We start from the raw sequence: 138255 nt of genomic DNA on the forward strand, positions 1-138255 counted from the left end.
GCTACCGTTTATTAACTAGATTTTGTTCTTCACCAGAGTTTGTATCCAAGGATGCTTTACTCTGAGGTGTTGCAGTGGTGTCAGATGTGGGATGGGAGAAATGACCGCACGTATGATGACATCCTTCCGAGGAGGGTAAAATGAGGACCCAGGTTGTTGGGGGCAATTTGCTGACTCTGTAAACTGCTTAAAGAGGGTTGTATAGCACTGTGAAGCTATACATATATATTATATTATATGTATAGTCTAAGTATACATTATATTAGTCTAAGGTATATTTGTCTAAGTGCTATTGCTATTACACCTGTGTCATCATCTGGTTGTTACTATGTTTTTTTATGATACTCTCAGTACTGTAGATGCTTTTGTTCAAACAAGAATGTATTTAGAGAGAAGTACTGAAGCTAGGACTATAGTTTCTAGGAGGAAATATTATTGAGATTGGTGTTTGCATGAAAGAAAATTAAACTTTGGTTAAGATGCAAAAGTAATAAGAAAACCCGAATTACTTAACTGTATTTGCAGCTAAGAGTCTGTAGTGTTTGAACAGAATTAGGTCAGAGACAGAAAAAAGAGAGAATTAAACTGAGAGGGGAAGAATATGCTGACAACCATAAGAACATCATCAAACTAATAAGAGGCATGTTATAGAGACACATGGAAAATAAATGTTTTAGTCAAGGAAAGGAGATAAAAATGTGAATCATGTTCTTGCAGAGGGTGAAGAAGAAGCAGGACACTGCTTCCTGTCGGTCCGTTTTTCTTGCTACATGCTCTTGTTAAGTTTCTGTCACTTTGAATTGTAGAGAGGGGGAAATGTGCAACCTACCAGATCAGCCTTCTGGTTGTAAGTCATTAACAACAGTCATAGCAGTTGTTAATAAAACCGCATGTTTGTAAGTCTGAATGCAATGGGTGGTGGTTGTTGTCTTTTTGCTGGGAAACAGCACAAAAGTCGCAAAATGTGACCACATAAACGTGAGCCAGTTTCCAAGTGCCTGAAATGTGATCCTGTGACCATGGGAATGATTTAGTTTCAAGGATGGTTTGAAAGTAACTTTTTTTTTTGAGTCCATTGTGACTTTGGTCATTAAGCATTAAGTCAGCAGCATCACTTTCCTACTTTGCTGTCTGGGGAGCCATTGCATACAAGTTTCTCTATCGATCAAAATAGAGCTGGAAGGGACCTCTTCTCGTCTAATCCTCTGCTCGGGCAGGAGACCCTATACCATTTCAGACAAGTGGCTGTCCAGTCTCTTCTTAAAAGCCTCCAGTGATGGAGCACCCCAACTTCTGAAGGCAAAGCTGTTCCACTGGATAATTGTCCTCACAGTTCGGAAGTTTCTCCTTAATTCCAGGTTGCTTCTCTCCTTGATAAGATTCCATCCTTTGTTTTTTTTGTCTTGCCTTCTGGTGCTCTGGAAAATAAGTTGACCCCCTCTTCTTTGTGGCAGCCCCTCAACTACTGGAATACTGCTAATGTCCACCCTAGTCCTTCTTTTCTCTAGAATGGCCATACCCAATTCCTGCAACTTTTCGTCATATGTTTTTGTCTCCAGACCCTTATTAGCTGCTCTTCTTTGCACTTTTTCCAAAGGCTCAACATCTTTTTTATAATGTGGTGACCAAAACTGGATGCAGTATTCCAGGTGTGGTCTTACTAAGCATTTAAAAATTGGTATTAATACTTCACATGATTTTGAATCTTGGTTGTTTATACAACCAAGGATTGCATTCACTTTTTTGGCTGCCGCTTCATGTTTATTGCTGGCTCATGTTTAATAATTGTCCACTAAGATTCCAAGATCCCTCTCACAGTCACTGTTTTTGAGCCAGGTTTCACCTAACCTGTACTTGTACCTTTGGTTTTTCCTGCCTAGGTGTAAAACCTTGGTTTTCTTCACATTAAATTTCATGTTGTTGCATAGCACAGGGCCCATTGCTCTTTTCTTTTACTGTACTATCATGGAAAAAATGTTCCTCTAAGCAGAATCAGATGATGAGTAAGAGAGATTGAAGTCTATTTCTTCCATGCTCAGCTGAGATGCTGCAGAATAGGCTGGCAAGCATGTTGAGATGGTAATTCTTTCTCTTCAGAGCGCTATCCATTTGGCCATAATGCCTAGGAAGGATGAGCAAGAAATAGAAGTTGGAAGATAACTTCTTTTTCATTTGCATCATTGTCTTCAAAAAGAGAAAAGGAGACAAAGTCATTGGCTCCAATCTTCTTTGCAGGCAAATAATGCTTGTCATTTCCTCTGCTCATCTGCTCCTTCATTTCCAGCATAGCGTCCATATGTTCACTGACACTTATCTCAGAACTTGTAAGACTTCAGCTTATTTCATTTTTAAATAGTGTTTTGAATGAGAAAACGAAAGGAAAGGAACAAAAACGGGAGACTAGCCTGTATCATAATCTGTATTCCAAGGATACTTCTGGGTCCCAAATACACCACAATTTCCACAGAATTCTTGGAAAATGAAATGGCACAAGACTCCAGTGCTTTCTTTGGAAGAGATCTCACTTGTCTACAAAAAATGACAAAAGGAAGTAGAACTGGTAAACAGCAATCTGGGAAACTAAGATGATAAGAATCCCTTTGCCTTCTTCTAAAATGGTAAAGGTTCCCCTCACACACATGGGCTAGTCATTTCTGGCTCTTGGGGGGGGTGATTATCTCTGTTACAAAGCCAAAGAGCCAGAAGACGTCTCTGTGGTCATGTGGCCAGCATGACTAAATGCCAAAGGCACACGGAACACTGTTACCTTCCCACCAAAATGATCCCTATTTTTCTACTTGCATTTTTACTTGCTTTTGAATTGCTTGGTTGGCAGAAGCTGGGACAAGTAACGGGAGCTCACTCTGTTACATGGCACTAGGGATTCGAACCACCGAACTGCCGACATTTTTGATTGACAAGCTCAGCATCTTAGCCATTGAGCCATCGCATCCCCGAGTTGTACAAAATTGTGATGCAGTCCAGCAAAGAGACAACACTGTACTTATCTTTAAGAATAATTGACAGGCACAGCCAGTTTGGGCTAGAGATTGGGCTGGAATCTGGGATACCATAATTTTCCAATCCTGCCTGAAGCCACCTTGGCACAAAGCCACATTGGGGCAATCACTCTCTCTCAGCCATAGGAAGGAGGCAATAGCAATCCACTTCTAAAATCTTGCCAAGAAGGACTTCCGGTTTGAGCTTCTTCAGTGACACACTGAAACCTCGTCTCTGTGAGGCTTCAATCCGTGCTCGCCTCTGGAGCGCCCCGAACCGGCTGGTTTCGGGGCTACGCCACCCCGTAGAGGTGGTGAAGAGGGGGGAGACTGACAGCAGGGTTGAGGAGAGCCGCATCTCTCCTCCCCAGCTGGCCATTACTCCCTTTCCCGAAGGCGGTTGAAGCAGTGGTCAGAAATGGCCACCACAAAGAAGAACTCGGCCGGAAAAGAATGTGCAGGAGGAAGATAAGAGGAGAAAGTTTTGGTTGACCGAGTCAAACAGCAAAAGCAACAAATAAGGTACCCTGGAATTGAAACTATTAAAAAAAACAATAACATTTTTCCCTAAGAAGATTTTTAAGCTGTGAAGGAGAGAGAAAAGGGAAAAGATTTGGTTTTTTTTTTCTGCTTTTCCTATACTGACAGCTAAGAGACTTAAGCAAGAAATTGGAAAAAAATCCACTTTGACATCGATAGGCATTTAATGCTGAAAATAAAAAGTCAAAGGGATAATAAAGATTTCTGGATAATTAAAAGCTTTTGAAAACAGGAAAGGAGAGAAAAAGAATAAAAGGGTAGGATCTGGAAGGGAGGAGACTACCTGGAATTAAAAAAGAACTTACAGCAAAATCTCAACAAGACTTCCAAAAGATACATTCTAACTGAAATATCGCAACAAAAACCCCGGGAAGAGAAAGTTGAAAAAGAAATAAGAAGATATAACTTGGGACTATCTGGATTACTTGATGATTTCTGGATTCTTGGTTATTGTTTTGAATGACTAAAATCAATCGGGTGGTTGTTTAAAACTTTTAAAATGGCTCCACTTTTAGAAGAACTGAAAATGGAACTTAAAAAGTACAAAGAAGATGCACAAGAAGGGAGAGGTTCTTTTGGCTTCGTATTTCAGTTTTTAGAAATGGAGATTTGGAATTATGAGAAACAACAAGAAATGCCTGCAGAACAAGATTGCGACAAAGAAGAAGCCATCTTTAATGAACAAGTAATCTTAGATGGGGGAAAAAAGGAAAGGGGAGGGGGAAAGAGAATGGAAAGTTTAAGATTGGGAAAAACAACTCCAAAAAAAAAAAATAGAGTGAAAAATAAGTATAAAATCAGAAAGCAACAGAAGAGGGAAATGCAGAAGAGAGAATTAGAACTAGAGAGACAAGGGGGTAAAAAGGGGAGGGAGAAGATGAGAGGGAAGAAAGAAAGGAAAAGAAGTTATAAAGGACAGAAGCAAAATATAGAGAAACAGGGCCTATTTAGAGATAATGGGTGAAAACTTAATGGAAAAAGGGATTCTGCAAAGGTACATAAGATAGTATGGTTATATTAGAAGCAGAAATAATTTTAGAAAATGTGCAACAATGTATGATTAAAATGTCTGATAAAATAGCTATCGTAATTCAGTGGAATGCTTGTCAATAAATAAATGTAACAAAAGGTATATTTAATGATTTATAAAACATATGTGAAGAGAAATAAGGGAAAAATTAATTATGGAGATTATATGTGTTTTTAAGGAAGTATGATATTTAATTGAAAAGAAGTGTTAAAGATGTTATGGTTTTAATGATTATTAATGATATAATTGAACTGGAATGGAATGAGGGTTTATAATTACATATATTTACAATCTTTCTTTTTTTAAAAAAGAATATAGTGTGTATTATAAGAATGTGCCAAGCAGAATTCGATTGGAAGTTATGTATTATATTGAAGGTCATAAACTTAAGGTATATATTGAAGTTTAAATAAGAGTTGAATGGATGTAATTAAAAGATATAAAGGTGTCATACTCCAATTAGTAACTACAGGAGAAAATTTGTTTAATGAGAAAAGATAATATGAAATTGAAACAGAACAGACAAAAGTATAAATATAATGATTTGAATTGAGAAGAGATAATCAAAATAAAATTGAGAAAATTAAAAGAGGGGAAAAATTATATAGAAAATGTAAAATAGTATAAGATATGGAATAGAATACAAAAAGGAGCATGAAATTGAGCTTTGTGTCTGTATAAAGAAGTTCAACCCGGGACCATACTATTTTCAAAAAAGATGTTTTACTTGTATTTTGTGTGTGAAAACCCAAATAAAACTTTATTTAAAAAAATAAAAAAATAAAATCTTGCCAAGAAAACTTCAAGACCAAATCCAGGCAGTTGCCAAAACTCAAGACTGACTTGAAGGTGCCAAAAACAAATAAACCAAACAACAACAACAAAAACAGTTGGCATGCTCATACAAGATCTAAAGCAGCTTTTCTGCTATGGATCTGAATACTACAGGGTTTTTATCACTCAGCATGGATAAAGATGGCAGACCCTCTTATGTCCTACTTTCAAGATGCCAAATCTTCCTATCAGCCCACAAAGGTGGAAGATCTCTGCTTTAATTCTTTGCATGTTCTGTTTCTTGGGTGATGTAATGAAAAGAATGAAGCTGAGCTATCTAGATGTATTAGCAAAACAGAGCCATCCCTTTTGCTTGTTTGCTCACCTTTGGTCAACGATTGGTATGGTGGAAAGAATATTTGGGATCAATTGCAGCATTATATAAGTCGGTTATGGAAATTGTATTGATTTGCAAACTACAAAACTCACATATTTTAACCATTGACTCACTAAACATAATACAACTGCCTTTGTTGATAGGCCAATAGTATGGTATATCTCAAAACAAAACCTCACTTCCTGTTCTTTTAGTCTTTTGTGCAACCCACTTGTCTTCTCTAGTCCTTTTTCCTATCAGCAATAATAGCAGTTGTGACCATAGTACAGATTTGTGTTGTGGGTATATTTATATGGGAAAGATTACAATACACAAAAACAATAATAAAACCAAGTAAAATAATTAATGTATTTGTCAGAAAAGGTACTGTAAACCATGTCTTTATTTATTTTTCCACCTTTATTATTTTGACAACTCAAGGCAGCTAACATACTTAATACCCCTTTCTCTTCCTGTTTTCCCCACAATAACCCTGTGAGGTGAGTTGGACTGAAAGAGAGTGACTGGCTCAAAGTCACTCAGCCAGCTTTCATGCCTAAGGTGGGACTAGAACTCACAGTCTCCTGGGTTTCTAGCCTGATGCTTTAACCACTACACCAAACTGGCATAGTAATAATAAATAGTACAACAATAATAGTAATAAACTAGTAAACTTCATAGTAATGAAGAAGAAATATTAGACACCCCTTAAAACATAAGAGTGTGAAGTCCGAGAAGTAAAAGAAGACCATTTCAAATAATGAATATCACAACAGAGAAAACCCTCAACACTCCCCAATGTGTGTGTGTGTGTGTGTGTGCGTGAGGCACTGTGAAGATGCATCTCTGCAGATCTAAATGTTCTGTGGATATGCTCTTTGACAAACTAAATATTAATGCTGTTTAAATATTGTTACTAGACCTTTCAAATTCACCTGCTAAGCTCCAGGTAGCCCATACAGTTGTAGAGGAACAGTGACAAGTGCTCTTTAAAGGGTGCTCTGCATAAGATTTGCAGCCATGATGTTGGGCATTACCAGCAATATCCTCGTTGTCTTCAAAGCATATCTCCATAGGACCCATGGCAGTTGTCAAAACTGGAGCCTCGAGGACCAAAGCTAAGTTATCTCTGGGAAAGAAAGAACATGGCCACTGCTTAAAGCTAACCATAACAACACAATGTATATGGTGATGCCACAATGCAACTTCATACCTTTTGTACTTGTTGCAGGCAAGTGCCTAAGAGGCAGTTTGCATTACAACGTTACAATGGACTTTCTCCCAGGCAAGGTCTGACAAGATGGCAACCCAAACGGTGTGGCTGAATCTTGAGGGCTGTGTTCCGTAAACCCAATCCCCATAAACCACTTCAACGATAGGGCAGGCTTGAGTCGGAGTGGGGTAAAGAAAGAATGAGAGTAGGATGGCAACGCTCCTTTTTTTGCGCCTATGCATAACGATCCTCCCAGCCAAGGCGCTAAAACGATGGCGCAAAAATCAAGGAGGTTGTTGCTTCCTCCAGATCGCGCACGTTTTCATTCCTCGAGAAAAATACCTCCGTCTTGTATGTTTTCCCCCCTCCCCATGTGACTCCACAAGGGGAGAAGAACCTGCTGTTGATTCTCGGGTTGGCCTGACCCTCCCCAGGAGGCGATCCAGGGTTAGGGTTCGTCTGGAGGCCCCCTTTGCGCCCTAGGCGTGCGTTCAGCCCTCGGCGGAGTTTTAGGTAGACGGAAGATGCGCTCTGTAATGCAAAGGGAGGCGGCGGGGCGGCAGCTGCGCTCCCCAGACTGGCGCTTTTCTAGCCGAGCCCCTTCAGCGGCCACCGAGAGGATTTGGCATAATAAGTCGACTCCGCACGTGCCTGCGCCATCCACCCGTGGGCGTGGCGCAGCGTGGCGCGTAAAAACTCTCTCTAGCAAAGCGAGGGCTGGAGACGAGCAAAGCGGCTGGGCTTCCAGGAGCCGGCAGGAGGAGGAGGGGCTGCCGCGGCTGCTGCTAACCGGCTGAGCCAGGCGAGCGAGCGAGCGAACGAGCGGTTTCCTTGGCAGGCACCGAGCATGGCTTCGTCGCAAGGCAAGGTTGAGTTGAAATTCGCCGACTGGATGGCAAGTTTGCCCGAAAGCATCCACAGCGTGCCGCTGGCAAACCTGGCCATCCCAGGTAGGAACCGGGGGTCGTTGGGGAGGACGGGGAAGGGGGCATTGGTTTTGTTGTTGTTGTTGGATGTTTTGCTTGGTTTCATTGGTGGGAAGCTGCGAGACGGTTGAGTCTTGATCGCGCCAGGAACAGCTCCTTTGCCTTCTCGGGAAAGGTGACATTGGACGCTGTTTCCATGCAGCGCCTGCTATCTGATGGGGATTGATAAACGAATGTGATGGCGGACTGGGGATCATGACATATCTCCCCGTTTTATAATGAGAATCTGTCTGTACCATACATACATTCCGATCTTCGGCTTCTGCTTAGATGGCCACGAGATTTAAATAGGAGTCATATCGCTATCCATGGTGCTGAAATATTTCCCCTATCTGCGAGATCCAGTTTGTATTCTGAGAATAGGGGAAGAAAGTTGCGGCTCATGGAACCATATATTTACAGCCGTCTTTTCCGGACTTTAGGACTGCATAGATCGATATATCCATAACAGCCTGGAAGGGTCCCACAAAGTGATGTGTGTGATGAAATCACTTTGGTTTCTTTTTGATTCATTACACTTGTCTACTATTCTGTGAGGATAGCAACTCTAATTCAGATTAGATATCCAAAACCTCACCGTTGGTTTTTTGTTTTTGCCCTGAACCGGACACATTCACATATTCACATACCCTATCCTGCCCCATCTCTCTGTTTACCCCACTGGGGAAGTTGTGTATTTGAACCAGCAGACAGTTAATGCTGTGCCTCTGATACGCAAAGTTATAAAATGAAAATCTAACCATTCTACTATGAAGTTGGCGGGTTCACACATTTGCTTGATGCTGCAGTAATGCATTGAGTAATGGATGTGCATGTTAAAAAGGGGGACAAGCGGTTCAATTCAGTGCTAAAATACAACTGGTTGGCAAAAGCTTTTGAGAGTGCTACTCCTGACATACTATAAAACATGGAAAAACGCTAGTATTCAAAATAGATGGTCAGGCATCACTGCCATTTCAAAATTACCTACCTCTACAAAGCTTGTTAGAGATAACCATGGTGGGGTAGGGAGCTTTGAACAGCAAAATCCTATTTTTCCTTTGAAGGTCATGAGAGAAGTTTTGTCTATTTTTTATCTTACCTGGTAGGATTGTTGTGGAGATAGATTATTATAAATTTTACATGTTCTTGGAGAATGGGGTAGAATGCCATTATTGCCATGATCGTGTTGTGAGCATTTTTCTTCACAAAAAAGTCAGCTTCCAAAAATAGTAAATTTTCTTAACACACACAGACATGCAGAAAAGGATCTCTTGGGGTTGTTCATCTGAATAATTGAGACTTTGTTGTTGATGATTTTATTTCATTGCTCTTTCTTGCTCATCAATGCCTTCTAAAATTTCCTGGTTTATATCACCTTGAGTTTTTTTTCTGTGAGTATCTAGATGCTGTATACAGCTCTGGATCCCAACCACTTCAGCTTTATATCTGCATAAATAATAAATAATTGTGGTATACCTTTCAAGCTGCCTTTATGAAAACCTCTACATGTTAGGTGTATATTAGATCTAAATGCCCAGTGTACAACATTTGTAATAATACTGGAGAATGAAAAAGGTATTTAAAGAATGCATGTGCATGAGAGGGGCTTGAGTAAGTTTCAGCCTTGTGTTCTATAAATTCAGAGGTCTCCAACCTTGGCAACTTTAAGACTTGTGGACTTCAACTCCCAGAATTCCTCAGCCAGCAAAGCTGAGGAATTCTGGGAGTTGAAGTCCACAAGTCTTAAAGTTGCCAAGGTTGGAGACCTCTGTATGATCTGGAAAAAGGATGTCTTTTTAAAATTTAGAAGACTTTAGGATAAAAACAATGCTTACTTATTTAGTGTAATCAATCAAACAATACAGAACAGCTAGGAGGAAATTGTACCTAATTATGAAAACAGATGATACTTCAAATGTGTCCATGAATTTTTGCTACTTGTATTTCGTAAAGGCAAAAAGAAGACAAAACAGAGGTAAAATTAGATGGCTTCTTGGGGAAGGACATATTCTAATATGTTCTCTTACTAATTATCTGTTTTGAAAGGAATTTGTTTGCAGAAAGCATTTTGACAGAAAGGGGGAGGGTGACAGAGAAACCTTTTGTATTCTGTAGTACAAAGGAATTCTCTGTTAATTGCTAATTGAAATCTAATATATGCTAATTGAAATCTAGTGCATGCAAATAGGTTAATTGCTTTGACATAGAAAGTGGATAGCTTGCTGATTGGAGATATATTTATTTGGCTAGTTAAATTTAAAAACAAAACACAATTATTTCTCTCTCTTTTATGCCTCCCTCCCATCACAATAAGTTTTTTTTTATTTAAAAAAAAACACATCTTAAGCACTACAGTTAGATAACCTTTCTTGACTACTGAGTAATTCAGGTGCCAGGACTACAGCAAGGAGTAAGTTTATGGTACAGCATGAACGCCATTTAACAATAGAAGATGAGGCCATCTGTGGGTGGTTGGCATTTAATCTTGCTGTTGAACACACTCCAGACATGTCATAGCTTGGTTGTAATGTACCTGCTTTGCATGCTAAATATCCCAGTTTTATTCCTTGATGTCTCTAGGTATGGCTGGGAAAAGCAGTAGCTGAAAACCCAAGGAAGAAATTGACAGCTTATTCCATGCCGAGGAACTAGATTTGATCCACTTTCAGAAAACAAGAGATTTCCTATCAAATTGGGAGCCCATTGGGAGCCCTTTCAAAGTAGATTGCTTTGGACAAGAAACAGGTGGAAATAATATGTGAGATTACTCTTAATTTTTAATGATAACTGCAAAATATAGCTTGAACTGAGAAAGACTCATATTGTTTCCTTGGATGGTTCTACTAGTTTACAGATTAACAGAGTTGGAAGGGACCTTGTAGGTCATCTAGTCCAACCCCATGCCCAAGCAGGAGACCCTACAATAGAGACCCTATTTCTGACAGATGGCAGTCCAATCTCTTCTTGAAAGCTTCCAGGGATGATGGTCCCATAGCTATTCCATTGGTTGATCGTTCTCACTGTCAGAAAATTTCTCCTTATTTCTAGGTACAATCCCTCCTTGACCAGTTTCTATCCATTATTCCTTGTCTAATCTTCAGGTGCTTTGGAAAACAGGTTGTCCCCCTCCCTTCTGTGACAGCCTCTCAAATATTGGAACACTGCTACCATGTCACCCCTGGTCCTTCTTTTTACTAGACTAGCCATGCCATACTTGGCTTTCAGCTCCTAAGTATAAGGTGTATGTGTGCTCAGGGGAGGTATCATAACTGGAAGAGATTGGATATACTATTGTAGTTAATATTTTTATAACTCTGCAGCCTTTGGGGGAGGAGGTTCTCTGTGCAAGAAAATGTTAGTTTAAAAATCTTCCCCCTCCAAAAATAATAATAACAAAAGGGATAGGATTCAATGGTGTTACTATGGTGTTACACCGGTTCGGTGACTATGTTTTACATGCTGTGCGCGCGTGTAAAAAACGCATCAGCTGTGCCACCCAGACAGCTGAAAAGCACTGCACAGCATTTGAAAAGCCTCTTTTTTCCTGCTTTTTCAACCTCAGCTGTGCCGTGCAAAGCAGCTGAGGTTGACAAAGCAGGAAATAAAGGACAGGTAAGAGCCCGGGTGGGCAGGTGGGCCAAACAGCAGCAAACTTAGAAACGTTTCGGTGTCTGCTGCTCTTCAGAGCTACCGGTTCTATAGAGCAGGGCAGAACTGGTAGCATCCCACCCCTGATAATAATGCTGATTGTGCTATTGTCTGGAACTGGTTGCATGTATTTCCTTTTTTCCTTCAGCTTTTTCTGACTTCATTCTCCAAATATGTTGGACCACAGTACACTTCTTATCAGAGAGGCTCTTGGACCATGGAAGTGATTTGAAAGTGTAACTGAGAAAAGCAACTTCGTTCCGAAGCCCCCCCTTGGGATTTCATTCCTAAACACTTATTTGAGTTGACCTTGGCAATATCGATAACACCTTTTAGTTCTCTTTCATTGAGAGCAGCAAAAGATAACTCCCTTTTTCTTATGGGGCTTGCAAGCATTCTGAGGTCCCCAGAGGGGGTCAAACTGAGGTTATTAAAAGCAGAAGGAGACCTGAGAATGCACTCTACCTGTACTTACCTGGGAGTAAGTCCTTATGAATGTGAGTGGATTACTCCTACTAAACTTTTATGGAACTGTACTGAAAGAGTCCTCTTCTACCAGACCAAGACAAACATACAGTTTGGGGTTGATTTAAATCTTAAACTTTCTGAATTTAAACATGATAACTAGACTTGACCCAATGATTGAATAGTTAATTATTTAAAACTTTATTCTATCTATGAATTTGGGAAATTATAGTCCCAACATGTTTGAAGAGCACCCAGAGGGCATCTTTCTGAAAGCTGCGTTATTGATGTTTATGTTTGACTATCGAAGTAGATCCCAGGGTTTTTTCAGCCGCTTTGCAAAAACTCTTACCTACTTTTGTCAGCAACAGCAACCCTGTGAAAGAGGTTCAGCTGAAAGGGTGATGGCACAAAGTCACCAAGAGAACTTCCAAGCATTGAGGGTCAAGTACAGTCTGGATCTCAACCATTCTAACTCCAGTATGTAACCGATACACAGTCCTCATCTTGTGACCAGTTGCTTAGTGATTGACCAAACTTATGATTGAACCTCCCCAAAAGTACTTACGATCCAATTCTGACCCAGTGCTGATGGCTGCCTCCCGCAGTCACATGACTGCAATTTTTGACATTTTTGCTGAAAATCAACATTTACTTCTGGTTTCTGACAAAAAATGGTTCATGAGCTTTTTTAATGACTACTGCATTCACTTAACAGCCACTGCAACGGTTGTAAAATCAGGTCACTTCCCATGGATTCCATTTCCATTATGACTTTTGATTATAATTGCCAGGCTCGATTACAGTTGTAAGTTTAGGACAACCTGTACTTAAATTGTGATCTTCATGTGTGTGTGTGTGTGTATAGATTGTTTTCATTAAATATCTCTTTAACTTTCCCTTGCATATATTTTAATTGATCAATTAATATAGTGATCGCTTTAAATTTAGAGAGATAGAAAGTATATAAAAATGATGCTGAAGTTGGCTACATTCCCAGTTTTGCTTTCATGAACAATGAATCAATGCATGGATATATACACAAAAGTTCATATAATGCTGAATCTGATATTAAGCATAGCTTTAGCCCCTACTGTATCTTATGATTGAGTTATTCTGTCCTTTAAATGGTAAGTCTTCTAATGAAAACAGTAATTTTTTGTGCAAGAAAATATTCGGTAGTGTGAAAATAAGCCTTTCTGTCTGTTTTTTCCCCCTGCATGTGTTGCCCTCTAACTTCTGAAATTCCCAGTTTTTAGACATGCAGGAAATTCTTGGAGTTAATGTCTCATAACATCTAGAAAGTGTTGAGTTAGGGAAGGTAGATATGTTCTATAAGACTGGAAAATTGCTTAGTGGTTTACTTCTTGTTGCAGACCAAGAGTACACATCTACCTATACAGATATAAAGTCTGACATATTTTGATTATTATTTGTGTGTATGTGTGTGTGTGTGTGTGTGTGTGTACGTTTGAGTTGGTATTGATTTCTGAACACTTGGACAAATTCCTGCATGTCTGTGGAGAGTCTCAGTCATCCAGGTCATAACTGTTTTAAAGGTGCTTTTTCAAAAGGAAATTGGATTGCTTTTCCCTGAGGAAGAAGATGACATTTTGCTTTTCATTTTGGAGGAGAAGCAAAACGTCTTCTTGGATGATCCAGCTTCTTGGATGAGAAGCAAAACAATATGAGCCGTGGCGGTGCAGTGGTTAGAGTGCAATACTGCAGGCTACTTCTGCTGCCTGCCGGCTGCTTGCAATTTGGCCGTTCAAATCTCACAAGTCTCAAGGCTGACTCAGCCTTCCATCCTTCCAAGATGGGTAAAATGAGGACCCAGCTTGTTGGGGGAACTATGCTGACTCTGTAAACCGCTTAGTGAGGGCTGTAAAAGCATTGTACAGCAGTATATAAGTCTAAGTGCTATTGCTATCTCCTTTTTCCTCAGGGAAAAATAAACAGCCCAGTTGCTTTTTTGAAAAAGCACCTTTGAGACAAGCCCCCAGCAGTTTTTCTGACAAGATTATTAGAGTTTGTTTTTTTTTGTCCTTGCCTGCTTTCTAGAGCTGAGAGAGAGGGACTGGCCCAAGATCATCTTGTGTCTAAAGCAGGACTAGAAATCAGAGACTCCTGGTTTCTAGCCCAGAGTCTTAACACCAACCTTCCCCAAACCCCAAAAACTTTAACCTTAGACTGTCTACTATTGACCTCACCCCTTTCCTAAGAGGTCTGTAGGGGGCGTGCATAAGCGCACCAACGTGCCTACCGTCCCTGTCCTATTGTTTCTCTTATTCTTTTATTTTTCTTATATGTACCCATTTCATATATTCACAATTATGTATACACTTGTACTTATTATCTTGTAAACAATTGACAAATCAAATAAATAAATAAAATAAAAAATAAATAAACCTGACACTCTCCCTCAGTTTGATGGATCCTTGTAAATCAGCGGCAACCTGAGAAAAGTATCCAATTCCTCATCTTAGTTTCTTTCTGCACAACATACTTCATGGAGTTGTTGTGAGAGCTATGCTTCGATTTTGTTTTGCTCATTTTTAAATTTTACATTCTGTATTTTTATTTAAGTAGATGATAACTGCAGTTATGTGTATTTGTGCAAGTTACACAGATATGGAAAGATCTCTGCCAGTTTAGGAACTTCCACGTGTATTGCTTTAGATTTCTTATCATACCTGCTTTGCATGGCCAATATACCAGTCTCACTGCTCATTGTTACCTGAGTTTAAGGGTCCACCTTGACTGGGGATGATAGGAATTGTAGTCTGCTCACATTGTGTGGAAATTGGGTACTCTTGTGAACCATTGTGCTATCTAATCTTGCTAATGCTTTCTTGTTAGACTTTTTCCTCCTTTTAACACATTTAATATAGTGATCATTCATTGAGTGTAGAGAGCAAAGAGGATGGCCTTGAGGGAGAGAGGGGAGATCTGTTGCCATAGCAATGAGGAAGAAAACATCACTTAAGCTCAAACAATAAAGTATGTGTCAACAGCTCAGACAGACACTTTCCCCACTCCCTAATTCACCTGAGTATAAGAGAGGGATGAGGTGAAACATAATCAGGATCGAAAGATTCTATTGCTACAGTCAATCTCAATAAAAGTAGCTTTAATCTTAAAATGTGATGGATTTTTTTTTTTGTCTAATCTACATCTTAGTGATGAAATCAGACCAAGACCGATCAGACTATATTTACCAAGGGCACCGTTGTAATCCAGTCATAGTGGAAACCCAACAAAATTAAGTATTTTTAGATAGTCTTCTCTGCCTTGGCATATGGCTACACATACACATTTTTTTATTTTACTTAGTACTGGTGGCGCAGTGGGTAGAATGCAGTACTGCAGGCTACTGCTGCTGACTGCCGTCTGCCTGCAATTTGGTAGTTCAATTCTCACCAGGCTCAAGATTCACTTAGCCTGCCATCCTTCTGAGGTGGGTAAAATGAGGACTCAGATTGTTGGGTGCTATAGGCTGACTCGGATAACAACAGATAACAGATAATCAGAGTTGGAAGGGACCTTGTAGGTCATCTAGTCCAACCCTCTGCCCAAGCAGGAGACCCTACACCATTTCTGACAAATGGCAGTCCAATCTCTTCTTGTAAGTCTCAAGGGATGGTGCTCCCACAACTTCCAAGGGCAAGCTGTTCCATTGGTTGATTGTTCTCACTGTCAGAAAGTTTTTCCTTATTTCTGTAAACCACTTAGAGAGGGCTGTAAAGCACTGTGAAGTAGTATATAAATCTAAGTGCTATTGCTATTAGCAATTTAGCAGCATTTTATGCTACTCTAGGATAATAACTCTGATGATAAACCTAGCATTGATATATTAATATGGCAATCCAGATATGCCAGACCAATTCATACCAATCATGGATAAATTCTTTTATAGCTTGTTTTTTATTCTTCTACACCGAAGTCAATATATTCCTGTGGCAGATGATGTTAAATTTGTTGTTTTATCAGCAACCACGTTGATCTCAAGATTTACAGAGCAAGAAGTGAATTCTAACTTTGAATATTATCTGCATCTGTTGTTACACGAAGAATAATGTACATAGGACAAGTTATCTCCACAGCACTAATGGATTTCTCTTGACTGATTCAATATTTAAGATGTTTCAAGGTAATAAAATACAATTGGTTCCTGATAATTCACTGCAGTCATGAATACTGCTTGTTCTCTGGCCTTGGAATTAAAAAGAGGGCATGGCTTTTAGCAGCTGTGATTAGCAGTGCACCAAAGCCTATATTTATCCAATCCACACTCTAAAGGTAGATTGTACCTATCAAGGAGAAATCTGGATTTCTCAAAATGGTAATATACTTATCATTAAAAAATAAGATGTATTATGAGGGAGGTTTTTTTTTTCTTTATTTTGCATCACCACCCCTTCCCTGAAAAACCATGATATTTTACTGCACCTATTTTATAAAATGCAAATGCTTTGCTGACTACATAAAGGGATATTTTGAGATGATGTCCTGATTGAATAATGGGTTGACAAAATTATAGAGGGAACTGAAATACTGAGAACATGGACAATGTTTATTATCTACTGATAACGTACATATGCAAACAGTTGTTGTCTATGATGTTAGTATTCCTGCACTTATTGGAAGTTGATGAACACAAATATTACATGAAAAATCCAGTTTCTGATCAAGTCCCAAGAGAAAGAGCAGAAATTTTTGACAGCTTGATCCAAGAGTAGCCACTTTAAGATCCTGGAAGGCTGAAATTTGGCTTTTGAATACAGGTTTTTGTCCTTGACTTACAACCATTCGTTTATTAAAAGCAACTGCGTCCTCTTCACTGATAATGTAAAACTATTTAACACCACTGACAATACTGCTAACCTACAAAGCGACCTTGACTATGTGTCAGAATGGTTGAACAATTGGCAACTTCAAATCTCAACCAACAAATGCTCTGTCTTACACATCGGCAACAAAATCAGAACACTAAATACAAACTGGGTGCATACGACCTCCTAGACGACCCACACTCTGTCAAGGACCCAGGAGAACTCATTTTCAAAAGATCTAAGCCCCAGAGCTCACTGTAACAGAATTTCCAAAAAGGCATTAAGAGTTGTTAACCTAATTTTGCGAAGCTTCTTCTCCGGTAACATTGAACTGCAAACCAGGGCATATAAAACCTTCGCCAGACCAATTCTCAAATACAGGCCATCTGCCTGGAATCCACACTGTATAACGGACATTAATACAATTGAACGAGTCCAGAGGTATTTCACGAGAAGAGTACTCCATTCCTCAGCTCGCAATAGAATAATTTATGCCACCAGGCTTGAAATTTTGGACCTAGACAACTTAAAACTATGCTGCCTACAGTCTGACCTAAGCTTAGTACACAAAAATTGTCTGCTACAACGTCCTACCTGTCAATGTCAATGTCCTACCTTCAACCACAATAACACATGGGCAAACAATAGATACAAACTCAAAGTAAACCGCTCCAAACTCGATTGCAGAAAATACAACTTCAGCAACAGAGTGGTCAATGCCTGGAACTCACTACCTGTTGTTACATCCTCATACTCCCAAAACTTTAACTTTAAACTATCTACCATGGACCTCACTCCATTACTAAGAGGTCTGTAAGGGGGTGTGCATAAGCACACTAGCATGCCTACCCAGGGGTGGGATTCAAATTTTTTAACAACCGGTTCTGTGGGCGTGGCTTATTTGGTGGGCGTGGCTTGGTGGTCATGTGACTGGGTGGACGTGGCTTGGTGGTCATGTTATTGGCTGGGCATGGCCAACTCAATATCACTCACATCAAGGCACGCATCTCCTCGCCTGGCCTCTCATGACTGTGGGGATGCTGCAACAGTTGTAAGTGTGAAAAATGGTCATAAGTCACTTTTTTCAGTGCCATTGTAATTTTGAATGGTCACTCCACACAAGCAAAGTACCAACAAAGGAGGGGAAAAAAAACTCCAGAGAAGTTCCTGAGACAGGAAGTCTAGTCTTGCCAAGAATGTAATAAGAGTTAAGGGAGAGGCAGTTTCTGTAAGCAACACCAGAATGTTTCCTTCCTGCCTTCCTTACAGGATTAGGCCAGTAATTTCTTCTAACAACCGGTTCTCTGAACTGCTTAGAATGTTAACAACTGGTTCTAGCGAATAGGTGAGAATTGGTAGAATCCCACCCTTGTGCCTACCATCCTACTGTTCCCATTTTTTGTACTCATTTATTATGTATATAATTATACCATTTTATACTTACATGTTTATATGTTATGTTCATACTTATACTTGTTTTCTCATACATGCTTGACAAACTAACTAAATAAATAAGTAAAATAAACTTCATGTCAATAAAGAAACCAAACAAGACAAAAAACAACCTTGTCCCAGTAACTTAACTCCTCTTCTAAAAGCTCAGAAATTGCTCCCTCCAATTATTTCCACACTGCTGATCAAAATAGACAAGTGAATAACCAAACAGAATGATGTAGGGCCCTGCAAAGTTAGTATTCTTTACAAGTTTGTACATTCAAAGAATATGAGGTAAGAGTAGAGGATTGCTTGCAGGATGTCAGTTGACCATTCAGGGCAGCATAGGGGATTTAAGTATCAGGCTACAATAGTGAGACCAAGATTCAAGTCTTGACCGAATCACAGAGCTTATAGAATTCTATCAGTTCCTCTCTCTCTCAGTCCTATTTACCTCAAAGGGTTGTTTCTGTGGAGATGAAACGGAAGGAGACCCAGTCTGTGAACCCCAGAGGAAAAGCAGGCTATAAATGAAATAAATTAATTAACAAGATCTGCTGCCATCTGTTTCTCTTCTTAAACTGGATGGAAGTGACTAGGAAAGAAATACCATGCCGAACATGACATACTCATCAGTCCTGCAGTTTAATGTGGGTTGGTTAAAGTTTAACATGCTTCAGAAACTTGGAATACAGCAAGCTTTTCTGACTGGTATCCACAGATGGGCTTATGAATCATACTCATGCAAAGTTTGAATAAGATTAGTTCAGAATACGAGCTGCGTTTTTTTTTTCCTAATGCTCAGCAATCAATTGATCCAACAACAGTCCTTCATTAAAGGTAAAGTTCTCCTTGCACATACGTGCTACTTGTTTCCGGCTCTAGGGGATGGTGCTCATCTCCGTTACAAAGCTGAAGATCCAGCGCTGTCCGAAGAGGTCTCCGTGGTCATGTGACTGGCATGACTCAAAGCCGAAGGCGCATGGAATGCTGTTACCTTCCCACCAAAGTGGTCCCTATTTTTCTACTTGCATTTTTACATGCTTTTGAACTGCTAAGTTGGCAGAAGCTGGAACAAGTAATGGGAGCTCACTCCATTACGCGGTGCTAGGGATTTGAACCGCCGAACTGCTGACCTTTCCGATCAACAAGCTCAGAACTTCTTAGTCACACTTAGCCACCGCGTCCCTCCTTTATAACAAAGGGAGATAAATAGGCTCAGGGATACCTATTTCTAGATCAGTGTGATTGGGGCTGTTACCATTCAAGAAAAAGCTGACTCTCTGCTGCTGTCCTTAGCATCTAGTTGCAAAGTCTTTTAAAAGCCTTGAGAAATATGATCCATTTTCATAATATGGAAACACTGAGTCCAGCTTGCTTCCTTAGAACATTGCCACCCCATTACTGCCTCGTATAGTTCGATATGTAAGTCAGAATTTAGATCCACACAAACAAGCTTTGAGCTTTTTGATTGAAACATTGTGCTCACTTATTTAGGAATCAATCCACTTAACCTAATTTACAGCTGAAGGAAACATGTGCATATTTCTTTGGAATGAAATGCTACACATTTTTCCCCAAGTCATGTTGTATAGGCTTTGCTCCACATCACGCATGAGTTTGAATTCAGGGAGATGAAATACTAAGAAGATGAAGAATGATTGCCAAGGAATTACACATACAATATTCCATAAGACTTCAGAGTAAGATTTGGTAGCAAATTGTGCAAAACCCATGTATGAGCTTGTTTTTATTCCTGCTTTCCTTTGGGAAGCAAAAATTAGTGAAATGGTTGCTTCCCTCTAGCCCTAATCAGTCATCACAATTATTCTGTGAAATAGAATGGGGAAGAGAATATGACTGGAGTGAGCAATATGGTTGAGGGGAAAAAGTACCCCTTTAATCTAACCTGCTGTTTTCTAGGAATTGTGGCTTGAAATTATATGGATGTAACTTAACACACCCAGAGCTCTCCAACTTGGGTAAGCTTAGCTGGCACTAAATTATTAAAATACCACACTGGTTTTGAGTTCAACCTTAACACACCCAGAACTCTGCGACTTGGGTGAACTGCAGAGGAGGTATTCAGCAGGTTTTGACCAGTTCTGGAGAACCGGTAGTGGAAATTTTGAGTAGTTAGGAGAACCAGCAAACCTCTGACTGGACATTTTATAGTATCCTTCTCTTGCCATGCACATCAAGCCATGCCCACAGAACTGGTAGGAAATTTTTTTGAATCCCACCACTGGTAAACTGGCACAATTATTATAAAATTATAAATACCATACTGATTTTGACTTAAACCTTTACAAAAAGACATTCATAGGGGCTACCTTGATGTGCCCTATAAAAAAAAAAGTGCATCCATTTCTCATATGTGACCCCAACACATATTTTCCTTCTGCTTCCATTGTTTGCTAATTGATACATTTCAATGATGTCCAGTCCCTTAATTATCTGCTTCACTGATGCATATTTCAAGGACTTAGCAAGAACAAGGTGGCTTTGTTGCTAATAGGGACTTTTTGTGGGAACAATTATCTGGTTGGCCCTTGTTAATCATTTGCTAGAAATTCTGGTATTAAAATTAATAAAACCAATATCAGCCTGGCCCCAGAGTGTTGAGTAATAACCTTCTTTCATCTGGAACTAATAAGATCAGTGATTATAACATCCCCACTGAAAGTTAATACAAGGACCAGTTGTCCCCAAGGTCAGAACTCAGCTTTCCATTCTACAGTCTGCAAGAAGCTGGATAAAAAAATGGCAAAGAGAGAGACAGGTGGCAGGTTGTGAAAAAGTCAACATAGTAGAGAGGAGAGAGGCAGATAAATGAAGCAGTTGCTAGCTGTTGCCCAGAAAGAAAGAAAAACCATCGTAGAAGGTTGAGCAACCATGAAAGCAATTTACAGTAATTTCAATAGGTTAATTTCTAATTAGACTAATTTTACATAGGCCATGGCTTCTCGCCTTATACTTAGGTGTAACTCAGTTTGTTTGTTTTGAGCTTAGCACAATGCACCAAACCATGTATATGTAGGCAGTTATGGTTTTCAGAATTGTACCACCTGGGGTCCCATGGTCTCTCTCACAGGTTACCTAGAGATAACAAAAGAAGAGGTGTTCACAAGTCAAAATGGTGGCCATGAGTATACATAAATACAAAAGAAGTTGGGTTTGAATGGTAGAGTTGAGGCTGCCATTTTAACTTTTGTGAACAGTCAATGTTTCATTATGAAATTGGAATTTTTAATACGACAGGAGGAAAACATTTTTAAATACACAGCTGCAGAGTAATTCCCTCTCCTTAATTTTAATAAAATGTACATGAAATTATTTTTTATCCTGACCTTCCCCACTATTTTTTTTTTCAATAGTGGCCCTCAACATTTCACTGGAAACACTAATGTATCCAGGAAAATGTGCCCACTTTTCCAGATGTGGCTTATTTGATAAGTGGTTAAACAATATGGTACAACAAAATGTATGAATCCAATGGAGAGTGGAGAAAAAGAAAATAATGTGGGAAAGGGATAAAATGGGAGAATACCAGAAAGACAGAATGGGTGGTCCTTGCCTGCTTTTTAATTATAGCTCCAGTGTTATATGTCAAAGCCTCCCCCACCACTAACATAGAGATCTTTTGATATTTATAAACAGTTGCCTTCTGATTTATGTTGATTACTGTCATCTGTAAGAGAGTAACATGGATGCAAGAATTAAAATAGAGCATAAATCTTTGATTAATATAATGCCTTCTTTTCAATAGGAACTGTTAGGAATATAAGTCACCTAACAGAAATATATAAACCAGGATAAACATTTTAGTACTATGTCTTTAAGAGATTGCAAAAACTGCAATTGGGTGTGGTTTTTCAAACAGCCATAAGATGGAGACAGAAACTTGGATTGTCTTAGTCTTAGTCTCAGAAGAGAGCATGTCTGAGTGAGTATCTCTGTTTCCTTCTGTTGGAAAGTATTGCTGTTCCTCCATTTTTCCTAATTGACTGATATTACTGGATTTGATGTAAGTCTGATACTGAACTGTTTTTGACACTGGAATTTGATATTTGGATTATCCCTGGATTGAAAAACTGACTGATTTACCTGTGAATGACTTTTGGACTGCTTATTTTGGACTTTGCTTAAACCTTTCTGGAAGTAAAAACCTACATTTACTGTACAGTGTATCTGTTTGCTCTGTGTGTAGTATTCCAACACTACTCTCTATACGTCTCCCTGTATGCACTCATTCTCCTATCGGGGAATTACCTCAACAGGAACAACTACATATTTTTAAGCTAATATGTTCTGACCCAGTTCCCCAAACATGACAAACCCTCTGTAGTTAAATCAATGATTCCTTTATCAGAAGTGCTAGCAGCCCTGCAAAACGTTTCTCTCTCACCGCAGGCTAACAAGTCTGTCCAGCAGGGAGACTTGTTTGCCACGTCGATTCATCTCCGCCCCCTGCCTTTTATCCCCAGAGCTAAAGTGGGGCTTTGCTGGCAGCAGTGGCTCTTCCGTTCCAAGGACCGGCCCATAGATTTCCACTGCTCTCCTCTCCTCTGCCTTCTGCACATCCACATGTCAGGCACTGGACCCAGCTGTTCCTCCTCTTCTTCATCAGCCATCTCCAGACCTGGAGGCTGTTGACTCTCCATCTGAGGGCTGACAGATGGCCCAGTCTCTGCCTCTCTCTCTCTCTCTGACAACTCCATTCCCTCTTTCCCCTTGGAGCTCTCAGGTTGCCTTAATGCTGGCCCTGACTCCCACACCTCCTCCTCATTTGGTTCAGCTGCTGGAGGGGCTGGCAGTCAACAGGCCACAACATTGTACATGCATACTCAAAAATGGGTTAATCAGGAAAAATAAATTTTAAATTAAAGTTCATGAACTGATTGCTCATTATGGAACATACCACATTTTCAACAATCCTGTTCATACTTTAGGTATTTATTGGTCAAAGGAAAATGAGCATGGAGTTACATTTTGGAGTGTTATTGCAAAAGATAGAATAGTGTAAAATGCATTACACATCAGGGGAAACAGATTATTTAAATACATCTCACCATGTCAATAAATAAGTGAAAATATTCCATGAATCCACTTTTCATCTCCAAAACAGTAGTCCAGATTTTATGTGAAAAAAATTTCAGGAACATGATTCATGTTTGGCATTTAGTACAAATTGCTAGTATTATTTATGCAATATTAATACCTTCTTGGAACATCTTCCTTATGTTAATTTCTGTTGTAATTCCCAAATCAAGTTTCAGATGGATTTGAATATTCAGACCAACTTCCCATGTACAGTATGTCTGGGACATGGATGGGAATGATGTTTGAAACTTATATTGCTAGGAATGTTAAACAAAGAGGAATTATTTATTCTGAAACAATTCCAAGCTTTTTTTTTCTGCCTGAAGCTTGCTCCTATTACAACCACTGTGGCACTATCTTTTTCTTTCTTCTCAAATCAACATCTACATCTCCACAAAGCCTTAGGTACACAACAGAGGTGGCATTCAGCAGGTTCTGACCAGTTCTGGAGAACCGGTAGTGGAGAATTTGAGTAGTTCGGAGAACCGGCAAATACCACTTCTGACTGACCCCGCCCCCACTTATTCTCTGCCTCCCGAGTCCCAGCTGATCGTCTGGGTCTTCTTTTGTTGCCCTGCACAGGAGAACGGAGCTGGAAAGCAGGTTAGTGGGATGGGGAGGGAATGGGGATTTTACAGTATCCTTCCCCTGCCACGTTCCCACCAAGCTATGCCCACCAAGTCATGCCACACCCACAAGTCTTGCCCACAGAACCAGCAGTAAACATTTTTGAATTCCACCACTGGTACACAACCATAGTTCCAGACTGCAACCATAATTTAAGCCATTGAGTCTAATGCCTACTATTTAGTCAGTTTGAAACATTCTGAAGAAAGGGTTCTCCAGTCCATATTTGAATATAGGTAGCTCTCAATTTAAAACCATTCAGTGATCATTTAAAGTTACAATGGAATGAAAAAAAGTGATTTACAGCCTGCCCTTCCGCTTACAATCTTTGCAGCATGACCACGTGACCAAAATCCAGCCCTCTCTAATTGGTTTACAGAGTCAACCTATTGCCCCAAACAATCTGAGTCCTCATTTTACTGACCTCGGAAGGATGGAGTTGACCTTGAGCCAGTGAGGATCAAACCCCTGGCAGTCAGCAGAATTAGCCTACAATACAGGTAGTCCTCCAGTTACGACCATAATTGAGCCCAAAATTTATGTTGCTTAAGTGAGAAATTTGTTAAATGAGTTTTACCGCATTTTACAACTTTTCTTGCCATATTTGTTAAGTGAATCACTGCAGTTCTTAAATGAGTAACACCATTGTTAAATGAACCTGGTTTCCCATTTACTTCGCATGCCAGAAGGTCACAAAAGATGATCACATGACCCCGGGATATTGCAACCATCATAAATGTGAATCAATTCTCAAGCATTCAAATGTAAATCACATGACCAGAGGGATGCTGCAGCAGCCATAAGTGTGAAAAATTGTTATGTCACTTTTTTTCAGTGCCACTGTAACTTTGAACTGTTGTAAGCTGAGGACAACCTGTTCTGCATTCTAACCACTGTGCCACCATGGTTCCTATGTATTTAAAATGGTTGCAGCATCCTGGGTTCACATGATCACCATTTGTGACCTGGCTTCCAACAAGCAAAGTCAGTGGAGGAATCTGGGATTTGCTTGACAACACATGTATGATTCACTTAACAACTATTGCGATTCACTAACCACTGTGGCCAAAATCTCATAAAGTTGGACGTGATTCACTTAACATCCATCTTGCTTAGCAACAGAAATTCTGCTTTCAATTGTAGTCATAAATCGAGGGCTACCTGTCCTTGGAATGTCTACCTGGATGCTGAACTGTTCTTACTGTTAGGTTTTTTTTAAAAAAAATCCATTGATATCTGCCGTCATATAATTTAATTCCATTATTTTATATTCTACTCTCTGGAATAATGGAGAACAGGTTGCATTCTTCTGTGCGACACTTTTTCAGATACAATACTTGGAAAAAAATTCCTCAGTTGGGTGTTATCTTAAAGCCAGATACACCCAATTCTCAAAACTTCTTCATAAGATTTGGTTGTGCAGAGTCCTCAATGGTCTTCTTTACATTCATTCCACTTTGCTTGAATCCATCCATAACGAGACCATCTGCTTATCCACAAGTAAATCCCGCATTCAGTCTTGTAAATACTGTACATGTATTGTACATGTTCTATATTTTGTTCTACATGTACAAATACTGTACATGTTCTATATTTTGACTTCTTTTATTTATTGTTTCATCCTCCTATGGCAGGGGTGGCAAACTCAAGGCCCAGGGGCTGGATTCGGCCTAGGGGTGGTTAGATCTGGCCCGCAGGGCCGCCTTGGAAATGGTGCCCGCGGTACCTCTGCCAGCAAAAACTGAACTTGCAAGGGCCGCATGTGGCCCTCATGACAGAGGTGGTATTCAGCAGGTTCTGACCAGTTCTGGAGAACCGGTAGTGGAAATTTTGAGTAGTTTGGAGAACTAGCAAATACCACCTCTGACTGGAGGTTTTACAGTATCTTTCCCCTGCCACGCCCATCAAGCCACACCCACAGAACCGGTAGTAAAAAAAATGGAATCCCACCACTGCCTCATGAGCTCTGTTTTTGCCAACAGAGGGTTGCAGGAGGTAGTTGCAGCCAAAAATGGAGCTCACAAGGGCTGTATGGAGCCCTCCTGAGCTCCATTTTCAATGGCAGAGAGTTTCAGGAGGCCATTGGAGCCAGAAACGGAACCTGTTTTCACTGGCAGACTTCTCGAGCCACCACTGGTGCCCAGGACACAAGTGACATCGAGCTGGCCACGCCCACCCCAGGCCTCTGAGATCAAAGACAACCCTGATATCAGCTTTCAATGAAATTGAGTTTGACACCCCTGTGCTATGGAATTAATTTACAATGGGTTCTTTTTTTCTTCCTTTAGATCACACTGGGAATGTTCTCGCTTGTTCTCTATGTTCCTTTTTAATTACACTTTAATTCTAACTCTCCTTTTGACATATTCACATTTCTGTTGTATATTACTTCTTCTGTTGTATATTACTTCTTAGGCTGATTATTTTATAAGCTTATATTTGGCCAAGATTTTTTTTTTCTGGGGAAGTTTCAAGAACATCTGCTTGGCTATTCAAGGGCCAGTGAAGCATGTAGAAATTATATTATTTCACTGCTTAAATATTGCTTTCTGTTTTAGTATGGGCACAGAAGGAAAAAATGTTCATTTTCAGTAACTGAAAATTTCAAAACTGATTTGCACATAGATTTTCCTCTAGGATTCTGTTTTTGTTTAGCTGATCCTACACATAGATTCTTCCATTGTCTTTTTTGTAGTTGCTATAGTTAAAATGAATCCATTTTTGGATTAAGAAGATCTGGGCTGAAATTCCTAAGCAGATATGATGTTTGTTGCTGTGTGATGTTGGCCAAGTCAGTATTGCTTGCTTTGGAAGTGATAAATGTCTTACTGTTACTTTAATGACGTTAAGGTTTGTGTATTATCTCAGAGTTCTTTAGTGAAGTCATCCAACAAACCACAGTTTAGTATTTAACCATTGATTTTATTTGTTTGCTTGTTTGCCACACATCTCACCAAGAGGCAACTCTAGGCATCTTGCAACAAATTATTCTTAATGATGGTTAGGAATATTTGAAAATAACTTTATTCTGATTATTCTTAACAGTGGCTTTTTGAAACAAAGTCAGTTCCACAAAGATAGTTTGCCTGGTTAACTATAGCTAATGGTGTCAACACAGTTTGTCTAAACTGAGGCTAGCTGAAAACTAAAAAACATCTTCCAAACTTTCAGCCTCCTTAGCACAGCAAAAAGGAAATGGGATCCATGGATTTCTGTTATTTTTGTGCATAATGTGAATGCACAATTTATTATTATGGTCAAAACAAACTTCTACCTATCTCTCTCTTCTACCTATCTCTCTCAAGCTAGGACATGGGTGTCAAACTCACGGCATCATGTTGCTGTCACATGACATATCATGCCATTTTTTTCCCCTTCGTGGAGCTGGAGTGGGTTTGGCTTGTGCGTGATGCATCTGGCCCGTGGGCTGCCAGTTTGACACCCCTGAGCTAGGATAACTTATCAGAAAATAAAATGGTCCTCATGGTATGAATCTAATAAAACATAGAAGTATACAATATGGGTCAATTTTCCCATTTTTCCAGATTGTGTTCCATGGAATATTATTGGTAATGGAGAATTCCTCTTATAACAGCATACATACTGTATGGCTCAGTTGCTTCTAATCTGATTGGACAGTACTGTTTTTCTGACTCTGATAAACAACCTACTTAAATTTGTTTTTCAATTTCCAGAAAGTCTGGAAAGAGATCTCAGTTTTTACTCTTCTTTCTTAGTGTGCTTTAGCATTTCTTTCAGTGGTACTTCTAAATTTTTGTTGTACAACTGCTGTTTTTTAGCTATCAGTCTGCAGTTCTCCTGGCTGTCCTGAGGGAATAATATTTTTATGATGTTTTATCATGGAATCATAATTCAACCGAGGTGAGAGAAACCCTGAAGGCTACAGATCACTGGCGAGACAATGACATAATGAAAGGCAAGGCACCCTCTGACTCGCACAACTATGAGAAAGCCAAAGGACATTTCATGCAAAGTATTTTCCCTTTTGGAAAAATAAAATAAAAAACTATGTTTTCTGATAAGTTAAATAAGAATACTTTTAAAACATTGGACATGGCATTAGTCATGGTCACTTTATCTTAATCCTGAAAATGACAAAAGGACTATGTAATGGTACAGACTGCATTGAATACATGTACAATAATTCTTGTAAGAATTATTATTGTTGTTGTTGATGATGATGATCTTAACTTTGTTTATAGACATCAGCATTTTTTCTGATACCTTCCACCCTGCATCTATCATATTTGGCAGGTCCCATATCTTAGTCTACCAAGCTTCATAAGAACTTTGCTTTTGTTGCATTTCAGGATCAATCCTCAGAGACCAATGGGCTTTATACCACATAGCCTAAATGTGGTATAATGACTCTTTTCTGTCACAGCACTGGCCTATACAATAACAAGCCCCAGAAATTTGAATGAATTGCTTGTTTATCTTTAATCAACCTTTAAAAACTTGTACTTTATGGCTTTCTGAAAGTTGGATTCAGTGGCTGGATAGAGCTCCTTTGAGTTGAGAGTGATATATTTGGAAGTTCTGCTTTCCCTCAGAAAATGAGTATTATTTTAAATGCCCAGAATTGTTTTAGAGTTGGGCAGCTGAGAAATTCAACAAATAAATAAATAAAGTGGTCTTCCTTTCCTAGAAAATTTGTCTCTAGGAAATACCATGCATCTTACAATATATTTATGATATCTGATTTCCTCAGAGAAATATACTTCCCAGGTTAAAAAAAAAAGTTGTGAACTTTTTATGTAAGGTCATACTCTTTTTTTCTCAGCTAATACTAGAAATCTTTTTTAAAATGTGCTCAGGAAATAACTGAAGTTAATATAAAGATTGAGGCAAACATTTTCTTTTTTGCTCATAATAGTAGAGCCCACAGTCATGCTGTAAGAGATCTGGGATGAATACAATATGTGCATCTTCATAGACTAGAAATTGCACAGATTTGCATTTGATAATACAGTGCTGTCAGTTCCAAAAGGAAGAATGGCATGTGGCAATTCCTCCAAGCTGAATTCTTTATTGTTTCACACCTATAGACAGAATCTTTATTGTTTCACACCTATAGACTGAAGACTCTACTATACATGTCTGCAACATACTCGATGAACTATTAGAGGGGAGTTGTTGTCATCCTCTTTTTCTCACACATGATATCTGAGATACATTGCTTCTTACTTCTCTGGAATGTATCTCCTCCATTTCATTTTATCACAAAAACAATGGCAAATTTCCAGTGACAGAGTAAGGCTCAATGGTGCCCTAAACACTGACAAATCTTGGTGCCCCCCTCCGTGGGACATACTGTACAAACAAAGCCATATTATCAACTTTGTGTTGCCCCCTTTGGGCCTGGCGCCCTAAGCATGTGTTTAGTATGCTTAATAGTTAATACAGCACTGCAAATTTCCATTTGCCATGCTAGCAATGGCCATGAATTTGCACAGCTTTAAAAAGTTTTGTGCAAATCTATAGAAGAAAAATGTATTTCTTGATCTCTGCTTCCTTGTTCTTTGTATATTATCTCCACTATCTTACTCTAAATGTCAGTTGCTGGGATCCACATATTTCATTAGTTTAATCGGGCAGTGTACAAAAAAAACATAAAACAGCAAACACATATACAATCACTATTAAAAAGGCATTAATAGAAGAGACTATTTGTAGAACAAGGTTGAAAGATAGAATCCTTGGTGCTCTCTGAGCTTGGTTGTCTTCTTGCAAACGTTTCATTATCCCACTTGGTTGAATAAGTCCTGAAGCTGGTTAATGAAACGTTTGCAGAAGAGCAATCAAGCTCAGAGAGCATTAAGAACTCCATTAAAAAGTCATTATTAAAAATAAAAATAATATGCAGAATTTGAAATATATGAAATATATAAACCTTTTTTTATCGTGCCTTTTCTAAAACATTTGGTCTCCCTCTGATGAACAAAATGTCAAATTAAATAGACCTTGGTCTGAACCGATCTGTCTCTTCTTATATTCAGCTATAAAAGAGGAACAGTGAGGTGAAAATCTAGGTGAAAAAACACCCTTAGGTAGAACTTCTGTATACATTTTTCTGCTTTTCCCAAAATAAGCCCTGAGATTCCAGAAAAGGGAGCTGTTGTGGTCCTTTGTGGCTTGAACGTGTAGCAACAATTCACTAGAATTACCTTAATCAAGGCAAGTGCAGGAAGTGAAAAAACTGGGCACAGTATATGAGAGTTGGCTAGACTGAGGCTAGGATTGTCCAGAGCTTTGGAAACATACTGGTGACATTTTTCTTGGCTAGCAATTGCTTCAGTTGGATCCAGAAGCTTTCTGAGAATTTCCGGTGAATGGAAGGAAGCCTTTGAAATCAATTTGGAACTTTAAAGACCACAGCTTTGTTCATTGGCCCTTATTCTGACCAGGTAATATGAGATTGTTGTTTACTACTACTACTACTACTACTACTACTACTACTACTACTACTACTACTACTACTATACTATTATTATTATACACAAAAATGACAGTATACACAGCAAATGAGATAACTATGCTGGGTTTTGTATCACAAATCACTAGTCGAACACTTCCCAAGTGTTTAGGACTGCGTGATGTATCGGCGGATTATGTGAGCAGATCCCAGTAAAGTGGCCTTCTGTAGCTGACCAATGGTGATCGTGTAAGCACCAATTGTTTTTCAGTGCTTGCCTAGGTCTTTAGGCACAGCACCCAGTGTGCTGAGTACCACTGGAACCACCTGCCCTGGTTTATGCCAGAGTCTCTGCAATTCAATTCTCAAGTCCTGATATCTGGTGACTTTTTCAACTTGTTTCTCATCGATTCTGCTGTCACCAGGTATGGCAATGTCGATGATACACACTTTTTTCTTCTCCACAATCGTGATATCAGGGGTGTTGTGTTCCAAAACTTTGTCAGTCTGTATTCAGAAGTCCCACAGCAGTTTTGTATGCTCATTTTCAACCACTTTTTCAGGCTTATGATCCCACCAGTTCTTTGCTATAGGCAGATGGTAGTTGTGACACAAGTTCCAGTGGACCATCTGAGTGACTGTGTTGTGACGTTGTTTGTAGTCAGTCTGAACGATTGTCTTGCAACAGCTCAGTATGTGATCGATGGTTTTGTCCGCTTCTTTGCAGAGTCTGCATTTGGGGTCATCAGCATATTATTATTATTATTATTATTATTATTATTATTATTATTATTATTATTATTATTATTATTATTATTATTATTATTATTATTATTATTATTATTATTATTATTATTATTATTATTATTATTATTATTATTATTATTATTATTATTATTATTATTAGTTAAACATGAAACGCAGTCAACTGAATATTTAAAAATATATCACAAATACCAGTGACTGGTGCTAATGGTTGATATGGGTTGCTGCCAGCATCCTAGGTATCAACCAAGTATCTTCTTAAAATATACAGTACAATGTTCCAAGTAGCACAGTTTCTTGCAGCTCCCCTGCAAATGAAAATTAAACTAAACAAAATACAACTTTGGCACTATTCTTCAAGGCAGCGCTCAGCATGCCATTCAAAGGTCAACTGAATTTTTAGCCTCAAGATGCTCCTGCTTAGATTTTGGGTTATGTTGTCCCTGACACACTAGTGTCAAAGAAAGTGTCACACTCTCTTAAAAGCTGTTGTCTTGTTCACAATATCTTTCTGTTTCCAAGCAAGCATATCTCAACTGCAAAGGCAGCTTGACTTTAGTAATTTTAACCTTGGCAACTTAACCTTGGAGTGATAATGATTCTTCTCACATTAACAATGCAGCCTGCCAACACCTCTGCTAGTCAGCTGTATAAACTTTATTTATAGTCTTTCCTCCCAGTTGATAGCTGGCAACTTTATTGGAATTCATTGATGGTACTGTAAATCCATATTATTTTCTATGAACAAGATGTTAGTAGTATGGCCATCCTGTTCAGCTCTGCCATTAAAAAGAATCATTAGATAAGTTCATTTTATATGTGTGCATGTCTAAATTTTCCATAGAGATGCTTGAGGAATTCAAGGCTAGATAATTATCCACCTGATCTCATACTCCTTCAAATGTTGCAACACTGTCCCCAATTCAGAGAAGCTTAAAACATAGGGATACAAGAAATACATTTACTGGAGTGCTAGAAGAATTAGAAATTAGGATTTTATTTGAGGGAGGGGTTGATCTGGGAGGGAAAACAAAACAAAAACAGTTCCAAAAAAACATGTTTTTTCCTTCCTTGTTTTTTTTCTCGCCAGGGTAAAATAATAAAATGCCACCATTACTGAAAGGTTTGCTGTAAAGTAAAATATTTTTTCCATCTGAAATGGTCATTTTTGTCTATTTTATTTCCCCCCCAATTTAATATATATTTCTGATAGGCAAACTAATTTTTGCAAATTTTTCTAAATACACAGATCCTGTAACCTGGGAATGAACGATCAGAAGATGGCATTCTTCAGTGCCAGAAAGGATCTAAGATTTAAAGATTAACTGATCTTTCAATTCTTATATGCCACATACTGTAATTCTTTTAGAATCCTAACTTTCTCATAGAAGCAAATATGGATTTCTTAAGGCTTTCATAACATGCTGGAGATCAAGTTTTTAAAAGTACGTCCAGTGTCTTTCCTTTACGCTTCAGAGAAACCCAGAATTGTCCCAAATTTTAACATAAGTTGTTAAGTGATAAAATGAACACACTGATTGTTTTCAGGCAGTCCACTGAAGTCAAAGATTGGCACATGATTTTGTAGATAATCACTGTTTTCCATCCATGCAAGACCTGGCATCACATTGACTTAACTTCAGGAAACTCACCCTTTAAAAATTTTCAAGATTGCTACCTTGTGATATATTTTTACAAATTGTCCATTAGGTTTTATAAGACTATTTTATATCTAACCTAACCCTTTTTTTCCCTCTAACATTGGGCACTTAGGAAAGAATAAAATACTTCCCATTCTGTCTATTTCAGCTTAAGATGTCTGAATATTTGGCAGTTTTGAACCAGCTCCTCTGTAGATTAGCTGAGATGTATGACACAGACTGCTGTTGCTAAGGAGGCAGAGGCTTTGAAGAGGTTGATTGGATTACAAAATCTGCTTTTAAAAATGAGACAGAGAGGAAGTGGAGCTATTCTGCCATTGGAATAATTCATGTAATATGATTTTCTGAAACAACGTACAGCTAGAATAAGAAACGGGACATCATGATTGAGAATTACTGGGTTGCCATTAACTGTCTTGGCATCTTGATGAAAATCAAGGGCTGATTTTTTTTTTTTTTGCCTTGGGCAGTATATAAATCCAGGGCTCACTTCTTAAAAAATGAACAAGAGATTTGAAGCATTTAATGATACTACACTTTAAAATGCGAATGGAGCAACGTCCTTTAAGGGCAAGTGCAGCAAAGCAAATTAATGAGTGGTACCCGCTAGAAGATGGATCAATGGAAGACATAAGCTAGCGTGCAAAGAGTTTCTTTATTGCCTGAAGGACAGTTAGTTTTCGACTTACAGTGATAATTGAGCCCAAATTTTCTGTTGCTAAGCAAGACAGTTTTTAAGTGAGTTTTGCCCCAGAGCTTTGGTGGTGTAGTGGTTAGAGTACTGTTACTGCAGGCTACTTCTGCTGACTATCGGCTGTTCAAATCCCACCAGGCTCAAGGTTGAGTCAGCCTTCCATCCTTCCAAGGTGGGTAAAATGAGGACCCAAATTGTTGGGGGCAATTGGCTGACTCTATAAACTGCTTAGAGAGGGCTGTAAAGCACTATGAAGTGGTATATAAGTCTAAGTGCTATTGCTATTTTACAACCTTTCTTGCCACAGTTGTTAAGTGAACCGGGCTTTTCCAATGAATTTGCTTATCAGAAGGTCACAAACCATGATCTCATGACCCTGGGACACTGCAACCGTCATAAATTTGAGCCAGTTGCCAAGCGTCTGAATGTTGATCACTTGACCCTGGGGATGCTGCATTGGTCATAAGTGTGAAAAATGGTCATGTCACTTTTTTCATTGCTGTTGTGACTTCAAAGGGTAAGTCGATGACTACCTGTAATATTTTCCTGCCAAAAGTTAAGACAATTAATAATTTGCCCACCAATTTCATGCATAAATAAAATGACATTAAAATTATACTTGGTGATGTTATGCTTTTGACATTTCTCAATCAATATTATTGCTGAAACAGACAGGAAGAAAAGTCAGTTATGGTAAGAAAATAAGGGATTATTTGCAACATGCTGAAGGATGGACATGCATTTAAATGAATCTTTCTTCAAATGTGTTCGTTTTTAATAAAGCACTGTCATGTCTAGTAGTCAAAATAGGTAAACAAGCTTTGATGCGATCCACATATTATCCGATAATACATCAAATAGTTAAAAGCGAAACACATATATGAGAATGAGCCTAGTGTCTTCTAAACCCAACCATTATAATCACAAATTATGAGAGTCGAGCTTAATTATTATAATTATTTACTATCATCATAATAATAGAGATTCTGCTTCAATATGCTTTAGTATAGACCACTACAATAATAGAATTGGAAAATTAGTGTGCATTCTATTAGTCCATTATTAAGCAGAAAATATTATTCTCTGGTGCGTGGCTATCCATTGTGGAGTTGTTCAATTGTATCAAAGGCTTTGATGCTCTCTCAGATATATCAAAAATGCAGAGGGAATTTATTTTGAAGATTTGAACACAAGCCAAATCTCAGAGCTTTTTTGGGTTTTGTTCTTATTCCATCTTGTGACGGATCTGCTAATGAATAAAAAGGGCACATTATAGCAAATTGCATAAATTAGAAAAAAAGTATAACAGATTGCTTACCTAAAAGAAAAGTGTTTGGGAGGAAAATTAGCACAAAAATATATCCTCTGTGGGAAAAAAAGTTATTGTATTTTCATTGCATGTTTAAGACAATCAATTAAATATTCCTTCATAAAGCTAAATAAAAAGAATAAAATTCAACTATGGGAGATTTTGTCCACCTGTGAAAATTCTAGAAAGCATGCAGACAAGAGCAACAAAGATGATTAGGGGACTGGAAGCTAAAACATATGAAGAAAGGTTGAAGGATTGTCTAGTTTAGCAAAAACAACTATGGGTGGACATAATAACAGTCTTCCAATATTTAAATGCTGCCACAAAGAAGTAGAGGTCAACCTATTCTCCAAAGCATCTGAGGGCAGGACAAGAAGCAAAGGATGAAACTAATCAAGAAGAGAACTAACCTAAAACTAAGGAGAAATTTCCTGACAGTGAGAACAGTTAATCAATGGAACAACTTGCCTCCAGAAGTTGTGTGTGCTCCAACAATGGAGGTTTTAAAGAAGAGATTGGGCAACCATTTGTTTGTAGTTGTATAGGGTTTCTGCTTGAGCAGGGGGTTGAAATAGAAGACCTTCCAAGATCCCTTCCAATCTGTTATTCTATTATTCTTTCCTTCTGCTGGACAACTGCAATATGAAATGGCTGACAAAAAAAAATCAAAATCAATAAATAATGAAACTAAAACTGTTTTACAAACTGGCAGGGATGAAGGATGTCCATTTCTTAAGAACTGCAGCAGAATTCAATCTCTTGAATTAGTTACATATTCTATTAGTTGTTGCTGGAAGAAAACTAAAAAGAATGATTACGATTGGGTCTCTATATTTATATGGAACATTGTTTATCCTCCATAAACCAAAGCTAGCATTTCAAGCAGCTGCAACTATCAAACAACTAATAAACAAAAGCGTAAGAACAGATTTGCCCATTTTGTTAAAAAGCACCCATAACTTTGACTTGAAGTAATAATAATAATTAAAAATGCTAAAAACCAGTCTGGCTGACTGTGCAACAAACCATAATAACCGTTCAGACTACAAAATGGATGAAGTTAGAAAGAAATAATATGGGAGATATGTATGCACTATGTTTTTAACTACAAGATGACATCTGGAATTCTTAAAGCCCCTTAATGAAAAGTTGGAAAATGTATTCAGTTCATTTAGATACTGATTTTTTTTTTCCTCTGTGGGAGAAGCATTGTAAAGAATAGGCATGCATGAAGTTATTTTGTCCTTCTTGTTTTGAACAACACTGTGGCAGAAATATGTTGGTGAACTGTATAAGAAAGCAGACAGTCCATCCCTGTGTTCATGTGGGATAATCTGGAGCAAAATTGATACACTTTTTGCCTGAACTACTAAAAAGCTCACATTTTCTATCTTTGCTATTAAATCAAAGCTTTACAAGTCCAGCAGTCAGGACAGAAAAAAACCCAAATACTACTACAGTACAGAAAAAGAGGGAGAAGGAGAGATTGGAGAGGCTGAGAGAACCGTAACTATTCCTTCCCCCATTCCACCTCCCTAGTCATATCTAGTCAAGTCCTTGAGTCCCCTGTGACAGACAATTTCAAGAGAGGACATCAGACTGAATTCAGCCTCTTCTGCATGCACAGCATGTACTGATTACCAAGCTTCAGTTCTTTCCATTGTCTGATCTGAGGCAAGGCAGTTCTGGAAATCCAGGCCCTGTGTTGCAGCTGACAATTTTGTTAGTGCCGAATGAAATTCTGGGGGAAGGAGGTAGTGGGGGCAGGGAGACAATCTTTAAAGAAACTGTTCTTCAAGGACTGGTTTCCCCTCCCTCCAAAAAAAAATCCTTCCTAAGCAAGAGTTCTTCATGCGTTATTTTCTTTTTAGTTAGAGACCATTGTTTAACTGAGAGTGACAACACAAATGCATCGTGCTTTAATGTAGAAAACAGAGGTTGGATGGAGTGGTGCTCTCACTTAAATAGCAATTAATGAGATAATTTCTTCATCACTGAAGGTTTTCTTTTCATTTTTAAACCTGGTTTTAAAGATTCTTCTGTTAAATTACTATCGTGTAGTAGGGAGTCATTATTTTATCGGATTATTTTACCTCATCCTTCTGTTTTTGGCAGTTCCATATGGTAATTTCAGCTTTTGTGGGGAATGAAAAAGGCCCATCTCAACCAATAATGCTATATCTGGTTTCTTTCACTAGGTTGTCTACCTTGATGTATCATTCCTACTATTCTCCTCAATTCTTTGCTAATTTAAAACACATTATGCATTTCAGTGGAACTTGACATTTTATGTGGGAAAGGATTTCTCGTGTCTGTTACCTGGCACTCTGAATAATAGCAATAGCAATAGCAATAGTACTTAGACTTATATACTACTTCGCAGTGCTTTACAGCCTTCTCTAAGTAGTTTACAGAGTTAGCATATTGCCCCCAACAACTTGGGTCCTCATTTTACCCACCTCAGAAGGGTGGAAGGCTGAGTCAACCTTGAGCCAGTGGGACTTGAATTGCCAAACTGCTGACAGTCAGCAGAAGTAGCCTACAGTACTGCACTCTAACCTCTGTGCCACCACAGCTCTTTAATCTTCACAGTTTCATAAGATATCCATATAGTAAATGGTAACAAACACACAAAGATTGTACTAGCATACGTCTTGATTTATTGATGGAGTCATGTATTGAAGCAAATTAATCGAGCTGGCCATTTTGTGATCTGCTTTTCTAAAATGCATGTGAATTATTTTAATTTACCTACACCATCCTAGTTCCAGTGTGTTTTCAGGAAACTGAAACACTGTGATGTGCTGAGAACATATTTTGATAAAACTTGACAGAGTTGTGTAGAACTCCATAAGGTAATAGAGAATTGGGGTTGTCTTTGGTTGGTACAAAGACTATGCAAAGACTTACTACAAGGACTTTAGCTCAGAATGATATAGAAGAGCCAAATGGAGACTAAGAAAGTGACAGACCAAATAAGGAATCCACATACAGAGTAGCTTTAAATTAAGCCCTATTTATTAGTTGGTTTTATAAGCCACCCTACTCCATTAGGATCCTTGGCAGTGCACATTATAACTTCATGACAGTATAACACAAACAATATAAAACTGTTTCAAAATGAAATAAAAAGCATCAAGAAAACTTAACATTCTTTCCAGTAAACCAGTCATTCCCATAGGGGTTCTGCTTTTGGCAGCCTGGAGAAGAGCCAAGTTCTAAGGGCTTGCTTAAATAAGGGTAGGTTGGAGGCTATACAAACCTTTGGCAGGTACTACAACAGACATGCCCTGCTTCTTGGGTTAGTCAGGTGACCCTACTTAATTGATGTGATTTGGAGTGCATCAACTCTGCTGGATGATATAGGATGGGCAAGATAGGCTCTGTGCCATGAAGATCTTTACTGATGGTTGCTAGGCCCTTGAATTATACCTGGATGCCTATTGGGAACCAGACAGACTACACAAATGGTGTGGATCAATATGACAAAGGTTTTACATAGACGTGACATGGCAGGTTCACAACCCCTCATGCTACAGCATTGTAGATCAGCTGAAGCTTCTGAGTGGCTTTCAAAGATAGATTTATACAGAGGTCCATGCAGTTTTCCAGACACAAAAGCACAATGTCTCCTGGTCTAGATATTGCCACATTTGGAATCCCCAATGAATTTGGGTGAAAGTCTTGCTGGCCACAGCTGCTGCTTACTTCTCAAACAGGAGTTGTGAGTCCAAGAAGAGTCACAAACTGCACCAGTTCTGAAGAGGGGAGTGGATCCTTATTCAGGACTAGAAATAGAACCTCTCCAGATCTAATTGGTCCAAAAACACGTAACATCTTGGTTATGCCAGGGATGAACTTAAGCCAATTGTTCTCCCTCTTGATTCCAAAAGTCTCCAGATACTGGGACAAGACCTTGATCTTGTTGGTCTTGGACCAAGGTGTATAATAGATGATATCTGACCATAAACAATGGATTACCTCATCCAGTGACTGCATGTAAGTGTTAAACATGAGGGACTAGAATGTCCAGTCCTTAGACAACCTCATGTCAGGGATCTCTGCCTCAGTTTTGCTCTCACCACATCAAAACTGATTAAATCCAACCACAGGGAAGAAAGGATAACTACTGAAACTCTGGGCTTCCCATTCCTAATCCCTAGTCCTGGAGGACACCAGGACATATCAATGACATTGGCAGCCACTGGGTGATCATATATTTTACATATGGAAACTTTACAGAAGTGAATTAGCCACAGAATGAGACCGTGACAATTTGGCATGTATGTTTTCTCTTTGTGTAATCTTGGACAAGGAGGAAAACCAGTTCAGGAGTATCTTTTATTTACAGAAACCCATTTCACACTCTCCCTTTCTTTGTATATATGAATGGAACTAATGGAGAAATTTTTTTAAAAAAATCCACCTTTTGGTGCTAAGCAAACTGAAACTAATGTGCAGGCATATATTTTTAATCCCATTTTCTATTCATACTAATGCAAGAGATGCTCAGAAAGGGAACAAGCATCCCTGAATTGTCCTACAGACATCCATTAAGTTGCCTGGCAGTTTCCAAGCAATGAACTTCATTAGGATTTGGTTGGCCATGTTTCTTGGTCTGAGTTTCTTCTTTTTCCCTTAGAAAGAGATGCACACCCAGTGACTTCAGATGATATGAATGAAGTTGGCAAGCTTATTCAGGTTACTCATAGCAAAAGGAAGGATTTCTAGAGATCACTTGTTTCTTCTGAATACTTTTGATCTCTTATCTGCCAGGGTTTGTTTATTTGTTTATTTATTTATTTGATTTGTCAATTGCTTACAAGATAATAGATATAAGAATAAACATAGTTATGAATACATGAAATGGATACATATAAGAAAAATAAAAAGAAACAAAAGGACAGGGATGGTAGGCACATTGGTGCGCTTATGCACGCCCCCTACAGACCTCTTAGGAAAGGGGTGAGGTCAATAGTAGACAGTCTAAGGTTGAAGTTTTTGGGGTTTGGGGAAGAAACCACAGAGTCAGGTAGAGTATTCCAGACATTGACCACTCTGTTGCTGAAGTCGTATTTCCTGCAATCAAGTTTGGTACGGTTAACCTTGAGTTTGTATCTATTGTGTGCTCTTGTATTGTTATGGTTGAAGCTGAAGTATTCATTGACAGGTAGGACATTGCAATGTATGATATTATGTACTATACTTAGATCAGACCGAAGGCTGCGTAGTTCTAGTTTTTCTAGGTCTAGAGTTTCAAGTCTGGTGGCATAAGGTATTCTGCAATGAGTAGAGGAGTGGAGAACTCTTCTTGTGAAATATTTCTGGACTTTCTCAACTGTGTTAATATCAGATACATAATGTGGGTTCCAGACTGATGAGCTGTATTCAAGTATTGGTCTAGCAAATGTTTTGTATGCTCTAGTTAGTAGTGTGATATTACCAGAGAAAAAGCTACGTAGGATTAGGTTAACAACTCTTAATGCCTTTTTGGCACTAGCACTTAGATCATTAGAGATGAGTACTCCAAGGTCTTTGACAGAGTTTAGATCATCAACAAGGTCTTGACTATTCAGCTTGTATTTTGTTTTCAGATTTTTTTTTGCCAATATGTTAGACAGAGCATTTATTTGTTGAGATTTGAAGTTGCAATTTGTTTGACCATTCTGATACACGGTCGAGGTCTTTTCAAGGGTAGCAGTATTTTCTGTGGTGTTGAATAGCTTTACATCATCAGCAAAGAGAACGCAGTTGCTCTTAATATGATCACAGAGGTCATTTATGTAGAGTATGAAGAGAGTTGGTCCTAGAACACTGCCCTGGGAGACAACACTGTTGACAGGTACAGAATTTGATAGGACACTCCCAATTTTGACCATTTGTTGTCTGTTTGACAGGAATGCTTCTATCCGGTTACGCAGGTGTCCAGAGATACCATAAGATTTTAGTTTTAGTAGTATGGGTTCCCATCCTGAGGCCCAGGGATTAAATGTGGATTCTAAAAATTGTCTACTGGGTCCTCTTCTTAGCAGCTACTGATTTTTCAAAGAAGTCCACATGTTTATAGGCATGAAAAAAGGGGGCTTTTGAATACTTTGTCCGATGGTGTGCATGATAGCCGCGAAACATAGTCACGCAAAAAAAAAAGGTTAATATTAGATGGGCCAGATAATGTAGCTCATGGGTGTCAAACTTGTCCTGTCATGTTGCCATCATGTTTCATGGTGTTTTCCCATTTGTGGAGCTGGGGTGGGTGTGGCCTGTGTGTGATGCATCTGGCCTGTGGGCTGCCAGTTTGACACTCCTGATGTAGCAGAACCTCAATCTACACCCCTGATGTAACAGATCAACTCTTTTTTAAGGATAGAATGGCACTTTCTGGTCCTGGGGGTATTTGTTTTGCCAAATGTCAGGGCAGTGATCTGTTGCCCAGGCAATTGGAACTTTTGGATCCAGAGACAATGAATTTTCAATTAAAGAAGGGGATCTTAAGCTTTATTATTAGATCAAGCAAAGAGATTAAAGCAAGATGATACCCCGATCTCTTATAAGCTTTCAAGAGCTCCAGAGGTGGTATTCAGCAGGTTCTGACCAGTTCTGGGGAACCGGTAGTGGAAATTTTGAGTGGTTCAGAGAACCAGTAAATACCACCTCTGGCTTGCCCCGCCCCCATCTCTTCTCCGCCTCCCAAGTCCCAGCTGATCAGCTGGTCTTCTTTTGTTGACCTGCACAGGAGAACAGAGCTGGAAAGCAGGTTAGTGGAGTGGAGAAGGAAAGGGGACATTGATCCTTCCCCCAGGTGTGGAGAGGGAGTGGTGATTTTACAGTATCCTTCCCTGCCACACCCACCACACCATGCCCACCAAGCCATGCCCATAGAACTGTTAGTAAACAAAAATTGAATCCCAACACCGAACAGCTCCTTAATAATAACAGCAGAGATGCTTCAAGGGTAGCCAGTTTCTACAGTGTTCAGTGCCCTACAGAAGCTTCCAACAAATGACAACAACCATAAGGTTTCTTTTTTTAATCAAAACCTGGCATTATGACTTCATGATCCTGATATAATAGGAGGCTGGAAAACCTGACTTTGATTGGCGAGCAGACTTGAGTCTCTAAGAGATGGAAATTGAAAGTCTGATAATTTCACAGTGAGAAAAGTTTTGAAGTTTTGTGAAGATGCTCTCCTCCTCTTCTTCCTACAGGAATAAAAAGATCCAAACTGGTTAACTCTGAATGAGCCATAAATATATGGGCTTTTCTTAATATGAAGGAAAAATCAAAACATGTCATAAACACTTTGAAATAACAAGAGTTTTCTGCATTGCTACTAAAACACTTGTCTTCCCCATTTTTATAACAATTTTATTGTCTGCTCCCTTTCTTCCTTCTTCCTATTGAGCTGTCTACAAGGCCTGCTCTCACCCTCCCTTATGTTCCAAGCACTTCTCCAAATTGAATCCAAAGTACTGCACTTTTGTACATATGCATACAACTACAATGTGCATCGCCTGGGATTCTACACTCAATTTTTTTTTCAAGTGATGCAAGGTTTTTTCCCCCAGAATACAAGCAAGCAGAGACTTCCTTGCAATTCAATTTAGCATTTTGTTATAACCCTGCTTAATTTTTACATTGCAGCATTCAGCATTCCACCTCCAAGGTCTTTGTGGGGCAAGCAAGGAGCCGTGCTCTTAAAATCTATGGGTGGAATAACAATAAGTTTAATTTAATTTATATTTAATTGAAATTAAATTTGGCCAATAACATTGATCTCCAGTGGTTTATTTAATAACCCCCATCTTCTTTTCAGATTAAAATTTACAGTTTGGTTATAGGACTGGGAGACTTCTATATGCCTTTGTTGTTTATCCTTGCTGTACACCTGGAGCTTAATATTTCTTATGCTTGCACACCTTGATTCGATGTTCAAGTTAAATTAATCTATTTAATTCAACATGTGGTGAACATGTCCTATGACTGGGCTGGTGGTGTGGGACTTTATGAAGTGAAGCCCTCACATCTTACCTTTGTTGGTACCAGTTTTCAAGTGAATGTAGGCAGGTCACTTGAGTCTGTGCATTAACTCAAACAGGAAAGTTTGCTGAGAATATTCACCATTAGGGACATCCTCCTTTCTTTCACCATAATGGGTGATATCCAGAACTTATAGTAGATTGTCTCTTGCTTGCAAAGAAAGAAAGGGAGGGAGAAAGGGATAAATACTGCAGTGGAACCTTTAAAATCCAAAGGATGAGAAACAGTTGATAATCCAGAGAAGTCCATTTCACATGACATCCAAAAACCCGTAGAGAGCAGCTAAGAGTCCCATTGGGAGTAAGATAACTTGTTTAAAATGATCTAGCAATAGAAATCACTATACTTATTTTTAGCATCTGTCTGAAGCTGTTTGTTGCTTTAACATTATTCATTTTCTTTCTTTTCAGAAACTGGAGGAGATAAACATATATACATTATTCTTGATAAAGTAGTTTATGGGAATGTACAATAATACTTTATAGGGTTGAAGTTCTTGTTCCAGGAATATCTTTAGCCTCCCTTGTAGTTCTTGGTTCTTAGTAATCCTGCAAGTTTCTCCCAGCTAATGCATCTTCATATACCCATTAGTGGGGTTTTTTGGCAATTAAAGACTAGATTGTCCTGTGCTATTTTCAATTTCAATTTCAATCTGGCTGGCTGTGCATATGTTAACTTAAAGGTTTGTCCCATGGGCATTGGGAGCAGGTGGAAACACACTGGAAGAAATAAAAAGAAATGCTGCATGACCAATGTACTGGGGCATTTCCAAACCACGATATTTTAAATGCTCCTAAGTGTTACATTTCCAATGCCAAAGGAAGCTCTCCCTCGTCTCTGAACAGAGAGAACTTTTAACATCTTCGTGGAGCAGCTATTTTTACATTATGTTTCCTGTGTAATTACTGAAGTTTATTCCACTGGAAAAAACCCACTATATTTTATTGCATTTGTTCCTTTTCTATAATCTCAACAAAAAATCTGCTCTTGAACAAATTAAAAAGTAATACAACTAGTCATGTATCAGCTATAAAAAGCCCCCTTTTATCATGGAAGATAAGCTCCCTTCTTTTTGTGAAGGTCTGTGAAGTCCCAGAATTCTGTGTTTTTTTCTGCCAGTTTTCTTTTTCTTCTTTATCAACTTTGGGGTCCTGAGAGAGGCAGTAGGTAAAGAATACCTGGAAATCAATTCTTCCCATGCAGGAAACTCACAGGAAATGAAAGTGTTGTTTCATGAAAACTACTTTGTTCATGGATCTCGAGATCTAGTCCTATTTTGACGGTGATGCACCAGTGAAGACAAGAAGGTGCTAATTGTTCCATTTTCATCACATCACCTAGAGGCATTGCACTGAAGAATAAATTGCACCATCAAACCTAAAATGGATTTAATAGGAATTTAATTGGGAAATCTGGCTTACTGCAGATATCATCTTTCATATTTATGCATATAATGCACAGACGGATTTACATCAAAGAAAACTATATGAGACGTTCTTATTATAAGAACATTTGAGTGAATTCTTCAATAAGACATCGTTATTAAGTAACTATGAAGTTTTGGTCCACAGGGTAAAAAGCTTAAAAATCTTCTTGCATATAATGGTCAAAACAAGCCACTCTTGTTCCTATGCAGGTTTTTGCAAACAGAAGACATTTATTCCAAAGTAAAAGTAGTTTACTTCTGTTTTGATTGCACATCCAGCAGCAGTTTTGCCTTTTAATTTATTCATAGCACAGCAGGTGGGGAAAAGTGAGGTTCCCTCCCATTTTAATTAGTTAAGTGTCTCTTTCCTGACCCGCCCCATCCACCACCAAATTTTTAGTTCTCTGTCCTTTTTCATTATATCAACTTTAGGGAAGACAGAAATGGAACACATGGCAGGTGACTGCTAAAAATCTGTATTTGCTTATAACTGGTAAGCTAATTTGTTTTTTTTTAAAATGAGAAGACAATAAGTGGAGCAATTAGAGTCATTTTAATTCCGCTATGCGTTTCTGCAAACTTGATTATTTTTGTTTTTCCATAAAGAGGTGCCACATCCTAAGCCTTGTCTTATGTGACACTTTAGCGAGATGGTTCTCTTCACACATCACATCCTTTCCCTGTATTTTGTGCTAATTCAGTTAAGTTCTTGGCAAGGAAAATTCTTCATTCTGTGCCATGATTCAGAGATAAAAGATGCTCAGTAATTCATAAACCACAAACTAATTGGTTTATTTCACAGTCTGCTCGTAAGTCAAACTTCATTGACTTTGCATTAGAATGCTGATGCTCTCAGGTAATCTTGGAATATGGAATAGATGTCATCAAATGGCATGCCTGAGAATTAATGAATCAGTAGATTTGGAGAGCAAACAGACTTAAATATTCCAAAAGTAATTCTAAAGTTCTTAGTACAAAAGGAGAAGAAAAGCCTATGACAACACACAAGCTGCCCACGCCATTTTTTTTGTAGCCCTTGCAATAGGGAATGAATTGTGTGGCTTGGGGTAATGGGAAAGATTTTAAAGGACCAATCTTAGAGATGGCTTAAGCCCATACTCTACCTCTTAAAATAGGAATTTCCTCAAGCCCAGGGAAGTTGTTACCCTTGTCTTAGCAGAACTACAATGGATTAAGTGTGTGTGTGTGGGAAATAACAGGGTGTATTTAAAGGAGAACCAATTTATTCATTCATTAAAGATGATTTTGTGGACCATAAACTTTGATAGGCAATCATTTATTTTACTGATTACTTGAGGTAGCATGATAATAGTGATGTGTTCAGGTGGGTGTGAACTAGAGAAAAGATTAATGGCAAATAATCATGCACTTCTCATGCCTGTTTTTTAAAAAAATGCCTGCCAAAATTTAAGTTAGGTTCATTGTATTCAAATTGGGATTATAAACAACAAATGGTATATGTATTGCAGGATCCAAACTGGGTCGGTCACCAGCAGTAGAAATTTATCTGCAATTGCAATGAACAAGGACATATATTCAATTTCACAGCTACTAAGATTGTTGGCTGAGCAGGTATAAAGATAGTCAGGGAAATGATTGAAGCTTGGGAAATCGCCTCCTTGTCAGTCAACATGAATGCTGATTTACCACCAGCTTATCAGGTAATTAGGAACTCAGGACTTGGCAGCACAAGGAAAAAAACAGTCAATGAGTTAATAGCCAGTCAGCAACATCCCAATCAACAAATAAAAAGCCAACTCAACCAACTATGCATAAAAGAGTCCAAAGCACACATTCTGGTAGAGAGAAGTTCCCTGAGCAAGGTCTCCAGCATGAGTCCAAAAGTTTGGAAGACTAAATATCTAGTCCTGGTGACTGACCCATATTGGATCCTGCAACATTATCCTGGTATATGTATTTCTTGAAGAATCACCCAATACAGGTAGCCCTCAACATACAATAAGAATTGAGCCCCACATTCCTGTTGCAAAGTAAGACAATTGTAAAATGAGTTTCCCCCCATTTTCCAACCTTTTTTTTACTGCAGTTGTTAAGTGAATCACTAAAGTTGTTAAGTTAGTAATACAGTTGTGAATTTGGCTTCCCTATCGAATTTGCTCATCACAATCTCACAAAAGGGGATCATATGACCCTGGGACAATACAACTGTCATAAATATGATCCAGTTGCCAATTGTATGGATTTTGATCACATGATCATGGCTGCAACGGTTGTAAGTGTGAAAAATGGACCTAAATTACTTTTTTCAGTGCCTTGGTAACTTCAAATGGTCACTAAATAAACTGTTGTGAGTCGAGGACTACCCACACAACCAGTGGTGGGATTCAATTTTTTTTACTACTGGTTCTGTGGATGTGGCTTGGTGGGGGTGGCAGAGGAAAGATACTGTAAAATCTCCATTCCCTCCCCATCCTGCTAACCTGCTTTCCAGGTCCGTTCTCTTGTGCAGGTCAACAAAAGAAGACCCAGCCGATCAGCTGGGACTGGGGAGGCAGAGAATAGATGGGGGTGGGGCCAGTCGGTGGTGGGATTTGCCAGTTCTCCAAACTACTCAAAATTTCCGCTACCAGTTTTCCAGAACTGGTCAGAACCTGCTGAATACCACCTCTGTTCCTTACCTTCTCTCCTTCCCTGCCACAAAGACCGTTTCTCTTCCCTGGCTGACTTGCCCTTTTTCCTTGGCTGGCTATGAAAGCTTAAGATGGCAAGATAGAATGGGACATGCTGAAGGTTGCCTCCAGTTTTGTTTCTCCTGCAGTACTAATGCCTGCCTGGAGGGAAGCTTGGGTCAGTTCAAGGAGGCATGCTTCACACTCTGGCATCACAGAGCAATGCAAATTTGATTAGGGTAAGTTTAGTTTAGTTTACTTTATTGTCATTGCACCTCTACAACGAAATCAAACACCATCTTCAGTGCACATCATGACCATGATCATGAAAATAAACACAAACACACATCCTTCACCCTTCACACATTGAACCGGAAACCGCCGACACCACACCAACACTGCACTATACAGCAGAATTCAAAAGAGTTACTGCCCTGGGATAGAAGCTGTTTTTCAGCCTATTTGTCCTTGTTTTTATTATCCTGTACCGTCTGCCAGATGGTAATAGTTCAAAAAAAGGGTTCCCAGGATGAGATGGATCTTTGAGAATGTTTTGAACTTTCTTAAGGCAGCAGGAGCTATAAAGCTCTTCCAAAGAGGGGAGAGGGCAACCAATGATCTTCTGGGCAATGACATTAACCCTCTGGACTGCTTTCCTATCTGCCACTGTGCAATTGGCACATCATACAGAGGTGCAGTATGTTAAAATGCTCTCTACGAACCTACAATTTTTCCTGGAAAAGAGATGGGCAACCATTCTGGAACTCATTCTGTGCAAGGTAGTTGATTTTGTGCCCACAGTCTTTTAAAACGAGCTGCTTATTCTAATTTGGGGCTCAAGGCCAAGAAGCATAAATTTTAGTACAATTGCTAAGCCACTTTAGCGAGGCAAACTTTGGGAAGGGATATAAATACATTGATGTGTTTGAAAATAGATTCTGTCACACACACAAAAAATATATGTGCTGTGTTATGCAACACCCTTCCCCCCCAGCCTGCCAAAGATGTGAGTTTTAATGGGCTTTCTTTGAACTTTGCGATAGGAAGTCATTTTTAGCAGCAGAAGCAGAGAGGTGAGCTGTATTCAGAAGGGATGCACAAAACCATGCTGCATCCCTGTGTGTGTCTTTGCAGAAGTCTACCCATTGGAATTCTGAAGGATTTACTCTCGTGGAAGGGTAAATAGGATTTCAGGTGCACCTCTCTTGTGGATATAAATTAATAGTTATTCTAAGGAAGCTATGAGAATTAAAGGTCTGGGAGAGAAGTGGGTAGAAGTAGCTGCCACAGAGTTCTTATTAAATTGCATATTTCAGAATTTGTGTATTGTACAGAAGGGAGGAGGGAAGAGAACCACGTCGGCGAAATATTGGGAATCATTTTGAATGCAATTGAAAATAAACTTATGCAATGCAACTGTATTATTCACAAATTTGCTTCGTTCTCTTCTTATTTTAAGCCTGCATGGAGAGTCATGATTTTATCGTTATAAATTGTATCATCCCCTGGGATTTCAGAATGTTACTCAGTCCTCTTCCCCCCTAAATCTATGTTCCAGTTACAAAAATAGTTACAAGGATAATTTTTACAAGGTAAAAACAGGTGATTTAAGACCTTAGTCTCAAGCTGTGACAGCCGGCCACCCCTGGCCTTTTGCAAAATCTTCATGGCCAGCCCCATCATGAAATAGGGTTAGGCAATCCTTCAGATGTCAGATGCTGCAATAGGACTACAAAACCCAGCCTTCCTGGCTTTTCCTTGTGAATTCTTTTGCTGTGGAGAGGGCCAGAACAGCCTATGTGATAAGATTTTCCCCTCAATATGCCAGATCAACTAGCTTCCATACCTAGAATATATAGGTATCTTTTCTTTTCCTTAAGACAGGAGTGTCAAACTCGATTTCATTGAGGGCCACATCAGGATTGTGTTTGACCTCAGGGGGCCAGGTGGGCATGGCCAGCTTGACATCACTTGTGTTGGGGGTGCTTGTGGCTCGAGAGCTCTGCCAGAGAAAGCATGCTCCCGAGCTCCGTTTTCAGCTGAGACAACCTCCTGCAACCCTCTGCCAGCAAAAACAGAGCTAGGGAGGGCCACGTTTTCGCTGATAGAGGCACCGTGGGCTGCTCCTTCACTATTTCCAGGGCGGCCTTGAGTTTGACACTCCTGCCTTAAGATATGCAGGTTTAACTGGGCCTAAACTTTGAGAGGGTATTATCAATGCTTTCAGTTACTATTTTATTGTAGATCTTCAGAGTTTGTAGGGTTGGTTGGTCAGTGAAATTAAGGCCGATTCTTCTGGTCTTTTTCTTTAGCTGTTGAGTCAGCAGACCATGGTTTAATGCTAAGTGTGAACTCTGTTGAAATGTGGAAAGAATTCAGAACAAAGTGCTAAATGTACTGAGACTGGAAAAGCAAAAGAACCTCCTAAGGATTTGTCCTGCAATCATGAAAAACAACAGGAGGGAAATGGCAACTGCCACTAGGCAATCACTAGGATCATAAAGGCCAAATTTATGCTCAGGGCTGATGTCCTGGCACTTGTGAGACCCACAGGAGGAATAGACTGCAAATCATGGCAAGCTGAAAGCTCTTGCTGGGCAAAGGTCATCAAGGAAAGATGATTAAAAAATGCCAGCCCTGGGATGCTGCTTTATGTGTTTTCAAACAGTTAGTGGGGAAACTGACTGTTCCTTTGCCTGGGCTTAGCATCTCAGCATTTTACATGGCTAGGTGAGTGACTTGATTAGAGCATTGTTTTCCTTGATTCTGCCTGGCCAAGCTCAGCTATCAAGTAATTTACAAGTGGTTCTTGCTTCCATTCTTCATCTGCAAGGCAAATATGATTATTTTCCCCCCCATTCCTCCTAACTCATCCAGGCTGCATAGGCACAGTTCAAAGATTCAGATCCCTAAGAGGAAGGGAGTCTGGGTGAATCTAGTTTAGAGGGGAAGGGAAGAGTAACACAATATCCATTTCCCATACATTTCATCATGTTCTGGTGGAATGGTTTCTGCCTATTTTGGCTGTGAGCTTCTGTGTTGACTTTCAGTTGGAATCTCATTTTGGAAGAAATGTGAAATTTCCATACATGTATTGGACTGGTATGAAAAGTTAAATTGTGCTTCATCTTAGAATGAGGGGAGAATGGTAGAGTTCCCTAGAAATCCAGATTCCATAGATCAGGGGTGTCCAACTTGATTTCATTGAAAGCTGCATCAGGGTCATGTTTGGGGGTTGGTGGGGCCAGGGTGGGTTGATGTGACTCACATTCCCAATCTCTGTTCTTGGTTGTGACAGCCTTCTGCAACCCTCTGCCAGCAAAAATCAGAAAATAAAATACAAGCTGAATAGCCAAGATCTTGTTGATGACCCAAGCTCTGTAAAGGACCTTGGAATACTCACCTCTAATGATCTAAGTGCTAGAGCCCACTGCAACTACATAGCCAAAAAGGCATTAAGAGTTGTTAACCTAGTCCTACGTAGCTTTTTCTCTGGTAATATCACACTACTAACCAGAGCATACAAAACATTTGCTAGACCAATACTCGAATACAGTTCATCAGTCTGGAACCCTCATTACGTATCTGATATTAACACAATTGAGAAAGTCCAGAAATATTTCACAAGAAGAGTTCTCCACTCTTCTACTCGTTGTAGAATACCTTATGCCACCAGACTTGAAATTCTAGAACTAGAAAACCTTGAATTACGCCGTCTTCGGTCTGACTTAAGCATGGTATATAAAATCATACATTGCAATGTCCTACCTGTCAATGAATACTTCAGCTTCAACCATAACAACACAAGAGCACACAATAGATACAAACTCAAAGTAAACCGCACCAAACTTGATTGCAGGAAATACAACTTCAGCAATAGAGTGGTCAATGTCTGGAATACTCTACCCAACTCTGTAGTCTCTTCCCCAAACCCCAAAAACTTTAACCTTAGACTGTCTACTATTGACCTCACCCCTTTCCTAATAGGTCTGTAGGGGGCATGCATAAGCGCACCAACATGCCTACCGTCCCTGTCCTATTGTTTCTCTTATTCTTTTATTTTTCTTATATGTACCCATTTCATGTATTCACAACTATGTATACACTTATACTTATTATCTTGTAAACAATTGGCAAATCAAATAAATAAATAAAAAAAAAAACAGCTCCATTTTTGCTGACAGAGGCACCGCGGGTCGGTCCTTTACTTTTTACAAGGTGGCCCCTTGGGCCAGATCTGAGCATCCCGGGGACCGGATTCCTGACACCCCTGGGAGACATGAATGGGCTAGAGTTACAGAGTAGGAGCTTCAAGTTCTGAAATAAATAATGGTATGGTTGGCATTACTAGGGTACTTATCCTAATTCTAATAATGGGTATCTCTATCAGCACTTAAGGTTGGCAGTTATAAGGAAGAGATATCCTTAAAATGCTCTTGAAATTAGTCAAAGGATGGCTAACACACTGTACATGTTTATGCCAAATCAAAAATCCTTGAGAATGGGACTAACTAGTGTGCAGTAAAGCCTGCCATGAATAGCAATTGTAGTGTACATTTTTCAGCCAGTTGTACATTTCGACCACTTTGTGCATGAAATATCCAGGCTTGGGCACATCATGGAAACAGCACTTTTTCCTGGCTTCTTGATTCTGTAACAACTACTCTCTTTGCTTCCAAAACAGTGAATTTGAACACATGACTAATGTTCTATTTTATATTAACAGGCCACATTCTGCAAGAACCCTTGTATCTTTTGCTCCACTTTTAAATAGAAGGAGAGACACCATGCTATCCAGCCAAATCTGCTAGTACTTTGATTCGGTAGACAGAGATTGCTAAGTCAACAACATCTTCTAGCTGACACATCAATTCATGTGTCATGTTCTTGGTGCAGCATTCAGTCTAGCTGCATGTCCATCCAATATTCTGATGGTCATTTTTATGGTGAACAGCAAAGCAATTTAAATATTGCATTGAGTATGGCCACAGTTCTAAGATGGATAGACGTTAAAGCTGCACTATATAATACAGGAGGAAGAGTCAACATTTTGTTCTTATAATGCAGAACCTTGGCCTTTTCTTTCTTTTTTTTCCAAGAAAAAGAGCATAGACACATGGCAGAGGAGATGCATGCTCATCTTAAGACATGTAGAACTTGCAAATGTTACATATGGACTGAAGCTATTTCACAATCCATTTCTCTTTCCCTCCATTCTCTCTCAATGGTATATCAGCATTCCTTGGCTTCTGAACTTGTATTCTATTCAACCTGAGATATTATTACGTCTCTGTTTTTTCTTTCATGTTTTGCTTTTGCAAACTGTAGAGTTCTTCCAAACTGCTTTTTGTCTCCTGAGTCAGGAAGCCATCTTTTAAACAAGGTAGGGTTTTGAGCCAAGGATTTCCAGTATTTCAGGGGAGCTCCTCCCGTTATTTTCCAAAGCACCAAAAGATAAGATGAGAAACAATGGATGGAAACTGACCAAGGAGAGAGAAGCAATCTAAAACTTAAGGTATAGGTTTTCCTGCTTGATCAGAAGGCTGGACTAGAAGACCTCCAAGGTTCCTTCCAGCTCATTCATTCTATTCTAAGGATAAATTCCTTAATGGTGAGAGCAATCAACCAATGGAATAGCCTGACTTTAGAATAACAGAAGGCTACAGTGGTCAAGCAAATAGAAGAATCTTTAATTTTTAGAAAACTTTAGCATTTCTAGCCTTTTGGTTCCTTTACTTATTGTTTGTTTCCTTCTTTTGTTTGATAATTTGTAAGCCCATTTTAATGGTATGTTCATGATTAACATTGTCTTCAAATACCAAAAAAATGCCTGGGAGAGCATCCTGGACATAGGACTCATTACTGGGAACCTGGAGATAACGGATTTATGGCGTATAAATATATTTCACATAGCGCAAAACCAGACTGCATTATGCAAATATTCATCCATATTTCCTAATAAATGCAAACTGAGTTAGACAGAACACTACAGTTAGATAATTATAGCACAGTAATCTTACTGACTATGGAAGTCAATCACAGCAAAACAAAATTATGATTATTTATCAGCAAAACAAATTCTGCATGCCAAGTGAATGACGCTACTCCAGACAATGAATATACTTTCAGAGAAAATAATAATTATGATTGTCATACTTACCTCTGAATTCCTTTTACATGGAAGCATGATGATCTATTTGACTTCTGCAAGTCTTTGCTGATGATTACATTTAATACAGTAGAATAAAACTTCTTCTTGGTCTTTGCCTTGATAGAATCAGTGCAATCCAATGTTTCCAAACTTCCTGAATTTGGTCTGTTTAGAGAATGGGGGCTATTGTTCACTCCCCCTTCTCATCTTCTGAATAGAAAGTAAATTTCTAGGGATGTAGAAAGTCAAGATATTAGGATAAGGGATTCACCCAAGTATTTTGCTTGATTTTCTTCTATGTTCGGGAAAACAGTCTGTGTGCAAGTATGTACATTCACACACAGAAAGAACATTTAAAACACAGAGTTGCCATAATATCTACAGCCTAGAATCTGGGAAAAGCTTCACTGCTTGCTTTTTTTTTTCATTTTTAAAAATACTTATAGAGAATTTTGGGTATTTGGGAGCATCTCAAACAATTGCTTATGTGAGTTTTTGTGCATAGAAATTCTTCAGAGGGCTCATTGTGGCAACTTGAGAGCCTCAGATCTAAACACAGTTGTTCTAGGAAATTAGTTTACCCCAACAGATACAATGGGTGTGCAGGATGCTATTCATCTTATGACAAAGCATGTGCATTTAGTTGGAAATATTGAAAAAATAAATATTCAACTTTCCTTCTTTGAAGCTTCAAAAGCTTTCATTCCAAATGAACATAAAGGGAAATAAACAACAACAACAAAAATCCAAAGCAGTTCTTGTTTTTCTCATTATCTTTCAACTGTAAAATGAGATTTGACGAGGGAAGGTGGGGTGGGAAGAATCCCAGTGCAGTGATAAGAAATTAAAATCTGTACAAAGTCTTTTTCTTCTTCCTTCTCTCTTGGCAAGGAGCCATATTGTACGTTGTGTTACTGCCATGCTTTAATTACCCCTAATTCACACTACTTTAGAATAACTGTTGAGCAAAATTCTGATGAACTTGTTGTGACAGGAATTTGTGCTTTTCATCATCATATGTACATATGGAAGAGTGGAGAAGCTGCTAATGTACCAGAGGGGATAGTTTGAACATACAAAGGTAAACAACCAGAACCATCAATTTAGCTTTTAGTATGTAATTCCTGAACAGATAGCAACAGCACTTAGACATATATACCTCTTTACAGTGCTTTACAGTCCACTCTGAGTGGTTTACATAGTCAGCCTCTTGCCCCCAACAATCTGGGTCCTCATTTTAACCCCCTTGGAAGGATGGAAGGCTGAGTCAACCTTGAGCCTGGTGGGATTTGAACTGCCAGATTGTAGGCAGCTGGCTGCAGAAGTAGCTTGCAGTAGTGCACTCTAACCACCGTGCCACAGAGGTTCCAAGATACTGTCTTGCCAGGGACCATGAAGAGGTAAACAGATGAAGAAAGGAGCTAGTTTTTCCTAGTGGTACAGCAACAGGGGTGGGATTCTACCAGTTCGCACCTATTCGCTAGAATCGGTTGTTAACATTCAGAGTTCAGAGAACCGGTTCAGAGTCAGAGAACCGGTTCAGTTCAGAGAACCGGTTGTTAGAAGAAATTACTGGCCTAATCCTATAAGGAAGGCAGGAAGGAAACATTCTGGTGTTGCTTACAGAAATTGCCTCTCCATTAACCCTTATTACATTCTTGGCAGGACCAGACTTCCTGTCTCAGGAACATCTCTGGATTTCCCCCCCCTCCTTTGCTAGTACTTTGCTTGTGTGGAGTGACCATTCAAAGTTACAATGGCACTGAAAAAAGTGACTTATTCACACTTTTTCACACTTACGACTGTTGCAGCATCCCCACAGTCATGAGAGGCCAGGCGAGGAGATGCGTGCCTTGATGTGAGTGATGTTGAGTTGGCCACACCCAGCCAATAACATGACCACCAAGCCATGTCCACCAAGTAAGCCACATGACCACCAAGCCACACCCACCAAATAAGCCACGCCCACAGAACTGGTTGTTAAAAAAATTGAATCCCACCCCTGTGCAGCAAGACTTCACTGGTAGTATGATGGTATTTTATCTGATCTTGAACAAGTTTAAGTATCATCTATGACAGTGATGGTGAGCCTTTTGACCCTGAGTGTCCAAAGCATACACGCATGCATATCCAAAATGCAAGCCCCCGTGCATGTATGCATGACTCCCCTACACATGTGTGTGCCCCGTGCATGCACGTGGTGCACCCCGTATGTGCCCTATCTCCGCATGCGCCCCACCATGGACATGTGCCCCATGCTTGCACTGCAGAGACCTGAAGACCTGTTGGCTGGCGGGAGGCACATACACATGCGCAAGCTGGAGCTGAGCTGGAGCGATGGTGTGCATGCCCACAGAGAAGGCTCTGCATGCCACCTGTGTTACGCATGCCATAGGTTCGCCACCACGGATCTATGGAGATTCTGTCATGGTTGATCCAAAGGTGCTTTTTCAAGAGACATTTGGACTTCCTTTGTTTGTTCTTTGAAGGCCTTTCACTTCTCATTTGAGAAACTTTTTAGTTCTGACTGAATGGTGGGGAATGGAACAATTTATATTCTTTGCAATCATTTGGTCATTAGCACTCTTTCTGAGAATCATTGAGGTCACTTGGAGGTTTACTTGTGCCCTCAGGGACACTTGAATCGTGCAAATGGGTGTGGAACCTTTTTGGAACTGCTGAAAGTTCACACCCTCAACAACTCTCATAAAGAGTGCTAAGAAGAAGAAAAGGAAGGGGAAATATTCAAGGAATATGATAGAGATTGAATGACAGGAAAAAAAGAGTATTCTTCCCCCTACAGCACACCATCTCTAATATTTCAGCCCTGAGAGAATATAGTGTTTGAATGAAAATTCTTCATTCTAGCTCTAAATGCTGAAGCTATTATCAACATTTATTAGTGTCCTTGTATCGCTAGTGGGCCCTTGTCTTCATGATTTTGGAGAGATACATTGTGGTGTGAGATACCCTGGGCAATTGTCATTCTTCTTCAGCATTTATCTTGTCTGGTAGGCTTTGGGTTGGAATATAAATCTCAAAACAGGACATTAATGCATCTTGTTTCTCTGGTAATGATGCATAATATAAATGCCTGTGCATGAATGTAAAGGTGCCCTGCAGAACACCACTGAATTGTTGATCTATTGCAGCTATAGGCAGGGTCTATTAGGCATTTATAGTTTTCAAAAATGTCAGAAGAAGAGAAGAAGGAGGAGGAGGGGGGGAGAAGAAGAAGAAGAAGGAGGAGGAGGAGGAGGAGGAGGAGGAGGAGGAGGAGGAGGAGGAGGAGGAGGAAGAGGAGGAGGAAGAGGAGGAGGAGGAAGAAGAAAAAGAAGGAGGAGGAGGGGAGGAAGAAGAAGAGGAAGAAGTAGTAGTCTATTTTTACATCAATATTGGGGCATAGATTACTGCAGCATTTGGTGGAGATTTTTCAATTGGGAATAGGAGGGTGAAGCACGGATCTTTGTTATCACCATTTTAATTGCTTCAATATATTGTATGGTGTGTGGGCATTAAGGATGACTTTCCAATTTATTGAAGCAAGGTTTTCATTGTCCATTTATCCAAGTAAGAATAGGCTAAATTTCTGGAAAGTAAACTCTGGGATGTAAATGGTTAGGATTAGTGGTGGGATTCAAATTTTTTTACTACTGGTTCTGTGGGCATGGCTTGGTGGGCATGGTGTGGCTTGGTGGGCGTGGCGTGGCGGGTATGGCAGGGGAAGGATACTGCAAAATCCCCATTCCCTCCCTACCCTACTAACCTGCTTTCCGGCTCTGTTCTCCTGTGCAGGGCAACAAAAGAAGACCCAGCTGATCAGGAAGCAGAGAATAAATAGGGGTGGGGCCAGTCAGAGGTGGTATTTGCCGATTCTCCGAACTATTCCAAATTTATGCTACCGGTTCTCCAGAACTGGTCAGAACCTGCTGAATACCACCTCTGGTTAGGATTAGTAAACCCTCAAACCCATTCTCAGCCATGTGATCCATTCTACAATACCTTTGTCTTCTCATTTATAATAGGAAGAGTGTAGGTATGGAAGATATCTGGCAGCTTTGGCTAACCCAGTGCTCTACAAATGATCATGCTGGGCAGTCTTTGTTTCTTATTGTTTGTTTCAAATCCTGATTTATTTCCATAATGAAAAAAAAAACTGCTTAGAATTTAAAGAAAGTAAAAAAGCTTCCCTAGATTTTATGGGATGCTTACTTTCCCTATTGTTCCGGGTTCATATTGGAACAAAACATTACGAATCAAGCATTACAAAACATGTGATGCAGAGGTGGTATTCAACAGATTCTGACAAGTTCTGGAGAACTGGTAGTGGAAATTTTGAGCAGTTCGGAGAACCGGCAAATACCACCTCTGACTGGAGATTTTACAGTATCCTTCCCCTGCAACACCCACCAAGCCATGTTCACAGAACTGGTAGTAAAAAAAAAATTGAATCCCACCCCTGATGGGATTCACTGCCTATTTTCTTGGGGAAGATTGAGACGAGTACCTCATATAACCCATTTCTGGAATATGAATGCCTATACCCTTGACAGAGACTTTTAGAGAAATTGCTGCCTAGGCAAAAGGTGTGAAACAAAACAAGATTATGTTTGAAAGCAGCTTAGGCAGATACTTCCTTAACTCACTGAATTCTAAGCGGGAGAAGGTACAGCGCAATCAAATTCTGTTATTATAGCCATTCTCAAAAAAGGTAGTTTTAGTCTTCCTGAGGATTTCCTGGTCTGGTCTATCTAGTGGGACTGAAATAAATCTTGACTGCTGTAACTCCTCCGCTTCCTCCTCCTAGCTCATACCTACCTTCACCTAGATCAGGGGTATCAAAGTGGATTTCATCAAGGGCCAGATCAGCATTGTAGTTTTCCATGGGCCAGCAGGGTGAGGGTGGGGCAGTGGTGGAATTCATTTTTTTAAAACTACCGGTTCTGTGGGCATGGTTTAGTGGGCGTGGCAGGGGAAGGACACTGTAAAATCTCTAGTCAGAGGTGATCTTTACCGGTTCTCCGAACTACTCAAAATTTCCGCTACCGGTTCTCCAGAACTGGTCAGAACCTGCTGAATACCACCTCTGGGGTGGGGAGATGGAGGAGATGGGACGGATGCCTCCTGCACACCCTGCCAGCCAAAACAGGGCACAGGTGTGAAAACGGGCTGCATGGGGACCTCGCGGAGCCTCCACACAGCCCGTTTTTGGCTGGCAGAGGGCTGCTAGAGGCCAGGGAGGCCAAAACGGGCTGCGCAGAGGCTGCACGCACTCCCTCCGTGGCCTGTTTTGGATGGCAGAGGCACTGCAGGCCGGTCGTTTGATATTTTCAGGTCAGACCCACGGGCCAGATTTAAGCACACCATGAGCCAGAACTGGCCTGAGGACCCTGAGTTTGATACCCCTGACCTACATATTTCCATCAAGTACATCTTCTTTAATCTCCATAAAACCTCCTCTCCCTCTTCCACATTTGCAAGGCAGTTTTGCTTCCTGGCCTAGGAATGCCAGAAGAAAGACCAAATCTGGCAATAACATCTTGAGACACTGTTAAAACAAAACAAATGCCAAACTCTTTTCATACTTGTGGATCTGTGTTGGCATGCTTTTGACAAAAGACCTCAGGGAAGGGGTTTTCAGGTTCTTCTCAATTTAGAACATCCGTACTGGCTATGGAACATTTTCCAATTTTAACACAACCTATCACATAAAAATCGGAGGAAAGTGACATACAAATTCTGCAGACAGTCTAAAAATATACATCCAAATCTGCCTTGGAAGAACAGTACAGATTGTACTGAAGAAAATTGGAAAAGAAAAAAAGAAAGAAGCCAGAGAACCAGAAGGTCTCCTTTGGGGATGAGCTCCAGTAATTATCATGAAGACCATTTTTTTAAAAAAATAGTTTTTTTTAAAAAAATGGGCACTGTTCTGCAAAGATTTTTCTTCTTCTATCACCACTGCCAAACTCTATTAAATATAATTATATTTACAGAAGAGTAAGTGATACCTCATACATTTATGGCTTTTTAATTAGAAAATGTTACATTTATTAACTTAATGAAATGCTATTAAGACTGGTGGAACGATATAGAATTTTCTCTTTTTTTGTCAAAGAGGCTACCTTGTCAACAAAAGACTCAATATTATTGCAAAAAGAAAAAAAAAACACTTGTGAACAGCAAGTTGCAGATCACTCAAGGTCTGTTAATGTCTTTAGGCCCAGTAGAGTCTTCAGGGTGGGTGTTAAAAAGTTTTTAAAGGTGTGACCAATCTTTGGCAGGCTAGAATGCGAGCCAAGAGCCTATAATTTTGTTCAGGCAGGATTCCCTCCAGCAAATATCTTCAGACCAAAGTTCAAACTTTCAGCCATAGTTTCAAAAACACATGAAATATTTGGGTTGGTCTTTTAAATTAGTGAGTCAAACCATTGCCAAAGTAATTGGTTCTTTGATGACTAACGTTTATGTTTCAAGGTTTATGGCAGTTAATATGAGGGAATGTGCACCTGGAGGAGCAGAGGGGGGAGGCTTTTGGCTACATGGGGCTTTCCCAAAGAGAGGCCCAAATTAAGAGACTGTGCAGTCCCAAGCAGAATGGGGGTTGGGAAGTAGAGGTTCCGAGTAGCCATGTAGACCCTTTCAGGGTATATCCAGGGGTGGGCTGCTGGGGGTTTGCAGGGGTTTGGGAGAGATTCTGTGCAGTTCGGAGAACCCCCAAATCCCACTCCTGTCTGGCCCCGCCCTCCCTGCCCCACCCAGGGGTGGGATTCTACAGGTTCGCACCTATTTGCTAGAACCGGTTGTTAACATTCTAAGCAGTTCAGAGAACCTGTTGTTAGAAGAAATTACTGGCCTAATCCTGTAAAGAAGGCAGGAAGGAAACATTCTGGTGTTGCTTAAAGAAACTGCCTCTCCGTTAACCCTTATTACATTCTTGGCAGGACTAAATGTGTGCCTCGATGTGAGTGATGTTAAGTTGGCCACACCCAGCCAGTCACATGACCACCAAGCCACACCTACCAACTAAGCCACGCCCACAGAACCGGTTGTTAAAAAAATTGAATCCCACCCCTGGCCTCACCCCTCCCAGGAGTCCCTACATGGCCCATTTTGGATGCAGGTAAATGCAGGGCGCACATGGAGACTCGAGGAGGTGAAAAACGGGCCTCCCGGAAGTTCGGGAAGGCTTGAAATGGACCTGTCTCAGCTTCCAGAGAGCCTCCGGAGCCCGGGGAGGCTGTTTTTGCCCTCCCGGAGACTCGAGGAAAGCCTCTGGAGCCCAGGGAGGGCAAAAATGCCCCACTATGATGTCCGAGGCTGACTAGGCCATGCCCACTATGGCCACACCCACCAGCAACTGGGCAGCTAAATTTTTGAAGCCCACCCCTGGGTATATATAGTAGGAAGGACAAGAATGGACAAGATTCTGTCCATTAGGTGTAAGCAAGTGAAGGATTGGACTTGACTGGATTTTGCAGTGCCATCTCTGGGCTTGGGCTTGATAGTACACATCATAGAAAGAATTGTGGATTATCTAAAGTAGTATCTTTGTTCAGTTTTGTGCACAACTTGTCTGTCCCTAAATCTTGTCTGTAGTCCCAAAGGTGCTTTTTCAAAAGGCAACTGGACTATGTTTTTTCCCTTGAGAAAGATGCTTCACTTCTCATCCAAGAAGCTTCTTCAGTTCTGACTGGATAGTGGGAGCAATGGAACTGTCAGAACTGAAGAAGCTTCTTGGATGAGAAGTGAAGCATCTTTTTCAAGAAAAATACATAAGCCAATTGCCTTTTGAAAAAGCGCCATTGAATCATTCATGACCTACCTGGATGATTGAGAATCTCCATAGACACTTGGATGTAGTCCCTGTCTTCAAACTTTGCATTTTAATATGGTAAAAGAAAAGGAATATTAAATAGATGGGATATAATCATATTAATTAATTAAATTCGAATACAATGTTTTCACTTTCCCTTGAGCACTTCTTTAATTTGCCACTGTCCACCTTTTGAAGTGTAGCTTCTGGCAAGTTAAAACTACACTCCTGCTTATTTTGAGTCTCTGGCCACTCCATTTTATTGGAAGATATGGATTTCCAGTTTTAAAAAAAGGAAAAAAAACCTTCCCATATCCATTAACACCCTATGTCTGTCTATGACTCTGTGGTGATATAGCTCAGTCTCTTAACAGGGATGAGCATAATTCAATTTTAGTTGTATATCATTCTACATTACAAAACAGGAAGAAGGTTTTAAAACTAATTAGTAGAATAATTTATTCTGCAATTACTTTTAATGAATAGTAAATAAAAATGTATGACAGTCAGTTGACCAGCATAAAATATCTATACATATATACACTGCTCAAAAAAATAAAGGGAACACAAAAATAAGACATCCTAGATCTGAATGAATGAAATATTCTTATTAAATGTTTCGTTCATTACATAGTTGAATGTGCTGACAACAAAATCACACAAAAATTATCAATGCAAATCAAATTTAGCAACCCATGGAGGTCTGGATTTGGAGTTACACTCAAAATTAAAGTGGAAAAAAACACTACAGGCTGATTCAACTTTGATGTAATGTCCTTAAAACAAGTCAAAATGAGGCTCAGTAGCGTGTGTGGCCTCCACGTGCCTGTATGACCTCCCTACAATGCCCAGGCATGCTCCTGATGAGGTGGCGGATGGTCTCCTGAGGGATCTCCTCCCACACCTGGACTAAAAGCATCCTCCAACTCCTGGACAGTCTGTGGTGCAATGTGGCGTTGGTGGATGGAGCGAGACATGATGTCCCAAATGTGCTCAATTGGATTCAGGTCTGGGGAATGGGCGGGCCAGTCCATAGCATCAATGCCTTCGTCTTGCAGGAACTGCTGACACACTCCAGCCACATGAGGTCTAGCATTAGGAGGAACCCAGGGCCAACTGCACCAGCATATGGTCTCACAAGGGGTCTGAGGATCTCATCTTGGTACCTAATGGCAGTCAGGCTACCTCTGGCGAGCACATGGAGGGCTGTGTGGCCCCCTAAAGAAATGCCACCCCACACCATTACTGACCCACTGCCAAACCGGTCATGCTGGAGGATGTTGCAGGCAGCAGAACATTCTCCACGGCGTCTCCAGACCCTGTCACATCTGTCATATGTGCTCAGTGTGAACCTGCTTTCATCTGTGAAGAGCACAGGGTGCCAGTGGCGAATTTGCCTATCTTGGTGTTCTCTGGCAAATGCCAAATGTCCTGCACGGTGTTGGGCTGTAAGCACAACCCCCACCTGTAGACGTCGGGCCCTCATACCACCCTCATGGAGGGTTTCTGACCGTTTGAGCAGCCACATGCATTTGTGGCCCGCTAGAGGTCATTTTGCAGGGCTCTGGCAGTGCTCCTCCTGTCCCTCCTTGCACAAAGGTAGAGGTAGCGGTCCTGATGCTGGGTTGTTGCCCTCCTACGGCCTCCTCCACATCTCCTGTTGTACTGGCCTGTCTCCTGGTAGTGCCTCCATGCTCTGGACACTACGCTGACAGACACAGCAAACCTTCTTGCCACAGCTCGCATTGATGTGCCATCCTGGATGAGCTGTACTACCTGAGCCACTTGTGTGGTTGTAGACTCCGTCTCATGCTACCACTAGAGTGAAAGCACCGCCAGCATTCAAAAGTGACCAAACCATCAGCCAGAAAGCATAGGAACGGAGAAGTGCTCTGTGGTCACCACCTGCAGAACCACTCCTTTATTGGGGATGTCTTGCTAACTGCCTATGCTTTCCACCTGTTGTCTATTCCATTTGCACAACAGCATGTGAAATTGATTGTCAGTCAGTGTTGCTACCTAAGTGGACAGTTTGATTTCACAGAAGTGTGATTGACTTGGAGTTACATTGTGTTGTTTAAGTGTTCCCTTTATTTTTTTGAGCAGTGTATATACCTAAACATGTGTAAATGCATACACAGTCACATTTTTTTATTAAGAAATAATATACTTAGCCATGTTTCATATAATCTTCCATCAGTGGTTGAAGTAATGAAGCAGAAGTTTGCTACAGTGCTGGAAGTGCTCAAATATTGATGCAATAGAAGATACAATGCATACATTTCAGTTTTACTCCTTGAATTAACTTATAGAATGGGTAGTACAGGTGAAACATAACAATTCATATAAAAAGGGCAATGGAGAAGGACATGGTTGAATAAATATATGAGTCAGGAACATTTTGATATTTATATGACAACAACCTGAAGGCAAAGCACTGAACTGAGCTGATATAAAAGTCTGTGAGGCTTCAATATTATAGAGTTAATTAATGGTCATGGAAAAGTTGTTTTGAAGGGCCAGACTCCTAATGTTTTAGAAATCCATTCCTTAATAACATTTACAGCTGGGCTCTTGATGCTGTCTGAGCTTGGTTGTTTCTTGTAAACATTTCATTACCAGGCTAGGTAACATTTTATGAAAACATCTGCAAGAAAACAACCAGGTCCACAGAGCACCAAGAATCCAACAGTTCAAATTTGAACTACATATAACTTATTCTACTGGAATACCTACAACATTTTCAAAATCTAATGAAACAAGTTCCAAGGAAAGGCTACAAATTTCTTTAGAGGTCTGGATTTGGATATTCTTTTCTACTTACGTATCAACTCTAGGAAAGGAGTTGATGAGAAACTTGTGTCCTTGTGTGTCCAATTATACTTGGCCAATAAAGAATTTCTTTCTTTCTTTCTTTCTTTCTTTCTTTCTTTCTTTCTTTCTTTCTTTCTTTCTTTCTTTCTTTCTTTCTTTCTTTCTTTCTATCTATCTATCTATCTATCTATCTACTATCTATCTATCTATCTATCCATCCATCCAAAACATCAGTGTTGGCTAAAACAGGACTGGCTACTTTGAGTTTCAGCATGTTGCAGGAATCTAGCCATGGTCTTATCTAAAGGAAAATAACAATATGTTTCGCAAATCTAGATTTAGCATAATTGAGTCTAGCCAGCATGTTCACTGTGACATTCTGCGCCAGCTGAAGACCCCATACCATAGAAAGCACTGGACAATTTTAGATGCAAGATATAAATAATATGATTGCTTGGAAAATAAGTTAATTATTGGAGACATCCAGGATTCCAATGAGAATAATGGATCAACAAATTTTGCCAAAGTGAAATGAAATTCTGGTTTAATTTTCTTTTCAACACATAGGAGAATAGGTTAAAGGTATTAAAGAGTCAGTACAGTACTTGATTTTTCCCCTCGGCTCACAAAACTTGAAGTTATGATTAAAGAGTTTGGGAACTTTTGTGCTAAATTTTGGGTTATAAATGTATCTCTCATCTCTACCTGGAAGTTTCAAATTAATATGTCCTGGAAGGATGACTTCCATCAAAGGTATTCTTTTCAATAAGATCTCCCATTCTTTATTTGAAAAATGAGTTTTTAAAACCCCCACAGTTCAACACTGGAAGCTCCAAACAGATTAACTGCTTAGCTGTAGATCACTGTTCTTTCTTATATGTGATTTGGGAGAAATAATGAGCTTTTAACCATTGATTTATTTTTGTTTTGATGATGCAGTGCAAAACATTTTATGCTGAGCAAATAGACACATTTACATAAATGCTTCCATTTGACTGATAGCTGATTCAATTTAAATGCCATTTGCACCATAAAAAGTCTTGTCTTGAATATATCCTTATGAATCACTTAAAAGAGGACAAAGCAATTGAAAGAAATAAAAATAAGTTGCAGTAAATGGGATTGATCCCCAGTTACAACAGCCCTCCCTGTTTTGTTACTGGATTTATTGTAAAGATATACTTGGTCCTACATGTCAGACACGAATGTGAAATCTTCTGGATCAATGTGCTCAAGGAGTTCTACATGACAGGATTCCATATTTATCACTTTTCTTCAAGAGAGGCTCAAATACTTAGATTTGTAGAATAAGGTCATTACTGTTCATAGAAACACAATTACAGATCATGGCTGTTTCTTCCTTTTATCTTTTCCCCTTAGTTTATGCTTGGACGAATCAACAGAGCATTAATTTAGAGCAGTGCTTTTTAAGCTGGGGAATTCTGGGAATTTACATAGACTTCTGCAAAGCCTTTGATTCAGTGGTACACAACAAACTACTGTTAAAACTAAACTCTTACGGCATTTCCAGATCCCTCCATAAGTGGATTACTGCATTCCTGTCAAACAGGCAACAAATAGTAAAAATAGGGAGCGCTATATCAAACTTTGCTCCAGTTAACAGTGGTGTCCCCCAAGGCAGCATCCTAGGACCCACACTCTTTATACTGTATATAAATGACCTTTGTGATCACCTTATAAGCAATTGCGTCTTCTTTGCGGATGACGTAAAACTATTCAACACCACTGACAATGCTACTATCCTTCAAAGCGACTTGATTATGTGTCTGAATGGTCAAACATCTGGCAACTCCAAATCTCAACCAACAAATGCTCTGTCCTACACATTGGTAAAAAAAATCAGTACACCAAATACAAACTAGGAGGATATGACCTCGTTGATGACCCTCACTCTGTCAAGGACTTTGGAGTTCTCATATCAAATGACCTAAGCACCAGAGCTCACTGTAACAGCATTGCCAAAAAGGCATTAAGAGTTGTAAATCTAATCCTATGAAGCTTCTCCTCTGGAAATATTGAATTGCTAACTACAGCATACAAAACTTTTGCCAGACCAATACTCGAATACAGCTCATCAGTCTGGAATCCGCACTGCATATCAGACATTAATACAATCGAGCGAGTCCAGAAGTATTTCACGAGAAGAGTACTACACTCCTCTGCTCGCAACAGAATACCCTATATCACCAGGCTTGAGATTTTGGGCTTGGACAACTTTGAACTATGCCGCCTATGGTTAGACTTAAGCGTAGCACACAAAATTATCTGCTACAATGTCCTACCAGTCAGTGACTACTTCAGCTTCAACCACAACAATACAAGAGCACACAACAGATACAAACTCAATGTAAACCGCTTCAAATTTGATTGCAGAAAGTACGACTTCAACAACACCTGACTCTGTTGTTACATCCTCTAACCCCACTCCTTTAACCTCAAACTAAGCACTATTGACCTCACCCCATTCCTAAGAGGTCTGTAAGGGGCGTGCATAAGTGCACCATCATGCCTACCATCCCTGTCCTATTGTCCCCATTTATTCGTACCTATTTCCTGTATTCTTAGTCATGTTTATACTTATATCTATTATCTTGTAAATGATTGACAAATCAAATCAAATCAAATCAAATCAAATCAAATAAATAAATAAATAAATAAATTGAAGTCCATACATCTTAAAATTGTCAAGTTTGAAAGATACTGATTTAGCGAAATCCTACCTAAATCCAAATTTGTTTAGGAATTGCCAGAATTGAATCTCCTTGTCCAGTCATCTAAAAAAAGCCTGCTGGGTGGCCCCTCTTATTTGGTTCATCGGAAGTAGATGAGGCAACTAGTCTTCTCAATGTAGCCTCCATTCCATGTCTTCAATGTGATCTTCATAGGGCTTTCATAGGATTAAAACATAATTATTCCAGTATACTTTCAGCCTCTGCTTGATCTGGTCACCTAGGATGATAGGGTTTAATTCTTTTCTACTGTCTTTTGCATTTACAGTTTGCTTTGCTTATAATTTTTGTCAATACCCAGGTTTAATGGGTTCCATATAACTTGATAAAATGAAGTGGAATAATGTTGGAAAGAGATAGCCCATTCTCTGTTCTATTTTCTTTTGTTGTTATTTGTTGAAAATAATTGTGTAACATAAATTATTTCAAGTGGTTTTCAAACTAGCATGGATCAGACAATATGCTTTTTGATGTGGAAATCCATGTTTGTATGCATGAGTATGTGTACATGTGTTCAGAATCCCAGATAGGGCAGGGGTGGGATATGACAGAGTTAACTACCGGTTCGGGATTTATGAGGTTCGGTGATTTATGATGTGCTTCCCTGCACGCTGTGAGCCGCGCGCCTGTAAATTGTCATCAGCATGCTGCGTGCAGAGAAGCAGCCTTTGAAACAGCCCTCTTTTCCTGCTTTTTAAACTGCAGCTGTGCCTCGTTTGGCAGCTGAAGTTGAAAAATCAGAAAATAAAGATCAGGTAAGAGCCCAGGTGGGTGGGTGGGTAAAAACATCAGCAGACATAGAACCGGTTCTATGCCTTCTGCTCTTCAGAGCTACTGGTTCTACAGAGGTGGACAGAACCGGTACAAACCCACCCCTGAGATAGGGCCTTGCTCAGTTCTAAGAGAATGCCATTCAACCCTTTCTTCAGCCCAAGAGCCGCATTTGCTGTTAGATTTCCTCAACAGAAGAAAGGTTTTTAGATCTTTCTATCAAGGAAGGTTGTTTTCATGGAGAAAGAAACAGTCAGTAAGCCAAGTGATGAAGAGTGCTGGGAGTCCAAGTTTGGTGACAGAGCATGGATGTTTCTCTGGTTTGCTAACCAGTTGTTATTTGTTCTCCAAGATCTAAACAGATGAGAGTAGCCATTTATTTTTTATTTTTATTTATTTATTTGTCAAGCGATTATAAGATAGCAAGTATAAGTAAAAACATAGTTATGAATACATGGATACATATAAGAAAAATAAAAGAAACAATAGGACAGGGACAGTAGGCACATTGGTGCGCTTATGCACGCTCCCTACAGACCTCTTAGGAAAGTAGACAATACTAGACAGTCTAAGGTTAACGTTTTTGGGGTTTGGGGAAGAAACCACAGAGTCAGGTAGAGTATTCCAGACATTGACCACTCTGTTGCTGAAGTCATATTTCCTTCAATCAAGTTTGGTGCGGCTAACCATGAGTTTGTATCTATTGTGTGCTCTTGTGTTGTTATGGTTGAAGCTGAAGTATTCATTGACAGGTAGGACATTGCAGTGTATAATTTTATATACTATACTCAGATTGGACTGAAGGCGGCATAGTTCTAGATTTTCTAAGTCTAGAATTTCAAGTCTGGTGGCATAAGGTATTCTGCAACGAGTAGAGGAGTGGATTTAGCATCTTTCACATCCACCTGGGCCCTCTGTAAAGAATGATTCCCTCCATGCTCAGCCTTCAGTGTGATGTGGCAGGAAGTGTACGTAGAAAGAGAAAGGAATGACAATCTGGGCTTCACAAAAGCACCTAATAATGCATTCCACAAGTGTGGGCTGGGCACATGCTGGAATGCTGACTCTCACCACCTGGACATCTAAGCAGAAGGAAGGGAAATGCCTTTCCCAAGAAACTATAGGAAGCTAAGCTCAGATATGGGGGTCCTGGTCCCACTGACCCTGCCCCCACTGATATGGAATGCTGCTTGCCTTGTTTTTTAACTGCTCAGTGGCTACCTAATTTAGATGATGCCCCCTTCAACCTAGAATGTGTCATGAGATTAACGTCTCTAGTCTTCGTGAAATCCTTAGGAGGAAAAGACATAATCTTTTTTATTGGTAGAAATACCATGTCTATTCTTGATTTATCCTCAGCTCTCGGGACATTTACATTGGTAGTAAGGATGGAAGCTTCCCCGGCATAGAAGTAAATGAAGCATAGAGCCATGAGCACAGTGATGAGAGATATTAAAATTGAAACAGAATCTGGCATAATGAAAATATTTGTCTTGGTTTTTGTTTTTTGGGCTTGGAAGAAATGAGAACCAAAATTTCATTTGCTGCCAGTAATCCACATGTATTTTCCCCTGGAGTTAGATCTTTAGTAGCCTGGTATCCCATTCTAGATTTTGTCTTCGAGATCTCTGATAAATTAATCAAAACTAATTCCCAAGAGCTCAGGATCATTGTGGAAGAAGATTCACACAGCCAGGCTCAGTGCAAGACTTGAAATGATGTTCCAGTGATTCCTCTTGCTTCCCTTCTCTGCCCCACCTCCCACAAGAAAAATGCTGGAGTTAAAAGAGAGTATGCCCTCCCTGTTATTGAAGTCCACCCAAATTGCTCATTCTTCTATTTCAGGGGTGTCAAACTTGATTTCATTGAGAGCTGCATCAAGGTTGTGTTTGACCTTAGGGGGCTGGGGTAGACGTGGCCAGGGTGGGCACGGCCAGCTTGAAGTCACTCATGTTGGGGGCACCTGTGGGGGCCAAATGCTAAGGCAGGACTTTCCTCAGACCCTCCCTCACTCTCATTATAGTCTCCTTCCTTCCTTCCTTCCTTCCTTCCTTCCTTCCTTCCTTCCTTCCTTCCTTCCTTCCTTCCTTCCTTTTCCTTCCCTCTTCATCCTCCTATCTTCTTCCTTTCCCTCTTTCTTTATTTTTCCTTCTGTGCTCTCTTCCCATCTTTCCTTATTTTTCTTTGTCTTTCCTCTTTCCCTTTCTCCTTTCCTGTCCCTTCTTGCATGCTCAAATGCAAAAGGGGAAACATTTCTCCTTTTGTTTTGTTTTTAGTTTGTTTTGCTAGCTCTCTGCCAGTGAAAATGGAGCATGTGTGTGTCTGGTGGGGGCATGCGTGGTCCCCCGAGCTCCATTTTTGCTGGCAGAGGCACTGCAGGCCAGTCCTTCCCTGTTTCCAGGACAGCCCTGCAGGCCAGATCCAAGCACCCCGTAAGCTGGGTCTAGCCTGTGGATCTTGAGTTTGACACCCCTGTTCTATTTCCTTTGGTTTGGTGTACTAGCAGACAGATGCTCTTTTGTATTACCAAAGAGGAGGAAAAGAAGAAAAAGGAACAGGAGGAGATCATGATGATGTTCAAAGGAAAGAGAAGTGGAGCTGAACCTTCAATATGAGCAAGAGAATGCTTTTTACTCTTTTCAGAGTAGGTATATAATTCTACATTTCCCTCATTCTTTGGCATACTCTCCTTCAAAAACAGGAGAGGATCTAATTTTACCAAGATATTGAGGTAATTTATTTTTTTCCATATTCAGATGATGTGCTAGTATACAGTATCTACTGCTAAAGCACTGTGGGCGTATGTTTTCATATATGATAGTTTTAAGGTTACCTTCACCAAGCTGCTAACATTTAAATGTGATGAGCTCTAATTCTAAACATTTCCAGCCAGCATACTTGTTGGTTAATGCCCCTCTCCAACTTTATAGTGTTTGTGTACTCTTAAGATGTTGTGCGTGGTCCAGATTGATAGATTCATCAGGCACTTACTTCATCCTGAACAACGGAGGGAAAGAATAGATAATAAATTGCAGGATAGTACCAATATTATACACTATTCATAGATCTCATTCTGTGAGACTGAGGTAGCAGCAGTATATTCCTTCTGTTCACCTGCAGCACTGATCTAGGATCTCAATAAAGCCATCTGTTGCTCAGATGTTATAGTGAACAACTACTTGTTGTCTCAGACATTTAGAACTAATTCCTTTTAAATGAGTGCTGGGGTTATGCACTTTGGTGTATCATTTATTTTCCTAGGGATATCAGTCCCATATACTTCCTGTATAACTAATGGATCAAACAAGAGCTAGTCAATCTCGCCTAGGATTTATGGATGAAAACCAAACAACTGTCAGTGCTAAGTCATATTCTGTGCCAGAACCCAGGAGAGTTTCTGCACAGATATGATTTGAGAACATGAAATAGTAGCTAAGAAATCAATTCAGACATTTTTTTTCCATGTAGTCAATCTTCCCTATTAATGTCATTCTTTGTTCTGCAATTTTTTCATACGGTACCAAGTAATCTGCTTCAATGGTTTGTTTATTCCTTACCTCACTGCATGCATGTCTAAGAGTTCAAGATGGTATAGAAGTATTAACATTTTTTCCAATCTTATTTTCACAACATCCTGGAGAGCGAAAGAGAGACAGTGAGGGGGAGTGAGAGAGAAAGGGGGGGGGGAGACAGTGAGAGGGAGGGAAGGAGATAGAGAGAGGGGGGAGAGGGAGAGAGACAGAGACTGGCTCGATATGACCTACTGAGTGTCATAGCTGAGAGGAATTTTGAATCCAGATCTGTCAGCTCAGAATTTAGCAACCTAAAATAGTACATTACTCTCTCCTACTAGCATCTTATATGTATATTACACATCCATTCATGTCTGATATAATCAAAGAAAATATTGTTATGTATATTACAACTGTCTTTTAAAATATTCATATTTATCTTCTTTTAACCACAAATGCTGTTTTTATTTCTTTTATTAACTGTATGAATTACAGACTTTCCCACCAATCTACCTGAATATGAATTAGTTAAGTAAATTGTACTGTTATTTGAATTTCAGCATATTTTCATGGAATAGTTAGGCGATCTTGATGAGGACATGATATCACTTCGAATCTTGCTGATTTTGTTTCAAATTATTCTTTTGTATTATCTTTAGGGTCTCATGATTCATTTAGCTTCTATATTGATGAGGCTTCTCCGGTGGGACCTGAGCAGCCAGAAACAGTCCAGAATTTTGTCTCTGTGTTTGGAACTGTGGCTAAAAAGCTGATGAGGAAATGGCTTGCAACACAGACAATGAATTTTACAAGCCAGCTTGGAGCAGGGATACGGTATTTCGACCTTCGGATCTCCACAAAGCCTAGAGACCCTGATAATGAACTCTACTTCGCTCATGGTTTATTCAGTGCCAAAGTCAATGAGGGCCTGGAGGAGATCAGTGCCTTTCTCACTGACCATCATAAAGAAGTGGTCTTGTTGGACTTCAACCATTTCTATGGGATGCAGAAATGCCACCATGAAAAACTGGTTCAAATGCTCAAAGACACATTTGGGAGTAAAATGTGCCCAGCCAGCTTTGCCCATGAAGTCTCTCTCCAGTACCTGTGGGAGAAGGATTATCAAGTGTTGGTGTTTTATCACAGTCCAGTGGCTTTAGAGGTCTCGTTTCTATGGCCAGGACAGATGATGCCAGCTCCATGGGCAAACACAACAGATCCAGAAAAATTGATCCAGTTTCTCCAGGCATCAATCACTGAACGAAGGAAGAAGGGCTCTTTTTTTATATCTCAGGTGGTCTTGACTCCAAAGGCTAGCACAGTGGTCAAGGGGGTCACCAGTGGTCTTAGAGAAACAATCACAGAAAGGTAAGTACCTGCCCAAATACTGAGATATTCTCAGATGGATGGCAGTTTGTCTCTTTACTTCTGTTGAGCTTCTATTAGTAAAAGGCATAACAACTACTATTAATAATTGCAAAAATGTTAAAATATTCACACAGAAATCCTGCACTCATCTTAACAAAATAACAATACATAAGTGCCTTCCAGCTCTGAATCCTTTAACAATAGGTAGAAGAAGGAAAACATTGCCATGTTCCTATCATTTCCATGTTATATCTCAAAGGCAGTATTATGACCATGTCCTATTCAAGCTGCCACCAACCAAAAGTTGGCCTCATGTGACTAGAATGCTATGGGGGAGACGTTGAACCAGCTAATTAATTAATGGCTCAACTTCGATTCTAGAGGAACTATTGCAAAGAGACTTTGCAACATTTCTTCAGGGAATGTATGGAGAATTTGTTTTCATTGGAGGAAATTCTCACCCTAAATTTTCTCCATCTTTCCTCTCCTCTCCTTGTCCAAGGATGCCTTTAATGGTTCTATTTAATAGTAGGTTGTCCCTTCTTTTTCCTTGCCAGAAAAATAATTTTTTGGAAAGGAAAGATGAAAGAAGGATGCTCTATCTTTAGCCAAGTTCCATAATCCTTCAGTGTAAATAAGAGAAAGGAAGAGATTGGACAACTATTAGTTGAAATGATACAGGGTTTCCTGCCTAAGCAGAGGGTTGGACTAGAAAACCTCCAAGTTCCCCTTCCAACTCTGTTATTCTGTCCTGTTCTGAATTGGATATTGCATAACTAACAACATCCATGTTTGCGTATTCCCAGACCACACTGAATATGTATGAATATTATATATGTTTGCCATTGCAACCTGGCAGAATATTAAGCATGACCATTTGCATTTAAATTTTCTGTCATCTGTATAGTTGGACAATATCTAGTTTTAGTAAACTGAGTAAAATGTAAATATGAAGAGGGGCCCCAAAGTTGTGATTAGTGTTGGATTGGAAGAAACTGGGCACAAAATTTCTGTTTCTCAGAGGCTTAAGAAGATTCCACTTTATGGAGGAGAATTAAGAGCACCTATTGCAATAGAAGCGGAGAACATATCTCAGAACATATCTCAGCTACTCATTCTTTGTACATGAGGAAAAATGGAGTCTTTAAAATAGTGAAGATACTAAGATTTCTGTTAGAATGCTGGTCCATAAGAGAGAAATACAGCTTTCAACATTCCTTGAGGAGAACAATAGTCACTTATACTCATTTTAATACAGCTTGGAGAGCCAGCAGGAGGGGTGAGGAGATGTGAACAGCTCAACTTGCATGAGTGGCAGGCCAGCGCACATGTGTATATACATGCAGTTTGACTTATGCAAGTTGAGTTACGTGCATGTGTGCATGTGCACCATCCTGCCACCGTGCAAGTCGAGCTGTGTGTGCGTGTGCCCCTGACCACCACTTGCATGTCCCACTTGTGAATAGGCCACGGTTCAGTAGTGGGTCGTGGCCCAGGGATTGGGGGCCCCATTTTAATATAGATAGGATGGCTAAGGCATTTTGTGATGCAAAACAGGGTATCTTTTCTCTGTCGTTCTGCATATAGAAGATATGAACAATAGTTGTACATGAATCATCACAGAACCTTTGACCTGTTCAGTCATAATTGTTATATCAAGGGTTTGCCTTCTTAGTACACATGTGCTTTTACCAAATGCAATTAATAATATTGCTTGGTCCTTATTACCATATGTACTGTTGTTTTTTACATTTATTTTTTGAAACGATGCTAGTTTTTTGTGGAATTTAGACCAGTTCTTTGAGAGGAATGGTTGTACCTTTCCTTTGACAGGAAAGTTGTATGAGGAACTGTGAACTTCATAAGTATTGCTGACTTAGCACATAATAGTACATAATACTAAGCCAGGATTTGTTTATTCAGGCTTTGTTGAATAAGCCATAATGATCAGTATCTTACATAATACTAAGTCTTAATATAATAATTCACAATTATTAATTATATATGTGGCTTAGCATTATATGCAAATTGGCCTCATAGGTGAACAAACAGATTCTCATTCTTAAAATACAGTCACTTAAAGTCACACAGACTTCAAGGGGTCTGTTTTTTGGAAAGATTTGGAAGTCTTGCCTAATATTCTTCACTGACCAGAAAATTAACCTGGAACCTAAAATGCGCTAGAAATCTTAATAATAAAACAAACTGATCAACTGTCCAATAGTGAACTGTTTTCTTTTATTAAATAATAATCTACCGGAGTTGCCATTATGCAAGTGAAGGAAGGCAGATTGCTTGTGTATCTTTTTTTAAATTCCTTCTGTTCAACTGTGTCCTCAATTCTCAGAGACTGTCTGGACAAGTCGCTGCAGTTTTCTTGGCAAGTTTTTCAGAAGTGAAAAACCTTTGCTTCCTTCCTAACTGCTGAGAGAAGACGACTAGCTGAAGGTCACCCAGCTGGCTTTGTGCCTAAGACAGGACTAGATTTCCTGGTTTGCAGCCTAATGCCTTAACTGCTACACCTAACAGGCTCTTGCCTCAATATCTACATCTCATAAATTAAAATTGTTTCTAAAACGCATGAACTAGTAAAAAAAAAAGTCTGCTCACCCCAGACAATCTTGAAATATGAAATCCCCATCTGATTAATAGAGGACTTCCCTAAAAACCTTCTCTTGAATGAAATCTACAATTGGGTGCAATTTTAGATTGGTTTGGACCTGATTTTGGTAGCTACTTTCTAGCTTCTTCCTATTAAGCTTTCAGATACAGAAAATATTACGGTGGAGGAAGAAAGTCACTATTTTAGAGCATTCTTTTTATGCATGCTGTTTATTTATTAGATTTTTATTCCACCTTTATTATTTGTAAGTAACTCAAGGCAGCGAACATGCATAATGTTCCTCCTATTTTCCCCACAACCACAGCCCTGTGAGGTGAGTTGGGCTGAGAGAGAGTGAGTGGCGGGATTTCATGCCTAAAATGGGACTAGAACTCCCAGTCTCCTGGTTTCTAGGCCAGCACCTTAACCACTAGACCAAGCTGCCCCTCTTTCTTTCCTTTCTTTCCTTCCTTGTTTTTGTTTACTGCTTCAGCTTTTTGAAAAACCCACCTTTTCTGATGTGACAGCTGCTACAATACTTACAAGTTTTATAAGATGTAAAATGTAAATATATCGCATGTAAGTGGTACGTCCTCCCCATTTTAAAAATATGCCCTTATATATGTGCAAATCTATGCAGATTTAACAGTTGCATTAAGATTGCATCGTATCTCTCATACTCCATTGCTTACGTGTATTCAATTATTGTCCTTTTTTGGATAGAGACAAGTTACTGTTTTTATTTTTGCATTGTTGATATGTTTTTATTTATTGATGGACTCACGCAATTACTATGAGTATAGTTATAGTTAAGTAAATAAATAAATACAATAAGTGGAGATACTTGCAGGTAAATGGGCAGAGGAAGGCGGCTTTAATGCAGGAAATCATTAATTACCACAGATATGATAAAAATACACCATTTCTTTAAGTGGGCAATTGTTCTAATAGAGACTGTATTTGTCTTGAGTAGTTTTCATTGTCCATAAATGCATTAATATTGCATTAATTTGAATTAGGTAACTGGCTGTTCTTTTGGAGAGCAGAAATACAGGCGGGCAGCCTTAAGATCTTTACAGATAGCTTTCTCCCTAGTCAGGCAGAGTAAGCCCATAACAAAGCCTCATGCAATGATGCTGTGTGTTGACTCACAAGCATGGTCCCACCTGCCAGAACTCTGTTTCTCTAATGCAGATGGAATTAGGGGGGCACAGTTCATCTTTTCTCACTAGAAGGAAAAAATGGATGTGCTCTTCCCCCACCTCACCCCTTTGAGTACCACGGCAGAAGTACAATGCAGGAACATCACTGTTATTAAGATAAAAGGAAGTGAATTTTCAGTGTACTCCTTAATACAGCTCAACGTACTCCTCAGTACAACTCAATGGCCAAGACACTGTATCTCCTCTGGACCACCTCTGGGTTCTGTTATTGGTACCAGTCTCAAGGATCTCCTAATTTGGCAGAAGAGTGATATCAAAATATCAGTTGTCATGCATGAAATCCCAAATCCCCCAAAGGTAACCTGCCTTAACGCAGGTAGTCCTCTACTTATAGCCACAAAATGAGGCCAACCTTTCTGTGGCTAAGCAAGGCAGTTGTTAAGTGAGTCACATCCCATTTATGATCTTTTTTCCCATGGTTGCTAAGCGAATCATTGCAAATGTTAAGTGAATCATGTGGTTATTAAGCGACTTTGGCTTCCCGCATTGACTTTGCTTGTCACAAAGCCATTTATTTATTTGTTTGTTTGTTTGCCCTTGGGCCATATCAAAGTGCAGAGTTCCAGAAACAAATTATTACTGAAATTTGATAAAAGCAATTTAAAATGGAATTGGATAAAATACAATTTAAAATGAAATTGAAATAAAATAATAATTTAAAATGAAATTGGAATAAAATTGAATCTAAGATGAAAATGGAATAAAATACAATAATTTAAGATATAGATAAAATATGGTAAAAGTATATTTCGGTGTCACCCCTACAATCTACCCCAATCAGTCCTGGATATACAGATCTCAGCCGAACCATTTTGCTTAAGCACAAAGCAATTGGGAAGATTGTAAAAGGTGACCTCCGAGTCAGTGCAACCATTACAAATACATGCCAGTTGCCAAGTGCCTGAATTTCGATCACGTGACATAGGGATGCTGCAACAGTCATAAATGTGTGAACCAGATATAAGTCACTTATGCAACTTTGAATGGATACTAAATGAATGGTTATAAGTTGAGGACTACCTGCATTGTATACCTCACAATTGATAAACAATTACTGGCAGGTTTGAGACAGACACCTACATTTTACCTTCCCTTTCTTAATTTCCATAACAAATATGGAGAAACCACAGTCTTAACAGATTTGGTAATGAAGTACTTTAAGGTGCTTTGCTATCTGTGAAACCCATCTCCCCAAACCATGAACCCAGGGCTCAAGAATAAGAATACAATTAAAAAAAAACACCGGACAGAATTTCATAAGACCTCGGTATTCTTGTCCAATATATTATGAAATATTAGCAAAAACATTAACATTTCGGGCAACAAAGCTCATTTCTAAAATGATTGGTCGGGAGGATCTGATATGTGTAGATTTTCAATCCTTGAAGTCATTATGAATTGTATAATGTTATATAAAAGCTCAGAATTAGTTCAAGAATTAATATATTATTTATGGAGTAGGGCAAAAAAAAAGTAATAAGAAAGGCACCTACTAATTATTTGAAAGAAACGAAGGCCTAAGAAAGGCTTCTGCTAATTGTTTGAAATGAATTAAATTTCATTAATGTGTGCTCTGCCTTTCAGCTCATGAAGCCATCAAGGTGACCTATAACAATTAAAGAACATAAAACATAGCAATTAAAGAACATAAAACGTAACAGTAAAATCAATGCAAGGTAAATCAGAATTAAACTAAGTGTACTTCAAATCATTTAGCAGTTAAAAGCTTGGCAGATTGGAGGGGGATGAAGGTTCTTTTTTCTTCTTCTTTTGCCACTTTTGTAATTATTGGAGAATGGTAGCCAAACATGGCTTTCTGGGCAAAGCATTTCATGCCTTGAAAGCCACTCAGGAGAAGTATATCCTTTTCCATATACCCGTGATGGCAAACCTATGGCACCTGTGCCAGAGATGGCACACAGAGCCCTCGCTCTGGGCACACAAGCTGTCACTCCAACTTGGCTCCGCAGTGCATGCACACGCGCCTCTCACCAGCCAGCTTGTCTTCAGGTCTCTGCCGCGCATGTGCGGGGGGGTGGGGCGCTTGCATAAGGGTCGCGCAGGGGTCACACATGCATGCATGGGGGCAGGACGCATGCACGGGATCACATGCACACATGCTGGGGGGGCACATGAATAGGGGCATGCACAGGGGGTATGTGCAGGGTTCATGTGCGCTTTGCATTTTGGGGGTGCACGTGCACGCGCTTTGGGCACTTTCTGCCGAAAAGATTAGCCATCACTGCCATATACTAAATAGCCAAGTGTCTGGCTTCTAAATGCCCCTCCTACTGAACCCCATCATCAAGTTCACAATGGGAGAGACATTATCTTACATATTCAGGCCATCTGGTTTTTTTAAAAAACAACATTAACAACTTGAGTTATGTCTGGTAAATGGTTAGCCAGCACAAAGGTTTCAGAGCCCTACTATGATCCCTATACTTTGAACTGGTTAGTCAATTTAATTCAGGTGGAACTAGAGTCCTAAGACAAAGACATTACCTAAAGATGGAATGCTTGAGGGTTGCCTATATCAGGGGTCACCAACCTTTTGGACTTCAGGGACCACCAAATTCATAATTTTAAATCCCGGGGACCATTAATATGAATTTTGACTGACAGTGGCTTGCTGATGTTGGGAGAGAGAGAGAGAGAGAGAGAGAGAGGGAGGGAGGGAGGGAGATATATATATATATATCTGATCTAACCTCTCTCTCTCCCTCCTTCCCCCGCCCCTCTCTCTCTCTCTCTCTCACACACACACACAGAGGCAGGGGTTGGATTCAAATTTCTTAACAACCAGTTCTGTGGGTGTGGCCTAATTTGTGGGTATGTCTTGGTGGTCATGTGACTGGCTGGGCATGGCTTGTATGTAAATATTATAAATATTTATATAAATATTGATTTTTTTTATTAAAAAGAGCAACTTTTACCTAAAATCAGGCAAAGCAGGCAGGCAGATTGAGTTGCTCACAGAATCACAGATTCATTCAGAGATCTATCTTTCTGCCATTGGCTAGCTGAGTCTGTCACATAAAATTTGCTTGCAAGCAAACTCATAAAATTAACTCACAACACACCATGTATGTAAATATTGAATTTTTTTTTATAAAAAATGAGCAACTTTTACCCAAAATCAGGCAAAGCAGGCAGGCAGATTGAGTTGATCACAGAATCACAGATTCACTTAGAGATCTGTGTTTCTGCCATTGGCTCGCTGAGTCTGCATTGCTTCAGTTCTAAGGAAGGTCCGGCTCTGCTTAAAAGTAGAGCCAAAGATCTAAAGATTAGCTAGAAAGCAAGAAATCCAATGATTTCCTGCTTCCTAGCTAATCTAAATCTCCTGTCACAGCAGAACAACTGATGGTCGGAAAAAGGAAAAACAGCAACTTAGCAAGCAAGTTTGCCAGGTAAGGAGTGAGTGGGCGGGGAGGGAGGGGCATGTGGATGGCACAGCCTTGTGTTCCTGTGCAGCTTGGATTAATTGCTTTGGGGGGCTGCTCTGGGGGTGACATTTCTTTGTGGACCACCAAAATTTTCTCATGGATCATCAGTGGGCCGCAGCCCACCGGTTGGCAACTGCTGGCCTATATAACATCCTTAATCTAAAGTCTTAGAAATAACTGTAGTAAAACAATGCAATAAACCATAGCTTGCCTGACCGACTCAAGGTTGACTCACCCTTCCATCCTTCCCAAGTTGGTAAAATGAGGACCTAGGTTGTTGAGGGCCATATGCTGACTCTGTAAACCGCTTAGAGGGGGCTGTAAAGCACTATGAAGTAGTATATAAGTCTAAGTGGTAGAGCTATTGCTTAATTAACAAATTCCATACTGTGTTGCGTAAGATGCAGATGGCTGAATTCACAGCAGTCTTTCAATACTTGAAGGGCTGACATAGGGAAAAGGGCACTGATTTATTCTACAAAGAACCTGAAGGCAGGACAAGAACCAATGGGTGGAAGCTGATCAGAGGGAGATTCAAACGGGAAATCAGGAGACATTTCCTGATAGTAAGAACATTATTCAGTGGGACAGCTTGCCTCTTGAAGTTGTGGATGTTTCATTGCTGGAGGTTTTCAAGAAAAGGTTGGACATTCATTTGCCTTGGGCAGAGGGTTAGACAAGAAGATCTCCAGCATCCCTTCCAACTCTACGATTCTAGGATTCTACAAACTGTAATGAATGGTTTAAGAGCATATAACTAGGTACAGAAAAGAATATTTTGGCTTAGCATAGTATGCAAACCTTATCATTGTCTGGTTGGCTGATATATAGTGTTTATCACAGAGATGGAGAATCTGTGACACTGTACGTTATTGCACAAGGAAGCCTTGAAAAATTCCCATTTCCATGAGACTGGTAAGCAGAAGAATGGAATTTAAAATGAATGAATGAATGAATGCTTTATTGACCAAGTGTGATTAGACACACAAGGAATTTGTCTTGGTGCATATGCTCTCAGTGTACATAAAAAGAAAAGATACATCCATCAAGAATCATCAGGTACAACACTTAATAATAGTCATAGGGTACAAATAGGCAGTCAAATCATACTAGGAAACAGTCAATATATAAATCATAAGGATATAAGCGACAAAGTTACAGTCATACAGTCACAAGTGGGAGGGGATGGGTGATAAGAGCGATAAGAAGATTCATAGTGATAGTAATGCAGACTTAGTAAATAGTTGGACACAGTATTGAGGGAATTACTTGTTTAGCAGAATACTGTGATATGTAGCCAGGTGCTGCTGTAACTCATTGCCCACTTAAGAGTCTGTAGGCTTCAAGTCTGAACAAGCCTTCTTATCAAGGCCAGAAATTGGCTAATTTAACGATATTTCATAAGTTGCTTGGCTAAAATTATATCCTAGTCAGGAAACTACTTGCATATATTTAGGGCATCTTAGCTTTGCATACAGCTTTAATAATAGCGAAGGATGGGCAAGCCAATTAATGCCAATTCATATAAAGCCAGAAAACTAGCATAGTGGGCATTGATTTGTCATAAGTCTCTTATCCATGCAGACTTTCCATTAAACACACACACAAACACACACACACACACAATTCAATGCTACTACAGATAGAATATCAACCACAAATATACACAGGCCATCAGGCGTAATGTCAGCAGGCACGTTATTAAAATAATCTTCCAACTTTGCTTCATTGCATTCGCGTCTCACATACAGAGTTGCTGATACGATACCTCCAGGCTGGCTGTTCTGGTCTCATTTTTTTCTTCCAATGAAAAACAAACAATATGAAGGCTCATTGAAGTTTTGAGAGGCTAAACCCATTCAAATGAAACCAAAGCACTGTTTCATTTTTTCCCCCATGGAAAGAAACTGTTTTATTTCAAGCAGTAGCATGAAATCCAATAACTTCCTTATTGTTCTGATTGGTTTTTGTTGTTTCTTTAAGAGCTATTAGAATTGTTACAGGTAGTCCTTGACCTACAACTCACAAGTGAGCTCAACCATTCTGCTACAAAGTAAGAAAGTTGTTAAGTGAGTTTTACCCCACTTTACGACCTTTCTTGCTGCTGTTGTTAAGAGAATCACTGCAGCTGTTAAGTTAGTAACACGTTTGTCAAGTGAACCTGGTTTCCCCATTGACTTTGATTGTCAAAAGGTAATCACATTATCCTGGGACACTGCAACCCTCCTAAATATGAGTCACTTGCCAATGGTCATAAGTCACTTTTTTCTGTGTCATTATAGCTTTGAACGGTCACTAAGCAAACTGTTGTAAGTTGAGGACTACCTGTATTTTATTGTCTTTATTGTATTGGACAATGACAGTGATGATCTTGCCAATACAGACAGATATCTTGATTCTTGGACTGAAATATACAGAGCTGTTGTTGTAACATGCTGTTCTCCAATCTTCTTGATTGACCTGGTAGAATAATGAAGATGTATACCAATGGACAAGGGACATGGTGGCTCAGTGGCTAAGATGCTGAGCTTGTCGATCAGAAAGGTCGGCAGTTCGGCGGTTCGAATCCCTAGTGCCGTGTAACGGAGTGAGCTACCATAACTTGTCCCAGCTTCTGCCAACCTAGCAGTTCGAAAGCACATAAAAATGCAAGTAGAAAAATAGGGACCACTTTGGTGGGAAGGTAACAGTGCTCTGTGCACCTTCGGCATTTAGTCATGCCAGCCACATTACCACGAAGATGTCTTTGGACAGTGCTGACTCTTCGGCTTTATAAGGGAGATGAGCATCGCTCCCTAGAGCCAGAAACGACTAGCATGTATGTGTGATGGGAACCTTTACTTATATACCAATGGACAGGTTTAAAATGATCGAAGGATCATTCAATAGATTTTGACCCTTGGTGGGATTTAAACATTGTAGAGTTGTTGAAACAAGAGTTCTGTAGCTATGCAACTGTCATGTAGAATATATTGCTGCTTGATAAAGTGGCTTTAAAGAGTGAAGCAAAACTGATTGGGAAGAGCAATTTAGAGCCTTGGAGGTCTGCCAGGCCAGTTCTTTTGTTTATGAAGCCTTAGAGCTTAATCCAAGACAGAGGCCTTGCCTTCCATCCCTGTAAAGCAATTACAGTAATGTATAGTGTAAAGCTTTAACTATCCAAAACAACACAAGCTGGAAACCACCAATATGAGTTCACAGTGGACCCTTGATACGGATCATCCTCAATCTACAAAAGTTCATTTAGTGACCATTCAATAACACTACCAATAGCACCAGTGGTGGGATTCATTTTTTTTTTTTACTACCGGTTCTGTGGGTGTGGCTTGGTGGGCATGGCAGGGGAAGGATACCGTAAAATCTCCAGTCAGAGGTGGTATTTGCCAGCATTCAAAATTTCCGCTACCGGTTCTCCAGAACTGGTCAGAACCTGCTGAATACCACCTCTGAATAGCACTTAGACTTATATACCGCTTTAAAGTGCTTTACAGTCCTCTCTAAGCAGTTGACAGAGTCAGCATATTGTCCCCAATGATTTTGGATCCTCATTTTACCCACCTCAGAAGGAGGGAAGGCTTAGTTAACCTTGAGCCTGGTGGGATTCGATCTGCCAAATTGTAGGCAGTCGACAGTCAGCAGAAGTAGCCTGCAATACAAGTTACAACAACACTGGAAAAAGTGATGTATGACAATTTTTCACAATGATGACCCTTGTAGCATCCCCATAATCATGTGGTCAAAATTCAGATGCTCATAGTTATGACTGTTGCTGGGTCCCAATGTCATTTGACCCAGCTTTTGCAATCTTTTGACGAGCAAAGTCAACGGGGAAGCCAGATTTACTTAACAACTGTGGCAAGAAAGATCATAAAATGGGGGCAAAACTCAATTAACAAATCTCTCTCTTAACAACACAAATACTGTTGCTCAATTGTGATAATAAATCGAGGACTATCTGTATGGGATTTCCTGTGGAGGCAGTGGTGGGAGCTGTGCCTAGTTTCACTAGTTGGCTAATCACTAATCAACACTGGATACTAAAAGAACATTTTGCATTGTGTGGCAAAGGAAACACCTGAAAGTGTCTGGTACAGATAGTAAGGGAGTTTACTGATTGTGATCTTGCATGCACATGAGAGGCCAAAAGCATCTTGGTTTGCAAGGGGCAATTGAAATCAGAGGATGGGTCTTGCTGGAAGAAATGTCCTTCTGGGTTCAGTTCCAAGTGGGGAAAAAGACACTGGAATCATGGAAGTTGCTTGGAAAGGAGGTTTAATGGTGGACAGGACCACATGCCTTGGAGATCCTGGGTGAAAAGGGCGATCACATGCTTCAAGTGAAGAAAGAAAAAGGGCCGAAATGCTGAGAAATGCCTCTGTTGGGCCCTACCTTAGTGTTTCCTATTCCTATGTAAGAAATGTATCCCATTGGCTGTCAGTCTCCCAGGGGGCAGTTGGTCTTAGCTAACTTTGTAGGCTTTGTCTGTGTCCCAGGCTTGTTTGAGTGCTGGCTGATGTAATCTTCCCAGGTGCTATGTGGTGAGATGCATAGAGGGCTAATCCAGTGGTGGGATTCAAATTTTCTTGCTACCGGTTCTGTGGGTGTGGCTTGGTGGGCGTGGCAGGGGAAGGATACTGTAAAATCTGTATTCCCACCCTATTCCAGGGGGAAGGTTACTGCAAATCCCATTCCCTCCCCCATCCCACTAACCTGCTTTCCAGCTCCGTTCTCCTGTGCAGGGCAACAAAAGAAGACCCAGCTGATCAGATGGGACTCCAGAGGCAGAGAATAGATGGGGGCGGGGCCAGTCAGAGGTGGTATTTGCCAGTTCTCCGAACTACTCAAAATTTCTGCTACCAGTTTTCCAGAACTGGTCAGAACCTGCTGAATACCACCTCTGGGCTAATCCTACCTTTTGTTATGAAGAATAAACTGGCCCAGGCCTTAATGGCCCATTGACAAAGGTAGGAGAGGGCTGCGTTTCTGCCTCTCTGAGTTTGTACTTCCCTTTTAAGGGAAATATTTTGCCTTTTTTGCATATCCTAAAATATTTCATTTTCCTAGGAGAGGAGTGGGTGCTTCCTTCCTACAATCTCTTCAAGCTTGAGACTCACCCTCTTGGGCATTAGCTTGGAATGTTCAGGTATTAATTAAATCCAGTTTCTAATTGGATGTGATTTAGTTGCAAGGGGTCCAAAGCATGTCATGCTAATGTATTTGGTTCCGTAACAATAATAAAGAGCACATGTGATTTAATATGTGAGATTACTCATATTTTATTTAAAAAAAACCACCTTAGAATGAAAACATATTAAATGATGAATGCTATGAATGAAGGGTCTCTCTAAAGGCAATTTCCATGAAAGTGCAGTGACCCAGTATACCTAGCATAATTAAGAGAAATCATGACTCACGCTAAAATCTGAATTGCAACACAGATTTAAAAAAAATATACTGCAAGGCATTAAAGACCTGTGCTGTAGGTCTTCCTGAAATTCAGCCAGGCCAGCAAAATTAGAGGCATGTGTGATCTTACACTGTTTATAAGAATTTGGTTGAATTATTTTCTGCTTGCCCTATTAATACCGTACGGTTGAAACAGTGGGCTGTCCATGTATAGCTGTATAACAAGAATAAGTGGATTAGTTTATCTTCATAAAAGTACGCTGGACATTAGTAACCATAATCCCCATATAGACTGGAGAGAGAAAGAGAGGGAGGGAGGGAGGGAGGGAGGAGGGGAGAGAAAGAGAGAGAGAGAGAGAATGAGAGGGAGAGGGAAAGGGAGAGGGAGAGGGAGGAAGAGAGAGAGAATGAGAAAATGAGAGGGAGAGAGGGGGAGAGGGAAGGGAGGGGGAGAGAGGGAGAGAGAATGAGAGGGGGAGGAAGAGGGGGGAGGAGAGAGGGAGGGAGAGAGAGAGAAGTAGCAACAGGTTCCAGTTTAGTTAAGAATTGGTTATTGCAGAGGTGATGGAATGAAATCTCCATCTGAGGCTAATGTAATTCTGCAAAACATGGTTCTTTGTTTTTCCTCTATTGCTCCTTTATGAATTTTTCCATTGCTCAGTAACATATGTTGCATTGGTCCCTGAGCTATCGAATTTTGGTTTCCTGAATTTCCACAGCAGCACTCCATTTCACTGCCACATGGTTTAACCCTATTACTTTATCTCCTAGGTCCAGTTATTCATTAAATATTCTGTCAAATAGGATGCATCCAACCACCCAGAGATATTTCAATGTGTTACTACTGTAGTTCTCAGAATATAGAAAGTGCTCTGCTTGTGTTATGGCTTTGTGTAAGTAAAGCATATGTAAAACAAATGCTATATACAGAAAGGTAATTGAGAACTAAATTACCTCCTCCAGCCATGACCTTGGCTAAGATCTTAATTTAAAATTATTTGAGTGTAGCCTATGCTTTGTTATGCACCTATGACAGGATTTAATGATGGGAATTTAGACTCAAGATTCAAGAACCTAATCTACTTTTTTGCATTTAATGGAAGTGGAGGAAACTAGGGAGGATAAATGAAGCTTGCCACTGAACTAGCAAAACAACAGTCTACGACATCAGGGTCCAAATTTATCTTTTTCTTTGAAATAATTTAATTAAAAAAAATAAAAAAGAAATGAGTCAGTAGGAAAAAATGAAATAAAATTTCCTGGACAGCACTGATTAATAAACTGATATTTTGTATTATACCATTTTGTCCAGCCTGAAACTCAGAAATTTGCAGTCAACATCCAATTTAAAAGTCTTTTCCAAGTCACCTGTTCAAGTTCAATAATAGTTCCTTCCTTCCTTCCTTCCTTCCTTCCTTCCTTCCTTCCTTCCTTCCTTCCTTCCTTCCTTCCTTCCTTCCTTCCTTCCTTCCTTCCTCCCTCCCTCCCTCCCTCCCTCCCTTCCTTCCTTCTTTCTTCCTTCTCTCCAGGGGTGGGATTCAAATTTTTTAACAACTGATTCTGTGGGCGTGGCTAGGTGGGCATGGTCATGTGACTGGGTGGGCATGGCTTTTTTTTTTTTTGGCAGGACACCCCCCCCGTTTTTTTTTGGGCTTTCTGGGCCTCAGGGAACCCTCCTGGGTGAAGCAGTAAGACAGGCGGGGAATCCAAGCACAGCTGATCATAAGGACAGATGATAGTCGGGAAGGGGAAAAAAAGAAATACCGTAAGGAGTGACTGGGCAGGGAAGAACCCAGTCAGTGATGTCAGGCATGCGCACGATGTTGTGCATGCACGATAAGGACTGAATGGGTGGGGTGGGGTGGGAGGAAAGGGGCAGGGCCAGCCAGAGGCAAGATTTGTCGGTTCTCTGCATTGTATAGAACCGGTCCGAACCGGTAGAATCCCACCCCTGCTTCTCTCCCTCCTTCCCTTTTCCTTCCTGCCTGCCTGCCTGCCTCCTTCCCTTTCCCCACTCCTTCCCTTTTCCTTTCTTCCTGCCTTCCTTCCTGCCTCCCTCTCCTTCCTGCCTTCCTTCCTTCCTTCCCTCCCTCCTCCCAGAACAGGTTTGGAGAGAGGGAATAAAGTGTTAAAAAGAGAACAAAGACAAAGGAAGTGATAGTAATGGAATAGATGGCCACATTTCACGTGGAGCCTTAAGGGATACGTCAGATAATGAAAGTTCTCACAGCATGTGTCCTACAACTATAATTTTTTAGGATTGCAAATCAAGCTTGTTGCTACTATAACCACAGTTGTCTCCACAGTAGAGAACCCAACACAGTTCAGATGATATCAAATCAATATGCCATTGCAAACACAGCCCTGTTCCAAGGGTCTGGTTGAATTGAATACTTTATTTGGTCAAATGTGACACAAGGAATTTGTCTCCAATGTGGAAGCTCTTAGTGTACATGCAAAGCAACATAATAATGATGATCATCATCTTGCCAATATGATTACCATCTCTGATACCTATCTTGGTCCAAATAAATACAAGAAACAGAATCCTTGCCTCTCATTACTGTGTCTCATTCAGGGAATCAATAAGACTATGCAGAGTTCAAAAATAATTTGGGGAGAAAAAAACCAAGTCTTTTCCCTGTTAAAGCAACCTATCTTTCTTCAAACTTCTGCTCAAGTCTGAAAGAAAAAAAAAAGAGCAGCAACTTTATCAGTTGCAATAACATTAATAACGTAGCTCCTTAAAACAACTGCGCCTGTTTTCAGAAATGGCTGTCGTGTTGCCTCTTGGGTAAGATCCAAAGGGCATCTCCAAATCATCTTCCAATCTTGATGAGCTCTATCAGCAAATGATCCCAGTTTGTCCTTATCTCCACCTCTTAGGATGTAAAATACAAACAGCCAGCAAAGAGGCTTTTCTTGTGGCATTTCTACTGGAGCAGAGACCAAATCACTCAACAACAAGCCAAGTAGAGCAAGTGATAAGACACCATACCGTGAACCTCTCACTGATAAGGGTGATTGCTTGGTAGTCCAGGCACTGATAAGAGCTATAGGGTTTTTCACACTTGGCATGCAAATTCAGAATCTTTAGTTCGAGGGCTTTAGTGCTTCACTGCCCTATCCTTGAAAGGTGGAACAGGATTTTTCTTGTCAGTTAAGAAGGTTATGAATCTCAAAGAAAGGAAAAGATTTCAGTAATCTCACCCTTACTTGATGTCCTTTGAGGCTGCCTGACAGCACATCTGTCAGCCTTGGAAGCCATTTTCTCTTAGAAGCTTCAAGGCTGCCACATTTAGTGCCTGGGAATTTGGGAGGGGGGATTTCATAGTGAGGTAGAAGATTAGAGATAACAACATTCTTTCTCAGAGAGTCAAGGGCATGTTTCCCTGGACCTGGAGGGGAGTATCTGGAAGGATGTCTTCAGTTGCAATGGAGATTTGATTGGACCATGTGATAGACTGGTGGATGCAAGGGATGGATCTTTGAATTTCTTTTGGGAAGGGAAAACCTGGAATTCTCAGATTTAGATTTTCCCAGATGTGCCAATATGACAACTCTAATAAAATGGAACTTTGAGGTATTGTTTGTTTTGGAGTTTATTGGTTTAGAGTTGGTTAGTTGGAATGCTGAAAACATAATGAAGGCCTTTGCAGTCAAATGTCCAGGAAGTACAACAGCATTTCGTGACTAGGCAGCTTTCATATCTCATTCAACTATTGATACATTTTGGGCTTATGCAGAAACTAATAGTCCTTCCCCCCCGTGGTATTGTGTATTGCAAGATCAATATTGCAAGATCTGTAACCCGAAGGGGAAGATCTACAGCACAGACTCCCTCAAACAAATAGTTTTCTTTTCAAAATCTTTAGCTTTCATCCATTCCAGTATCCATTTACCTTTTTTACTTCCTGTTTATTTGGAAGAAATAAACTCACTATTTTCCCCAGTTCTGTGGATTCCAAGGTAATCAAAGTGTTTTTTTAATGATTTGAAAAAAGAAATAAACAGGAGAACACTCATTCTTGTCTTACATTTGGATTGACCAGAATTAAATTCTCATAGAGTTTAACATTAAATTCAAAAGTGAAATGTTATCTTTATCTTAATTTTTCCTCTTGTTTAGAACAGCATTCTGTTACTATGATTTCCACTGTCAGTCATTTAAAAAAAGTAATTAAAGAGTTCCCTTCCAAACTGTTGGCGTAGGAATCAATTTGTCTACCACCCATCACTGACCAATTTGAACCATTGGATAAATTATGGAATATTTCTCTTCCTCAGATACTGGGAAGTTAGGTTTTTTTCTATTCCAGCTCTGTTAGGAATGTAAGTCACCTAACAGTTATTTGGGTTGGAAATATATAAACTAGGATAGACATTTTAATACTATATCTTTAAGAGAATGCTAAAACTGTAATTGGGTGTGATTCTGCAAATGGCCCTAAGATGGAGCCAGAAACCTGGGTTGTTTAGTCTCAGTGAGTATCTGTTCCTTCTGTTGGAGAGTGTTGCTGTTCCTCCTAATGACTGTTACTGATCGTTGATGTAAGTCTGTTACTGAACTGTTTTTTGATACTGGACTTTGATATTTGGATTATCCCTGAACTGAACACTGACTGCTTTACCTGTGAATGACTTGGACTGCTTGTTTGGACTTTGCTTAAATGTTTATTGGAAGTAAAAACCTACATTTGCTGTACAGTGTATCTGTGTGCTGTGTGTGTGTTATTCTTCACTACTCTCACTATGTCTCCCTGTATGCGCTCATTCTCCTAATGGGGAATTACCTCAACAAGCTCCATGCATCTTTGCACATTTCCAATTCAAAATCGTCTAAGGTTACCTATGGGGATTAGAGATGGAGCCAGGGCCAGATGTGAACGTGCAATGCCCATATAGCATTGAAAATCCCCCATGCTGAGTTTCCGGTTTGTCGGCTTCGTGAGCGGCAGGATTTGCGGCTGCGCGATCCCTGCCGCGCTAGCCGTTTTGGGGCTCCGACCCAGGCGGGTACGGAGCTAGGCTGCCCTGCAGGGGCAGCTGAAGGTAGGGGATCCGGAGAAGGGTTTGGGGTGTTGCAGACCCCCTCCCGGCCGGCAGAACCCCTTTTCCCAGGACGGTGCAGCGGCGGTCCGTAATGGCCGCCACAAAGAAGCTGGCAGCCGGGTAAGAATGCGCAGGAGGAAGTGGAGAAAGTGCTTGAGAGGAGAAAGTCTTTCTTGGTTCCTAGGACTCTAAGACATATTTAACAAAATTCCTGAAAAGTATGACTTTCTGAATGATACCTTCGAGAAGAGGAAAAAGCGGCAGTTTAATGGTGCTGAAAGGATAGCTTACCCTCTTTTTACGGAATAAAAAGTGAACATTAAGAAACCTATTTTTTTAGGTGAAAACTGGCTCTAAGCGGTGAGTGGGAAAAGAGAGGACTAAAAAAATATTTGTATGCTAAGACCTTGTTGGAGGAGATGCCTTAAGGATTAAAAGACTAAAATATATTGCAATAAGATTTTAAGAAACAGATTTGGACTTTCTTTTTCTTTAATTGATACTACCCCAGGAGGAGAGAGTGGGAACTCTGTCTTGGTTTGGACTGACTGAGAACTTTGGGATTGTCTTATTTTTCCTTTGGAATATTCTGGCTGTTGTAAGAGAAAAGAAAAGAAAAGATTTATAATGGCTTCTTCTATCGAGGAACTGAGAAAAGATTATGAGCAAGCAAAACAAAATGGTAAAGCTGGTTTGAAAGAAGCCCTTCTTTTTTTAGAAATGGCGCTTATTAATTATCAACAAACATTGCAACAGATGAAGACAGCAGAAGAAGAACAAAGAGAGGAAGCCATCTTTAATAAATCTCAGAACTCGACCAAGAGGAAGGAAGAGAAATAAAGGATTTAAGATTTAAAAAACATTTAAGAAAGGGAAAAACAAGGTGCAAAATCAATATAAGGATGGTAAACAAAAGGGAAGAGGAATACGACAGAGAAGAGAAGCCAGTAAGGCAGAGGCTAGAAGAAGGGGGCTAGAAAGGTTTGTTGGGGGAAGAAAAGAAAGGGAAAAGGTGGAGAAAAGCTACAAAGTTTTGAAATTAAATGAGAAAAAAAGAAATTTTTTTAGGGATAAAGGATAAGTATAATTTCTTCAAAGAGATTTTGCAAGGTACATAAGATGATATTGTAGTATTGTATCAGAAATAGAAAATTTAAATGGCTTGAGAGTTGATAAGAGATTAAAATGTTGGAATGTTAATAATGATTGGTTTGAAAATATAATATGAGGGGAGATTTAGAATATTAAACTTTAATTAAAGAGTTTATTAAGATTATGGTATTGATGTTATTATAAAACTTTCATTATAGTATTTTGTTTTTAATATTTAAATCTATTGCTTAACTATGTATTTAATTGTTTTAGATGTATTATTCAGTTAGAATGTACCAAGCAAAATCGGATTGGGTAGTTTAAAGATTAATTTGATTAATTTAGTGGGGAGATAGAAAGGCATCATACCCTGATTAGTGATTTCAGGAGAAATTTCTTTCTTTTTAAAAGGAATGAGACAAAGGTATAATAGAGAATGGACAAAAGATATAAATATAATGACTCAAATTAAGATGATTAATTAAGATAGAATCAAGAAGAGTGAAATATGTGGAGAGGTTAATATAGAAGACTTAGAATGGTAAATAAAATAAGTAATGATATGTAAGATGAGCCTGAATATTATTGAAGTCCATGAAAAGAGAGATACCTGGGTCCAAGTTACTTTCCAAAAGATCTTTTTATGTTTTGTGTGTTGTGTGATTATGTTGTTTTTTTGGGGGAAAATTAATAAAACCTTGTAGAAATATAGAATGAGAATAATGGTAACTAAGTCAGAAAGAAGTAGATGAAATAATAATAATAAAATTGAATAAGAGTGAAGAGAAATAAAGGGAAATTGGATAAGAGGTTTTTGTATGTTTATATGGAAATGGTTTAAAACAGAATTATAGTTTATCTGACTTGTTAAATTTATAATGGAAAAAGGTTTAAACATGTAATGGATAATGATGACTTGTGTGTTTTGAAAATCAATAAAACTTGTTTAAAAAAAGAAAAAAGAAAATCCCCCATGCTTAAGTTCTGCTGGGAGAAGAAAGCTAGATAAGGTGCATTGAAGCCCAGCAGACAGTTATGGGACTACTAGCTAAGCTCTTTGAGACACCACAGTTGGAAAGCTTTCTTGCTTTTGTAGAAAGTTGGATCCCCAGCCCACTGACCAACTAAATGGTAAGATGGGGTATTTAAATCAGGCAAGAGTTTGTGTGTGAGTTAGACACGGATAAGAAAATGTCAAGGATCAAAACTGTGTTAGCACTGGTAAAGGCCAAGTGTTATGCTGCAACCTTTCAAAATACTGACATACGCTATGTCTCAGCATCTCTGGGGAACCTTTTGGAAACAATAACTGAGCAATTTCAAGTTCAAAGACTCCGGAGAATCTAGTGCCATTCAGTTCTTCAGATTAGAGTAATGGGGATGCTAACCTCATTAACATTCCCCCCCCCCCAAAAAAAAGAACCCAAAGCAAAGCAAATGTGGAACATTCCTTTCATTGAAGAGACATTGAATATTATTGAAGCAGCAGCAGATTTTGTGTTTGAGTCATCCTGCTCTGATGGAGTGACAGAGTATTAATCATGGCAATGTCAAAAGCAAGCACCTTCAGCTATTTATCATCACACTTTCCAGGAGAGGCAGAAAGCCAATACCAGAAATGCAGAACAGCTCTCCTCAATAGGGCGCTAAGCTCCAGTCCCCATCATCACCAAGCAGCAGAGCTGTTGGCTTGAATGTTGGGTGTTATACTGATTTGTATTCTAGCTCATTTGAAGGTTGGAGCTCAGTTGTGGAAGAGACTGAAGGAAAATTATCGGTCCCATTAAATGAGAATCTAACCAAGCAAACCAAGAACACAAAGGTGCTCAAAAGACAAAATATATTTCTCTGAGAAAATGTAATTTTTTTTAAAAAAGGATGCAATTCAATTATTTTTCCTCCCACACAGAGTGGTTTTTTTCAAAGAAGACCTGAACTTTCTGAATATTTTTTTTTTTTATTACAAATGTTTCTGTGTTGGTTAGGTGGTGCAACTTGAAGAAATGTGCCAAAAACATTGCTTGAAGATTGTGTACCATCAAGTCATTGTCGATTCCTAGCAACTACAGAGATGGATTTTTACATTAAAACAATTCAAATGAACAAAATGAGCAACAAGATTGCGAAGCCAGTATTAATTATTAATACGATCAACTTAAATTTAACATAATCATAATGCTAGAACTCATAACATCTCATGATATCTTATGGTGTATGCATTTCATTGCCAGGCTGGCTGTTGTGTTGGTGTATGTCAGCAGAAGGTGAGGGGGAAAAAATGGAGAGGGGAAGCTCAGGTATGGTCTTGAGGTGCAACCTCTACCCCCTTTATGGAAGATGAGCTGCCCTGGCTGCTAGCCATGACTCTTGTGGAGCAGATGGAGGCAATATTCTCATTGGCCAACCGACTATATAGGTTTGGAGATCTTGAGCCTGAGGAGGGGGAGTTTCTGGAGACAATATTGTGGGAGAGAGGGGGATGGGGAGAGAGGGGGACAGCTGCTACCACCTTGTGCTTGTTTGTGTGCTTTGCTGCCAAGTGGTGACAGTCTGCCATGAACTCAGGGAAAGGTGGATGGGAGGGGGAAATGCTTGGGGGAAAGTGAAAGTAATTTCTGTATCTCCCCAAGATGCTGCTTTCAGGTCACCCCGAAAAAGACAGCTGCATACCAACCTAAGTTTGAAGTGTCCATTCTAAAAACATCTTGCTTGAACCTGATTGGTCATGGGGGAGGGAGAGTTGATGATAGGAGGCAGTTAAGGGAGGGAAAAGTTGAGCTGAAGAGATTTTGGCACACAATTGTCAGTTCTGGCTGTGCATTACTGGAATACACCTGATTTCTAATAAAATTATACTTTTCTCAACAAATGGAAACAAGTATTTCTATTTAGAGGTTTAAATGCTGACAGGTCTAACAGTATATGGGGGGAATAACACATTGCTATGTTTGAACCAAGTGCAGGAAAGCAGAAGTCCAGGCAGTTCAAATGAATACAGGTTTATTGTATGCTAATGCTCTCTACAAGAATCTAAATTACTAATGGTCAAAGCAAATTGGCAGATGATAAGAGTCAAAGTGAACTGGACTTAGATCTCTTGTGGGCATGAAGGGAGACTGATGATGTATTTGACCCCTCCCTCAGGCTCAGCTTGGTCATCTCCTACATCTATGTTGCCTAAGGTATCAAAAGAGATAGAGAGCTTTTAAAGAGACTGCATGGAAAATTGGTGTCTGGAGAGAGACATCTGACCATTGGATGGGATAGTTACCATTTCCTGGTCCCAGAGAGAGAAGAGTATGAACAGGGGTGGGATTCTACCAGTTCGCACCTATTCGCTAGAACCGGTTGTTAACATTCTAAGCACTTCGGAGAACCGGTTTTTAGAAGAAATTACTGGCCTAATCCTGTAAGGAAGGCAGGAAGGAAACATTCTGGTGTTGCTTACAGAAACTGCCTCTCCGTTAACCCTCATTACATTCTTGGCAGGACTAGACTTCCTGTCTCAGGAACTTCTCTGGAGTTTTTTTTCCTCCTTTGCTGGTACTTTGCTTGTGTGGAGTGACCTTTCAAAGTTACAATGGCACTGAAAAAAGTGACTTATGACTGTTTTTCACACTTATGACTGTTGCAGCATCCCCACAGTCATGAGAGGCCAGGTGAGGAGATGTGTGCCTCGATGTGAGTGATGTTGAGTTGGCCACGCCCAGCTAGTAATATGACCACGAAGCCGTGTCCACCCAGTCACATGACCACCAAGCCCACCAACTAAGCCACGGCCACAGAACCGGTTGTTAAAAAATTTGAATCCCACCCTTGAGTATGAAGATGTTCATTGGAGACTTTTCTAGAAGAAGAGAAGTGAAGATTGAGCCACAGGATGTGGTTCACCCAAAACCAAAGACCGATGGGGACAAAAGGAGGTAACTGCCTGCGGAACAATGCCTTAAGTTCTCAGAGGGGCCCCAGACTGGGAGACCAGGAAGAAGATCCAGATCCACCATCCCTGGAATGTTAATATAGAGGCATAGCTAAGAAAGTTCCAAAATCCTAGGATGAGAAGCTTTAAGCAGACTTTTAGTAGCCCAGCCAATTCCCTTCCTAGCCTTTTCTCCTAATGAAACACTGAAGAAGAAGGAGAAGGAGAAGGAGAAGGAGAAGGAGGAGGAGGAGGAGGAGGAGGAGGAGGAGGAGGAGGAGGAGGAGGAGGAGGAACTTAGTGACTACACAATGGAGTAGATAGTGGCTAGTAAATAGCCTGAGGAGAAAAGTAGAAAAAGTTAGAAATTGGAAATACCACTAAATAGTTTGGGTTTTTCGCTATTAATTCCTGTAAATTCTGAAAAAGCCTCCACCATCAATGTTTCTGGGAAACAACTGTTGTCCTTAAAGACAGATTCTCCCACCCAGCTATTAAAGAACCTTCAGTCACGCTGTGAGAGAAATTCAGCAGTCAGTCATCTGAATTCAAGAACATCTCCCATTCTTACTCCCCGGCTCTAAATGTGTGTTTTTAAAAGGTTCTTGAATACAGGTTAATAATCACTTGCTCGGCAATCACTTTCAGACTTATCATGGTGTTGAACAAATAGTAGTTACAATCAATCTTTAGAATGCCAGTTGTTTCACTGTCCCCTCGATCACCTGATTACAATTTCCACTGTGAAAGCAAAGTCAGTGGGGAAGCTGGCAGGAAGTCAGAAGTTGGGGTCTTGTCAGGTCCTTGCAGGATGAAGGCAATTCCAGCAGTGCTAAGCTGCAGAGTTATGGGATGCGGTGCTTTATAATTGTGTTGCTTAGCAGTGCTAATTCCAGTCCTAGCTGCCATGTTAATTGAGAACTACCTGTACTTGGACCGAGGGTGTAGAACTTAGATCTGGTTGAAAGGCATTGCACAGGATGGGGGCTCCTACAGGAAATGTTTGCCTTTGAATATCTTTTCATAGCACTTCAATCATCAAGCAGTCTCCACAGGCACACCTGTGAATAAATGAATAAAAGTGTGGCAGTAAATGCTAAGGATCTGGAACAAATTTATCTATCAATCGATCTAACTGCATAGTGTTGCAGTGGTAGGGAACTGTTGTAGAAGTTCCTTGGATTAATTTCTGCTTTAAATAAATGCTTTGAAATGTCTAAACATCTCCTGGCTTGTATTGAACAACATGTAGCAGTTATTTGAGCGGTAGTACAAGGTAGCTTCCTACAACCTTTTTGAAAGAAAAGCCAGAAATGATCTGACAGTGAATATAATTGTCACATCTCTCTCTCTCTCTCTGGAGGACTGAAATAAAAGCAGGTTGGCTTCAGAAGTGAAGGAAGAGAAAAAAAATTATTTCTATGAAACAAACAAGTTGCTTTAAAAGCAAAAAATATTCCAGTTTTTTTTTAATTGACACAGAAAGAGAGAGAATGGCAAAATGAATGCTATCAGATGTAAGAAGGGACCAAAATCCACATTCCATATATTTCTGCACTGATGGCATAATGTAAAAATAGAGCATAGTAGCTATAACATGGTATGGAAGACAATAGTAAACTTTTGGTTAAATTCCATCTTATGGGCTTGAATTTTGCCAGAGAAGATGGCAGAGAATCTGCTGAATACCACATCTGGAGCTCCCCCTATAAACTATCTTAAGCTTGGGAAGAAAAGACATGATATAAATCCAATAAATACTTCCCCCAAAAAACCATTTTCATCTCAGTCTTTTGTTTAACTACATAGCAACACATATTGTAAATGACCCAACCCAATATCTCAAAAACTGAAGCAAGGTTAGCTGTTTTTATGATGGGAGAGCACCAAGTCAAGAAAATCTAGGTTTATACATTTGTATAAACCTTTATACATTTGCCGGGGAAGTAAAAAAAAAATCCCAGAAGAAAGCTGCGATGAATCATTCGTCTTGCCAGAAAGGCCAATGTCCATGAGCCTTCTGAGCATTAGGTTTTACTGAGGGAATGGACCCCATTCCATTTCTCAGTCTAGAGATGTTCCAAAATATAATCATTAAAATATAGGCAGTCCCTGCCTGTTAGCTTCCAATTTAAAGATATCAGACATGAAGAAAAGGGATGAAGAGGGAACGGAAGGGAAGGGAAGGAATTGGAAGGGAAGGGAAAGGTTGTTTTAGGCACTAATTTTTTCAAGTCGAATAATAATTTACCCTAGACTTTGGGACCTTTGGGGCATAAATGGGATGGGACGGGAATGGGATGGGATGGGATGGAGTTCTTACCAGGACCAACTGGAATAGAAACTGTTTAATGAAGCAAGAAACTTGAGGAGCTGTCCTTATACGAGAGCAATTTGAATGGTTTTTCTTCTCTTTTCACTTTTCTGTAGCCTGCAGAAGTGTATTGCAGAGGGGGAGGAGGTAAAAAAAAATTCCTACAGCACATCAAGTGCAATAACAAGCCCACCTCTTTTATACATATGTGTGCTGTCTGCATAAAAAGGGCAGGACTTCACTCACAATGCCACACTTGCCATTTGCAGATTTTGTCTTCCTCCAATAGACCCTACTGGTAGCCCCATCTATCAGTTACGATCAGGGAGCTGTAGCTTCTTGGTCACAAAATCCGGTTTTGGCATTGGCAGCATGAAGAACCATTTTTAGGAACAACATACATAATTGGAAACAAACACATGGATGGGCTTGTTAGCAAATCCACTTCCCCCAGATTAGCATCCTTGCAACTAGGAGATTTGTGGTCCAGAAGGACTTATCTATAATTCAACAGTTTACAATTGCTGGATAAAATTTGGAAGCACATTCAATCAGGTGGTGCGGTTTAATTTTTTGAGAGGGAATAAATGTTTTAATTATAACTAAAATTGGAAGCCCACTATAGGATTGAGTACAGAGAAGCTGACTAGGAATTAGGAGTTAGGATTTGTACCATAATCTGATATAGAAACTCTTTCAGCTCCCGACTGTTTTCAAATGTCTTACCTCTCTGTGATGCAGTCAGACAATTAAGAGCAATTTGAAATCAAGTCCAACCTCTTGGATTTTTATTTTATTTTATTTATTTATCTTGTCAAGTGATTATAAGATAGCAGGTATAAGTATAAGCATAGTTATGAATACATGAAATGGATACATACAGTATAAGAAAAATAAAAAAGAAACAATAGGACAGGGACAGTAGGCATGTTGGTGCGCTTATGCACGCCCCCTACAGACCTCTTAGGAAAGAGGTGAGGTCAATAGTAGAAAGTCTAAGGTTAAAGTTTTTGGGGTTTGGGGAAGAAACCACAGAGTCAGGTAGAGTATTCCAGACATTGACCACTCTGTTGCTGAAGTCGTATTTCCTGCAATCAAGTTTGGTGCGATTAACCTTGAGTTTGTATCTATTGTGTGCTCTTGTATTGTTATGGTTGAAGCTGAAGTATTCATTGACAGGTAGAACATTGATAATATATAATTTTATGTACTATACTTAGATCAGACCAAAGGTGGCATAGTTCTAGGTTTTCTAGGTCTAGAATTTCAAGTCTGGTGGCATAAGGTATTCTGCAACCTTTATCCCTACTCTTCCTACTTTTGGGGTAATGCAGGTAGTCTTCAACTTATGACCACAATTGAGCCCAACATTTCTGTTCCTAAGTCACACAGTTCTTAAGTGAATTTCACCCCATTTTATGACCTTTATTGCCACAGTTTTAGGTGAACCACTGCGTTATTAAGTTAGTAACATGGTCGTTAAGTGAATCTGGCTTCCCATTGATTTTGCTTGTCAGAAGGTCCCAAAAGGGGATCCCATGACTCTGGGACCCTGCAACTGTCATAAATATGGCTCAGTTGCCAGGCATCTGAAATTTTGATCACATGACCATGGGGATGCTGCAACGGTTGTAAATGTGAAAAACGGGTCTAAGTCACTTTTTTCAGTGCCGTTGTAACTTTGAAAGGTCACTAAATGAACTGTTGTAAGACAAGGACTACCTCTAACACAGGGGTGTCAAACTCATGTTATCATGGCGGCATCACGTGATGTATCGTGACTTTTCCCCCCTTTGCCAAACTGGGCGTTGGCAGGGCCAGCATGTGACATATCTGGCTCGCAGGCCACGAGTTTGACAGCCCTGATCTAACCTTTTAGGTCTGGTCTCTTCATTCAGAAAAACATGATTAGCCAAGCTTATCAACTACATCTCACACCCTCTTTATTTCATTTATATCTGTAAGCCAGAATATATGTGGGTTTAGAATGTAGCTGTTCTAACTTCCCAGGAGCATTCAAGCATGTGGGTAGCTGCTACACAGCATGGTCTCTGTTTTCCTGACTGAAATACTTAATGGGGGCCATTATGAGGATTGAGGCATGCAGAGATTGGAAATTATAAGGAAGGATAAACAACTGGCCTTTTGCCACCAAAAAGCCACCTTCGCCCAGAGGGAAAACACCAAATCTGGCTTCTTCCATCACTGAGATCATTATAGGGAGTATTTCCTTGAGATCTGTTATTCAAGAAAGATAGCTATTGTTTGTTTGGATTCTGCCTTTATTATTTTTACAAATACTGTAACTGAAGACTGGGAACATATCCAGGTGGGCTGCTACCAGTTCTCCATGGTTCACACGAACCGATAGCTAATTTTATCATTTTTAATTACCTGTTCAGCAAACCGGTAAATCCCACGCCTGGCTGGCCCCTCCCAACCCGCCCCTCCCCTCCTAGGAGTCCCCACCTGTCCTGTTTTGGATGCTAGGTAAGTACAGGGCCTTCCTGGAGCTCAGGAAGGGCAAAAAACAGGCCTCCCAGAGGGCCTCTGGAGCCCGGGGGAGGCCATTTGCACCCTCACAGGGGCTTGAGGAAAGCCTCCGGAGCCTGGGGAGGGTGAAAAATGGGCTTCTGCAGGATCTCCGAGGCTCGGGGGAGGCCATTTTCTCCCTCCCAGAGACTAGAGGAAAGCCTCCGGAGCCCAGGGAGGGTGAAAACGCCCCCCCCTCCCGTGGTGCAGGAGGCCGACTAAGCCACACCCACCATGGCCATGCCCTCCTAGCAACTGGGCAGAGAACCGGTTGCTGAAATTTTTGAAGCCCATCCATGAACATATCCAACATATACCTTCCTCCTTCTATCTTCCCCACAACAACAATCCTGTGAGGTGGGTTGGACTGAGAGAGAGTGATTGGCCCAAGGTCACCCAGCTGGTTTTCATGACTAAGGCGAGACCAGAATTTACGGACTCTCCTGATGTTTTAGTACATTATATTCTTTTCTGTGAACTTTGTCTTAAGGTCAGTGTTAAATGAAGAAGATATTAGGCATGCAATGTAATTCACTTTTATGCAGTGAAAGATGGATTTTTCTGCTTTTTTATTTCTCTACTGTATCTGTTGACAACAATTGCTGTTATTATTATTTTATTTTGGGCCAATTTTGATAATTTTGTACAGAAAGAAGTAAACAAAAGGCTTGTTGGGTGTGAGAAGGAAATATAGTGGTTTTGCATATTTGTGCCATGCTCTAAGCGTTCTCTGAAAAGTATACTTGGTAATTCCAGTGTGGTTTTGTCTCTATCATCCTCCAGCACAACCAAAGATTGCAACTTTTTGGCTCTCTTTTAGATTTCCTGCAGCTTGCTAAGTAATCCAGCCCAAAGGATGATTCATTTAATTCATGACTAGTGGACAACAAGCCAAGACATACTTCATTCATTTTTGTTTTCTCTGCCTTTGACATTAAACAAAACTCATTTCACCATATTTCTTAACTTATGTCAACATTGAATTGCAGTTATTTTTAAATGCAGCTCTATAAAAATTCTGGGTTCTTAATACAATTTGGTGAATGTGTTTTGTATTCAATTTTGTCCAGTATAGATATGTTTGAAAATAACTGTATTTGTGCTGAAAATTAATTTCATTCCACTTAAATATTAATAAAGTTGATGTTTGCTTCATAACAGATAACAGAATTGGAAAGTTGGAGGTCTTTTAGTCCAACCCCCTCATTCTAGACAAGCTTCTTTTTAACAGCCTCCAGTGATGGAGCCTCCACAACTTTTGAAGTCAAGCCATTCCACTGGTTAGTTGTTCTTACTGTGAGGAAATTTCTCCTTAGTTCTAGGTTGATGCTGTCCTTGATTAGTTTCCATCCATCGTTTCTTGTCTTGCCTTCTGATGCTTTGGAGAATAGGTTGATCCCCTCTTCTTTGTGATAGCCCCTCAAATATTGGGACACTGCTATCATGTCACCCTAGTCCTTCTTTTCACTAGACTAGACATACCCAATTTAGCAGAATTAAAAGATGAGAATAGAAGAGGCGGAAATGGATAGCAAATAATGTATTTGTTTTTCTGTTACAGAGTCCAGGACTTTGTTTTGCTTGATAATAATGATTACCCGTTTTCTTTCCAGAGCTCTCCCTACCATGATGCAGTGGGTCCAGGCTCAGACACCAGGTGAAAGTGGCATCAACATTGTCACCGCAGACTTTGTAGAACTTGGCGACTTTATCAGCACAATCATAAAACTCAACCAAGACTTGGATGAAGGTGGAACTGATACAACCTGATAGTACTGTAATGTGTCACAACATGCGCCACAGTTGAACTTTTTTTCCAGTTGTGTTAGGTTAGGTTGTAATCTTGTAACCACAGATTTTGCAAGCACATGCTGAACATTATCATTTTCTTTTGAAAGTGTCGAGGAATTGGACAGAATAGGCAAAAAGGGGACATTTTTATAAGTTGTAATAATTTCCTGACATTGATGCAACTGTATTTCTTGAAACCTAGTCAGGATTTATTATTTAAGTTATCATAATTCAGAAAGCCATTAATAAATATTCTGCCAGCAACCAATGTGCTTTTGGCCATACATATGATTGTTGCTAAGCTTGATTCATAACTGGCAGCCATTTACTGTCTTTTATGCAATAAATTCCCATTGCTATTAGGAATTTTGCTAATGGATGAGAACTGTGTATTATCATATCAAGGTGTAGCATCTGCCAGTGTACTCCATTAATTAATGTTGAATTAATTGGTGGCATTAGCTTGGTTCTACTCAAGTGGAAGGGATAGGCCATCAATATTAAAGACTAATACCAATTTAACAAGTTGTTTTAGTTCCACTGTCTATTATGTGCACATTTTCTGGAAATCCAGAACACATTGAATATGTTTTTTTCATTTTTCTTTTTTTTTTTAAAAAAAGGAACATTACATTGTTAATCTAATTTTGTCTTCTTGCAACCGATGGACAGTCTGCCATTGATTATTGGGTAAAAAGGAATAGAAAACATTGGACAGTGGCATTAGAGTGACACTATAGAATGGCGTTACCGTTATTAGAGAGTGGCCTATTTTTCCCTTTTACTGCATAATTAATCTTTTGAATTACATTTAAATATATTTTGTTGAGTTATTAAACTAAATCATGATTACTTATGGATCAGTGACCACCAATAGTCACATAGAGATAAATCATATTTACACAGCATTCAAAAGAGATAATTAAAAAAATATGAAAAAAAATCAGACACTTTTCCAGCAACCAATATCCAGATAAGCAGGGATTATCATCAAACAAATAATCAAACAGAAAACAATATCCTAATCAGGAACTACCAAGGAGAACATCCCCCACCCATTAACACTGCAGAGTAAGCTCTGTATATAAACAAGGAACAAATCCCATATTCACTCACATTAATGATGTTACCTAGTTTGGTAATGAAATGTTTGCAAGCAAACAAGCAATTTTATAAACCAAGCTCATACTTTAAGCTGCATATATTCTCTTGTATTTGGAAGACTGCCAGGATATAAAGAATAATATAAGGTTGGATCTATATTTAGCCACGCTTACAGAGATTCATTGAAATCATGAACTGATATGTCATATTGATTTCACTGGATCATCTATCAGCCTGACTAGGTATAAATCTTCTCCACTATTTTTTCGTAGAAACTCAGAATTTATACCTCCAAATATGATTTTTGATAACACATAAAAGCAGCATACCCTTCTTTTCAGAGAAAAATACTTTTCCAGCTTGTTCAAAGCAAAATATATATGCATCTCTTCAAGAAGAGCATAAGCAGAATAGTTCAGTAAGCATTAATAATACGAAGCTAATTTTTCATTGTCTGAGTGAAAGAACATTAATGAAAAATCTATCTCAAAAACAACCTGTAGTAAATCACAATAGAAACTTCTCCCACTCACTTGCCTCATAAGGGAATATCCAAATGCTAAGAGATAAAATAGTGGAATATGTTAATTAGGAGTGAATAACCTGCAGCCCTTTTACCTGTTATGCAAATATTAGTTCCCCAACACAAACTCAGTTGCTATGACTGGAGAAGATTCCACAATGTTATAGAGCAATGTTTCTTAAGCTGAGCAACTTTAAAGTGTGTGGTGGACTTCAATTGCCCATGTTGCTGGGAATTCTGGGAGCTGAAGTCCACACATCTTAACAGAACAGAAGAACAGAATTGGAAAGGACCTTGGAGGTCTTCTAGTCCAACCTTGTGCTCAGGCAGGAAACCCTATACCATTTCAGACAAATGGTTGTCCAATCTCTTCTTTAAAATTTCCAGTGTTGGAGCATTCACAACTTCTGCAGGCAAGTCATTTAATTGTTCTAACTGTCCAGAAATTTCTCCTTAGTTCTATGCTGTTCTCTCCTTGATTAGTTTCCATCCATTGGTTCTTGTCCTGCTTTCAGGTGCTTTGGGAAATACTGTAGGTTGACTCCCTCTTCTTTGTGGCAACCGCTGTGTCAAATCACCAATATCAAACCTTACATCTAATATCCAGATCCATTTTCCTTTCCCTGTTATAACTACCCACTTTGCAGAATATTATGATCTGAACATTTCCAAGTCATTTCAGCTTTTGATTTTTTTCTTCTTCTGTTTCTCCTTATGCGATTCCTCATTCTATTTAGTGCAACTTTCCTTAATATGGGGCTATGATTCCCATCCAGCATGAATTATGTTGATGAAGTTGTTGACAATGACAACCATGATTAACTTGCTGATAGTAATTGTTCGGCGTCCTGTTAACCCCCTTTGCTGAGGAAATGGACATTTCTCTTTCCTTCCTCTTTATTCTGATTTAAATCTTAACATAGGTTAATAATTCTTTGAAGTCAGTTTTCATCTGGTCCCAGAATAGCTACCATTAGTGAGATTAAATATTTATGAATGTAGGAAATACTTATCCCAATAAATACTTGTGATCATCTGGGTGGCTAAAATATATCATTCAGTCTCTATACCCAATGTACCTTAGGTACTTAGACAGAAGTGATGAATCAAGGACCTTAATTCTGACATTAATCCTCACTTGAAATAGGTAATACAAGATGTCTGCAATGCAGGAAGATTTTTTCCCCTGATTTGTCAATTTCCTTTTAAAAGTCCTTATTTGTCTTAAATAATATACTTTATTTTAAGGAGTAAATTCATTTTTGATCAAATCATACAATAAGATTGAGGGAGAAAGGGTCTTCAAAACATAGCTTTAATTTCTCCAGGAATATCTGACTAATTTGTTTGGGAAGAGGCATTAGACAACGTGGACCATTGATACAATCAGGCAGTTTTACAACCTACTTTTGTAAATGTATACATGCAGTTAAGAGCAAATCACAACCAGCTCCTTTGAATTAATATTCAAAGCTTCCTTTTGAAGAATAACATTTGAATACCCTTGGTGAGAGCATGTCATTATTTTGGGTTATCTTTAGAGGATCTATGACAAGGGAAGATGGAAGTTCACATCTGAAGGATGCTAATTTGAGGAATCTTACAACATTATTCCCTTCTGACATTAAAGCTAATGCCATGTGTAGTCATCTAAAGAGCAAAAGTCTATGAGTCCGATTCCTAGTAGAGACTTTGAAATCCCAGAGTGACATTTAGCTACCTTCATTTGAAGAGTCCCAATAAAGACTAAACCAATCACAGGGTGCTGCCTGGTATACCATCTACCTAACTGTATGAAATATTAGGTGCCAATGTCAGAATTTACATAACATTCCTCCTCCACTGTTCTCTTCTGGATATGAGGTAGATTTGAGGAAGGGCTGCTCAAATTGTCAATGTGGCAGTTGACATGACTCTAGTACCTACTTCACACATTCTTTCACTGATGGATACTTAGAACTCCAGTATGCAGCCTATAGTCAAGGTCACTGCAAGGAGTTAATGTTGAATAGTCATAAAAGAAGAATGTAGTGTGTGTGTGTGTGTGTGTATGTGCATAGCTATAGTACAGTATATATTAGATTTAGTGGAATCATTGAGATGTCAGATTACCATCCCTTATAATTGTTGATTCAAGCTCTAAAAACAAAGAACAGCTCCTGCAGATATAACCAAATATATTTCCTTGTTTTATTGATTTTACTGAACTACAGGTAGAAAAGAGAGAGGAGCATTAATTAATATATATTTATGTGTAACTAATAATTAAATTCCTATTATAGCAATGAAACAACGATAGATGGATAAATTGGCCTTCATTAAAAAGAGTGAAGACCCATTTTGTCCTTTGGTGGAAGTAATCAGTGAGAGACAAAACACCTGATGAATACAGTGGGATAAAGCAAGGTTACACAATTTTAATGGGGAACTTTTGTAATAGCAGTTTAAAAATTCTGCAGTTCTGATTCAAGTGATTTGGCATTTGAGTCTTTCTTTCCACAGCAGGACACTCATACAATGTCAGCGCACTTTATGCAGTTTTTCCAAGGGGGGGGGGGGGGCTGCCTCTTACAAATGAGACCTAAATTAGTTGTAAAATAAAAGCTAAAGATGATTTTTTAAATTAAAATGTAAATCAAATGAACAGAAAATGAGCACACTCGATTCATGGATTAAACCTGTCTCCCTTGGGGCACATTAAAAATTATTTACTCAGAGTAGTATAGCTTATCAATAGCATGAGTAACCATTGCTTTATTAATTAGACCGCACCTTAAGTACTGCAACCAAATCTGCCTACTGCACCTTAGGAAGGGCAAAGCAGAACAAATTCAAAGAAGGACAATAAAGGTAATAATAGCTCTACAATCTTATTCCTGTGAGGTGAAAGAACTTGGAACAGGTAGCCTTGAGAAGAGAAGCTTAAAGAGAGATAGGATAGCATTCTTCAGTCACTGAGGCTATCACATAAGGCAGAGGTCTCCAAACTTGGCAATTTTAAGACTTGTGGACTTCAACTCACAGAACTCTGGAAGTTGAAGTCCACAAGTCTTAAAGTTGCCAAATTTGAGGACCCTGACTTAAGGCCAAGAACTGTTCCCTGTCACCCTAGAGCAGGCGTCTCTAACCTTGGCAACTTTAAGACCTGTGAACTTCAACTCCCAAAGCTGGTTGAGGAACTCTGGGAGTTGAAGTCCATAAGTCTTAAAGTTGCCAAGGTTGGAGACCCCTGCCCTAGAGTACATAACACAGAATTTAAAATTAAGGGGCAAAGATGCTCACAGTCGAACAAGCTACCCAGAGAAGTGGTGGGATTCTCTTCACTTTTATTTTTAGTCCTGCACTGATCAGAAGGATTGAGTTTGATGGCCTTCCGACTTCGTTATTCCATGGTTGAGGATGAATATATTTTTGTCTTGGTCTTTGTGTTTCTGTTTTTATATTTATTTCAATCCAGTGTGATTTTAATTAGTTCAAAGCATTGTCTCCCTTAGTGGATTGTAAACAGACAAAAAAATAAAAATAAAATAAAAAGAAGCTTTCCAGTTGGGAAGCTTTAGACTTAATGTTCCTGAAGGTGACCTGTTCTTCACAGGGTGTTTAATTTCAAAGAGGGCACCTGGAGACACAAGCACAGCCATCTAAAAAGTGTGCTTTGTGTAATCGTAATAGCTCAAATGATAAAACTTTCTTAGATGTTTCTTTCTTTACAGTGAAGCAAAAGTTAATAGTGTATTATACAATCTGTGTGGTATAATTCTTCAGTAGCCTCTATGTTTACACTGTTTTGAACTGTATCTGTTTACTTAATCACAAGGTTCTTTTAAGAAAAATGCTGTATACAGTGTAAAATGTATTAATGACATATTTGTTGAAACTTTGGTGATTCCCTTCTCCATAATTCTGAAACTGTGCCAGTGTTCCTGTAAGTTTCCCTGTGTACGTTTGTGTGTATGTGTGCAGGTGTGTGGGTTGTGCACATTATACAATTTATGAGAATTAACAACTTAATTCTGAATGAAAAAGCTGGTTGTGTTTCTTAAAAGCTGCATCTGTTTAAGATTTTGTGAAATCTTGAAGCTTCATGTATGGTTGAGGATTAATGTATATGGACCAAGATATAGTAAGCTTCTATAAAAGTAAGGAGTGTTGTCCTTAATATGCATTTTTTTAAAAAAATCATAAAGATTAAAATGACTGTGCTTTGAAAGAAAATAAATGCTGAACAATATCCATGAATCTCACATCTGAAAATGTGGGGAAAGAATTGATTTATAAGTTTCTTGGGAAATTAAATTACATGGTTGTCATGCAGTTGGAAATTCATCTGTCTGGGTTCCAGCATGAAGACTGAGTTCAGGCCCCAGAAGGAAGATGGATAAATTCTGTAATATTTAAAACTCAAATCTATTAATATAACCACCAGTAAATCTTAGCCTTATTACTCTCCAAATCTGAATTTTATATTTATAAGGAAAAATGGGATATCAAATGGAATTTTTTTTTTAAAAAAAAACCCCAAACCAAAACATTCTTTATTTTGTGGTTTGAGAGACTTTCTTGAATATTCAGAACTGATTGCACTAAACCAATGAAAATTAACCTATTCATTAATTAATACAGCTTTAATATATTGGTTTCACAATAATACTGATCAGCCACTCTTCACAAATAGGAATAGAAATTTGTCCACAGCTTCTGTCTTGGGTGACTGAAAGCAGCCCCCCTTCAAAATGGGGTAAGCAGATTTAGGAACATTTTTATTTTATTTATTGATTAAATTAATACGCCACCCCTCTCATTTTCCCTACCTTTAACAATAATCAACTGAAATGCTACATAAAACTGATTTCCCCTGCATTCAGTATTTACTGATGCCTTTCAACAAATTTTACTGACAGAATAAGGTTGCAGAATAACGTTTGTTACCTGGAACTGTCACAGATTGTACCCTGTGGGGCTAAAATAAGCTTCCATTGGATCATGCCCATAAACTATATTCACATGCAAAGAATTCTCCAGCCCTTTGAAAACACACACACACACAATTAGATATGTAAATATGAGCCCAGATGTATTGCCAAGCAAAAGCCTAAAACTGACACCTATAAATGTAATTTTTTCTTGAATTAATCATTTATTTTATGCTTTTTTAAAAAAAATAAAATCCAATCTTTCTGTTCCCAAAGCACTCAAAGAAATAATTATTTAAAGGCAAGTTCTGGGGAAAAATTATTACTTACATTGTAAAGACAAAGGCAGAAAGAGTCTGTGTGCTGAGTCTAACTTCAACAAATTCTGTTCCAGAGTTTTGAAGAAGCACATGGATGTGTTATGCAGCATGCACTGAGGTATCCTGTGCATTGCATAAGCTAGAAAATCTGGGCTGCAATATGCTAGCCAGAAAGATTCATAAAAGGTTTCTTCTTTGCTGCTGTTCACTGGTCATCTAGTGGTGCGGAGGTAGTCCTTGACTTACAAGAATTCCTTTAGTGACCGAAGTTACACAGCACTGAAAACAGTGACTTATGACATATTATCACTGCAGCATCCCCATGGTCATGTGATCAAAATTCAGACCCTTGGCAGTTGGTTCATGTTTATGACGGTTGCCAAGTGACGGGGGATTATGTCATTTTCCCCAAAGTCAATGGGAAGTCCGATTCACTAAACAGCCACGTTGATTAATGTAACCACTGCAAGGATTGGTTTAAACAACAGTGGCAAGAAAGGTGGTAAAATGGGGCAAAAATCCCTTAGCAACTATCTTGCTTAGCAACAGACATGTTGGGCTCAATTATGGTCCTTAGTTGAGGACTACCTGCAGTCCAAATAAGGTAGCACGTGAGATAAGTACTCACCTTCTTCCCAATTGTGACAAGTACTGTATGTCTTGTATTGGCCTGACAAAATATACCATGACAAGGACTTACCCCATTTGAGTTAGATTTGCTATGATGAACAAGCTCCAGGAAAATATAAGAAAATATGCTAAGCATTCTGTATCCTAAGTCTGCCCACTGCAATAATTATCCACCCAAGAAATGTCAAGCACAGCCTTGGGCTTCTCAAAGGTTGCCAGTCACTTCTCTGAGAGGAGCTGCGGTACTATATTTGTGGTGTGGCTTAATGTACCTTTCTCTCAATCTGCCATCACTTTCCCCATTGCTTAAACCAGAATATTTCCCATTCTGGGTACAAGCACTTTGTAAGTACAATAAGTTCCATCAAGACTTGGTCTCTGTAATGAACACATGTTATCAGGTTTAATGTGTTCCATTAAAATTAATGGAACATAGAAGTTGAATGTCTTGTGATGCTTTCAGTGGGACTTAATCCCAGTTAATTGGAGCTGGAGTAGAGTTGGATTTCTTTTCTAACAATAGAAAATCACAAACGTGATGGATTGTTTTGCAGGCCAAGATTCATTCTTACATTTCTCTAGCTACTAGTTGTGAGTTTTGATGTTCTCCTTGCTTCTTCAGAAAAATGGAAAACTTTCTCTAACAACTCCTTCTTTTCGCTAATGTATTCCAGTGACTTAATTTTATTTGGATGGAAATTGTGAATATGTTAACTTGGCTAAAATTGCAATGTGCACCAAAGGTTTACTAGGCTGCACTTTTGTTTTCTTTTCAAATGTAGGTATTTTAATAAATATTGCATAAAGAAAATAAACAATCCGCCTACATTTCTGTATAGCAAATGTGAATTTTTATTACAAAAATATGTATGTAATGTAAAAAAAAAAAAGACCAAATGTTTCTTTGTATTCAGTGAAACGTCAAATAAAGCCCTGGTAACCATATTTTTGGTTTCATTATTTGGTTAATGTGTGGATACAACAAGATTCTAAAATAAAATGTTTTATTTTTTATTTTATTTTAAGTTTGTTGATACCTTTTTATGGCTTTTGCTTCAGTGGAATAGCTAGTTGGAAGACCATAAGAAAACAAACGAAAGACAGATAAGGCTTTTGGCTGAAATAGAGTACATTAGGTTATCAGTTTCACTCCAATGGCATCGGTTCTTTTAAGAGACGCAAATGTAAAAGGAATTACTCTAACTCAAATAAAAATGTATTCTGCTGCTTCACCAGGCAAGGGATGGCTGTGATCAGAGGATGGGTGATATGCTTGCAAGGTAATTAGAACTATGCAAAGCTTCCTGGAGGTGCTTTGCTGTGATGAATATTTCAGCACACACAGCACCGCTCAGAGCAAGGAAGCTATAAGAGCCAAGTGGTTATATTGGTTTGGTTTGGTTTGCTCTGCTCTGCTCTACTCTCTCAGCATTGTTTCCAGTTCTTCAAGCAGAAACCAGTTCAGGTCTGAGCCAGAGGTGAAATGCTACTGATTCGGGTGAACCAGTAGTAAAAAAAAAAACTGCTACCAGTTTGGCCAAACCGGTATTTCCAACGATCAACTGTGCCGTGCGATTTAGATTAGCTGAAAAGCAGGAAACCATCAGATTTCTTGCTTTCTAGCTAATCTAAATCATGCAGCACAGCTGATCCCCCCTCCTCGTTGTTGTATTTACCTCAGAAGGCTTCAAAATGCTTCTTTTTTTCAGTGCCCAGGAGGCTTTCCTGAGGCCTAGTAGGCTAAAAATGGGGCACAGGGGTACTGCGAAAGAAAAAAAGACTTTGGACACCCACCCAGTCACATGCCCACATAGCCATGTCCACCCAGTCACATGACCACTTGGCCATGTCCGCCCAGTCACATGACCACTTGGCCATGCCCACCTAGTCACACCCACCTAGTCAAGCCCACAGAACTGGTAGTAAAATGTTTTGAAACCCATCACTGTTCTGAGCTACATTTATGATAGCCTCTTCCGTTGAAGAGATGTTGCTAAGATCTCTTCAAAGGACTTCTTATCTGATCTAGGTAGCCCCTCAAACAGGATTATCCAACTGAGCCTCATTCAATTTTACATCAATTTAATATAAAAGTGTAGCAATATTTTCATCTTCCGGTTCCACATCAAGAAAATAATATCTGTTCTATTCTTATATTCTGTGACACAAAAATTGTGACGTTTTTGCTCAATCTCATATGGCTCCACATTGATGTGCAGGCAGCCACAGTTACCCTGCTTTTTCAGATCAAGTTTCATCTGAGGAAGGATAGACATTCAACAGATGCATCTCCTAAATGATCTGACAGATCTCCATGGTGAATGCATATTGGACAAATATCTAGTGCTTTCCTCTGTTGTTGCAATTGTGCAGGCAAAAGTTGTTGTACAGGTAGTCCTCAACCAGCAACCATAATTGGTATCAGAATCTCAGCAAACTGGCCATGAAGAGAGTCACTCAACAGCTGCAATCCCTAGGATCTCTAATCTAGGTTTCTTCCAATTGTACAATTTGGAGAATGAGGCTTCCAAAAGTCCACAAGAGAGGGCTTCTTTTTCACAGACATTTTGCAAAGGAGGCTTCTGAACAATTTTGGGAATGGCGTTCAGTTGGAGAATGGCACAAATTGGCCCTGTGTCACACCAACCGTGGGCATCTGTCAGCAACTGCAGAAAAACTGTAAGTGGGGAGCTTTGTGAGTACTGGTGGACCCTTTAACCAGCAGGAGGACTCCCAAGGTGTAAGATACAGATGGGCTGGAGGGAGAGCAGGGGTGGGATTCTACCAGTTCGCACCTGTTTTCTAGAACTGGTTGTTAACATTTTAAGCAGTTAGGAGAACCGGTTTTTAAAAGAAATTACTGGCCTAATCCTCTAAGGAAGGCAGGAAGGAAATATTCTGGTGTTGCTTACAGAAATTGCCTCTTGGTTAACTCTTATTACATTCCTGGCAGGCCTAGACTTCCTGTCTCAGGAACTTATCTGGAGTTTTTTCCCTTCCTTTGCTGGTACTTTGCTTGTGTGGAGTGACCATTCAAAGTTACAGTGGCACTGAAAAAAGTGACTTTCACACTTATGACTGTTGCAGCATCCCCACAGTCATGAGAGGCCAGGGGAGGAGATGCGTGCTTCGATGTGAGTGATGTTGAGTTGGTCACACCCAGCCAATAAAATGACCCTCAAGCCATGTCCACCCAGTCACATGACCACCAAACCAGGCCCACCACCTAAGCCACGCCCACAGAACTGGTTGCTAAAAAATTTGAATCCCACCCCTGGGGGAGAGATAGCTAGGTGGTGGAAGTTCAGCACCCCGGCAGTCGTAACTGTGAGAAGACTGCCAACCACTTGAATTTTTAATAAATGACCATGGAAAACTGCAAAGGTCATCATTTCAGGCAGAGGGTCATAAGTCCCATTGTTCAGCCCTGCTGTGATTCTGAATGGTCGTTCAGCAAGGACTACCCATATATCTGTTAATGTTGGCCTGTTTCTGTAATTGTGGCTCCTTTGAACCAAGAAACAATGGCCAATGGAGATAACTATGAAGGAGTAGCCTTGATATTAGTGGCACACTTTGCTTGCCATCAATCTCAGACACCTTTTTCATTCTTTATTTCAATTTTTAATTATTATTTAATACACTGCATTCAGAGGTGGTATTCAGCAGGTTCTGACCAGTTCTGGAGAACCAGTAGCGGAAATTTTGAGTAGTTTAGAGATCTGGCAAATACCTCTGACTGGAGATTTTACAGTATCCTTCCCCTGCCACGCCTAAGCCACGCCCACAGTAAAAAAAAATGAATTCCACCACTGACTGCATTGAAAAAAAATGCAGATTTGTGACAAAGATAGTTGTAATGGTTTATGAAATAGCCTTCCTTGTAAATAACAATGACCTGCCTCTCTGGATTTGGGATATTATAATGAAGAAGACAAGTTGCATTATCAGTTGCTACATGAAGAGTACATGACTCCATAGTAATCCATAAAAGAGGGCTCTCCTACTGCAATAGATTGAAGATGTTAGAAAATATAAAATATTAGAAAAGCTCATTCTCTGATAGTATCAGTTTTCCAAGTGATGAAATCCATTTAAAAGAGAAAAGAGCAAAGTCCATCTTCCAAAACAATTTCTTTTATTTAGGAAAGCATCAATTTGGCAAAGTCCATGGTAATTCTGGATCTGACACAACCCGGAATTACCCCACAATATCAGAAGTTAGAAACAGCCCCCAAAAGTCACATTCTCCAATAGAAATAATTCAACATTGCTTGATGACATAAATCTCCACCTTAAGGGGCCTGAACCTGGTTAGCTCATTATCCCACGGGAAGAAGAACCTAGCCTAAACAACTCTCCCTATCTCCACTTCTTCCCGCTTAGGAATGTGGCAAGCTCGAAACCCTGCCCCCCATGACTGCCAAAGAGAAACTAAGAAAAAGAATATATCCTAAGCCTAACTAAAATGGCTACACATATGACAATTTTGGGCTTGACAGATAGCAAGAAAGATTGCTTTAAATAAATATTAAATATTTAAAATAGTAATTTGGAGCATATATGAAACCACTCCTCTACTTGTTGCAGAATACCTTATGCCACCAGACTGGAAATTCTAGACCTAGAAAACCTAGAACTATGCCGCCTTCGGTCCGATCTAAGAATAGTATATAAAATCATACATTGCAATGTCCTACCTGTCAATGAATACTTCAGCTTCAACCATAACAACACAAGAGCAAACAATAGATACAAACTCAAGGTTAATCGCACCAAACATGATTGCAGGAAATACGACTTCAGCAACAGAGTGGTCAATGTTTGGAATACTCTACCTGACTGTGGTTTTTTCCCCAAATCCCAAAAACTTTAACCTTAGACTGTCTACTATTGACCTCACCCCTTTCCTAAGAGGTCTGTAGGGGGCATGCATAAGAGCACCAACGTGCCTACCGTCCCTGTCCTATTGTTTCTTTTATATATTTTTTATTTTTCTTATATGTATCCATGTATTCATAACTATGTTTTTACTTATACCTATTATCTTGTAAGCAACTGACAAATATTTATAAAAAAACTTTCTCCCTGCAAAGTCTAAGGACCGACCTATGAAACATGATTGTTAAAAATAAAGTTTGTGTTCTGCTAATGCTATTTCTAATTAGCCCTTATTATAAAATCTCTTATAGTCAATAAGACAATTTTTCTCAACCTGGCACCCATTAGATATATAGATATTGCAAAGGATGGAAATTCTGAGAGTCAACATATTTAAAAGGTGTTGGGCGAGGAAAACTAGCTAGAAGGATTTTTAAAAATTATTATTTCATTATTTACGTATTGACTGCATTACTCCACTGCTTGTTGTCAAGGCTTCCTCACCAAAAATACTAAAGCTACAAAGGGCATTTAAAAAATAAGTGGTTCAAGACCATGCATGGAGTTGATGACATTTCATCCTGAATTTCTTCCTTATTCTCAGAGTACACTTCTTCCTTAAACTCAGAGTTTTGTGTTCATTTATAGGCACACACCGTGATGTTCATGTTTCATTGTCAATCTTGCTGTTTCTCCTCCTTAAAAAACGTAATAATTATAGAAGTATTTCATAATCCATATTCTTTTTGTTCATAGATGTCATTGGGCAGTACAGTACAAATGTCATGGATGAATCATCTCTACATATACACATACCCTTTTACGCCTATAGACGTGCCCAAATTAATGGCAAGCACCATAGAATTCACCTAGCTTTTCTAGTGGAAATGAAAGACTGAAAATCAACCATGTGGAAAACTCTGCAATCATTAAACAAAAATGTTTAGAAGCAAGAGAAGAAGAAAAACCTCCCTCCAACCAATTTGAGAATGATGTCTTACACATACATTTCCCACCTTCGGAAACACATATAGAAGCCTGCTGAACTTTATAGGTCATTGTGGAAAATGTAATTGGATTGTTTCCATTATTTGCTTTTGTCAAAGGCATGGGTCTTACTCTCCTGGTTGACTTCTGGAATTTATCATTTCAGACTATGCTTCCCAAAAAATAAAAAAGGCTCTTTTATAAGTTACAAAATGTGACAATTTCATTATGGCATTGATTCAAGCAATCTGAATGCAAATTAGCTGGGGTGACAAGAGGTGATGGCAACGGAATAAAATGGCACAGCTACCTCCTCTTCCCTTATCACGGGAAAGTTGATGGTGCTGCATATCAATGTGCCCTCTGAAACAATATTCAGCTGTGACTAAATTAATTAAAATCTGGTTTTCTAGCTCTGGGGATTAGGGCAGAAATTGATCATTGTCACACTTCATCCATGCCCAGCTCAGTGGAGACTTGAAATAATATTTAAGCTCTTAATTCTCAGCACCGGTGTTTTGGTATTTATATTTGGAGTAAATAGAAAAGGCAAATTCAGATGTCAGTCAGGAAGCTGCCTTATCTGAAGCCAAAACACCATTCTGAGTACACTATATTATAGTCTCCCAGAACAGATAACAATTTTTTTCCTGTCATTCTATCTACTGCTGTGAATTAATCCAGGAAAGAATATGGAGCAGGCCACTGCCACTGAACTATGGTTGTTTGATAAAGAAGTTGAGAAGGCTTCCAAGACTGATTAAGATGGGCATAAAACCTATTTTGTAGGTTGGAGTCCTTGGTGCTCTCTGAGCTTAGTTAGTTGCTTGCTTGCAGATGTTTCATTGTACAACTAGGTAACAGTGCTAAGGAGTGGGAATTTATTCCCTGTTTGTATACCTTGCCCTGCCAGTGTTGGTAGAGGTGTGGTTTTGTCCTTTGTAGTTCCTTGATTAGGATATTGTTTTTTGTTTGATTTGCTTTCTTTGTTTATTTGCTATTAATTTTATTAATGTTTACAAATACAAAGATAAAAGATCAATAAAAATAAGAAAAAAAAGTGCAAAGAAATAGAAAAAAGAAGAAAAAGCAATGTCAGTACCTTAATAATTTCTCTAGTATTTCACTTTTTAAAAAGTCCCAATATCTCATCTCTTATCAGTAATCAAATTGTAAGAATTCATTATTCACTTTTAATCAACAAAAATCTATTAAGAGCTACCAGAAATAGTAACAAATGTATTTAATTAAAAAAAATCCATTTTCTAATCCAATTTATCACTTTCTCTAAGGAATGAAGCAAACGCTTATGAACAAGTCCTTGAAGCCTTGTCAGTCAGTCAAAAAGAAACCATACCATAGATATTTTAACCCTGATTGAACTTTATAAACCTTCTGTTTACTTTTAAAAACTTTGAGCTTTAATCCCATTAATCTCAGCTTCTATTTTGCAATAGAAAAGGAGCAAAAGGGATAGAAGTATGTATCTCCTGTGTAACAGCTCCATTCTTTGTAGGCCTTGGCAAAGATCGGAAAAGTTGTGTAGCATTTTACAGGAGGAAAAATAGGTACACAAAGAATGGGACCAAAATCCACTTTGGAATTTACTTTCTTATGCTTTGCGGGTAACACCCTTCATGCAGAAGAAACCACACACAGATGTAAGAGAGGATGATCTACAGGCTTTAGGACAACTCAAATTATGTCAACTGAATGAACAATTTAAACAATCATACAGATAGGAGGAATGCTTTAGGGCAGGGCTGTCAAACTCCATACCAGTGGGTCAGAGGCATCGTGCGCTGGCCACACCCACGGCTGGTTTAGCGTAGGGGGGAAAAGTCCCAATATGTCAAGTGATGTTGCTATGACAACGTGAGTTTGACACCCCTGCTTTAGGATATGATGGCTTCTCTAGTTTTACATATAGGAGCAACCTATAGTGCAGTGTTTTTGTATTGTAGCTGTTGATATTCTTTTTATTATTTTATTTTTTTATTCAATAATTTTTATTGTTCTTTTCCAACTTTAAAGCATGTTAATCTTAATTTTAACAGTACTGTTAAAATTATTATACAAATTGTTATACAAACTAATCTCATTATTATACAAATTGCTATACAAACAAATCTCATGTAAATATCAACTTTTGTATATCTTTATATACATTTTTATATTTTTATCTGTAACTTTCTTATTTCCCTTTTTCTTTATTTCTCGTATTCAACCAATTATACTAATTATCCCAAATTTCATAATAGTCCAACTCTTCTTACTCTTTGTACTATTTCAATTTGAAGAGGTCAAAATCTATTTTCCCCTAAGGCAGCTCACTGTACAAAGTGAATTTTAGGCCATGTACTGACCAACAAAGGAATGAACTAAATGTCAGTTTACATCCAGCAGAATCAGTGATGATTCACCCATAGGAAAGCAATTGTTGAGATTTTTTGCAATAATCAGCTTCTTGCTTAAAACAGCTTCAAGTATTGCTGGCAACTTGTGAGTGTATAACAGCCCAGAAAATTAAAAGCATCCAATGAAGCGGGTTCGTCTTTTGTCTTGGGTTAGGAACACAAATACAATGCTGAAATTAGAATACTGCCAGCCATAATAGCCTGAGAGTTTTTCTGTGTGGGTAATTTAATAAGGAACCAGAACCCTCAGCAACGAGAGAGGAAGAAAATTAAAGGTTTAAGGCCTTTTAATGGAGCATATAGACAGCATATAGACAGGACTTCAAATTCATTCTGTTTGGAGATAGGAATCTCTTCCACCTTCTTCTGCTAATGTTCCTATGTGGTCTGAATTGTAATTTGTTCCTCCAGTTCAGCAATTGAACCTTTCCTACTATAAGTGTCTGAAATGGAATTTTTAAAACCATGGTGAAAAGTGGTGGCAGGAGAGATTGTGACATATCATGGCCAGATCTTAATTTAACAGTCTATAATTTCTAAATCTCAATTTACCCATTCTGGGTCAGTGACATAGAACAACAAGCACCAAGCCAGATTGATAAAGCCAAGGCTTTATATGGAATCATAATATTGTATTTTATTCTGTAGAGTATTTTATTCTGTTGTCCTCTGAATGCAGTAGGATCCTACTCTCAAGAGCCCTAAACAATAATTTAGCAGTATTTAATAATTCAGGGTATTTAATCCCCTGAACCCCAAGCTGGGTCTAGATACTGGCGATTTCCTTCCAGAATTATGGTCATCTGATATTCAGAAACTGGGCATTGCTTGAGACTAAAATTATGAGAAAAGTTGGCATACTATACTGCATTCTATTTTTCCCCCAAAACGTCTTTGATTTTTTGCACATACATATTGCAAAAATATGCCATGAAAACAGATGCTTACGGCACACTGTATACTCTGTATTTCACAGTTTTGGAAAACTAAAGCAAGGCTGGGGCTTGAGCAAAGATGCCAAAAATTGCTTACTCAGGCAACCCTAAAGTTATAATAAATCATAAATACATTTTGCTTTTAAATTATGAAAATGTTTAATTATGAAAATATTGTTATTTTGTTGGATCAAATTTTACATGGGGCAATTATGAACAATTAAATTGAAAATAAAGACCAACAAATTATTTGGGGGAATAATATTGTACCAATGACATAAATTGCCAATTGCATCAGTAGCATGACGTGACTGATATAAATGAAATAATTAATGTTATTTGGCTGTACCATCATAATGGGATGCAAAAATACCTGGGATTATAGGGTTTGAGAGTTGCATCTTTTCAAACTCCATCTACTTAGATTTCTTGCATTCATAATGTCTGCTGTGGGACTGAGCTATGCCCTATTCCACTATGAACTGACATGTAGTTGGCTAGGCAGCTTAATTTTATATCAACCATGGCCTAATTAGAGTTTTCATGATTTTACCATTCTGTGCCTTAAGGCTAAGCATAAACGGTGTTATCCCTCAAGATCTGTGCCTTACTTCCAGAATCAGCCCTTAATTGGAATTTAAAAGGATTCTTTAGTATAAAAGTAGGATGGCATCTTTTTAGAGGGGAATGTATTAATGAAAAAAAATGCCTAAGAAATATTTGGTGTCCCAAAGAACTTCAGTTGGGAATGTGGTGTTACCAAGGAAACGCTGATGTTGTGGAAATGGATTAAATTACTCTACAGGAGCATTTCCTATACCCAACCCTTCCAAATTCCTATACTTATCAAAACTATATCCTTTTTTCAAGTATTACAGCCAATTACCAATGTGCAAAATAGCTTACTTGTTTTATTTACTTTAGTGTGAATGTACATAGGACACAATCCAGATTGGCTTCCCTACACAAAATATAGGGAAAAACTGATTTTCCCCCCCTCACAGCCTCTTTGAAAAACTAATCTTCCACACAGGATTTGTGTTTTTATTTAAAGAACTCCACTGGCATCAGCAGATGTTTTAGAAAAAGCCTCTGGTTACGTGTTAGTGCGTGTGTAGAAAGAGAATGAGGATTTTAATAAACAAAGACTGGGAGAGAAATTAACCTCCTTTCTCTTCAAAGTACAGAGGTCTTCATTCATTCCTCTTGAAGTAAACAAAAACAAGACATGGAGCTACGTATTAGAGATACCTTATAATTTGGCCCTTAAAATATGTGTTTGCCCTTTCTGATCATACAAAATGTGTGCTACATTGAGAGCGGTATGATTATAGCCCCATCCTCATTTCAGAAGGCAGAAAAAAATGCGGATTTGCAGAACCTGTTGGGCTCTAAAATTGCGTGAGAATGGGAATGTGTTTTTAAGAATAGTTTTTGTTCGGTGCTGGTGAATGCTGATATGTCATTCAAAACATTGTGAATACCAACTTTGACATGCATGTCATAGGTTTGCTATTACTGCTCTATATCATTACCCCAAAATGATTATCTTTACATATGCAGTACATATAAGAGCCAGTCTGGTGCAGTGGTTAAGGCACCAGGCAAAGAACTGGGAAACTGGAAGTTCTAGTCCTACCTTAAACTATGGATTGCGTCTTACTGAAACTCCAAACTCCTTTAACGGGATGAACACCCTTTGAATGGCGTGGGGGTAGGAATGGATGTCCAGAGAAAAAATTGCAGACTACAGGAACCAGGACCTACTCAGGTGACCCTGAAGACACAGATAAATCTCCAAGTGCTTCAAGGACCCTCTAAAAGGATGCAGGTGTTCAGCTGTATGCAAGGAATTTAAATTCTTCCATTCCTCACTATCCTGTCAGAGCTGAAGAAGCTTTTTGGATGAGAAGCAAAACATCTTCAAAAAAGAAAAGCAAGAAAGTCCAGTTGCCTCCTGAAAAAGCACCTTTGGGACATCCAAACTCCTTCCTAGCCCCAATCAAGTTTTGGCCCCTCCAATTTTATTTTGTAAGATTTATTAACCTTCTCTATGGCTGAAATAAAAAAAAAACCCTCTTGATGGTTAGAAAATGTAGCATCAACAACTCCTAATATTTCCTGGGCCCATTAAAGTAAGGCTATCATATTATAATGAGGTTTATGTGCTTGATGAAGTTACTTCCTAACCCCCCCTTTGATAATGCCTACCTTCAAAGCAGCATGTGTGGGTCTCTGAAAGCAATTATATGCAATTAACGTAATTACATGAGACTATGTTGCCTCCAGTGCTCCAGATGCTGTCGTGGCTTGATGCTTCCTGATCCTGTTAATGGCACACTGTTTCTTTCATGCCACTCTGAAAGGCCTGTTCAGATTATCAAAGAGAGGGAGCCCCTTTACACCCCCCCCCCCCCAATTGTTGCTTGAATCACCTCAGACGCAGTAATCCTTTCTCTTTCTTAAAGGTCAGGAGGCTGTTGAATATCTGAACATCAAAAGTGTGGATAAAAGTGACTGGGCAGTCAATATGTTGGCATAAGAAAAAGAGCCTTTGAGGGTTTGTTCTATAAACAACAATTGGCTGGCTTCATATATAGAACATTAAAAAACAAACTGCAACTTATAAATGACGAAGCAGGCATGCTAAATTAAGCCAAATAAAACAAAATAGAACAAAGCGAAAGCATTCCATTCAAAGAACCATTACTTTTTCCAGTGAGATGTGGCTGTTTCTTAGTGAATTGGGATTTTCTGTTTAATATATCTATAACCTGAACAGGTTGGGGTGTGGGGATTTTTTTAAATTTAAATTTTGTTCAATTTATGTAGTGGAAATTTTGAGTAGTTCGCAGAACCAGCAAATACCACCTCTGACTGGCCCTGCCCCATCTATTCTCCGCCTCCCAAGTCCCAGCTGATCAGCTGGGTCTTCTTTTGTTGCCCTGCACAGGAGAATGGAGCTGGAAAGCAGGTTAGTGGGGAAGGAATTGGATTTTACAGTAACCTTCCCCTGGAGTGGGGTGGGAATGGAGATTTTACAGTATCCTTCCCCTGCCATGCCCACCAACCCATGCCCACAGAACCGGTAGTAAAAATTTTTGAATCCACCACTGGTCAAAAAGCCACATTGGGGGGGCACAACTGCATGATTGAAGCCCAACTCTTTGTATGTTTCAACCCTAGATGTACATACAATGAGAAAAGCTACTATCATGAGGTCATGTCTGCCATCTTGGCATTTCCCCCCCACCCACCTCACTTGCAGACATTCCTGGCCATTCACACCCGAATGGGAATTTAGTTATGTTCTCCCTCTGAGTTCTTTCAAGAAGAGAAATAACATATACAATAAGTACAGTTGTTACAGACTCAAAAATTGTCCCTGCACATTTGAAATAACCTTTGCTTTTTTTCCCCTGACATTTCCCAAGTTTTGGAATGATACTGCTCTAAAATGTCTTTCGTTTTGTTGCTAACCACTATTGTTATTTCTCCTTAGAGTATTTTCATGCTTACAAAGGTGGTTGTGATTTGTCCTCATGCCATGACATTTTCACATGCTGAATCCTGTATTTCAAGTTCTAGCTAGGCCATCTCCAACCTTTTCAGAGAGCTCCCATTCGCAATGTGATTAAAATGCCAGACTAAATTCTTTATTCATCTACTTCAAGGGTGTCAAACACACATTGTCACGGTGGCAAGTAACGTATTGGGACTTTCCCTCCTTCGCTAAACCAGGAATGGGCATGGCCAGTGTGTGACACATCTGGCCCATGGGCTGGGAGTTTGACAGCCCTGATCTAGCTCATTCTTTCCTCATCCAGATCATCCAAATATGATGGACTTCAAATATAGAATCCCAAGACCATATTTACAGTGTTTTAAAAAAAAAATCTTTACTAATGTTTTCTCAGACAAGCACTTTTGGCGTTGTTTTGTTCTCTGGTTCAGTTCTTGTGTCTTTAAGGGCAGCCAGGCACAGAAATGTAGTCATTGATGACTTTATCTCCAGCTTAGTTCCATGTCAGGGGCAGATAACACCTGCTTTGTTTCCAGTTGCCCATTTCCAGACGAAGATACCACAAGAACTGATTCCCCCCTCTTCCTTCCTTTCTGTCCAGCAAATATTCAAATAAACAGGCCTATTTCATGTATTGCAATCATAAAAGGATGCATCAAGTCATTCCCATCATTTGTTTCAGCTGTTGCTTCTTGGCTCTTTCAGACCTGAGCTCCAGAAATCCAAAGAGATGACAGCAAGTCATTCACAATGTCCTTTGTGTCTTTGCTGCCACACAGGCCTGTCCAGGCCTTTCTTGTCCAGACAAATTTTATAGTTAACTTTACTCCATTTTTTATGTGCCATAAAGGTGATGAGTCAAAAGAGATTTTGTAAATGGCAAATGGGAAGCCTTTCCTTTTTCAGAGAGAGAAGGCTTGAAAGGAGCTCAAATTGCCTGTAATTTTCCAAGATCTTTTCTCCCACTTCTACAGTGGGTACCAAATGTTCTACAGTCCAGGAATGGAAAAGAGAGCCATCAACAAAGGCCAGGTGCCATAATGGGTTTCGAATTTTCTCCCACTGGAGTAATTATCCTTTAAAATGTTGGTGCTGCAGAAATGAGGGTTTCTTGGAGTGTCTATCAGAAATCATTGGGATACATTTATACCAGGGATGTCCAAACTTAACAACTCTAAGACCTGTGGACTTCAGCTCCCAGAATTCCCCAGGCACAGCTGGCTAGGGAATTCTGGGAATTGAAGTCCACAGATCTTAAAGTTGCCAAGGTTGGACATTCCTGGTTTTTACATTCTTCTCAAGAGGCAAAACTAAAGGCCTGTTTTTCTGGGCTGCTGTGCTGGCACATGATGGATTTCCATGTCTAGCACCTGCCCTTGCTTAATTTCAAAAAACTGTTCCAGTAAGTCCTCACAGTGGATTAGTAAAGCAACTGGGCTAGGACTAGAACCCTTTTCAGCATGAGGACTCTTTAGCTTGTGATTCTCTGTCAGACCAATCTACCTCACATCATTAATAATCTTTTGGGGAGAGAATGAAAGCACCGTGTATGAAAGCAGTCCCCCAAATAAGACAACAATTCGTCTTCAGATAGCGTTGGCTCTTTGGCTTTGTAACAGAGATGAGCACCGCCCTCTAGATCCAGAAATGACTAGCACGTATGTGCGGGGGGAACCTTTACCTAGAGTGAAAACTCGGCTGCACCAGGAATGTGGTACTTGGGAGAGAAACTGTATTGGGTTTATCAAGAATACAGGTAATCCTAGACTTATGACCACAATTGAGCCCAACGTTTATGTTGCTCCTGTCAACCTTGGAAGTCATATTTTACTGGAAGTTTAGTGCCTGGGAATTTGGGAGGGGGGATTTCATAGAGAGGCAGAAGTTTAGACTCAACAACAGTCTTTCACAGGAAGTCAAGGCCAAGTTACCCTGTACCTGGAGAGGAGTATTTGGAGGAAGGTCTCCAGTTAGGATGACGTTTGATTGGATCATGTGATGGACTGGCGGGTGCAGGGGAGGGATTTTTGATTTCTCTTTTGGGAAGGGAAAACCTGCAACTCTCAGATTTGGATTTTCCCAGATGTGCCAATATGACAACTCTAATAAAATGGAACTTTGAGAAAATGCCTGTCTCGGAGTTTATTGGGTTGGAGTTTGTTAGTTGGAATGCTGACTGTGAAGTGATTTTTGTCCGATTTTATGACCTTTCTTGCCACAGTTGTTAAGTGAATCACAGCAGTTGTTAAGTTAGTAATATGGTTGTTAAGTGGACCTGGCTTCCCCATTGACTTTTCTGGTCAGAAGGTCACAAAAAGTGACTTTCACATGAATCCAGGACATTGCAACTGTCATGAGTCAGTTGACAAGCCTCTGAATTTTGATCACATTACCATGGGGATGCTGCAACGGTCATAAGTGTGAAAAACAGTCATAAGTTAATTTTTTTCAGTGCCGTTGTTTCTTCAAACGGTCACTAAATGAGCTGTTGTAAGTCAAGGACTACCTGTAAATGAGTAAGCCTGAGTCAATATTGGAGAAATAGAGAACAGGGAAAATGCTTTGCTTTGCACACTGCTTTCAGCCGCTGATTTCCAAAGCAGCTGAGCCTCAGGATTCAGAAATATATATCATACTGGTTTGCATTACCACTAAATGTAATGCAAAAGTTAATTAAACACAATGAAAATACAATCATTCAATCAATACAATTAAAATGAATGCAAAACTCCATTCTGTAATTATTTATTATTGAATCAAATATTTCAATTATTTCATTAGTAAAGTCAATAATATGGTAAGACAATTGAAAGATAATTTGAGATGCTTGCTTGTGCTGTCCTGAATCTAAAGGTACATTAGAAACCGCTCAACTTTTCCCCCTTTTCCTTTGGCAGGAAAAATGGCTTTCGGAATAATTAGTATGCTGGCGCTCCCTAGTGGCAAAGCTTTCTTTAAATAACAAATATGAATTTTGTACCCAAACAATATCATTCCAGGTATATTAATAGTTTTCTGTGTGATTGATCATTTTTATACATTTGAAAATTGCTGAATTTTAAATATAGAATAGGCCTCAAAAGACATCAGGCACTGACTGCCAGGTTATTTACTGTCCTTGATCTTTTAACTTCTGTTACAAACCACAGGCTTTTCTGGAGATAAGCAACGTGAAAGATTTATTTATAGACATACAGATAGTTCTTGACTTACAACTGTTTGTTTAACAATGGTTAGAGAAGTTAAAATGGCCTCAGAAAAAGTGACTTAACAAGCTAGTCCTCTCAGTTACGACCGTCTCACCATCCCCATGATCACGTAATCAGGATTCAAACACTTGGCACCTGGGTCTTATGGTTGCAGATCTTGTGGTCATGCATCACCCTTTTCAATCTTTCCAACAGTTTCCAACAAACAAAGTCAACTGAGGAAGTCTGAATTGCTTAACCACTCTGTGATTCAAGTAATGACCAGGTGATTTGTTAGCAACCACAACAATAAAATGGTTGTAAAATTGCGTAAGTTGCATGATGGATTGATTAACAACCACATTGCTTAGCAACCAAAATTCCAGTACCAGTTTATGGTCATAAATTAATGACTACCTATATCAGATTAGTGCTGCAAAAATCTGGATAACCTCTGCATAGACATAGACAGTGATATGTTATATATGTCTATGCTGCTACTCAAATATTTTTGCAAGACAGATCTGGTGGCCCTAATCTTCTTTACAGTGCTACATATGTAGAGCTAATAAAAATAAATTGGGTAAATTGTGACAACTTGGGATGAAGTTTAGGAACGCTTTCTTGGTGTTCTGACCCAAACCCTTTTCCAATAAAACAAACACGAACCAAAGGGAACAGAAACCTTTTAATGATTCTTACGAATCCCTGGTTAAAAGGCTGCTGCAAATTAATTAACTTTGATAAGCACAAGCCTGGCCAAAACTGTGCGAGGCTGCCAAGAATAACAGATAAGAAATATTTTACAACACAAGAGTCTTCAAATACCAACTTAAGATACTGCAATGTCCATGAGGCTGGAGTTTCAAAACAGTTTTTGCTTCCTACAAAGAATGTCCGATTCACAATTGGCTTTTATATTCTTGAAGGAGGGGCCATTACCTTGCAGCCTTAGACCTGAGTCGCCCGTGTGGCTGCAGCTGCTCTTTCCTGTGAGCAATCCTGCACGCATGTGCACTTGGCACAGGCTCCTCAGGAACCTCCTCATCGCTTCTGCCAGCCCCCACATTCTCTGAAGGCAACAGTCCACTCTCTAATGATCCTGGTCCCTCATCTGAGTCCTTGCTCTCCTCAGCTGTCCAAACCTGCTGCCGCCTAACCACAGCACCTGGGGACATTTTTCTTGTTGTTTCTAGATTAGTAGAGACAAATGTGTGACCATCATTACTTAAAGTATCTTTCTCTGAAAGAACATTTCATTCAACAAGTCACAGTTTATAACAATTTGGAAAAAAATTGTATTTTATCTTTTATCAATTTTTTAAAAATTAGTTTTAAGGTAGTAAAATAGAAAAGAACGCTCTTCAAAATTGAAGAAATTTTGTCTTTTATCATTTAAATAATAATAATTTTAAGATAATGAAATAGAAAAAACTTCCTTCAAAATTGAAGCAAATCCCATCTACTCAAAGATGTCTTTAAAGGATCTATTGTTTTGCCCCCTTCCTGATGTGATTATTTTTTTCTATTCCATTTTTAAAGTAATACAAATCTGTGGAACATGGGGAAGCAGAATCACTTCTGAAATGCTTAAATGAGGACTACTTGTCTTCCTTGGCACTAAATATATATTACCAAACCTGTTTTCTTACAGGTGGACTCTAAATTTTCCTTTGACCCTTCCTTCTACATACACCTCCCAAATCTCCCCTCAGTTCCTGCAGCCTTTTGTAAAAAACAAAACAGGGAAGACCTACCCTTCATCACCATACTTTCATCGACATTTCTAGCATCCAGGCATCGCAATGCCTCAATCAGGGACAAGTGGAACAGGTGTGCCTATTCAATGGAGAGAGCAACATGCAGAATGGGGTAGAGCTGCCTCAGACTTACAAATAGAGCCAGTATTGTCTAAACAGGGAGAGTGAACTTTAAATAAAATGCTAAATGAAATTTAACAGCACAATGGTGATAAAAATTGTGGGTTTAGAGTTCAAGATTGCAGACTGACCCACTCTTCTACAAATGAAATAATACATAATATAGATACCTGATGCATATTTGATACATATTCGGTTAGAAAGATATGATTGCATCTCTAAATTTAACTGGTTTTCGAACTAGGGAATTTTGAAGGGAATTAGATGCCTCTAAAAATATTCAGAGAAATAGCTATCTTGCCACATACCGAACAAGGTAAATGAAAATTTAGGTCATATGGATGATCCAAGGCTGAAGAAGACATCTATAAATAGCTTTAGGAAAAGAACTTTAAAGGTAAGATTTATCTGAACTATGGATACACAGTTGTGGACCTCCAGATGTTGAATTACATCATCATTAATAGCTATTTATCAATAATGACATATTATGAGTTGTAATTCAGCAACTTCCCTGATAGTATGGTTTTCTGTGGATTGAGATTTTGTCTTTAAAAACAAATAAGTTCCACTCAATGTTAATAATCCTACTATAATGTATTTTATTTTAGCCAAATTATGCCGAGAAATTCCATGCAACATATATGATCTTCCTTAGTCCAGAAAAATCTTTACAGATCATAGGTTGTCAAGATGATATTCCCTCCTCCTCCTCCTCCTCCTCCTCCTCCTCCTCCTCCTCCTCCTCCTCCTCCTCCTCCTCCTCCTCCTCCTCCTCCTCCTCCTCCTCCTCCTCCTCCTCCTCCTCCTCCTTGTCTTCCATTGCATTAAACTGATGTCAAAGAAAAGCATAGGAAAATACTAAACTACTCAAGTAGTCCTGAAATCACATAAGGAAAGATTGTTTTTTTCCCTCTGAATATAAAATCTTGGCTTTTGCTTAGTTGCTATAGCAGGTTGCCACAGTAACAGCCATTATTAAACCCTATTAAACTATTTATTAGGAATAGGGCAGAGGGGGTGAAGGTTGGGAAGAGGTGGAAAGCAGTCTAAAAAAAGTAAAGATTATACAATTAAGGATAAGGTAACAAAATTCTGAGGATACTATCCCCAATGTTTCAAAGGCCGAGTTAAACATTCTTCAATAACCCAGTTTTTTTCTTGCCTTGAGGTGGCACTATGCATTCCTGCCCTGTCTGGAGGTGGCAAAGATTGAGGTTGATAATAGCGTAGCATTGCTCAAACGTGATTGCAATGGACTTATAGACTCACTACTGCCATAGTTGTTAAGCAAAGCAGTTATTAAGCAAGGCATCATGTGACCACAACTTGTGATTTTACTGCCAGTATCTCCATTCACTTTGTTAAACAGTGACTATGAAGTGTGCAAATGGCAATCACAACATCATGGCATGGTGTAATAATTGCTGGCTGTGAGGTGCCTGAATCTCAATCATGTGATCATGGGGTTGCCTCAATGAGTGTAAGGACTGGTTGTAAAGTTTTTCAATGCCAGTATAATTCTGAACTGGTGTTAAATGGGTTAGTCATTAAGCAAGGACTGTATAACTATTGTCAAAGCATCTTGTGGGAATGAGATGTCATATTAAATGACAATATAGCCTATTTGTTTGTCCATAACCTGTTATACCTCATAAATCCAGTTGATTAAAGCTCTACCACCCACTGGTTCAAGTCGTTTTTTTAAATAAAAGTTTTATTTAAATTTTCACAAAACATACAAATAAAATATCTTTTTTTGAGAACAGCCTGGCTGTTATCACTTCTCCATACAGACATAAACTCAATACATATTTATCTTATACATTCTAATCCATATCTTATAACTATTTTTGCAATTTTTTTAATAGCTTTTCCCTTTTTTTACTTTCTATAGCCTTATTTTAAATTATTTCATTCGTTTCTTAATTCAACTACATATCTTTTTCTAATTTTTAAAATCTTTCTAATCAATATTTTTATACTTTCGTCTGTCCTGTTTACAATTTCATATTATCTTTTCACATAAACCAAATTTTCCCCTGTAATTACTAGATTGGAGTGTAACACCTTTGTATCTTTTTTCAAATCTTATTTAAAAATTTAAGTTACATCTTTACAGTTATAACATTCATTTTCTAACCTCTATTTTATAACACATACCTATTTTCAATCAAATTCTGCTTGGTACATTCCCTTAAAATACACATTAAATTCTTAAAAGAAAAAAGTATATATGTATATATATCTGTGTATATGTGTATAACAATAGTAAATGGAATAATTATTCTATTCCAGTACAGCTCTGCCATTAATATTAATAACAATCTTTTACATTTCTATTTCTTTTATCAAACATTACCTAGTTATATCAGTTGTCTTTCACTTTAATCATCTATATTTCATATTTTACTTATTACTGTCTTTAAATAAAAAACCAAACAATAGTTATTAACAGTAGTCAATAAAGTTATTATTCTTATTCAATTTCATCTTGTCAACTGATCAAAATCTTCCATGTTTCTTTTCAGTTTTTTTAAACATTCTTTTTAAATCATTGAGAGCCTTATTCTCTTTACAAACAAATATTCCACTACACATCAATGGAATTTTTTTCTATCACTTTAATCATCTAACATATTTTCTAACCCTTTTCTATTTCTAATATAACAATGCTATCCCATGCACCCTTGCAGAATCCTCTCCTTAAGTTATATTTTAACCATTGTCTCTGTGTCTTTTAAACAGGTTTATACCTTTAATTCTTGTACCTTTTTCCTGTACCTCTATATCTTGTTTCTGTCTTTTGTAGCTTCTTTTCCATTCCCTCTTCCCTCTCTTCTTCTCCCTCCCCTTTTTATTCCCTTTTCTATCTGATTCTCCCTTCTGTGATCTTCCCTTCTGCTTCTTCCTGATATTATGATTACTTTTCAAATTACTCTTTTTTTTGGTTGTTGCTTCAGTGCTTAAGTTTTTAACTCCCTTTCCCCTCTTTCCCTTTTTTACCCTGCTTAAAATTGCTTAATCATTAAAGATGGCTTCTTCGTTGTCCTGCCCTTCTTGTTCTGCCAGCGTTTCTTGTTGTTTTTCATAGTTCAAGATCTCCATTTCTAAAAATTGAAATATGAAGCCAAAAGATCCTCTTCCATCTTGTGTTTCTTCTTTTTGTTCTTTAAGTCTCATTTTAACTCTTCAAGGAGTGATGCCATTTTTAAAAATTTTAAACAACCCCCAATTGATTTTATTTTATTTCATTAGGATCTTCCATCCAAAGTTCCAGGAATCATCCAATAATCCAAAACTGTTTCTTGCTTCTTTTCTCACTTTCTCTTTCCAGGGGCTTTGTTATCTTATAATAAAGTTTCAGCTATAATGTATCTTTTGCAAGCCTTGTTAAAATTCCACTATCAATTTTTTTAAAAGTTCCAGGTGGTCTCCTCCATTTTCCAGATTCCACCCTCTTTTTTCCTTTTTCCCTCCACTGCTTTCTTTCTTTTTTTAAAGAAAGTTTTTAAATTATCCAAGAATCTTTATCCCTTTGACACTTTATTTTCAGTCTATTAATGTCAAAGTGGGTTAGTATCAATTTCTTATTCAAATATCTTTTTCTTAATGTTCCAAGTCAAAACTGTCAATGTTAGAGGAAAAAAAGGCCAATTCCGTTTCCTTTCCCTTTCTCTTTCGCAGCTTAAAATCTTTTTTAGTAATAGTATTCGTCTTTAAAATTCAGATTCCAGGTACCTTAAATAGATGTTCTCCATTCAACCCGGTCAGTCAAACTTTCTCCTTTAAACTTCCTCCTGCACAATCTTGTCCGATCGGGTTCTTGTTTGAGGAGGCCATTTCTGACCACTGCTGCAACTGCCTTTGGTTGACCTAGAAAGATTGACCTAGAAAACCAAGGCATATATGAAGTCCCCTGCGCATCATGCCCTGCCACATACATCGGACAGACCAATAGAAGAATAAGTACCCGCCTGGATGAACACAAAAATGCAGTAAAAAAGCTGGAACATACTTCCTCACTAGTCCAACACATGAAAGCCACAGGTCATAGCATCGACTTCAATGGCACCAAAACCCTAGCTGCTATAGAAAACCCTAGCTACAGAATTAGCAGAGAAGCCACAGAGATTGAAAAAAGACCTGAAAGCATGAATAGAAGAGATGACTTCACCAGACTGTCAATTATCTGGAAGCCTGCACTCACAAACAAAAAAATCTCCACACCACAAGCCAAGCAAACACCTGGGCACAAACAGATCCCACCTGATACCTCCAGCTCAAACACACCCCAACCAGGCACCCAGATGAAACCTAGCTTCCTAATAAATGATAGCTGTCCTTTTACCCAAAGCCAAGCCACACTAAAAGTCTCCAATACAGGAAACACAATGTTGCCAGCCAATCAAAAAATGCTACAAAACAGACAGAAGATATTAGAAACACCAATCAAGCAGAACACAGCAAACTCCAAGACCAGTAAACACAGACCAAGACTCCCAACCAATCAGGATGAAGAAAAAACTATTCTAACACAGCAGTAGGCTAGCACCAAATTTAAAACAGAAACGGCTGTCAAAGCCTGACTCATAGACGAACACAATACACAAGCCTGATGATGGCTGATGAGATTCTGCTGAATCTATTTTACATTACACCATGATTGCTATTTCCAGTTTTGGAGACTGGCAGTGTTCCTACAACATGCTAACCATAGTTTACTGAACTATGGCTTTCAGAATAAAACCAGCTGCCAGGATTTGCGTAATAACACACTGAGCCAGAAACATGCCAATCTCATATTTATCTAGGATGTTGTGAAAATTCAGTTTTTACGAAGCATGTAAACAAAGTGGAAGAGGGCAGAGGGGGTGGAAAGGATGTGGAAAGTAAATCTTGTGTGAAGAGATGGAGGAATTGTAATTGTAAATTACATTAATTGTAAATTTTAAAAAATGTAAATTCTTTTTTTCTTATATGTATCAACTTCATGTATTCATAACCATGCTTATACTTATACCTGTTATCTTATAATCACTTGACAAAATAAATAAAAAATAATAAAAAATATATGTTCAATCTTGAAAGGAAACAATGAGGAACCAGGAAATGATAGCATTTTTCAAACACCAGAAAGAATGTAGCAATCAAAAAGCCCATTGTCCCAGAATGCAGGGCACATAATAAAAGCCATGAGTTGTAAAAAGGAAGATTTTTCCCCCTACCCCAAACATTAGAAAAACTTGCTCCACCAGGAAAAAGTTTGACAGGAGAGCCATAAGCAATTACATAAGCAAAGGATGATCTCACTTTTATTGGATGTTTTCAGCAGTGGATGGACAGCCATTGATTAATTTAGATTTCAGTAAAGGAGAATATTTGTGGCTCAGGATTGAAAGTGTTAGTGTCAATGTTAGACTAGACTAGCACTGGTTATGGGTAATGAAACATCTGCACTGAAACATCCAAGCTCAGAAAGCAACAAGGATCCCTAATTTAGATTCCTCCATGAAACAGAAAGTTGCATCTGAAAGGCATAAATAGTGTGTTCAAATACCATGATTGTGTGATTCTATGAAACTACCCATAATCTATAGGAATAATTAATTTAGAATTATTCCCACTTCCTCTTCAATTAGATCCTAAGTGAGGATATTGAATTTTTAGAAAAGCATTTGGAATTTTCCTCTTCCTTAAATATACTGTACTGGGAATTCCAATGACTAAAGCTAACAACTCTCTAAATGTCTGTAGTATTTAAAAATCATTAAACATTTCTAAGTTGCTGTCTGGAATGAATTTGTTCCTACTATTGAAATGCAGTTAAAGTCATTGAGAACATTTGTTAACTGTAGAGGAGTGAATATTTAGATATCAGTAGTAACAAGAATGTTTTTCCAATGGAGACTCCAATTTTCTTATTTTTATTAATGCTTTATTGAGACATTTCATTTTACAAATCAGTTTATAAGAATAGAATATCTTTTAAATATTTACATTAAAGCAATGAAAGTAACTCAGAATTTCCACCTAACTACTGTGTTTCTCACAAAATAAGGCCGGGCCTTATTTTGTTTTTTGACAGCCGAAAAAATGGCTAGACCATCTTTTCGGGGGTGACTTAATTTCCTCCCCCACCTAGAGTGGCCCATACGCATGTACCTTGCCGCAAGGCCCCTTCTATTGGCCGACGAAAGCTCCCCAAAGGCAGAGTCCCCAGCCACTTCAGGGCGTGCCGTGGCTGCCCGTGTCCCCTCGCCTTTAGGCAGTCTCTTTTGGGCAATGGAAGCTCCCCAAGGGCAGTCACCAGCCACTTTGATCAGCCGGTAGAAGCGGCCTCAGGGCAAGCGCGCACACACACTCCTCTCATCACGAGCCTGCTCCTATCGGCCAAAGAAAGCTCCCCGAAAGAGACTGCCTAAAGGCAAGGGGACACGGGCAGCCACGCCACGCCCCAAAGCGGCTGGGGACTCTGCCTTTGGGGAGCTTCTATCAGCTATTGGGGTATTCTAGCCTAGGCTACCTGCAGGGCACTCCTAAAGGCAAGTTTTCTCCCCATCCCTTCCCCCGCCCATTTCTCTTCACCTCGTGTAGTTCTAACAAACGATGTGAAAAATGGCGGGGAAAAGCATGGTTTAAATAAGCCTAAATTTTGGGGGCGGGGCTTAATTTCACCTCATGCCTAGAAATCATGCTGGGCCTTCCTATTGGTGGAGGCTGTATTGTTGGAGAAACACGGTAGTCTTGAATATGCCCATGAATTTAGAACAGGGGAGTCAAACTCAAGGCCTGGGGGTTGGATCTGGCCTGTGGGGTGCTTAGATATGGCCTGTGGGGCCACCCTAGAAACAGGCAAAGGAGTGGCCCACAGTGGCAGTGCCTCTGCCAGTGAAAACGGAGCTCAGGAGGGCTCTGTGGGGCCCTCCTAAGCTCCGTTTTTGCTGGCAGAGGGTTTTAGGAGGCCATTGCAACTGAAAACGGAGCTCAGGAGCCCATTTTTGCTGGCACAGAGCTTGGGCCACCACAGGCGCTCCCGACACAAGTGGTGTTGAGCTGGCAACACCCACCCTAGCCACACCCACCCTGGCCCTCCGAGGTCAAACACAACCCTGATGTGGCCCTCAATGAAATCGAGTTTGACCCCCCTGATCTAGAAAAATAGTTCACAGCACTGCTCATAGAGATGCCAAGATTTTCAAATAATGCTGAAAGTTGTACCAGTTTTTCAAGAAATAGAGTTGAAGTAGAAACCAAGGAACAGAGTCCCATAATACAAATTGCTCAGCTTTAGAAGAACACACATTTTATTTACTGAAGAACAAATGATGGAAATATGATTAAGGAGCAGTCTATGTAATATTTCTTCTCACATTCTTCATTACAAAGAACATTAACATTTCATACTTTTTATGTATGAAATAATAACATATATGTATGTAGTCATATATGTATGTATGTAAATAATAACATATATGTATATATTTGTAAACAGCAATGGATCATGCCCAGTATTTCCTAGCCGTACCACAGATAACAACAATGATCTAATACATATCGATTTTACAGAAGACAATGTTGAAAAAGCACTACGCAATCTAAAACCATCTCTATCTATTGGACCGGATGGAATATGTGCCTACTTCTTAAAAAAGCTATCCACTGCCATAGCCAAACCTCTAAGCATAATCTTTGAAAAATCTTTCAGGACCAGCTCCTTGCCTAACCTATGGTCACAAGCCACAGTCATCCCCATCTTCAAAAAGGGAGACCCAAGCCTAGTTGAAAATTACAGACCAATCTCCTTATGCTGCGTCACCTGTAAAGTCATGGAATCAATTATTACCCAATCCATCATCCTCCACTTAGAGACAAACAACCTACTCTCCAATAAACAATTTGGTTTCAGAAAAAAACTATCCTGTAATCTGCAACTCTTACACTGCAAAAACATATGGACGACACAACTCGACCAGGGCAAAGCAATAGACGCAATCTACATAGACTTCTGTAAAGCCTTTGATTCAGTGGTACACGACAAACTACTCCTAAAAATAAAATCCTATGGTATCTCTGGACAACTGAATAACTGGATAGAAGCATTCCTGGCAAACAGACAACAAATGGTCAAAATTGGGAGCGTCCTATCAAATTCTGTACCTGTCAATAGTGGTGATCCCCAAGGCAGTGTTCTAGGACCAACTCTCTTCATACTCTACATAAATGACCCTCTGTGATCATATTAAGAGCAATTGCGTTCTTTTCGCTGATGATGTAAAGCTGTTCAATACCACAGACAATACTGCTACCCTACAAAAAGATCTTGACTATGTATCAGAATGGTCAAACAAATGGCAACTTCAAATCTCAACAAATAAATGCTCTGTCTTACATATTGGCAAAAAAAATCAGAAAATAAAATACAAGCTGAATAGTCAAGATCTTGTTGATGACCCAAGCTCTGTAAAGGACCTTGGAATACTCACCTCTAATGATCTAAGTGCTAGAGCCCACTGCAACTACATAGCCAAAAAGGCATTAAGAGTTGTTAACCTAATCCTACGTAGCTTTTTCTCTGGTAATATCACACTACTAACCAGAGCATACAAAACATTTGCTAGACCAATACTCGAATACAGTTCATCAGTCTGGAACCCACATTACATATCTGATATTAGCACAATTGAGAAAGTCCAGAAATATTTCACAAGAAGAGTTCTCCACTCCTCTACTCGTTGTAGAATACCTTATGCCACCAGACTTGAAATTCTAGAACTAGAAAACCTTGAATTACGCCGTCTTTGGTCTGATTTAAGCATGGTATATAAAATCATACATTGCAATGTCCTACCTGTCAATGAATACTTCAGCTTCAACCATAACAACACAAGAGCACACAATAGATACAAACTCAAAGTTAACCGCACCAAACTTGATTGCAGGAAATACGACTTCAGCAATAGAGTGGTCAATGTCTGGAATACTCTACCCGACTCTGTAGTTTCTTCCCCAAACCCCAAAAACTTTAACCTTAGACTGTCTACTATTGACCTCACCCCTTTCCTAAGAGGTCTGTAGGGGGCGTGCATAAGCGCACCAACGTGCCTACCGTCCCTGTCCTATCGTTTCTCTTATTCTTCTTTTATTTTTCTTATATGTACCCATTTCATGTATTCACAACTATGTATACACTTATACTTATTATCTTGTAAACAATTGGCAAATCAAATAAATAAATAAATAAATAAATAGTCCCAGAACATCTGAGTTACTATTCATAAATACCAGTAAATGAAGACCATCAATTAGGCATGGATTGCTATTAGTGAATTAGTTGTAGGAGATTATCAGACTGAGTTTGAGGGAAGGATCAAATGTGTCATCAGTCATGAGTCCCTTCGTGCCTGGAGATCTAAGTCCAGCCCATTTTGAATTCCCATGATTCTTATTCCCATGGCCAATTTGCTTCGACAGTTAGGAGATCAGCTTCTTGTAGAGAATCTAAGCTTGCAATAAACCTTTATGTCCACTTGAACCAGTGGTGGGATTGAAATATTGTTACTACCGGTTTTGTGGGTATGGCCTGGTGGCCGTGACCTGGCTTAGTGGGCATGCCTTGGTGGGCATTGCTTGGTGGGTGTAGCAGGGGAACGATACTGTAAAATCTCCATTCCCTCCCCACTCCAGGGGAAGGATACTGTAAAATCTCCATTCCCACACCACTAACCTGATTTCCAGCTCCGTTCTCCTGTACAGGGCAACAAAAGAAGACCCAGCCGATCAGCTGGGACTCAGGAGGCAGAAAATAGATGGGGATGGAGCCAGTCAGAGATGGTATTTGCCGATTCTCTGAACTACTCAAAATTTCCACTACCGGTTCTCCAGAACTGGTCAGAACCTGCTGAATACCACCTCTGATTTGAACTGCTTGGATCTCCTGATTTCTCTTGCTTCCTTTCATTGCATATTTTTTGTCTACAGTAATCTGTTCTGTCTCACCTGTGACCACGAGGTGAGAGTCCAAATTTCCAAAGGAATATAAATAAACCGACAAGACCAGGAACGACAGAGTTAAATTCCTTTGGCTGGAGAATTCCTTGGCAGTCTTCCAAAAGCTGCCTGCAAAGTCCGATAACAAGACAAGACCATAAATCAAAAGCAAATGCCGTGCAGAGAATTTGTCAAGGCTTCTATTCCAAATAAACAAATTGTCCCGAACAGAGATTCAGAGTTAACACGCCCTCTTTTATTTCCTGAGGGGCGTGTCAGTCTCTCAAGTCAGTCCCTGATTTGACATTTCTTTTTACGTTCCATTTCACGTCGATGTCTACGTCTTTGTCTTGCATCAAACCAGCATTCCTCGGTTTGATCCTCAGCCAAGGACTCTGGCACGCTCTCCTGATTATCTGCCGACACCTGAGGCACAACAAGGGAGGAAGGTCCCGGGGAGGGAGATGATTCCGAATCCTCCAGCAATGCAGGCTCAAACCTCAAAGCCAAGTCCTCCTCTTCTTCCTCATTACTTAAGTCTGTATCTTCTAACAAGGCAGGTTCAGACCTCCGAGTCACAACAGTAATCTGTGTCAGGAGCTAGCAAAAAGAGGTGTTTTTTTAAAAATTACTCTTGGTGCCATTATCACAGATTCATAGGGAATCTTCTAGCACAGTTCCCTGCCCAGTGCAGAAATCTTTATACCATTCCAAATAAATGGCTCTCCAACTTTTGCTTGAAAAGCTCCAATGATGGAGCACTCAAGACTCCAGAAGGTAGGCTGTCCTACTGTTTCGCTGCTTGAATTCCAGCTTCAATGATTTCCTTTGCATCATGACCTCACTGAATAAATGAAATCATGATGCCAATCTAAGTATAGTATATAAAATCATACATTACAATGTTCGACCTGTCAGCTTCAATCATAACAACACAAGAGCACACAATAGATACAAACTCAAGGTTAACCGCACCAAACTTGATTGCAGGAAATATGACTTCAGCAACAGAGTGGTCAATGTCTGGAATACTCTACCTGACTCTGTGGTTTCTTCCCCAAACCCCAAAAACTTCAACCTTAGACCAACTACTATTGACCTCACCCCTTTCCTAAGAAGTCTGTAGGGGCATGCATAAGCGCACCAACATGCCTACCGTCCCTGTCCTATTGTTTCTTTTATTTTTATTATATGTATCCATGTATTCATAACTATGTTTTTACTTATACTTATTATCTTGTAAGCAATTGACAAACCAAATAAATAAAAAATAAATCTCTTGTTTCTCATAATTCTAAGCATACCAATAAAAATATAAGTGCCTGAGAAAAAGTTGTACTGAGAAACTTATTTCATTCAGTGTACATTTATCTTATAACGAACATTGTAACTAATGGGGTGCAGTTGACAT

General features: G+C 39.3%; 1 protein-coding gene across 1 annotated transcript; it reads left to right on the plus strand.

Moving 5' to 3' along the window:
- The first annotated feature begins 7018 nt into the window (after window positions 1-7018).
- On the plus strand, window positions 7019-103513 carry PLCXD3 (phosphatidylinositol specific phospholipase C X domain containing 3). The gene is made up of 3 exons (XM_026666322.2): window positions 7019-7882; window positions 71465-72173; window positions 101376-103513. The coding sequence occupies exons 1-3, from the start codon at window positions 7780-7782 to the stop codon at window positions 101530-101532; spliced, it is 969 nt and encodes a 322-aa protein (XP_026522107.1). The 5' UTR covers window positions 7019-7779; the 3' UTR covers window positions 101533-103513.
- The last annotated feature ends 34742 nt before the right edge of the window (window positions 103514-138255 follow it).

Source organism: Notechis scutatus, chromosome 2 (assembly GCF_049901735.1).
Source record: "Notechis scutatus isolate UNSWTSFEM ecotype Mainland chromosome 2, rNotScu1.2, whole genome shotgun sequence".
Taxonomy (NCBI): Eukaryota; Metazoa; Chordata; class Lepidosauria; order Squamata; family Elapidae; genus Notechis; species Notechis scutatus.

Excerpts from the sequence above, each read along its gene's own strand:
- PLCXD3 (XM_026666322.2), top strand. The coding sequence starts at position 7,780 with ATGGCTTCGTCGCAAGGCAAGGTTGAGTTGAAATTCGCCGACTGGATG. Across the intron at positions 7,883-71,464 it reads GGCAAACCTGGCCATCCCAG|GGTCTCATGATTCATTTAGC; the intron begins GTAGGAACCGGG and ends TATTATCTTTAG. Across the intron at positions 72,174-101,375 it reads AGAGAAACAATCACAGAAAG|AGCTCTCCCTACCATGATGC; the intron begins GTAAGTACCTGC and ends TTTTCTTTCCAG.